This window comes from Ahaetulla prasina, chromosome 1, assembly GCF_028640845.1.
Source record: "Ahaetulla prasina isolate Xishuangbanna chromosome 1, ASM2864084v1, whole genome shotgun sequence".
NCBI lineage: Eukaryota > Metazoa > Chordata > Lepidosauria > Squamata > Colubridae > Ahaetulla > Ahaetulla prasina.
This window is the reverse complement of record NC_080539.1, coordinates 108,811,820-108,955,998: the sequence shown is the minus strand read 5'-3', so window position 1 is coordinate 108,955,998 and position 144,179 is coordinate 108,811,820. Positions and strand designations below refer to the sequence as shown.

The window sequence follows — 144,179 nt, the reverse complement described above, 5'->3', positions numbered from 1 at the left end:
GTGATTGGACACACAAGGAATTTGTCTTGGTGCATATGCTCTCAGTGTACATAAAAGAAAAGATACGTTCATCAAGGTACAACATTTACAACACAATTGATGATCAATTGATAATAAGTTGTATTGACATAATAATAATAATAATAATAACAACAACAACAACAACAACAACAACAGAGTTGGAAGGGACCTTGGAGGCCTTCTAGTCCAACTCCCTGACCGGGCAGGAAACCGTACACCATCTCAGACAGATGGTTATCCAACATTTTCTTAAAAATTTCCAGTGTTGGAGCATTCACAACTTCTGTAGGCAAGTCATTCCACTTATTAATTATTCTAACTGTCAGGACTTCATATTAGCATTTCAAAATATGGCTTATCTTTCCTTTTTTTTTTGTCCCTCTTTGTTTCCTAAGAACTGATCTCATCATTTTGACTATTCGCAAGTAGATCAATTATGGGATATTCCATCCTTCACTAAATCATTCTTGTTGTGTTTTTAAGATCATCATCAAATTGGAGTGGACCTCATGTCCTCATATGTAATTATCTTTCTTTATTGTAATTTTTTCCAGCATGAAAAACATTTGAAAGAGAAACTAAAGCTGAAGTTATGGTGTTATCATTTCCTTTGTAGTATTGTAACAGAAGAATGTATTGGAATATAATAGAAGATGACCAGCAGCAAGATAGATGAGGTGACAAGTGCACTGTGAGACATGACATGTTAAGGATAGATTATCTTGGAGAACATCTACGTGGTCACTAGGAGATCTATCTATCTATCTATCTATCTATCTATCTATCTATCTATCTATCTATCTATCTATCTATCTATCTATCTATCTCTATCCCACTGATCTCTTGCCATCATCTCTGTTCAGCAACTTCTACTTTAGCACAACAGCTCTGAAGCCAGTTTTTATCTGAAAATACTGGTGCTCTAAAGAGCTCAAGAGAGGCTGCTTGCCCACAGGAGGGAATGCTTGCCTCAGCTTTCTTCCCCATTTCTGAACTTCAGCTGCAGTGCAAGCTATCTCTTGTAAGGAGTATGCTGGGTTGACACATTTGCATTTCCCTTTCAACGGCTCAGGTGAGGTGAACAGAGATAAAATTGACAGAACTCCATCAAGTTCCCCCTTTTCTTTGGCAGATGAGGAAGAGGAAGCAAGGCAAGGCTGAATCAATTATTTCTTTTCTTTCTTTCCCTATTTGAAGGGTTGTTGTTTGTCAAAATTCTCAGTCAACCAAGTCATAGTTGTCTCAAAGTTGCTTTTTCAAGAGGCAACTGGACTGTTTTTTTTTTCCTTGAAGAAGAAGAAGAAGACATTTTGCTTCTCATCCAAGAAGCTTCATCAGTTCTGGCAGGATTGATTGATTGATTGATTGATTGATTGATTTCATCAAGCATTTATTAGATAACAGATATAAGTATGATTATGAATATATGAAATGGATATGAATAAATGGGGACAGTAAGACAGGGATGGTAGGCATGTTGATGTGCTTATGGAGGCCTCTTAGAGACCTCTTAGGAATGGGGTGAGGTCAAGAGTAGACAGTCTAATGTTAAAGTTTTGGGGGTTTGGGGAAGAAACCACATCATCAGGTAATGCATCCAGGCATTAACAACTCTGTTACTGAAGTTGTATTTTCTGCAATCAAGTTTGGTGTGGTTTACCATAAGTTTGTATCTATTGTGTGCTCTGGTATTGTTGTGGTTGAAGCTGAAGTATTCATTGACAGGTAGGTCATTGTAGCAGATAATTTTATGTACTACACTTAGGTTAGATTGAAGACGGAGAAGTTCTAAATTGCCTAAGCCCAAAATTTCAAGTCTGGTGGCATAAGCATTCTGTTGCGAGCAGAGGAGTGGAGGACTCTTGCCATGAAATATCTCCGGACTCGTTCGATTGTATTAATGTCCAATATGCAGTACGGGTTCCAGACAGAGGAGCTGTATTCAAGAACTGGTCTAGCAAAAGTTTCGTATGCCCTAGTTTGCAGTTCAATATTACCGGAGAAGAAGCTATGCAATATTAGGTTAACAACTCTTAATGCCTTTTTGGCAATGCTGTTACAGTGAGCTCTGGCACTTAGATCATTTGAGATTGATGGGTTGTGTTGTCAGGAGGCATATTGCAGCCTGTGGGTAGATGGTGATTTTCACAATTGACTTCACATTGTTTTGGGGGAATGAAGAGTAGAAATGGTAATGGTATGGAGGCACCCTTATAGTTGGCCAGATGATGTCAGACAAAGCCTGTTAAATATTATCCCCTAGTGCCAGCATTTTCCTATGGAGAAAGAATTCTACTGCATAAAGTGGGCATCTTATTCACTTCAGAACAGTTTAGGCACAAATGGTTGTAAGCAGTGCTATGCATAAAATTCTTCTGCATTTTCCCCCCTATTAGTAGTTCAGTTCAATGGAAAGGAATGCATTTTAAAAAATACTTTGAAGAGGAAATGATTGGCAGTGAAATATTCATGGAAGGAATGTCTGTTTGCCCTTACTTAGAAATGAGGGGGCCAGCGAGTACGTGTGGATGCTTGGCCTTCATTATATAAGTGTCTTTCTTTCTGCACATCAGTTTGTTCCCAAGTGGAAATATCATGAAGAATATCATGAGTTTGACCCTGTGGCTCCCGAGGACATGGACAGGTTATTGGGGAGGTTGAATGCCACCACATGTTTACTGGACCCGTGCCCCTCCTGGTTGGTACTGGCCACACAGGAGGTGACACGAGGCTGGCTCCAGGGGATTACTAATGCTTCTTTGTTGGAGGGGGTCTTCCCTGCCACCTTGAAAGAGGTGGTGGTGAGACCTCTCCTCAAGAAGCCTTCCCTGGACCCAGCTGTTTTAATTATCGTCCGGTCTCCAACCTTCGCGTTGTGGCGAAGGTTGTAGAGAGTGTGGTGGCACGTCAATTACCCCAGTACCTGGATGAAACTGTCTATCTAGACCCGTTCCAGTCCGGCTTCCAGCCCGGATACAGCACGGAGATGGCTTTGGTCGCGTTGGTTGATGAACTCTGGAGGGCCAGGGATTTCTCTGCCTTGGTCCTATTAGACCTCTCAGCGGCTTTTGATACCATCGACCATGGTATCCTGCTGCACCGGTTGGAGGGATTGGGAGTGGGGGGCACCGTTTATCTGTGGTTCTCCTCCTATCTCTCTGACCGGTCGCAGACGGTGTTGACGGGAGGGCAGAGGTCGACCTCGAGACACCTCACTTGTGGGGTGCCGCAGGGGTCGATTCTCTCGCCCCTCCTGTTCAACATCTATATGAAGCCGCTGGGTGAGGTCATCAGTGGCTTCGGTGTGAGGTATCAGCTGTACGCTGATGATACTCAGCTGTACTTTTCACACCGGGCCACCCCAACGAAGCTGTCGAAGTGCTGTCCCGGTGTCTGGAGGCCATATGGGTCTGGATGGGGAGAAACAGGCTCAAGCTCAATCCCTCCAAGATGGAGTGGCTGTGGATGCCGGCACCCCGGTACAGTCAGCTGCAGCCACGGCTGACTGTTGGGGGCGAGTCACTGGCCCCAATGGAAAGGGTGTGTAACTTGGGTGTTCTCCTGGATGGATGGCTGTCTTTTGAAGATCATTTGACGTCCGTCTCCAGGAGAGCTTTTTACCAGGAAGGGGCCAGTTGCGCCCCTTTCTAGACCGGGATGCCCTATGCACAGTCACTCATGCTCTCGTGACATCTCGCCTGGATTACTGCAATGCTCTCTACATGGGGCTTCCCTTGAGGAGCACCCGGAGGCTCCAGTTAGTCCAGAATGCAGCTGCGCGGGTGATAGAGGGAGCCCCTCGTGGCTCCCATGTGACACCTCTCCTGCGCAGACTGCACTGGCTATCTGTGGCTTTCCGGGTGCGCTTCAAGGTTTTGGTAACCATCTTTAAAGCACTCCATGGCTTAGGGCCGGGCTACTTACGGGACCGTCTGCTGCCACCGACTGCCTCCCACCGACCCGTGCGCTCTCACAGGGAGGGACTCCTTGGGGTGCTGTCCGCCAGGCAGTGCCAACTGGCGACACCCAGGGGAAGGGCCTTCTCTGTGGGGGCCCCCACCCTCTGGAATGAACTTCCCCTGGGACTCCGTCAACTTCCCGACCTTCGAACCTTTCGCCGCGAGCTTAAGACACATCTATTTATTTGCGCAGGACTGGGCTAGGATTTTAATTTAATGTAGTTTTAATGGGGTTTTATTATTTTAATTATAAATTTTAATTCGGCCTTATTCAATAAGTTTTTTAATTAGTGTTTTATTTTGTATTTATATTTGTGTATTTGTGTTTTTAATAGGCTGTAAACCGCCCTGAGTCCCTTGGGAAATAGGGCGGTATAAAAATGTGATTAAATAAAGAAATAAAGAAATAAAGAAATTCCTCCTATTGAGATTCCCACTACTTTTCAGAGTGATGGAAAAGTATGTGGCAGAAAGCGACCGGCATATCCTTCATCACCTCTAAATTCAGCCTAAAACCACCATGAAGAGGTAAGACGAAATCTAAGGTGTGTTAAGAATAAGGGAGAAAACCACCTTTATCTTGTAAATGTTCAAGAAACTGCAGTGCAGAGTTTGGCACAGTACTGGATACAAATAAATACAAGTGATTGGAGGAACCTCTCACATAAGGAGTTTAAAACAGATATGGGCCTCTGATACCAAAAAACTGTGTTATTGGTAGACATATATTACTCAGTGAATAGTTTTTTCTTAGTGTGAAATATGAACCCACCCGCTCTGACTTAATTAAGGCCCCTGTGCCTTGTTTAACTATCCATTGTTAACAAAAGTTTTAGCTTAGCACTCTGCTGACACCAGCCAGAGCATTAAAAAACTCAAAGAAATAGTGCAAGATTGGAAGATATGGACCTGACCCATAGAATTGCCAAGAGCTATACTTTACTGAATGAACATCATCATCATAATTGCAAGCAAACACTTTATTCCTTTAATTGTACATTAAAGATAATAGCAACCAAATTCACTTGAACATCTTATGAATTCAATTCAAACTCTAAAGCTGCATCATTCCAACCAACTGAGAAATCACAACTTTGTTAAAATAATTTCTACTCCAAATTAATGTTCCCAATAAACCACAAGATGATATCAACTTGCAAGGAAAAATTTTGGATGTTAAAAACATTTTTTACATTGTACAGAAAAATGGACAAGCATACAACAAACAAACAAATCCTAAACTTCAATTCTCATAATTCTCCAGCCACCTTGATGATAGCCATGGAGTATTAAGCGGGAGACAGAAAAAAATGAGCAGGAATAATAACTTCATGTCTTTAAATGCCATGGCTGGCTGACTGCTAGCAACTTGCTTCTTATATTTCAACAGTGAAATATATTCCCAAAATAAATTACTTGTGACATTTAGTTAATTGAATTAAAATCCTACAATTGTAGTCTCTAACAGTAAGTGGTTTCTTTGCTTCCTACAGCATGTTAAATGCTGCTGTGCGTCATTATTTTTCATAGCAAATATTTGGGATAGAAACAATATCAATAGCTATATCAATAACACTTAGGCTTATATACCGCTTCATAGTGCTTTACAGCCCCCTCTATGCAGTTTACAGAGTCAACTTATTGCCCCCAACAATCTGGGTCCTCATTTTACCCACCTCAGAAGGATGGAAGGCTGAGTCAACCTGGATCCAGTAAGACATAACATAACATAACATCAGAGTTGGAAGGGACCTTGGAGGCCTTCTAGTCCAACCCCCTGCCCAGGCAACCCCCTGCCCAGGCAGGAAACCCTACACCATCTCAGTCAGATGGTTATCCAACATTTTCTTAAAAATTTCCACTGTTGGAGCATTCACAACTTCTGAAGGCAAGTTGTTCCACTTATTAATTGTTCTAACTGTCAGGAAATTTCTCCTTAGTTCTAAGTTGCTTCTTTCTTTGATCAGTTTCCACCCATTGCTTCTTGTTCTACCCTCAGGTGCTTTGGAGAACAGCCCGACTCCCTCTTCTTTGTGGCAGCCCCTGAGATATTGGAACACAGCTATCATGCCTCCCCTAGTCCTTCTTTTTGTTAAACTAGACATGCCCAGTTCCTGCAACCGTTCTTCATATGTTTTATCCTCCAGTCCCCTAATCATCTTTGTTGCTCTTCTCTGCACTCTTTCTAGAGTCTCAACATCTTTTTTACATCGTGGGGACCAAAACTGGATGCAATATTCCAAGTGTGGCCTTACCAAGGCATTATAAAGTGGTACTAACACTTCACGTGATCTTGATTCTATCCCTCTGTTTATGCAGCCCAGAACTGTGTTGGCTTTTTAACAGCTGCTGCACACTGCTGGCTCATATCTAAATGGTTATCCACTAGGACTCCAAGATCCCTCTCACAGGTACTACTATTGAGCAAGGTACCACATATACGGTACTGGTGCATTTTGTTTTTGGCCTAAATGTAGAACCTTACTTTTTCACTGTTGAATTTCATTTTGTTAGATAGCGCCCAATGTTCAAGTCTGTCAAGATCTTTCTGTAACTTGAGCCTATCTTCTGGAGTGTTGGCTATTCCTGCCAGCTTGGTGTCATCTGCAAATTTGATGAGTTCCCCATCTATCCCTCGTCCAAGTCATTGATGAAGATGTTGAAGAGTACTGGGCCTAAAACAGAGCCTTGGGGTACTCCACTGCATACTTCCCTCCATGTGGATGTAGTTCCGTTGAGGACTACACGTTGAGTGCGGTTGGTCAGCCAGTTACGAATCCATCTGGTGGTGGTGCTGTCTAACCCACATTTTTCTACTTTATCTAGTAGTAGGTTATGGTCTACTTTATCAAATGCTTTACTGAAGTCCAAGTAAATTATATCAACAGCATTCCTCTGGTCTACTAATTTTGTCATTTTGTCAAAGAATGCGATAAGATTAGTCTGGCATGATCTGTTTTTGACAAACCCATGTTGGCTTTTGGTTATTACTTTGTTTGCTTCTAGGTGTTCGGTGATTCGTTGCTTGATTATCTTTTCCAGAATCTTCCCCGGTATTGAGGTCAGACTGATAGGTCTGTAGTTTCCTGGATCTGTTTTTTTTCCTTTTTTGAAGATGGGAACTACATCAGCTCAGACCTGAACTGCCAAACTGCTGGCAGCTGGTGATCAGCAGAAATAGCCTGCAATTCTGCATTCTAACCCCTGTGTCTCAATAGGTGCATGTTATCAAAGCTCCTCTCCGCTGTTCTTAAAAAATATTTTTTCCCATTGTGCATCAGGAAGGAGCCCTTTCAATGATCTGCACTCCATGCTGTGTTCCACAAGTTGATGCATGTGTTTCTGTTAATGATGCTCTTCTGAATGAGTCTGGCAGGAAAATGAAGCTACTGTGCACACTACATGTGTAAATCTATGTAGCTTTAATACTACAGTAAAGCTAAACAAGCTGGAAACAAATGCTTGCCTTTGAATACTGTCAAGCAGATCAAGATTCAACACAGAACAATGTCAGGAACCTTATGTGAATGGGACACTGTGTGGCAGGGATTTGAATGGGGCAAGGTGTAAATCTGTCTAAGTCAGGGGGTGTCCAACCTTGGCAATTTTAAGACTTCAGTTTCCCCAGCATATCTGGCTGCGGAATTCTGAGAGTTGAAATTCGCAAGTCTTAAAGTTGCCAAGATCGGACAGCCCTGATCTAAGCCCATGAGACAAGCTTTGCAGCCTATGGTATGTTTTGAGCCATAGTCTGGATTTTCTGGGAAGTATGTCAGGAGTTTTTCAACAGGAAAAACTGAAGTTGATTAGGCAACTTGCCAAATAGCCCATGCGTCTCTGTTTAGAGAAACTCTTCCTTGCAGCAGTTCCTTTAATTGGAGCAAAAGATACCACACGATTTCCTAGGCTACTTATTTTAAATGTTCATTGCCTACATATTATGTAACAAGTAGCTCACCTATCCCTTCTCTCATGCTGTAGAATTTGGCTTTTGTCTTGTCAAAGGAGTTCTGAAAGAAATAAATGCATTTGATCAGTTACATTAACTATTGGTGTTTTGGCCTGAATTGAGTTTTATCTATATAGTAATGCATAAACCTATGAGATACATTAGAACAGGGATGTCAAACACATATCATCACATTGTCATCACGTGACATATCGTGACTTTTCCCCCCTTTGCTAAAACGGGGGTGGGCGTGGTCAGCACAGGACGCAGTCGGCCCACGGGCTGCAAGTTTGACACCCTTGCATTAGAAGGTCATGTTTGTGACCGTGTAAGAATTTGAATTCAGATATACAGATTAACTTTTATGTTTATCTACTCTATAAAGCTAGGCTTCTAGGGTATTCTGTCTTCCTGGGAATATGTGAAATGTATGTAGGAAATAGGGCAGAGATCTCCAACCTTGGCATCTTTAAGACTTGTGGACTTCAACTCCTAGAATCCCTCAGCCAGCAAAGCTGAAGTCCACAAGTCTTAAAAATGCCAAGGTTGGAGACCCCTGGAATAGGGCATATACTCACACTTAGGAAACACATCTCTCTCCTTTATTTGTTTCATAGTTCATATTTATATACAGAATGCTACTGGGAACAATCTATTTCTGCAATGCATGAAATACTTGCTGGCATCGTTGCATTAGATAGAGGAACATGACTCAAATGAAACTTGATGTAACTGAATTCCTAGACTGGGGTGCAGCTAAGCACATATCTGGCTTTCCTGAATGATGACATGTTCAGGTGTTAGAGTAGAGCATGTTCAAGTTAGAGCATAGCAGAAATATGGGGGAACAGAATTCTCCATTGCACTTTTCCACTGTTAAAAATTGCTATTAATAGTTGAGGACTACAGAACCCAAAATGTTGACCGGGGAAATACAGGATGGGAGAGGTTAAATCAAAGGCAGTTGCTGTGTTTTAAAAACTTTAGAAAAACCAGTCATAGATCTCCTACATCCTGTGTGTAACTTGGCTCAGAGACTACAACAACTGGCAACAGTATAATTATGTAGAGAAAACAGGTTAATATTAGAGGATTAAGAAATGCTGCCTTTGAAATATGCAGGAAATCTGCTCAATTCAGCTGACCAAAAATTAGGACCAACTTCATTCTCCCATGACTTCCTAATATCTACCTCAGCCTTTTCATAATCATCTGGCCAATTATTGCACATTCCCCCATCCCCAAGTATATTTCTATATTCATTTCCTAAATATACCCACAAGGGAAAAATTAGGGTGGTAGCTGAAAATTCATTTGGGAGGACACCTTGCATGCAAGTTTCATATTTGTGTATGCATGTATGTATGTATATGTATATATACATTAATATCTATTGTTGTGTACCTTCCAAAGTCATCTTCCATGACACAGATGGATATATAAATTTAATAAAGAAACAAATAAATAAATGGTTAAGGGTGTTCATAGATAAGGACACTTATTTATCATTTATTGGTCACCAAATCTGCTTCCTCTTTTTGCTCCTTCTGTTTTTTCTCTTAAATTCTTGGGAGAATCTTATTGCTTTTGGAAACGTTGAGATTTGCAGTTAGACCCTAAATCAAATGAGAGGGATATGAATCATCCAAGGCGACTCAGGATGTTCTCCAGGTCATCAATTCAGTGTCCTAAGGAAAATGTCTTATTATGCATAACCCTAATATATTTCCCTTGTGGCTACACTAATTCCAACAGAATTTGTGCATTTGCTTGTACAGTATCATGGAATGTAATAAATTTATTCTAAGTACCCCTTTTTTGAAACTGAAATATTTCTATAAAAATATATTGGAGGTACACTTTAATTACATGTCACTTAAGTATTTCTCTGTGCATACATTTTTTTTCTGTTATGCTGCAAAATAGATACCAGAAATTAAGTATTCAAATTTCTCAAGTTAAACCAATCTTTCTTTTGTCTTTTAATACTTTACACTGAACAGTTACTGTCCAATAAGGTGAAAATATAGAAATATTCCTCTTTGGATGAAATAAACTTTATTATTTTATTTCTTTATTTATATGTTGCGTTTATTATTTTTATAACTAACTCAAGGCAGCAAACATACTTAATACTCCTTCCACCTCCTGTTTTCCTCACAACAACAACTCTGGGAAGTGGGTTGGGTTGAGAGAAAGTGACTGTCTCTGAGTCTCCCAACTGACTTTTCATGATTAAGGTGAGTTGTCTCACAGTCTCCTGCTTTCTAGCCTGTTGAAAGTTATGTTGTACTAAGACCACAGCCCACTTTTAGCAGATGTTCCTCAATATCCCATACTTGCTTTGGCGTATATTGAGCCTAGCACAGAATGAAACCTAACAACCAAAGTAAAACATGCTTAGTTTTTTAGGTGTGCAGTATTTATCTCTCATTTTACATTTATGAGTGTGAGTGAGGGGACAGTCAGTGCAGTGACACGTAGAATTAAATTCTATTACATTGAAATGTAACATATTGTTTTGAGTCCTGATATGAGAATTAGTCCTACAATTTTTCTGGCTCTGAAATGGTCAGACGTTCTGCCAACTACTGATACAGTTAAGGTAATTGAATGTCAAGATTCCCACAGCATCCTTTTGTTCTGTGTACATAAAACCAGCACTTCCTTTGCAACATTTTTCAAGACTCTTCAAAGATATTCCAGGAAATGACTGGTTCCCTGTTAGGGACTTTATCACTTGCTCAGCCTTAAGGCCATGTAAAGCCTGACCTCATTGCTATTAGATAGACACAACAATGGTTGGATGCCTGTAGAAGATGCTATAAATCACTATGGGGAAAAGGACTAGTGCAGGCCTCCCATCTTGTACTCTCCTGAGGTGCAAGGATGACAGTTCCTGGAATTCTTCAAGAACAAAGCAATAATACATGTATGATTATGATTTATGATTGGGGTGCTTTTGTTGTTTTTGTAAAAATTGACTGTCAGTTGGCCTGATTTATATATTTAAGATGGACAGTTGTATACATTTTATGAATAAAGCAAAGAATTTACAGTATTACTAGTGCATATGGTACAATATTACTAGTATATATGGTACATAATTTTCCACTGCTTAGCTATAGTGCAGGGGTCTCCAACCTTGGTCCCTTTAAGACTTATGGACTTCAACTCCCAGAAGAATATTTGTAGCTCAGGTTGAAGTGAGGAACCCCTCACTGAGCCTGATTGTTTTCTTGCAGAGTTTCATTACCCAAACTAGGTAACATCACCAGTGCTAGTAAGGAATGGGGTTTGTTATCAATTTACATTCTAGTGTGGCATGCCCTGTCAGCGTTCGTGGAGGTTCTTTGGTTGACCTGTTTACCATTAGCTTGTTTGGCAGTTTCTTTACTGGGATATTGTTTACTTCTTGATTGTTAGTCCGATGTTAATGTTTATTTATTTATTTGTTCACACTTTTATACCGCCCTCTCCCCCCAGGGACACAGGGCGGTTTACAGCCATATAAAACACATATATATATACAGAATTTAAAAAACCAATTTAAAAAACTTATTACATAAGGCCGAATATTTAAAATAAGAATATAAATAATAAAACCCCATTAAAATCCAATTTAAAATTTAAAACATTAAAAATTCTAGTCCAGTCCTGCGCAAATAAATAGATGTGTCTTAAGCTCGCGGTGAAAGGTTCGAAGGTCAGGAAGTTGGCGAAGTCCTGGGGGAAGCTCGTTCCAGAGGGTGGGGGCCCCCACAGAAAAGGCCCTTCCCCTGGGTGTCACCAGTCGGCACTGCCTGGCCGAGGGCACCCTGAGGAGTCCCTCTATGTGAGAGCGCACGGGTCGGTGAGAGGCAATCGGTGGCAGCAGACGATCCCGTAAGTAGCCCGGCCCTATGTCATGGAGCGCTTTGAAGATCATTACCAAAACCTTGAAGCGCACCCGGAAGACCACAGGCAGCCAGTGCAGTCTGCGCAGGAGAGGTGTTACGTGGGAGCCATGAGGGGCTCCCTCTATCACCCGCGCAGCCGCATTCTGAACTACCTGGAGTCCCTGGGTGCTCCTCAAGGGGAGCCCCATGTAGAGAGCATTGCAGTAATCCAGACGGATGTCACGAGAGTGTGAGTGATATAGATATCACATATAGACATATAGATGCATAGGGCATCCCGGTCTAGAAAGGGGCGCAACTGGCGAACCAGGCGAACCTGGTAAAAAGCTCTTCTGGAGACGGCCATCAAATGGTCTTCAAAAGACAGCCGTCCATCCAGGAGGACGCCCAAGTTGCGCACCCTCTCCACTGGGGCCAATGACTCGCCCCCAACAGTCAGCCGCGGCTGCAGCTGACTGTACCGGGATGCCAGCATCCACAGCCACTCCGTCTTGGAGGGATTGAGCTTGAGCCTGTTTCTCCCCATCCAGACCCGTATGGCTTCCAGACACCGGGACAGCACTTTGATAGCTTCGTTGGGGTGGTCCGGTGTGGAAAAGTACAGCTGAGTGTCGTCAGCGTACAGCTGGTACCTCACACCGAAACCACTGATGATCTCACCCAGCGGCTTCATACAGATGTTGAACAAGAGGGGTGAGAGAATCGACCCCTGAGGCACCCCACAAGTGAGGCATCTCGGGGCCGACCTCTGCCCCCCCGTCAACACCGTCTGCGACCGATCAGAGAGATAGGAGGAGAACCACCGATAGACGGTGCCTCCCATCCCCAATCCCTCCAACCGGTGCAGCAGGATACCATGGTCGATGGTATCAAAAGCTGCTGAGAGGTCTAATAGGACCAAGGCAGAGGAATAACCCCTATCCCTGGCCCTCCAGAGATCATCCACCAACGCGACCAAAGCCGTCTCAGTGCTGTATCCGGGCCGAAAGCCGGACTGGAACGGGTCTAGATAGACGGTTTCCTCCAGGTATCGGGGTAGTTGACATGCCACCACACTCTCTACAACCTTCGCCGCGAAGCGAAGGTTGGAGACCAGACGATAATTACCTAAAACAGCTGGGTCCAGGGAAGGCTTCTTGAGGAGAGGCCTCACCACCGCCTCTTTGAAGGCGGCCGGAAAGACCCCCTCCACCAAAGAAGCATTCGTAATCCCCTGGAGCCAGCCTCGTGTCACCTCCTGTGCGGCCAGCACCAACCAGGAGGGACACGGGTCCAGTAAACATGTGATGGCGTTCAACCTACCCAGCAACCTGTCCATGTCCTCGGGAGTCACAGGGTCAAACTCATCCCAAACAGTCTCAACAAGACAGCTTTCTGACATCTCGCCTGGATCTACCCAATTTTGGTCCAGGCCATCCCGAAGCTGAACGATTTTGTCGTATAGATAACCACTAAACTCCTCGGCACGTCCCTGCAACGGGTCATCCCGCTCCCCCTGATGAAGGAGAGAGCGAGTCACCCGAAACAGGGCGGCTGGGCGGTTATCTGCCGATGCAATGAGGGAGGAGATGTAGCAATGTCTCACTTCCCTCATTGCCACTAGGTAGGTCCTAGTATAGGACCTAACTAGTGTCCGATCAGCCTCCGAACGACTGGACCTCCAAGAACTCTCTAGGCGTCTTCTCCGGCGTTTCATCCCCCTCAGCTCCTCGGAAAACCAGGGAGCTGGTTGGGACCTACACCGGGTCAGAGGCCGCAAAGGTACGACACGGTCTAAGGCCCCCACCGCGGTCCGTTCCCAAGCCATGACAAGTTCCTCAGCCGTGCCGTGAGCCAGACCCTCAGGAAATGGCCCAAGCTCCGTCTGGAATCTCTCCGGGTCCATCAGGCGCCTGGGACGGAACCAACGTATTGGTTCCGTCTCCCTGCGGTGTCGAGTAGCAGTCAGAAAGTCCAAGTGAAGGAGGAAGTGATCTGACCATGACAAAGGTTTGATGACTAAATCCCTCAAGTCCAGATCCTTCAACCACTGACCAGAGATGATACCCATGCTTTAGCCTCTATTTATTATTTATTTATTATTTATTACTCTTTTATTACTCATCACTAGAACATGTGTGCAGCCATTTGGTTTTCTCTTAATTTCTTGTTTTACCTAAAGCTCACATTCCTTGTCATCAGACTGAACACGGATATTTATTCTTTTTGAGCCTCATGGAAGTGGATAACGGTACTAATATAGAAACGTATAATAAAATGAATAGAGAGGAAGCGATGAAATAAAACAGAACTGCCTTTCTCTGCCTTCAGAGAAAGTGGGATTCTTGAGACCAAGTCTGCTTTCTGTTCTGAGTTGAACAGTATATATAGTATTTGCTGAATTTCTGCCTCTCCTTGGGAGAATTGGACTGTAATTTACCATTTGTGAAATCTCTATAAATTATCCAAAGTAGATGTTTATGCACAATAAATGTCATGATTCTTAGTTCTCTTTCCCATAGACATTACAGATTTAGTATTCAGTTCTGCAGAACCAACTAAATATGTGTGGCTCTCTTTTTCTCTCTTGGTGGTATAAGCCGCTCTCTTCCTTCTCTCTCTTTCCTTTTTTTGGTTCTTGTCATAATGATCTGCTAAATACTGAACCTTTAAAACCTGCCACCAGAGCAGAACTAAATATCATTCATCTTTCCTGTCATGCCAATGGTATTTTGGGAAGTAAATGATGGTAAGAAATGAAATATATCTTTGCACTGTTTATTTTCTTTTAAAGACGCCATCTATTTGAGGCTGCTTACAGAGCTAGAATTATGAAGAGATGGAAGATGGATGACTGGTGAGAATGCATGAGAGAAAGTCAGAGATCCATAGAAACACCAGTTCATCACATTGTTTTCTAATTCATCACAACTCCATTGACATGTCTTTTTAGATAAGGTACATTTGTTCTTCTCTTAAAGCTTTTCCTTGCAATTCATCAGTTGCAACAGTTAAATGATATTTTACATTTCTGCTTATTTCGAACCTTTAGAACCTTTATTGTTCGGTATTATTTTTGATACTTTGATATTAAAATATGCTATCTTCAGCTCAATATTTTCATTACCTGCTCAAGGAACCTCCCAGACAAGGAGTCTAGAGGCAACATAGGAATGGACACCAGCAGGTAGAGATATACAGTGCAAGCAATCACTGAAGATGAGAGGGAAGAGTTGAAAGCCAAAAACAAGCTAACATGATTGTGCAAAGTGGCAGATAAAGCACAGAGTGGACAATTTTTAGTGGCTAGAAACCACACTTTTCACATTTATTCTTTTGGCCACTTAGGGCTGCAGCAAGCAGGTTAGGGAGATCAGAATATCTCTGGAGGAACTATAAGTACATTTTTAGTTCTTTAAATTGTATAGTTATTATGTTAAGGCTAATTGAGACTATTTATATTTTTCCCTTCAAACTTCAGATGTACTATCAAAGTTAAGGTAGTTACAAAATCAGAGGCTTGGTGACTGCATACAGTCCATGGGTTGCTTCTCATCTTCTCATATGAAAAAAAAAATGGACAGAAAAGAGGAAGATGTGTTTGTGAAAAAAGATGCAAACAGAGAGTAAATGCTGGAACTTGGGAAAGTTTGTTTATTTATTAAATTTATATGATGGGCAGAGTGTGAGATTGAGAAAATCTGTCTGCCAGATGGTGTAGGACTTTAATTCTCAACATCCCAATAATGTGGTCAATAGTGAAAAATGCTGGGAATTGGAGCAACAACATCTGGGAAGGCTATCACTTCCCAGTTTAGGTTTTAAAAATTTATTTATTATTTATTTTATTTTATTTAATTTTTATACCGCCCTTCTCCCGAAGGACTCAGGGCGGTGTACAGGCAAAAGTAAAAACAACACAATATACAGATTAAAATACCATTTAAAAACTTATTAAATTAGCCTGAGATTAAAATTTTCCATACTAAAAACCCCATTTAAAATTAATAAAATTTCCCCTTAAAACTAATTTAAGCCAGCCCCGCGCAGATAAAAAGATGTGTTAATATACAATAATACACTTATCAATTATTTTGATAATAAACTTCATGATACTAAAATTTAAACTTAAATTTATATCCAGTGGGTATATAGCGCAAAGAAAAGTAAAAAGTACAGTGTTTAAGATTATGAGAATATCAGTCCCAAACAAGCATCTCTAATGCACAATTATTTTAAGACAATGCATTTGGGAAAGCATTTATTGAGTCCATTCTACTGCCACCTACTTGAAAAGCACTGTGATTCTTGATATTTTGATTCCATGAAATTAAAATAAAATAAAGTTAATAAAGTTAACAGAAAATGGCAGGCTTGGTACTGAAGTACTGAGAGGAAGGCCATATGCTCAGTTATGGATACTAGGAGCGCTAAGATAACCAGCAGAAACATCAAGAAAAGAGGGAACAAGTACAGGATACTGTGGAGGTTCAAACCTGGCAAGACAGAAAGTAAAAAACACTTAGGATCAATGGTACCCACCTGGGTTGAGTTCTTGAAGTCTTATCCTTACATAAACCATGGATTTATTGAACCCCACTCAATCTACTTTTTTTTTTTTATTTACATTTTTATACCGCCTTCTCCGAAGGACTCAGGGCGTGTACAGGCAAAAGTAAAAACAACACAATATACAGATTAAAATACCATTTAAAAACTTATTAAATTAGCCTGAGATTAAAATTTTCCATACTAAAAACCCCATTTAAAATTAATAAAATTTCCCCTTAAAACTAATTTAAGCCAGCCCCGCGCAGATAAAAAGATGTGTTAATATACAATAATACACTTATCAATTATTTTGATAATAAACTTCATGATACTAAAATTTAAACTTAAATTTATATCCAGTGGGTATATAGCGCAAAGAAAAGTAAAAAGTACAGTGTTTAAGATTATGAGAATATCAGTCCCAAACAAGCATCTCTAATGCACAATTATTTTAAGACAATGCATTTGGGAAAGCATTTATTGAGTCCATTCTACTGCCACCTACTTGAAAAGCACTGTGATTCTTGATATTTTGATTCCATGAAATTAAAATAAAATAAAGTTAATAAAGTTAACAGAAAATGGCAGGCTTGGTACTGAAGTACTGAGAGGAAGGCCATATGCTCAGTTATGGATACTAGGAGCGCTAAGATAACCAGCAGAAACATCAAGAAAAGAGGGAACAAGTACAGGATACTGTGGAGGTTCAAACCTGGCAAGACAGAAAGTAAAAAACACTTAGGATCAATGGTACCCACCTGGGTTGAGTTCTTGAAGTCTTATCCTTACATAAACCATGGATTTATTGAACCCCACTCAATCTACTTTTTTTTTTTATTTACATTTATATCCCGCCCTTCTCCGAAGACTCAGGGCGGCTTACAGTGTGTAAGGCAATAGTCTCATTCTATTTGTATATTTACAAAGTCAAGTTATTGCCCCCCCAACAATCTGGGTCCTCATTTTACCTACCTTATAAAGGATGGAAGGCTGAGTCAACCTTGGGCCTGGTGGGATTCGAGCCTGCAGTAATTGCAGGCTGCTGTGTTTTAATAACAGGCTATCTTACAGCCTGAGCCACCACGGCCCTTCCTCTCCAAACTTACACTGTTTGGAGAGGAAACAGGTTGGAGGAGTGGAAGCCTTCAGTGCTGAGTTACTTAGATCCACTCACCATGATAATTCTTTATGAAGAATTACATTATGTTTTATGAAACAATGCATTAGTTAGATTTGTTCTTCTATCCACCATGGACCATACACACATGCAAGTTCCTATCCCTAATTCTCAGATACGTGCATGTGCAATAAATATATACTTGCTGATATTAACATGTATGTACAATGAACGCTAAAATACATGTATAATTAACACTGGGAATGTATAATTAACAGTATATTTAAAAATCTACCTACTTTGTTATATTGGATATGCCAGAAGAAATATGAAAGTAAGTTGGATGCAGTGGAAATGGGATACTTAAGAAGCATAGGTGATGAAACAAGAAAAGATAGCATCAAGAATGATTAGGTGATAAGTGAACTCAAAGTAAGTGACCAATCCAAAATAACTATGTTAAAAGGGTTTGATCTTACAGGGAAAGTGAAAAAGGACCAGATCACAACAAATATATGAAGAAAGAGTAAATGAGTAGAAGAAAGGGAAAACATAGAAAGTCATGACTGGATGGAGTTGATGAAATTCTTCAAAACAGGGAATTTAATGAATAAAAGGGAATGTGTGTAGTGATTATGGATAAGGTAGAAGCAAGGATGTTTTCCGAGGCTAGCATTGTGGTCTGCCAGCAGCCTGCAGAGCTGGCAGCAGAGTCGGACAGTGAGGAGGCTGGGGAGGAATATGGGCCAGTCCTGGAGTCTGGGGAAGGCCTGGACGAGGGGTCTATATTGGAGGCAGGGGCCATGGCCATCTGGGAGTGATGTGCGGATGCCAGAGCCTCCAGAGTCAGACAGCAGAGAGGCAGAGGAACAGGAGGAGCCTGTTCCTAGTGCGTGCATGCACAGAGCTGCCAGAAGGCATGAAGTTAAAACAAAAGGGACGACTCAGGCCTGGAGATGATTGGCCCCTCCCATAAGGCTTAAAAGAGGAACAAAGGCACGTGGGCACTTTGCAGGAAAGCAACGTTGTCTGTTCCCACTTGGCATCTCTGTTTGATTCTGGAATCTGTGTAGCTTTGCCAAGTAGGTCTTTGGCAGAGTGTCAAGGGAGATAAAGGTTGGTGATTATTCCGAAGGACTTCTCCTGAAGGACTTTTTGTAACGAATTGAGACTCAGCTGTGAATGAACGTAATTCATAGCCGTTGCAATAAAAGAAGTTTTCGGGACTATTTTATTTTTGTATTTTAATGACTCAGAAGCCTAGGTCACAACAGATAGAAACACATAGAGGTATAGTAAATGATATTGGTGTTCACAAATTTAATTTTTCTTATCTCCCATCTCCTGCCCTTAAAACACTAATATAATAAATATCAATCTTACATTTAAAATCCAATTAAAATTAAATTGACCAAGATGGAGAGGAACAAAGCGCACACAGAGAGAAGGTAAGGTATTGTCTAATCCAGGGTTGTCAAACTCGTGGCCCCTGGGCCAGATACATCATGCGCCCACCCCTGTTTTAACAAAGGGGGGAAAAGTTGTGATACATCACATGACAACAATGTGATGATATGAGTTTGACACCCCTGAATAGCTATCCCATTAGCTATCTCCATAATGCCCCACCCCCATTGAAGCCCCAGACCAGTTAGCACAGCCATTTCTTCAAGCCCTTTTAGAAGGCCAAAATGGTGGGTGTGGCTCTCATCTCAGAGGGCAGGAACCACAGCACAAAACAAACAGCAAAACAGAAATTTGGATTTACATGTATCAAGAGGGGTACATTTTACCTAAGGACAGAAATGATACTAGATGTTGCATTTTCAAAAATGAATAATCAGCTGTTTCTTCCATTTAAAAAAAATCCCAGAAGTCCTGGGAAGAATTTTTGGTAAAATCCAAAACCAAAAAAGGCAAATTTAAATGCCACCTTTAATATCTTCCCATGTTCGATTTTAAGTCTGTGCCTAAATACAGATCTTCAATGCCAGGTAGAGTTGTTTGTTTCTTCCTTTGTTCTAATCCTGACTCAGTCTTCACTTTTTAATAGTTAAAACTAATTAAGAATTCTAGAGAACTTTGAAAATTGAATGTTATGTGACATTTTATGAGCTAGGAAAAGTATTTGTCCTAATATGGATTCCAGAATTATACAGTACAGCTTTCTTATTGTAACCTTTTTATCTTGGATTTCTTTTACTAGAAAAGCAAACTATATATGAAAATTTAGTGCAGACAGAACGAGCTCAAATCTGTTTGCTTTAGACAGCGCTTGCTGCTACGGAGATCTGCCAATCTCCTATTGGCCATTACTGTAGGCATGTCCTTTCCCTCCAATTCATGGCCCCTTTGACTTGGACACAAAAGAGAATAGACACCTAACATCCAAAGAGCCATCTACCCATATAATATCTAAACGAGGCTTTATTATGCATACCAGTTTGGAACCTGACAGGAAATATGGATTAAATGTGCTTTTTAAAACAGAGTTTAGCATTCTTAAAAGATTGGTTTAAACTGAGAAACAGAATTTCTGTCACCAATAGACATTTCTCTTCTCCATAGTTTACTTCTATCTCCTGTTGGCCATTGCTCTCTTGAAGCATCGATTGGTGGTTGTTCATTATTGACTGCTTTTTTGTGCTCCACTCTATACCATTCCTCCATGTTTATGACCTGTCACTTACTTGTTACTTCGGGATATGCAATGACTTTAGCACTCTTTCAGAACACTCCATGCCTGCCACCTGTTGGGCAACATGACAGGTGGCTGGACCAAAGGTTTTAAGCATTTGTCTGTGCTTACTCTTTCTATCCACTGTAAATTAAAGAAGGCAAATAATGAACCCTTCCACTTTTGCATTCACACATTGGCGTTATATGGTATTTGAGGAGTTGAGGAAACAAAGCTTGGAAAATTCACCATTTTATTTAACATGCCCTGCATTAAACCTGTAAGAGCAGCACTACTCACTAGCCTCATTATTGATGCAGAAGAGGTATAAGGGCAATGAAATTTGCTTTTCTGCCAGTTCGTGGACTGAAAGGTAGCACTTTAATGCAGCCATCTTGGTCTGGCCTGAGAGAATGGCCTCAGTTAAAGCAGTCTTTTAGCTTTTGATAAAAGAATAAGACACACTGGGTTGGAGACTTCGAGCGAAGTTAATTATAGCAATACATCGGGAGGAGGAAAAGAATGAAACTGATGGTGTATTTACCAGACTAAAGTTTTTAAACTCATTCCCAAAAGACATTTTCCTAAGAAAGAATGGAGCTTGTGGGTGACCAATACCATCCAATGGTGCTTGATCAATTTTTGGTTACAACTGTTATTGTATTGGCTTGATTTGATTTGGTTTTGATTTTTTTTTTAAAAAAAGATTGTTTACTGCTGTCACTTCTTGTTTTACCCTTGTCCCAAGCTCAAACTTTTATTCTGCGAATATTGTATGAAAACATTTATACCACTAAATATACTGTACATAAAATATTTATTTTAAGGTAATATAATGATTAAATTTGACTCATATAATTGATCTATGAGTGTAAGTTTTTTTCTGGAGAAAAAATTATTTAATTTCTATATTTATAGACTAGCTTTCATCTTGGAAGCACAAGATGGCATAATTGGACATGGGACAATTATGGAATATTGGACAGAAAAAATTGTCAAAGGATTATATCACACAAATTTCATTTTCTAGGGAGAGAAGACATACAACTTTCACAAACCTAGGAAAATATGAAATGCATCCAAATGTACTAATCAAAAAGCTTAATCAGGAATAATCTGACTGATTGATTAATTGATTGACTGACTGACTGTCAGACCCTAAATAGTTCTTTTTCCATTTTATTTGCCCAGAATAAAAATGAAAATGTGACTGGAAGAAATATGAAATGGCACCAGGTCTTTCAAAGAAATCTATCTGTAGTTCAATCTCTGGCCTGGATACTTCAGTCAATCTATCTGATCACTGACTGAAATAAACATGATCGTATCACCTGAATATTAGATGAAAAGTAGCTGACCAACAGCGTCTGGATATTTGCAACCTGGATATGGTAGGTCTAGTTATAAGGTTTAAGACTGGGTTGTAAAACAGAATTTTAGAACTAAAGCTAAAAACCAGGAGCTGTATTTATATATTTATAATGAGCTAGGAGTGCCAAGCCATTTGTTCTACATCAAGCCACAATAAGATCCTTTTCCTTTTAAAGTGGAGTCTCCTACAAACTTTAATAATTGGGCAGGTTTGGAAAATAATTCCTCAGATATTGGGTTCTAAACAATTTAGAACATGTAAAGGTAACTCCAGGGACGCGGTGGCTCGGTGGCTAAGATGCTGAGCTTGTCGATCAAAAGGTCAGCAGTTCGAATCCCTAGTGCTGCATAACGGGGTGAGCTCCTGTTATTTGTTCCAGCTTCTGACAACCTAGCAGTTCGAAAGCACGTAAAAAATGCAAGTAGAAAAATAGGTTCCACTTTTGGTGGGAAGATAACAGTGTTCCGTGCGCCTCTGGCATTTAGTCATGCCGGCCACATGACCACAGAAACGTCTTCAGACAGCACTGGCTCTTCAGCTTTGAAATGGAGATGAGCACTGCCCCCTAGGAGTCGGGAATGACTAGCACGTATGTGCGAGGGGAATCTTTACCTTTTTAAAGGTAACTCCAACATCTTGAACCAAGTCCCAAAATCAACTGGTGAATTTTTGTGAGTGCAAAACTTTCAAAATTGGAATAATGTGACCACAAAGACACTCTGCTTCCACGAATTGCCTGTTTCAAGTTTTTATGTGCTCTTCAAGGATAACGTGAAGAATATATTTCTTTAGTCTAGACAGCATGTCTAGTTTAGACATCTAGTGAATTAGATGAAGTCAAAAAGGATTACGGATACTTAATGCCATCAGCAAAAACGTCAGAAACAATATAAAATTAAGGGAAACTGCCTAGCCACACACCTGATCCTCAGTGGATGGCACAGTTGCTTCTAAAATAGACTGAGACTCAATCTCCAAACTAGACTTTCTAGACAAGATCAAAAGAAATCCTTATTGACTTAACACAGTTATTTAGGACTAGTCAGTTAAATAAAAGCATCCAAAGCTGGCAGTTATCGCAGTAATGGGAAGCCACCCTTTTAAGGCAGCCAGCATCTGTGAAGTTGCTGGCTTCTAAGAATTTGGAAGGAACATCTGGTAGTCATCTGTACAGTACTTGTAATCCCCTCCCATGACTACCTTTAATTCTTTGCCACAAAAAGTTGAGAAGATATATAGCTGGGTATTTACATCTATTCTTGGAGAAGTACTTCTTACTTAACTGGGCACACCTGAATGGTGACGTAAAGCCATAAGAAAGCCGTTTGCTTTACTTACCAGCCTAAATATATATTGGCCACAGTAATATATGAATAAAAATGTCCATTGAGAGTGCGCTTTGTTTAAACAACAAAAATTGCCAACCATTCTTTCAGCTAATATTTGTAGGATTGTAAATAAAGTTCTTTCTGACTAGCAAATGAAGCACGTTGTTGACAAAGGGCTCAGAAGAAATAGTAATAATTTTCCACAGGATATGGGAAAAATCCATAAATCAGAAAGTGTGGTCTGACAAGTCTCTTGCTCTCCATAGCATAAAGAATGGGTGGGGTTCTTCAAAGGCAATAGGAAATAATATCTCAGAATACAAGATGACCCACATAGTTTTTCAAAGTTGGAAGAATCTTTGAATTTTGGCCCGGGGTCTTATTATACAACAATATATGGCTCGATTATTTCTTATTATTATTTTGTAATTATTATGTAATTAACAGTAGTATCGTGTTTCCCCAAAAATAAGAGCTCCCCCCCAAAAAAGTCCTCCCCTGAAAATAAGCCCTCCCCAAAAAATATTTAAACACATGCGCAGCTGCTCCCCGCCATTTCCTTTGGTTAGGGTTAGGGAGACAGAGCTGGAAATCAGGTAAGATGGCAAGAGGACCCCTGTCTTGCTCCATGCACCCCAAAATAAGAAGACCACCCCAGAAATAAGGCCGCTTATTTCAGGGTTCAAAAAAATATATAAGATAGGGTCTTATTTTTGGGGAAACACTGTATTATTAAAACTGATGAAGAGTAGAGATGCAAAATGCTGTCTTATATTTGTCTTTTATCCATTTTTACTCTGTAGTGCAAGCTTTCAGATAAACTGAGTTTAGAAGCCCTCATTACTCAATCTGTGATTACAATCATATGAAAGTTAGAATGTTAGAATGATTGGTTACTGCTTTATTTATGACAAAGCAAATATATTAACATGTATAGAAATACTAAGATCCCACTCAAAATAGATCGTTATAATGTTCTAAACTCATCCTTGAACCTTCAGTATTAACACACACACACACACACACACACAAACACACACACACACACACACATTTTGTCTGTGAGGAAAATATTCTAAAAAATAATCTGAAAACCAGAGAGTGCATTTCATGCGGTGGTTAAGGTGCCAAGTTAGAAACTGGGAGACTAACAGTGTCGGCTGGCGGCCCCCAGGAGTAGGGCCTTCTCTGTGGGGGCAGTGACGCTCTGAAACGAACTTCCCCCTGGCCTGCATCAAGTGCCTGATCTTCGGACCTTCCGTCGTGAGCTTAAAACATATTTATTCATTCAAGCGGGACTGGCATAATAGCGTTGAATTTTAATTGGGTTTCTTAACATTTCTTAATATTTTAAAATTTAAAATTTAAATTTTTCATTATCAGCCTTTATAATTTGCTTTGTTTTAAATGTTGTTTTAATTGTATATATTCTGTTTTATTTTGGCTGTACACCGCCCTGAGTCCTTCGAGAGAAGGGCGGTATAAAAATTTAATAAAATAAATAAATAAATAAACTATGAATCCAGCCTTAGGCACAAATCTACCTAGGTGATTCTGGGACAGCCACACTCTCTCTAGGCCTTAGGATGAAGCAGGCAATGGCAAAGCTCTTCAAAAATCTTGCCAAGATAACTGCAGGAATTGGTCTAGGCAACAGCCAGGAATCAACATTGACTCGAAGGCACAAAACCAAAACAAATTCTGACAACACCTGTTTTGCCTTGTTATGCAAGATTTTGTTTTCTGAAGTGAAATGTTTAAACAGCAACGTTTTATGCTAGCCCTGGCAGGATTCTATTTATACAGATATTATGGATGGGGGACGGTGGGGAAGTGATCTTCATACAGTGCAGGCTTTTAGCAATTTTCAGGTTTCCTGGAAAAGTGGGTGGATACAGAACAGTTAAATGCAGGTAGAACCATGTATAGCTTCATCACTTTTCATATTATGCCCAGGCCAAGTGTAGACACAGTCAGGGTTCATTCAGTGAAGCCAACAATAAAGCCAAAACCAGGGACTGCAATAAATAAAATAAATGCAAAAAGCAGAATGTTCAGAAGGAATTACTCAAACCCATAACAGAACAATGTAATAGTACTTCTTTTGCATCTGGATCCTACTGTTCCAGCTTCCAACAATAATTCATTGCACTGAAAAAGCAAACGGGGGAAAATTTAACACAAAACGCATGACTTCATACAGAGGAAAAAGAGAGGCAAGATTTACTGATCAAGGCTAGATGACTGCAAGATAATGATGCAGAGCAGATTGAAAAAAAGGAAAAAGAAAAAATCAGAGTTTCACAGTTTCTGGAACATTCCCACATACACAGGGGTGGGCTTCAAAAATTTTAGCAAGGGGTTCTCTGCCCAGTTGCTGGGTGAGTGTGGGCCATGCCATAGTGGGCATGGCCTAGTCGGCGTACTGCACAATGGGGTGGGTGGGTATTTATGCCCTCCCTGGGCTTCAGAGGCTTTCCTTGAGCCTCCAGGAGGACGAAAACAGCCTCCCCAGGCTCCAGAGGCCCTCTGGAGGCCTTAAATGGGCCTGTTTCCAGCCTTCCTGAACTTCCAGTAGGCCTGTTTTTTGCCCTCCCCTAGCCTCCGCGCGGACCCTGTACTTACCTGCATCCAAAATGGGCCTCTTGGGGACTCCTGGGATGGGAGGGGAGGGGTGGGTGGGGCCAGCCAGAAATGGGGTTTGGGGGTTCCCCAAACTGCACAGAATCTTAGCTAGAGGTTTTTCTGAACCCCTGCAAACCCCCAGCAGCCCACTCCTGTACATACAGTACAGCCATGGTCATTAATATGAGTAACAAAAATAGAAGAACCAGAGAGGAAACAATGAAATATTAAAATAGAAAATAAATGAGGATAATATATTGCAAACTTATTAATATAAGTGACAGAGCTGCAAGGCAAGTAAGACATGCGTCATGCGTCTCCCCGGCCCTTGGCAAGTGGGGGGGGGGAAGAGAGGGCAAGAGGAGCGTGCTCCATCTCACTCCACACATCTTGCTTCTCCCCCACCCCACATGCCACCGCCTCGATAAAGAGCCGGGTGCCATGGAAAAGGGAGCTGGGCAGGCCCAGGCTTTGGGCATCTGTGGCTGCCGGGGGTTGCCCAGTGGAGAGGCAGGAGGGGTTGCCCGGTGGAGCGGGAGTTTGCAGGCGAGGGGGATGGATAGATTGGAAGCGGGTGAGTGCCAAGAATGCCGGGGAGAATGCCACAGCAGCGCAACATAGCAAGGCCATGAGGTGGACATGCTCACCGCCTCCTGCACCCCAAAAATAACCCCAGGCCCTTATTTCAGGATTTAAAAAATATAAGACAGGGTCTCATTTCCCCCCCCCCACAATTTATAGGTAGTCCTTGACTACCTTATGACCACAACTGAGGCTGGAACTTCTGTTGCTAAGAGATGTAGTCATTAAGTGAATTGTGCCTTATTGTGTGTCCTTTTTTGTTGCAGCTGTTAAGCAAATTACATGGTCATTGAGTGAATCTGATTTTCCCCTTTGAATTTGCCTATTGGAAGCTCCCTGGAAAGGTGGCAAATGGTGATGATCTAGAAATGCTGCAACCATTGTACATAGATGCTAACTGCCAAGTTCCCAAGTTGATCATGTGACCACAGGGGTATTGTGATGGCCGTACATGCGATGTCAATCATAAGCAACTTTTTTCCAGTACCTTTAGAACTCATATGGTCATTAAACGAATGATTGTAAATCAAGGACTACTTGTAGAATTGGTACTATTTTAAAAACATACTACTTTGGGCAGGTTTTACAAAATCTATATGATATCAGCCCATTATTGAGTCATATTATAAGTATAGGTTGAAGAAATAATCAGGCTACGGCAGGGGTGTCAAACACAAGCCCAGCGGGCCAGATCCCGCAGGGCCATCCTGGAAAATGTAAGGGGCGTGGCTTGGCCTGGTCTGCCCAATGCAAAGAGGAAATATTGGCCCAGCGTGGCTTCAACCCGGTCTACCCAATGCGAAGAGGAAACATGCCAGCCGTTTGGGGAGTGGCGTCAAGCTGGCCAGATCACAGTCAGCCACGCCCATCCAGCCGCCCATGCCCAGTGAGTGACATCAAGATGGTCACACCCACCCAGTTGGCCATGCCGATCCAGTCCCCTGACGTTAACCACAGCCTTGATGCGGCCCTCAGTGAAGTTGAGTTTGACAACCCTGGTCTAAGGTCACACAGCATACAAAAGCCTGATTCAGAAATAGGGAACATTTGGACCAACAGACCTTAGAAAAAAAGGAAGAGTTATCATTTGGAATGGGCCAGGAGGGCACAAAGTTGTCCGCCAATCCAAGCACAGAAATTAAATTGAATTAAGCTTGTAGTGCTTGTGTTATAGCACATAGTATTCCCTAATTTAATTCTTGAAGTATCTCTGCCTGAATTAGATTATATCTTACCTGCCATTAGAAATTCCTTTACATTAATAGCACTATTGATTTGGCAAAATGCTCTATAGAACAATCTGGACAAGACTGAACATTTTCTGATCTGTTTATATTAACGGGAATGTTAAGTATGTACTTAAGTTTCAATGTAATGCAATAGTACTAAATTACCAGCCTCATGTCTCATGGGTCTTACGCTTTCTTTTCTGAGGGAGAATATGATGCACTGACAATACTTATTTCTGACAGATGCTTTCTTAAGATTTGCTTCAATGGGGGAAAAATAATAACATACAGACATGTTAAAAGAGGAGAAGCAGCCAGCAAGCCTCCTGGTTCAATCCCAAGGGTTTTTCTAAAAATATTCTTTATTTAACCCAGTAAGTCAAGATTGATTGGTTTATCGGCTATTATTATTATGTGCTGACAAAGTAACTTACTTATCTTACATAAAAATCATTGCTTCACAAAACCCTTACAACTACAGTTCATAACCATGGGTCTCCATCTTTTCACCTTCAACATTTATATGAGGGAGGGACCAATTCACATTCTTGTTTAAAGTACCTAAAAAAAAAAGCCCCAAATCCCCAAAACTCTGTTTCTTTATTGAATATTTAAATATCCTGATTTGTGGCTGCAATATTGGGCAATATTGGGCAGTGCATAATATTTGAAATGCAAGTACAATTAATTCTTTAATTTAGACAAAAAATAAGTCATATGTCAATATGTGTGTATGTATGCATGAATAAATGATTAACAATGGTTTTACTATATAGTGATCTCATTTGCTTCGAGAGAAAAAAGTCATTTTGTTTCTGAGTGATTTGTAAGGTACAAATTATATAGAGGGAGGAAAAGAGACTTGTTATAAGTTACCCCAGTACCTGGATGAATCTGTCTATCTAGACCCGTTCCAGTCCGGCTTCCGACCCGGGTACAGCACGGAGACAGCTTTGGTCACGTTGGTGGATGACCTCTGGAGGGCCCAGGATAGGGGTTATTCCTTTGCCCTGGTTCTCCTAGATCTCTCAGCGGCTTTTGATACCATCGACCATGGTATCCTGCTGCGATGGTTGGAGGGACTGGGAGTGGGAGGCACTGTGTTTCGGTGGTTCTCATCCTATCTCTCCGACCGATCGCAGACAGTGTTGGCAGGGGGGCAGAGATCGACCTCGAGGCGCCTCCTCTGTGGGGTGCCACAGGGGTCGGTTCTCTCGCCTCTCCTGTTCAACATCTACATGAAGCCGCTGGGTGAGGTCATCAGTGGTTTTGGGGTGAGTTACCAACTGTACGCGGATGACACCCAGCTGTACATTTCCACCCCTGACCACCCCAATGAAGCTGTCGAAGTGCTGTCTCGGTGTTTGGAGGCCGTACGGGTCTGGATGGGGAGAAACAGGCTCAAACTCAACCCCTCCAAGACTGAGTGGCTGTGGATGCCGGCATCCCGGTACAGTCAGCTGCAACCGCGGCTGACTGTTGGGGGCGAGTCATTGGCCCCGATGGAGAGGGTGCGCAATCTGGGTGTTCTCCTGGATGGACGGTTGTCTTTTGAAGAACACTTGGCGACCGTCTCCAGGAGAGCTTTTTACCAGGTTTGCCTGGTCTGCCAGTTGCACCCCTTTCTAGACCGGGATGCCTTATGCACGGTCACTCACGCCCTCGTCACTTCTCGCCTGGACCACTGCAATGCTTTCTACATGGGGCTCCCCTTGAGGTGCACCCGGAGACTACAGTTGGTTCAGAATGCGGCCGCACGGGTGATAGAGGGAGCCACTCGTAATAGAGGGAGCTGCACTGGCTACCTGTGGTTTTCCGAGTGCACTTCAAGGTGTTGGTTACCACCTTTAAAGCGCTCCATGGAATAGGACCAGGATATCTTCGGGACCGCCTTCTGTTACCACATGCCTCCCACCAGCCAGTATGCTCCCATAGAGAGGGTCTTCTCAGGGTGCCGTCAGCCAAACAGTGTAGGCTGGCGACCCCAGGGGGAGAGCCTTCTCTATGGGCGCACCTACCCTCTGGAACGAGCTTCCCCCAGGACTTCGTCAACTTCCTGACCTCCGGACCTTTCGCCGCGAGCTGAAGACATATCTATTCTTTCGAGCAGGACTGGCTTAAATAGGGTTTTTAAATATGGATTTTATTGGGGTTTATTTTTTATATTTTGTATGGTATTTTAAATTTAGGCTATTTTGAATAAGTTTTTTAAAATGTGTTTTATTGTAATATATTGTATTATTTTATTTGCCTGTTCACCGCCCTGAGTCCTTCGGGAGAAGGGCGGTATAAAAATTAAATAATAATAATAATAATAATAATAATAATAATAATAATAATAATAATAATAATTATTATTATTATTATTATTATTATTATTATTATTATTATTATTATTATTATTATTATTATTATTATTAGCACTAGGATAGATGCTTTTGAATGCTGGCATTGGAAAAGACTCCTGAAAATGTTATGGACAGTCAAGAAAACAAATGGATCTTTGAAAAATTCAAGACACTAATGACTAGATTCAAATAATCATACTTTGGATACACAGTACTATGTGGAGAACTCTCTCTCTCTCTCTCTCTCTCTCTCTCTCAGTCTATAATACTTGAAAGGCGGAAAGATAATAAGTTGATCTACAATAAGGTGTATAGGCTCAATTACAGTGGCAAGAGATACACTGTTGGAAGACACGAAGGTTGAGATTAGGGAAGATATCTTCTTGGAGAATATATATTTATATGGTCAGTGGGAGTCAAGCCCACCCTGATGGCACATAATTTATTTTTATTTCATCAAGCATGTATTTTATGACAGATACAAGTGTAAACATAATTATAAATACATGAAAAGGATACTAATAAAAGAAAACATTAAGACAGGGATGATAGGCACTGGTGCGCTTATGCATGCCCCTTACAGACCTCTGAGGAATGGGGTGAAGTCTACAGTAGAAAGTCTAAGGTTAAAGTTTTGGGGATTTGGGGAACAAACCACAAAATCAGGCAGTGCATTCCAGGCGTTGACAACTCTGTTACTGAAGTTGTATTTTCTGCAGTCTGGTTTGGATCAGTTTACCATGAGTTTGTATCTATTGTGTGTTCTTGTATTGTTTTAGTTGAAGCTGAAGTAGTCATTGGCTGGTAGGACATTGTAGCAGATGTTTTTATGTGCTATGCTTAAGTCAGACCAAAGACGGTGAAGTTCTAAGTTGTCTAAGCCCAAAATTTCGAGTCTGGTGGCATAAGGTATTTTGTTGCTAGCAGAGGAGTGGAGAACTCTTATTGTGAAATATCTCTGGACTTGTTTGATTGTATTAATGTCTGATATGCAGTGCGGGTTCGAGACAGATGAGCAGTATTCAAGAATTGGTCTGGCAAAATTTTGTATGGCCTAATTTGCAGTTCAATATTACCAGAGAAGAACTACGCAAGATTAGGTTAACAACTCTTAATGCTTTTTTAGCAATGCTGTTACAGTGAGCTCTGGCACTTAAATCATTTGAGATGAGTACTCCAAGGTCTCTGACAGAGTGAGGGTTGTCTGTTAGGTCATATCCGTCCAGCTTGTATTTTGTGTACTGATTTTTTTTTGCCAATGTGTAAGACAGAGCATTTGTTGGTTGAGATCTGGAGTTGTCAATTGTTTGACCATTCTGACATATAGTCAAGGTTTTTTTGTAGAGTAGCATCATTGTCAGTGGTGTTGAATAGTTTTACATCATCCGCAAAGAGAACGCAGTTGCTTATAATATGATCTCAAAGGTCATTTATATAAAGTATAAAGCGTGTGGGTCCTAAAACACTGCCTTGGGGGACATTGCTGTTAACAGGTGCAGGGTTAGATAATAATCAATCAATCAAACTTTAACTTAGTTTTCTGGATTGGCTGCTCACATAGCCATATTGGTATGGATTATCTTTAGGAATGTGATTTCCTCTAGCCAAGGAATAGGTGAAAGTAACCAAATTCCAGGTGAAATGCATATCTCACACCTTCTTTAACAAAAGGCCGTTTTCTGTTTTTTCAGTACGAGCTTCATCCTCTCCTTTTCTGTTTTCCCCCTTGTTTGATCATCAGTTCTAAGAATCTATGATAGTCAATCTTCAGAAACCCAAATGGAAACTTCAAAGTAAAGTCTTCCTGACAAGCTGAGCTGAGAGAATCATAGGAAATTAGGAGCTCCTCATTCTCTTTGATAGATGCTACCTTAATATCCCCACTCAGAGATTCTTATATCACTTTTCAGTTCTGATCATTAACCAAGACTACAGCATCAAAGGTAATCATGCTGCTATATTCTGTCTTGTTCATCCCTTTGGGACAGGAGTTATTAACCTGCCTTCTATCTTAATTTATTTGGACCATATGTTCCTATTCTTCTTGGACTGTTGGCTTGTCTCATAGAGATTCTTTCTCTGGAGGCCACAATGTAAATCTGTCTTTACTGTCAGAACATATGAAATAGAAGAGGGCTTTAAAGTTATAAGGCTATTGCTGGGCGCATCACTCTCATCCTAAAAATTGTAAGTGTTAGCTTCTTTTAGTTTGTTTCAGAGAAACAAACCCTCCAAAGATCCCTTTTCTCCCTTAGTATGCATTCAGTCTCATCTCTATCTTGCTGGATGAGTTATAAAAATACTCAGGGAATATGTACTTATTTCCCTTCTATCCATGGATTACTACAGACTTATCCTTGATCTGCAATGGCCTTCAGATGCACATGAACATTTCCTTGTATATTAAATGTTCTATGTAAATAAATTACTTGGTACTTTTTTCTGTTCTCCAAACTTTGTGGGTATTCAAATGTTCCTTTCAGCATTGTGCAGTTCAAATGACAATGGACAAGTTCAATGTCAATTTTATGAATAAACAAACAAAGGAAACATATTTTCACAGAAATCCCCATTTTAACCTTGCTATTGTGGAACTGGTACCTTTAACATTGGTTTTCACTCAGCTATTCACTTGGCAGCTTGCAGAACAATCTAGCAGACAATCTGATATGCTTGGTGGATTCACCAGACAGTAGTCTTTATCATTTTGTCCAAATGGGGAACAATATATGGAATAAATATCCATATATTGATTTTTTTGTATCAAAGGACCTTATCCAGGGACCTCATATTATGCCCTGATCCAACCATACAAGACATAGGAAATGTACGCTTCTACTTTTCTTACTCTCTTATCACAGATTATGCTACTTTTTCACCGTGTATCCTGACTGAACCTACAGTTTGTTGGCTGACACAGTCCTACTTTTTAAATTTGTTGTCCTGATTTTGCAAAATTTAGGCTACAGTGCCAGATGGATAGAGCCACTATTTAGATATGAAATCCCTTGGGCTCACAGCTTGGTCCCATTCCTTTCTAAGAAAGATAAAGACTATCTCCAGGCTTAATGTCACCTATCAGTACAGAAATCTTATCCTATTAAATAGATTTCTTTCTAAATTTTTGCTGTTTTCTGAAGAAATTATATTGTGAACTTAACTGTCACAAGTAAATTGTGAATTCCTGTGGTCTTTTCAGTTGTGGAGTCTTTTCCTCTTTTAAATGAGAGCTATTTCAGTGTTTCATAACTGAAAATGTTTGTTTTTCCCTCTGGGAACTATATTATGTTTACCAATTTATTACACCTCTCTATCTCTATCTGTGATGGCGCAGTGGTTAGAGTGCAGTACTGCAGCTGACTTCTGCTGACTGCGGGCTGCCTGCAGTTTGGCAGTTCGAATCTCACCAGGCTCAAGGTTGACTCAGCTTTCCATCCTTCTGAGGTCGGTAAAAGGAGGACCCAGATTGTTGGGGGCAATATGGAACTATAAGCTTCCCCCTTATTAACAAAGTCACCTCTTGGGTTCTTCTCAATCATTAGTGTATGATTGTGGACAATCACTTAAATATGAGCCAACAGTGTGTTACAGCAGCCAAAAATGCTAATGTAATGCTAATGTAATAAACATAGGGATAGAGTCAAGATCACGTGAAGTATTAGTATAGCTTTATAAAACCTTAGATGTAAGGCCACATCTGGAATACTCCATCCGGTTTTGATCACTACATTATAAAAAAGATATTGAAACTTTGGAAAGAGTGTAGAGAAGAGCAACAAAGATGATTAAGAGCCTGGAGACTAAAACATATGACGAACAGTTACAGAAATTGGGTATAGCTAGTCTAGAGAAAAGAAGGACTGGGGTGACATAATAGCAGTGTTTCAATATTTGAGGGGTTGCAACAAAGACGAGGGGGGGGTTAACCTATTTTCCAAAGCACCAGAAGGCAAGACAAAAAAACAGTGGATGGAAGCTAACAAAGGAGAGTAGCAACCTAAAATTATGGATATTTCCAGCATTCCTGGAAAGCATAGTCAGTCATTAAGGAAATGGTGTGCTAAAACACTGGTCAAGTGGTATAAGCATTAGGCTAGAAACTAAGAGACTGTGCCTTACAGTCCTGCCTTAGGTATGAAGGCTGGCTAGGTCACTCTCTACCCCAACTCACCTCATAGGGTTGTTGTTGTGGGTAAACTAGGAGAAAGAAGAAATATTATATATGTTCCCTGCCTTGAGTTATTTATGAAAACAGTAAAGGCAGAAAAAAAATAATGAATGAATGAATGAATGAATGAGCAAGCAAGCAAGCATGCAAGCTATGATCCAGGAGATAATTTGCATCAATTGGGTAACATGCATGAATTGTATTAGCCATGGGAAGCCTGATTTTCAAGAATCTGCTCAGTCCCTTTGAATTTCATTCAGACTGCCATTATGATGACTCCTGGAAGCAAATTCCAAGCAAATTCCTGTAGTTTTCAGCTGAACTATTTCATTTTAATTTTTTGTCAGGCTGCCTCAGAACTTATTTAACATTTCATTTGGTTATGTTTTTGTGCTTATTTGGTTTTGCAAGGCGTAGAATGCTGATGTTGTATTTTTCTCTTTGTTCTATTGCTTCACCATCACTCTTTAGCTTCCCTGACTGTTGATGTTTTCCCTTGAACTGTATGGACACATTAGAAGAAAAAGAAATTGAATTTGAATAAAAACTAGAAAATTCAACTATACTTAGGATTTTTACTTCACCCATGAGCATTTTTCTCTCCTTGAAAATTGAAACACTTTTCCCACTATGTTGGCTGAGAATGTTCAATATAGAAGAAAATCTCAGCATTGCAAAAAATATATTAAATGCTGAACTCATGGGAGTTCATTATCTAATAGCAGGTTTCTCTAAAAACTACTATGTACACAAGAAAAGGAAAAATACTCTATTATTTATTTATTTATCAAATTTATTTGCTGCCCAGCCTGCAGTTCAGGAGACTCTGAGCAGCTTACATCAGGACCATAAATCTCTTGCAATATGTATCAATAAATTTGAGTAGCAAAGGAATAATTATTGCAATATATTTGTGTCTGTATATGCACACAGGCATTAAAAATAACCCTAAAACCTGTTTCCAAACACCTACTAGAGCTAAACATTTATTTTCATAATATCCTTAAATTATACACTGTACCCAAGGGAAGTGAACTAACTTGAAAATAGTAGCCTCACGCCATTTATTTGGTTTATTCTTTTTAGCTGACAAAAGTTCTGTTTAGTTAAACTTGAAGTCAATCCTTGCTTTTTTTTTATCAAACACTATTTAATCGTCTGAGAAAGACATGCAGCTTTAAATAATGTCTTTTTGAGTGCCATGAGTACTCGTCCAATCTGAACATGTAGAAATACATACAAACCAAAGCTAGTTATTAATAGGCAGGGATAACATAGATAAACAGGAAGCGCATAGAATGTGTTTAGAAAGACGCAAGAGCTCAGATGCATGAAACATAAATAAACTTTCTTAGATTTGACTCCCTCTAGAGTATTTTTCAGGGAAAAGCTCATCAGAGAGGTTTCATTTTCATTACAGAAACATTCCAGCAGCAATCCCACAAGAATGTCCTGTTTTTGTCTTTCCTAAACATTATTTAAAAACTTCAAGTTTGGAATGTGTGTATATGTGCCTTTGTTTTCACTCATACATGCACATACACACGTGCTAAAGTATAATTACAGTACAGAAGTATCATAAGAAATAAAATCTGCAAAATCATCTTTTTCATGGTATTGTTGAGCATCCATGCTTGTACAACAAGGAGTAAAGGATACAATCTGTTACTTTAAGCACACTTAATGCTGTTGTACACCTACTTATGACTTAGTTCACTTTCTCCCTCGATAGCACCCTTCAAAATGTAGTTTGAATCTGTAGTTGCAAGAGATGTGAAGTGGCTCAAACAGAGGAAGAGGAAGATTGGAGAAGAGCAACGATATTAACAATCCAATGATTATTCCATAAAAACCAACAATATGAAACCCAGGTTATCTGAAGCAGACTAAAGTATATTTAACTTGTGCATAGAGGATATGCATCTGCCAAAAGCTTCAGGGGGAAGAAGCTGTTTGGTAAAGTCAATCCTTTTGTTCCAACCTTTTTCAGTGAATCTCCCTCATTTTCCTTCTCCTTTCCTAGTCCTGGAGCATCAGAGGGGAAAGATAGGAAGAATAGTTTTGTGGAAAAATTAACTCTTCTAACTTAATCACATCACTTATCTCATACTGATTACCTTGGTCGTAACTCCCTGAATCATCCGACCTAATCATCACATTGGCATGTAGTCAAAACTTAATTTATTTGAAAGGATTTTTCCCCCCAAATTGCTTTTGAAACACTTTCATGGGTTATTAGGGAATGTACTACAATAGATAGATGGATAGATAGATAGATAGATAGATAGATAGATAGATAGATAGATAGATAGATAGATAGATAGATAGATAAACAGCTTAACTCTTGAACTGGGATAACTAAAATAAGAGAACATAATCTTTGCACAGTAGCATTATTGAAGTAATTTCAGTAGACCAGAAGCTAATAAGGAAGTCAGTCTGATAGAGTGGTTAAAGCATCAGACTAGAAACTGGGAGATTGTGAGTTCTAGATCCCCACACAATGCCAGCTTGATGACCTTGGGCTAGTCATTCTCTCTCAGCCCTGGGAAGGAGACAGTAGCAAACCACTTTTGAAATCTTGCCAAGAAAACTGCAGAGGCCCATCCAGGCAGTCACTAGGAGTCAAAAATGAAAAATATTATTTATTTTTAATTAATGAAAGTTATCATTAAAGTAGCTTCTTCCAGGTCACATTTATCTTTAATTACCACTACTGACCAAGCGTAACTACTGTTGCTGCAAAATGCAGTTGTGGCTCATTGCACCTTTAAGCTGCTTCTTCTCTGTGCTGATGCCAGCTGGGCTCTAAGCTAATTTAAAACAACTCTGACCAGATTGGGACAGTTTGACAGTGACTTGGAGGTGTTTGGTCTTGACTGCTGGACAATTCCTCTGCAAATCAGGAAAGCAATTGCCAGTTGGTTTCTTTGTGGCTGGCTTTTACTGTTGTATGCACACACCTGCAATACAGAGTTAAATTAAATTTATATATACAAAGTTAAAATATCAAAATACACATATGTAGTATGCATGTAAAACAACCAGATTTCACATTGAAAGAATCCTTCCTTGTATTTTCCCTTCCCTGGTTTGCTAAAATTTGCTACATCTTCTGTTAAAGGAAAACTTTTAGTAGTATAGTGGTTATAATGTTTGCCTGCATGTAGAGTGCCACTGGTTCAAAACGTAGCAGAATTTTATTTTGATTTTAATTACTATTTTTCCTTTTGTTAGTTATCCATCCTGCTGCTTAAAATAATAATTTATTGTAGTAATAATACTGGTATCACCTGCTCACCACTCCAATTGCCCAGTCACTTGAATTAAAAGAGTTTCTCCACATTCTTTACAATCTCAGTTTACAGGCAGTCCTTGACTTATGACCACAACTGAGCCCAGAATGTGAAAGTCACTGTGGTCATTAAGTGTGTCACCATGTAACCTGCCTTGTCTTTACAACTCTATAATGGTTGTTAAGTAGGTCACCATGGTTGTTAAGTGAATGATTTGGTCTTTAAACAAATCCAGCACATCCAATTGACTTTTTTTTTGCTGTTTTCTTTGCTGGAAAAATGCAAAAAATGTCACAAATTATAGTCACATGACCCTAGGATCCTGTAACCAATTGTAAATGTGAGCCAGCTGCCTAGGTTTTTTTGAAGTGTATTGTAACTTTGAATAGCCATTAAGCAAGTGTTCTTTAAATGATGACTACCTATACTTACTTATTTGGGATATTTGGAATCTGAGATGAAATTCTTCTACTGTACTTCAGGTGACTAAAAAGCCAACAAAATATCATTAAACAACTAGATAGAATGGAACAGTAGATCACTTATGAAAATATCTGTCTTTCTGTCTGTCTGTCTGTCTGTCTATCTATTTTGATATCTGCCATTTGTTGGGTTTTGAATGTGACTTTTTAATTGTATCAGGCTAATGTTATACTTGCAATTTATCATTGGTAATAATTTCTGCCTACTGATTAGAGAAACAAAGAGGGGCAACTATTGACCCAGGTAAACAGATGTTCCTGCCTCTGCACAGTAGTCGATCAAAGTGCAAAATTTATCTAGAAGAAACTAAAACACAGCTGGAAAACTGCAAAGCACTGCTTGAGTCAGTAAAACCAGCAAAGTCCACTTCAATGCAGAGTGGAAAAACACAGATGGAGGCTACATTCACAGTGAAAGTGAAAGTTGGCTAAGTACTATAGAAGATAATGTTGTTTTGTTCCTGCCCTGTAGAAATGATTGGTGGAGGGTACTTGGATGGAACAACGTGACTGTGTGGACCTGCCCTAAAAGACTGGGTGGGGAAAAAACATCAGGAAATCCTTAGCTGAATTTTATCTCTATCATACTTCAGCAATAGTAAATTATACTAATATTCCCATCTGCGTTTTAGCATACCAATTAACAAGTTTTCTGTAAAATATAACAATGTTATCCTCTGATGTAAGTTTTTTTTTAAATGTAAGCTTTGGAAAAAATGTTCAGAAAAATAATAATAATAATAATAATAGTAGTAGTAGTAGTAGTAGTAGTAGTAGTCATCACAATTTTCCACAATCATGATTGTGGAAAAGAAAAATGTGTGGATAGTCGACATTGCTATACCTGGTGACAGCAGAATGGACGAGAAACAACTTAAAAAAGTCACCAGAATCGAATTGCAGAGACTCTGGCATAAACCAGTGCAGGTGGTTCCAGTGGTAGTCGGCACACTGGGAGCTGTGCCTAAAGACCTAGGCAAGAACTTAAAAGCAATTGGCGCTGACAAGATCACCATTGGTCAACTGCAGAAGGCCACCTTACTGGGATCTGCTCACATAATTCGCCGAAACATCACGCAGTCCTAAACGCTTGGGAAGTGTTTGACTAGTGATCTGTGAGACATAGTTATCCCATTTGCTGTGTATACTGTCATTTTGTGTAAATAAAATAATAATAGCAATAGCCCTTAGACTTATATACCGCCCCATAATGCTTCAATAGCACGCTCTGGGTGGTTTACAACGTCAGCATATTACTCCCAACAATCTGGGTCCTCATTTTATTGACCTAGGAAGAATGGAAGGCTGAGTCAACCTTGAGCCCATCAGGACCAAACTCCTGGCTTTGGCCAGACATAAAAAAAGAGTGTGTATTCTTATGTATACTGAACTGGAATGTACTTTATCCCTTACACAAATCTTTTTTCTAGACAAACCTTTATCTGATCCCCAATTTCTTGTTCAGAGTAAAAGAAAAATATTGCTAAACTTACTTCAAGTAATTCATGTTGTTATGGGTAGGCAACACTGCCTTCCTCCACAGAGGAAATTGACAGCGAAAATTGTACTGATCAAAATGCTACCTACTCGGTTAGGCTTTGCTGGCTTACACATGTAAAAGCTTAGATTTGCAGAGTAAAGTTTTTAACAATGCCCCATGCCCTAACTGCTCTGAGGGTTCACAGTAATGAACAGAGAAAGAAAAAATTATAACAATGGGTAAAGTAGTAGCTTTGGACTAGATGACCTTCAAAGCAGGGGTGAAATCCAGCAGATTCTGACAGGTTCTGGAGAACCGGTAGTGGAAATTTTGAGTAATTCGGAGAACCGGTAGCGGAAATTTTGAGTAGTTCAGAGAACTGGCAAATACCACCTCTGGCTGGTCCCAGAGTGGGGTTGGAATGGAGATTTTGCAGTATCCTTCCCCTGCCACGCCCACCAAGCCACACCCACAGAACCAGCGGTAAAAAAAATTGGATTTCACCACTGCTCCAAGGTCCCTTCCAACTCTGTTACTGTTACCTTAGCTGAGCTAACTGAAATTACAGGCTAATTTTTCCAAGAACGATTTTCACACTCTGATTGTGGGTCCTTCCTCCTTTATCCCTAACCATGGCATAAACATGATCTAGGGACACTTTTTAAAAAATATTGTAGCATTGTCTTCATCTTATCCCCATGTGGCGGAAGCAGATTATATTTGTCCTTAGCTGCCCATTTACCAGTTTTAAAGATGCATTCTCCTGATACGAATGCATGCTGGCTTCCTTTATGAAGCCTTTGGTTATGTGGTCATGATTAGGATTGACTCACCTCTCACTGACTACTTGAAGCTGCCATGGATCTATGCCTCCCCTCTGGATACCACCCTCCATTGTTATTTTGTTTTTGTTTTGTTTTTTTTTAATTTTATTTTTATTACGATTTTTTTTTTCATAACAATTGTACATATTCAACAGAGCCATGACATTATTGTATATTTCAGATCTACCTTCCATATAATTTCTATATACATTATATACATCTAATCATCAATACCTCCATGGCTATTTTGATTTGGCTGTTGGAGAGACCAAAAACTGAGGCCTCACCAGCACTTTCCCAAAAACTGTCCCAAAGGTGCTTTTTCAAGATGCAACTGGACTTCCTGGTTTTTCTTTAAAGACATTTCACTTCTTACCCAAAAAGCTTCTTCAGCTTAGAAGTGAAAAGAAAAAGAACTAAAACACGCCAAGGAAACCCTCAGAATTCGTAGCTATTCCAACTGAGCCTTTGTCAAATCCAGAAAAAGTCCAAGCAGTAAATCCTCCATTACAGACAAAAAAGAGAACAACAGATGAGGCAACATTGTCATTCCATACATTGCAGGAATATCTGAAAAGTTCAGGAGGATTTTCAACAATATGTGCACATTGTAAACCCAAGAATAGACTAAGACAGAATCAGGTCTACTCCAAGGACAAAACACTCAGGCACAAACTGAGCAATGTGATGCAATGAAATGCAGTGAGACATGCGCATATCTGCACATTGGTGAAACAAAACAATCACTTCACAAACACAGGGCACAACATAGTACAAACCTATCAGGACAAGATACAGCAGTCCATTTGCATTTGAAAGACAAAGGTTTCTCTTTTGAAGACAACAGATTCTGGATAGAGAGAACCCATTGGTTTGAAAGAGGGGCAAAAGAGGCTATCTAAGTTAAAACTGAGCAACCCTCTCTCGACAGGAGAGGGATAAGACACAATCTATATCCTGTCTACAATGCAATCTTTTCAGCAGTTCCAGGAAGATTCCTCACCCATTTGCATTCTGATTCAGGTGATCTTGAATCAGAATCTCAGAGAGTGCCAACAACCAGATGATTGCAAAGAAATATGATCCTTCCCCCCCCCCATCCTGTCAGAACTGATGGAGCTTCTTGGATGAGTAGTGAGACATCTTCAAAAAAAAACACAACATAGTCCAATTGCCTTTTGGGGGGGAAAACACCTTTGAGATGAGTACAAAGATCCTTTGCAAATGGGGATCCCATTCAAAGGATGTCCCTCCACCTACTTTCTTCCTAAGATCCCTATTCCACAATATATTCTGATATTAATTGGGGGTCTCTAATCTTAAAGAGAAAATTTGGGAAAGGATTCAGAGGGCTTCTGAGGGAAGTCTGGAGCAGGAACTCAGACCCAGCGATCTTCATTCTGTTGGCTAGACATGGCTACAACTCATTATAATGGATCTAAGCATTCTTGGCTCCTGGATTGGAAGATTTTCAGAAGTTGGCCACAAATGAAATGTTATGAAATGTTTATTGGAGAGTTTCTTTCCCCCTGCCACATATTACATATTTCTAAAATTGTTGACTTCATTTAAAGATTAAAGCAGACTCCACTTTCTTTATTCGCCATAGGAAGGATTGTTCTGTGTCTCGAAAGCTAAATGTGCTAAACACTGCTAATGCTATGATACATACCAGTAAGTTTAGGAATTGTGTGGGGACTGTTAATGCTAATAGTCTCCCCACCCACACCAGGCTACAATTGCTTGTCTTTTCTGTTTATTTAAATGACACCGTTGTTTGAAATGATGGGGTGAGGGCTTCTTTGGATCCTGAATCATGCATCCCCTCTCTGGGATGCTTTGCTTAGCCACTCTTAGCACCTCATTAATTACCACTGAAGCAAAGTCAAACTGTTTTGCAATTCTGGTGCCTTTGTTAAGAGATCCCAATCCTGTAGTGGAATGTTAAAAAGGTTGATTATCTGCCCTATGTCCTACTTGATTCCATGCGACACAACTGGCGTTTTAACCCCTGTAAATATAAATATAGTTCTTTCTAGTTCTTTTGCACCCATGTCAGTTCAATTCAAGGCTCCAAAGATGTTTTACTTTTTATGCAGTATCTCCTTTTCCATGCAATTCTATATATTCTATCCTAGTTTACTAACCAATGGATATGTAATGGATGCACAGATCTGGAGAGTTTAGATAAGTTGCATGTTTCTTTTTAAAGAAAACAAAATATAATTTCGCTAAATCTATTATTATTCTTGTAATAATACAAGAATGGCAGAGGAGAAAAAAGTTGTGAAAAAATTGCATTTATTTAACATATTTTAAAATAAAATAACATAAAACACACTTTTAAAGAAAAAAAATAAAGGCCCTAAAGAATCTTTTACTTAAAAAATGTTCACAAAAACAGGCATGAAATGAGGCAGAATTCTATTGATGTATTTAATAACTGGTGATACATATTTCACATTTTATTTATGGTAGCAATTAATTGTTCTATTTTTCACTAATTTCCCATTGAGTTTGTGAGATGATTTTTAAAAAAGTATTTATTATTAAATCTCATGGTTCAAGGCAACTCTGAGCAGTTTCCCTAGATTCCATTTTTGAAGCTGTGAACTGTGGATGAACAAGATATGTCTAATATAAATGTGCTGATTTGCTTGTTTATTGATGACTTTTGTCTGAAATTGAAATTTACTATCAGAAGAATTATCTTAATATTACAGGTGCATAAAAACATTATTACTTATGATCATAAGAAAAAGATTATTTTGCAATGTTACCTACCTACCCCTCACTGGAAATTGACTACTGTGCCCTGGTTTTTCCCCTTTTGGAGCCATCCATATTTGTAGGATTAGAATTTCTGCAATTTCTAGAGTGCCAATTAAATCTTTCTAGAAGTTTCTACAACATCTGGAACAGATTTTGGAGGCAGAAGGGGAATCTGTGGAAGTTGTTCTTCTCTCTGTACTGGACAAATTGGGTACAGGTTGTGTTCTTATTACTATTTGTGGCACATCATTGTATACTATATCATTCCTGTGTTTCTCACAAGTAAAAAAATTAAACCTTTTTTCAAACTGAATTTGGCTAATTCAGCCTTATTGGATGTAAAAAAAGCTAATATTACAATCTATAGTCTTAGTTCCTTGAACACCCATCCACATATTCTATCTCTAAATGAAGAGGATCAACAATATAGAATTTTCTTTGCTTCTTAAATATATATTCTTCCAGGGTTGATTTCACCTTCCCCGGGTTTTTTTATCTTCTAAATGAAACACAACACAATTTAATTTGGAGTAGGCATGATTATCCTCTCAACCTTTTTGATTGGGGGGGTCTGTTTATTTTGCTTTATTGTTTCTACCTTCATAATATAAATTGAGCTAAAAAAAGTGGAGGAATAGTTATTTTTGTGATCATATTTTATTTAGTTGTTGACATAGCTGTAAAATATCACTGTCACCAGGTTTAAACTTACTTCATTCCTTGCAGTTGTATCTCTAGATATATAGTCAGCTCGAAAATTGGTGTTGGAAACTGCTTGAAAACTTGCCAGAAGCCCAGCAATTTTGCTGATCTTAGGAGGGAAAAACTCCCAATAAAGCAGATTTAGTAGCTAGTAATCTCAGAGTTGTAGACTAGATTAAAAAGTGAGAAAAATAACCTAAAGCAAAAGTAAACCACTTTGTCTTGTTGCCAGTAAAACTAAATAGACTTGTCCATATAGATACCCAAGGTGAGTCTGACTGAAGAGTATCTTATTTTTTATGCTTATGATTTTCTTCAGCTCTACCTATTCCAAAATAACACTTTTCTCTTTCTGTAATAAAGGTGTGGTCTAAATTAGCATTTTGGCTTCATAAATCAAATAACACTCTATATCTACATTAGCTTTTATTCTTACCCATTGATAAAAACTTTGTCATAAACTTTCTCAACTCCTTGTTGCTTTTAAAAATTGCACAACTTTCTTATCCAAGAAGATTACACAAGGCTATAATACAATAGGAACTAACTATCACCTCTCCAACATGGAGAATCCAAGGTTCTCTGCAACTGCAGATAAATGATGGCTGAAGATTGGAAGAATAATTTAGAGCACTTTCTCTATTCCAGTTTAATGCATATGGAAGTACACATACTTATATTTTAAAGTACTTTCAATAACATTTGAGTGACAATCTTACACAGCAATAGTGAAAACATTGAGGAAATCTTTAACTGGAAATGTTGGCTTCCTTGACATTAGAGCTTTTGTATTTCTCTTTCTCTTTGCTCTCTTCCTGTGAGGTCTACTCAAAGCAAGAGAATGTGCCATCATTTTTTTTCTTTCAGAAATGGAATGGGAAGCCAGCCTTTTCTTGGTCCATGATACAAAATGCAATTTGATACCTGCAAGACTTACTGAGCCTAAACTGCAAGCTTTATGACCACAACTTCAGGCCTAATTTGGGGATTTAGTGTATCCTTCTAATGAAGAGTTCTGGAAAATTCAGATGTCTTGAGTTCCTGTGGTTCTAATGCTAACTATATATTTAAAATAATAATTAAAAAGAATCAAAGAATCAAACCTTGTTGTTTGTTGTTAAATTTTGATTAATGGGTCTTTCTCAGAAATTAAGTTCTTAACTTCTAGAGCAGGGGTGTCAAACTCGTAGCATCACATTGTCGTCACATGACGTATCGTGGCTTTTTTCCCCTTCGATAAAACGGCCAGCACATGAGGCATCCAGCCTGCGGACCACAAGTTTGGCACCCTTGGTCTAGACCGGGGGTCTCCAACCTTGGCAACTTTAAGCCTGGAGGACTTCAACTCCCAGAATGCCCCAGCCAGCTTTGCTGGTCTAGACTAACTCTGATCATTCAGAAACAAATTAAATAGCAGATGTGTAAAATTTGCACCTAGAATATTTTAAATTTTAAGCCTTGATTAACTTACCATTGTTTCATAATAACTTTTACTAGGTTTTATTATTTTTAATAAATATAGAATGTATCTATCTTGTCTTTAAATAATGAAAGGATCCTTTTACAGTAATGATCTCAAAAGATCATTGGACCAAAGCTCATGATTTGAGCTACTCAGTTACATTGACCAGGTTTTTAAAGCTCATTAGACAATGATATCTTGTTTTAATCCTTTGATTATGGTGTTAAATTAGTAGTACTGAGATTAATTCTATCACTATAAAATATTTTGTTCATGATCATACTGAAATGCAAGATGATAGGGAAGAGGGAGGAAATTGATAGGTTACATTAATAATATTATAGCTAGGTTTCTCACAGTTCAAAGAAAATTTTTAGTTATAATAGCAAAATAAGACAGAATGCCTATGTTCTGAGATAGAATGCTTCTGAATATCACACTTGGGACAATCAGCAGTAAAGAACCAGCTCCCTAAAAGTGTCTATTTATTGAATTTGGAGCTTATCCTTCCTTCCTTCCTTCCTTCCTTCCTTCCTTCCTTCCTTCCTTCCTTCCTTCCTTCCTTCCTTCCTTCCTTCCTTCCTTCCTTCCTTCCTAGAGATTTTGAATAGAAGATTTGCATTGTTTTTGACAAGGACATCCTAATGGCAAATAAGAGTACTTCAGTCATGGATTGTTCCAAAAAAACTCTAAGGCTTTGTGTGTCAAAGGCAGGATGAAAACAACAGTGGTTATTTTGTGTTAATCTTTTTCACTGATCATAGTTCCCACTTGGTCAAGATCACAGTGGAATGTTGAGAAATCTTTAGATCAAATCAAAGCTGTTCTAGCCATGTCTCTTCCCAGCTTTACTGTGATCTTTGCTGTACCTCCTGGCATTAGATCTGAAATAGCCTTCTCTTCTACCCTCCCACCCCCCCTCAGATTGTGAAGTCATAACATATAGAATTAAATGGCAATTTCCCCAGTGATTCAGGTCCATATTTTTTTCAGCCTTCTTCATGCTGGAAAAAGGCAACATAAAAAAAAATAGGGCTGAACATTTACTCCACTTCAAAGACTATTTGTTTTCTCTTACCTCCACATCTGATGAGATAGCTGTTGCAGCTATGTTACTTGTTTTTCATAATTAAAAAGAATTTTAAATTTTTGGACTAGTTATACAAATAAAGCAGGTATATTTGTATTATTTCCATGGAAAAACCTCATTAAAAAACAAAGCCAGTATTTATGACAGCAAAGATTCCTGTAGCATTAAAGGATAAAATGATTTTAAATGGTACTTTACTGGAAAATTTAAGAGAAAAACAAATTAGGATCTATTGTTTAACTTTGTTTAGCATGGTACTAACTAGTTACTTTGTTCTGGGTTATATAATAAAGTAATTTTATGTTTCTAGCAATTACACTTACAAGCTATGAACTTTCTATCTTAAGCATATGACTGAATCCTATTTGAAAAGGCTGAAAATTATCAGCTAAGATAATTATACGCATATATAATGTTTTTTGTTTTTTATTCAAATCAAAATATCATGTTGATTTCAATTATTTATTTAAAATCTAAACAACTAAAAAGCAATCATGCTTCAAGAGAATAATTAAAGAGTACTTAATTTTTGATAGATCATACCCAATATACTATATTAAAGCCTGACATTGCTTGGGACCTGGCTAGTGGCTACCTGAGGAATTGTCTTTTTTCCCCAAGAGCTTCTATCCATTGTACTCAATCCAACAGACTGGGTATGCTACAGATACCATCAGCCAAAGGGTATTGACTGGTTGATGGAATCTGCAGCCAATTAGTGATGGCTTTCTCTGCTGTTGCCCCTGCCTTATGGAATATTCCTCCCTCAAAGATTAGAATGGCCCCAACACTGTTGGCCTTTTGCAAGGCTTTAAAAACTTAATGTTACTTGATTAATAATCATGGTTGTGGTTGTATTTATTTATTTTGTGGATGTTTTCACTGTTTTAATGTTTTTGAATTGTTCAAATTGTTTTACAATTTTAGTATTATAAGCTGAAATAGAAATTAAATAGATAGATAGATAGGTAGATAGATAGATAGATAGATAGATAGATAGATAGATAGATAGATAGATAGATAGATAGATAGATAGATAGATACATATGTACATACATACATACATCAGGGATGAAATCTAAAAATTTTCCCTACCGGTTCTGTGGGCGTGGCTTAATTGGTGGGCGTGGCTTGGTGGTCAGATGACTGGGTGGGAATGGCCAATAACAATAAATAATAAAAATAATAAATAAAGTATAAAAAACAATAAGAGGTACCAAAAACCAACTTTCACACTTTACACACACACAAACAACACAACACAACTGACACACACAATGTAAAAGCAGCTGCACTTCACACTTCACACAGCCACAAAAAGCTCAAAAACCAACTTTCACACTTTACACACACACAACTGACACATGCGCGCGCGCGCGCACACACACACACACAAAATGCCACATACAGCTTTCTGAGATTTTGTGTGTTTGTGTAGTTAGAGTGAAACACTGCAAAAACACACCAAGTCTCAGAAAGCTGCACAAATATTTTATTTTATTATTTTATTTTATTGTGGACTTCAATTCCCAGAGTTCCTCAGCCAGCAAAGCCAGCCAGCATTAGTTGATCACTAAGGAAATAGATTAGCTAAGCAATTGATTCTGTCTGGGCTGAAAGTGAAACTGCTTTCAGGCTGGGAAAAAAGCCATACGTTCATCAGTAATCAGGTAAGTGCCTTAGAATCTCTACTTACTAGAATCTCTAGTAAGGTTCGGCTGATGAGGAACTCAGGTGAGATCGCCAGAGGAGACTTTAATTTTTTTTTAAAGTTTAAAGGCTATGCCGATCTCAGCTGAGGGGCGGGATCCTCAAAGGCTTTTTTTTACTTTTAAAGGCATGTTGCAGCTGAAGAAAAACCAGCTTTTAAAAGTAAAAAAACAACAACAACCTCTGCTGATGGTGCGGCTTAGCAGAGGCGGGGGGAGCAGGGCCAGGGATTTTTGAAACCGGTCCTCCGAACCAGCAGCCACCATCGCTATCGGATCGCGTGAGCTGGTCTGACCTGGGAGCATTTTACCCGACATACATACATAAATATATATTAGAAAAAATCCATTGATTATATATATATATATATATATATATATATATATATATATATATATATATATATATATATATATATATATATATATATATATAGTGTGTGTGTGTGTGTGTGTATGTATATATATATATATCGTGTTTTCTCCAAAATAAGACTTATTTTGTGCTTATAATAAGCCCAATCGGACTTTTGAGTGCATGGCAATAAGGCCAAGCACTTATTTCAGGGTTCAAAAAAATATAAGACAGGGTCTTACTTTCAGAGAAACACGGTGTGTGTGTGTGTGTGCCATATGTACACTTATTACCATAATTCTGGATGTCTTACAAATCATAATAAAACAATGAAAACCATAAAACTAATATAAAATTTCCCACCATCCCCAAAATCAATACATCCCTTTGATCTAAAACGCCTGAAATGGGGAAAAAAATGTATAGTACCACATTCATTTAAAACCTAATGTACTCAAGTTGTTCAGGGTTATGTAAAAAGAGTGAACCAGATTATGGGGCTCTGATTCTGTGGATGACTGTAGTACTTGCTGAGTCAGAGATGAACAATGCTTTGGAAATAAGACCATTGAGAGTTTTCATCCAGCAATAGCAGTGTAGCTGCCCTGAAAAATAATCTAGTTTTATCATTAATGTTGCTGAAATTCAATGGATGATATTATAAAGTTGCAATCCATTGTTTTGGAATATTGCATTTTTTAGAAAAATGTAGTGGGGTTAAGGTCTAAAATTGATGGAGGTAGCAAAATAGGTGATGGAGCTAGTTGTTTCCTGACTATAAGGGGAATAGAAGAGAATTATATGAGTGGATTGTTGCTGGTGTAACACTAGCATATTCTGCAACAAAGAGCCTGGGTGACTTCCTGCAATACATCTTTCGCATCACATATTATATGTAAATTGATTCCCAATTATTTGGCAATAATTTGTTTTTCTGAAGGAATACCAGACTCTGAATATTTCTTTTTTAATTTCATATTCCATGAACACATGAAAACTTCCAAGGTGTATATGTGATGAATAGTTTCAGGAAAAGAGGCTTGCTGTAGTGAATGTGCTTATCTAATTTTATCTTACAAAACACAGATGTTAGAAGCTCTCAATGAATGCAATGAAGTCTTCACATTTTCAACAGACATCAGGTATAGCTGAAAGACTCTACCCCATTAAGATGTGTATGACATATTTTTATAACTTTATTGGCTTCAACTTCTGTTGTCATTCTGAACTTCGCCACTGCTACTTTAGCACAATGGCTAACATTTAAAAAAAATATCAACTGCTGCATGTCTGATTACTTAGAAACAACTCCTTCACATGCCACAGCCTGGCTTTAATAAGAGTTCTCGCTTTACAGTCACATAATTACAGTAATGAATAACAGTGGTCCAGACATGCTCCAATATGGAGAAATTGGTTTTGTTCCATTTTCCATGAACTTATAGTTAGTAGTGAAATAGTGAAGGTGGCAGATAATTCTTGAAGTTCAGAATAAAGATGGACAGTATTACGGAGAAATGAAGAGGAAATTAATTTTAAGGAAGAAGGAAGAAGGCAAAGGCAAACTTAACAGGAATATAGAATGTGTTATATAAGAATATTTCAGTGACATCAAAGACCAGAATAGCTAAAAAGCTCTTTCTTGAGTACTATTCAGTTAAGGGAAGTAGTGAGAGAAAAACAATGGATAATATGAATAGATAGGATAAGGATTCTTGGAACAGGTATAGGTTATTTTAATACAGACAGACCAAGACAGTAAGCATTTGTCCATGCAATTTTGAGGAGTTGAATCTGAATAAAGGCACATGACTTCTATACTTTCTATTCAGGCTGAAACATTCTCTTTAATCAATTCAACTTAAGATTCAGCTTCACTTCTTGATTTTTCCAAAAAATCATGTTTATATCCATGCTTCCTTCTTTCCCTTTTCTCTATATTCTGAGGTATAGAAGGAAAACAAAATGAACATTTTGATTCTATCTATATATATATATATATATTGAGCAGCATCTCACTTACTTTGGCCATGTCACGTGGGGAAATTCACTGGAGAAAGCAATTATGTTTGGAAGAGTTAGCGGTAAAAAGAAACCAGGCTGTTGAAGAACATGGTGGCTGGACACCATCAAAGCTGACACCAGCCAAAGCATAGAAAAGCTCAAAGAAATAGTGCAAGAGCAGATGTGGAGAGATGTGGTCTATAGAATCTTCAAGAATCAGATTTTGCTGAATGGATATCATCATCGTCATCATCATCATCAATGTATTTTAGCTTTCACTTCCTACTTCTATTGGAATCATCAGTCTTGGCTAAAGAATTATATTTATAATTACCTGATTGTAATTTAAAAGTTCAGTATCTGGCTGCCTTACAGTTTTTGTTTCAGAAAAGGTAATGGAGCCAGAAACTGAACATGTTAATTACAAGAAGGGTGATCTGGATGGTTGTAGAAGGATAAAAATCTTACACGTTTCCTCCTTTGATAAGAGGGATCCTTTAGCACTATAGACATCTGCAGAAAATCAGGCTGGGCAATGGGGACAAATGATGAAACATGTCACATCATCATGACACAAGCATCATCCCTTACTACAGGGCTGTCAAACTCGCGGCCCAAGGGCTGGATGCATTACGTGCTGGCCACGCCCACACCTGGTTTAGCGAAGGGGGGAAGTCACAATATGTCACATGACAACGTCGTGATGATGTGAGTTTGACACCCCTGCCTTAATATATGAGTTGTTGTCTTGTGATGTCACAATGTATGCACTTATTTCAGTATCATCATGGTTAGGAGCAGATGTGAATGCTTAGCATCACAGGTAAAAGCAAATTGCATGATTGCCAAATAACCGGCCAACAGTTTTATTTATAAGATCACTGATAAATCCAGAAGTAATCAGTTCCAAAATAGATCAGCTGGTTAGAACGTGATGTTGGCACAATGCTTTTTTAAAAAAAAACAAAAAAAAACCTTTATCTGGTTGTTTTTCATTCCATAGCTTTGTAGTGCTCAAGTTAATTAGTTTTAATCCAATCAAGCAAATTCTCTCAAATGTTGTCTTTCAATCTAGAGGCCAGCTATTGATTTCTTTGTTCTATTACCTCTGAGGCAAGCCTCGGAGATATTAAATACTTTGTCTAATCTTCCTTCCATGGTCAATAGTTGTTTTTCAGTCAGGCATTAGGTGTATTCCCCCATGCTTCATTTCCACGCATGAATCTATCTAGGGTTTACTTGACTGCCATAATCCTATGCTTTCATAATTTATAGTGCTCTTTTCACTTTATCACAACCCCTCTAACTGTAGTTCAAAAATCAAACCAACCATCTTTATACTCAATGGGCTATGTTAAAATTAATGATTCTACAACAAAATATTAGTAATTTTGAAGTCACCTAATCACAGCAAGATTGTTTTGAGGATAAGGAAGGGAGGTCTCCCTATTTATACCATAAGTGCCGAAGTTTATCTTAGATTGATTGGCATGTTTTACCTATTAGCTGTTCCTGTCCAGTTTTGTACTTAAAAGAATATCTACATCGCTTGATATAGTCATTCTGTTTGAAAAGACTGAGTGCTGAAAGGGAAGCATATGCCTGCTGAGAGTTTCCAAATATTCATGGCTAACCAAGCAGATTTCTATTTTAAAACAATTAAAAATAGTGCATTTTTCCATGTGTTAGATTTATATACTAACCAAAGTATTAGTTATTTACATTTACGTTTACTCTGAGAGTTGAAAATCTCTCCCAGTATTAAAGCAATATTCTTTCTCAAGAATATTAGAGTAATATTGTTTCTATTTTTGAAGGAAAGCACATAAGTCTGCTAGGGGCTGTCTGTAAATATATTATTGATATATATGTCTTGACATGTGTGTAGTTGTGAACTTATATGTGTAGAAATGTGTACTAGCATTGTCCTGATGGTAAAGATTGTAGATCATAGAAAGCCAGCATTATTTTATTCAGATGGACATCATGATGAATATTATCTGTTTTCTTCAACAGTACTGCTTTTAATAGTAATATCAAAGGGTAAAATATTTTCAATTTTTCTCTTATGGAAATGGAAACATAGACCATTACTAATTTTAAATGATATTTAGAGGGTGGGATTTTTTTCATTCTGATCATTTAAATCTTTCCTATATCCCGACCAATATTCAATAAATAATTCTCCAAGCTTTAAAGACAGCCAGTGATTTAAACTGAATTTACTTTAATGTTTTTTTTTAATCTTGCCTTTTGTGAATCCAGAACACACTTCATAAGCCTTTTCTGTCATCTGAGTTATTAAATGTTATATGTAAACAGTGATAGAATAAAACAATGCAATATATCTGTTTGCCACGTCCTTGCGTGAAGGTTTATCTAGAAAAATATTATTGATATATATGTTTTGACATGTGTATAGTTGTGAACTTATATGTGTAGAAATGTCAATAATGAAAATGTACTCTCTCTGTTTTCCTTATGCTTCGTCAAAATCCATCTTTCCTTTAATATTTATGCAGCTGAACAACCCAGGTTTGCTGTGGGTTGATTCGTCCGTATATTCTTTTTGCCTCTTATTTTGCTTCTTTATTAACACCATCCCTATGGTCAAAACTAACCATTCATAGGCTGAATTACTGTTTACTTATATCTACCTTGTGCTCCCTTCCCATCTGTCTTAGTAAGGATTAGGAGGTTTTTCCCTGGACTCCCGTTCAAATAAAATCTCCCACAGAAATTTAAATCCATTATTTTTTATGATAGAGATATTTGTCAATACAGCCAAAAGGAGAAAGCAGAATTCCCAAGATGCATATTTTAACTTAATGACTTAATGACTTCTGATTTAACTGAAAGTGTGGGCAGTAAGTGTCTTATTTTTTTAACAGAAGTTTATTGATTATAGGCAAAAGAGAAGTATCATAACTGTTTATTTGCAAAAAATACTAATATTTTCTTGAATAAATATTCATATGTAAAAGCTAGTCCAGTCTGCTAAATAAGGAAAGGGGTTAAAATCAATGTGACTTCTGAATCAATTAAGGGATTCGAAACAGTAATGCCATTGATTTATACAGCAATCTTCAACTTTTGGTGACTGTTCTGAATCTGTTGCATTAACTAAATTAAATCTGAATATTTAATGAGGCAGGCAGAGATTCTTTTTCCTATTTTTCAGACACTGTCTTTGTTTTACAAGAACGTACATTTCTAATGAAGGATGAAACCACCTATAAATATGATTTTGATTCATTTCTTTAAAATGCATAAATTACACTATCCATGAAAATGAAATTAGTTAGATGAAATATCCTCGTTAAGAAAGATGGGGACAATTAAAACCCTCATTTCTGGACAATCTGGGCTGCAAATAAAATGCAGCCTATCCTGTGGGTGGGGGGGGAACAGTGGTGACTAAATTATATTGAAATAAACCAAGCTTAAGTTAATCATTAGCTTTTTCTTTCAAAACATTCAACATAATACAATTTCTACCTCAGTAAGTTTTACTTTCAAATAAATGCACTTAGGATCAGAAAGTGTTTTAGGACCAGCTTTTGCTAAAGTGCACCTTTAAACTATAAGCATTTCCTCCAATATTTCCCACACAATTTCAATAGAGTTGCTAAGATGTATAGTAGTTATTCCATTTTCTATTGTAGACGTTTTTAATAATGTGCAGGATATAATGAAAATGTTACCCTTTGGCTTAAGAATTCCGAAATTAAAATGTAATTTCATGACCAAGTTATTATTTTTCAGTCCTGTTGTAAGGACAAGTAACCTAACTACATACCACATGAAAATATTTTATACTTGCTTTCTTTTTAAAACCTGTCGTCCCAAACTTAAACTTCCTATAAGCAAAATTTTTCAGCTGAAAAGTCTGACAGTATTTTAGCTAGTTATCCTTTGGCATTCAAGGTGCTTTATGTTTGATTCCCAAGCAGAAATTCTGTTCCTACATTTTTTTTAACATGGAGATGTTGTGATGGAAAAGGGAAAAGCTTAAGCTAATCAGTAGTCTATCAGAAATCTGTTGATAGCAATTTATTAGTATGAATTTATATGCAGATGACATTTAAAATTTTCAATCTACCTAAAAATTAAAGATATAACAATTACACATCCAATCCTTGGATAGGGACATCCAATCCCCAACAATCATTTTGAATGTGAATTTTTTGTTCCAAAGGTGGCAAGATTGAGAAATTTGATCTAAAGACGAGAGTCTATTTGAACCAATATATTCAATTGATAGAATAGCCTATTTGGATTTTAGACTAAGATGGAAAAAGAGTCAAAATGTATGTCATCCCCCCCACTCACCATGGGATGGGATAAAACTAGTAGATGGCATTAAACCTGCAAAATTTTGTCCAGAAAGAGTGGCACTGAAACAATGTTTAAAACAATACCTCCTTTAAGGCAAGAATTAGGAAAGAGGATGCACTCCAAATAATTCAATAAAGTCTCCATAAATACTTTTGCACCATTGCAGAAAATATCCTACTTTAATTTAAAAATAATGAAAAAAATATAGTAGGTTTCTTTAAAAAAAATTCTCACTTGGCTCTCCAAACATGCCATGGTATTGCAGAATGCCTAAGGATTTGCTGATGAGCGAGTATAGCTTTGTTGCCTCAGATAATGGCTTAATGCCTCATTATTGGCTTTGGTTGGATGTAAAGCTAAGTAAAATATGTTTACAAAGCTTGGCAACTGAGTTAGGATTGTGGCTTGTTCGCAATGTTGTACACTTATTAGCAAAAAAAAAAAGGATACCATCATACAATACAACGCTGTGGAGAAAGTGACATTCACTCTTCATGGTTTCAGAAACAGTTAACTGAGCTACAGCCTGTAATCAGGCTGGCTTCCATATCAGAAGATTTAAGTCTGTCCCATCTATAACAGAGTGAAGATGACAATATTGGACCAAGACTAGTAAACCTCATGGTGAAAGATGGCTGAAAGTCCATTGTAGCCTTAGAAGTTAAGTGAGTGATTTTGACTGGTCTCTCTCATGTGGGTCACCCTACCTTACAGGTAGGGTGGCCCACCTGTAAGATATAGATAGAACTTAAATGCTGTTATAGATAGAAATTAAATGAAATGTTTACATAAGCCATCTTGTGCTCCAGAAGAAAGCCAGGTCATAAATCTAATGAACTGACCAGATATTAGACTGGTCGGCCTTGGTCCCATTTTCAGGGCTGAACTTCTAGTTGTGTTTGTAGGATAAGCATAAAAGTGTAATCTTTTATCAGCACAAAGAAATTCAAGATAATGCTTGTATTTGGTCATTTTAAGAAACTAAGAAGAAAGTAAATGAAGCCTCAAGCAATATTTGCTACCTTAACAAAATTCTGATAGGTAGATAATTTCACTCAGGGGCCAACTATTTAGGACATCACAGAGAGCAAATATACCATATGAAATTAAACGTGTGACTTCACTTTCTATACATTCTTTGTAGCAAACTGAGAAAAGCAGGAAAGTTGTATATAAAGTATTTTGCAAATATCACAAAAATGCTTCAACTAAATGATTTAAAAAGGTAATTAAAAACAGCATTTTTAATTTTGGGGAGGGAAGGGTGTAACAATAAAAAAAACCTGAAAGATGAAGAACTGTGGAACTATATTATGTCAGACCAACTTAAAGTTAAGGATGATAGGTTAACAAGTTGTGAATCGGGGGAGAATTAGAGAATCACAACAGAAGCAGTAAACCAGATCACAAAGAACAGCAGAATAAATCTGACTCTGGCTTCTCCCTGCTCAAGCAAACCTGTCTAACAAATTCTATCAGAACAGTGAGAGACAAAAATATTTGACAAAGATGGAGAGGCAGGATTTATGGAAGCAATACGACTTACTGACCACAAACTTAGTTCACTATCAGGCAGCCCAGCACACAACTCAGAATCCCTGCTAACTTTGTTCATACAGGGAAGGCAAATTGCAACGATATTTGAAGCTCTGTAAACCCTAAAAGTCTATTGAATCATTTTCAATTCTAGTTCCTGGTTTGATTCAGCACCTCTAAGATTTGATTTCAACATCCATTGAAAGGAAAGTTTGGACTGAATCTTCTCCAGACCAAATGATCCTTTTGAAGAGTCACAAAGCTCTATTAAAATCACAGCGTAGAGGCTAGTTTTTGAGTTTTACAGAGTTGTTTTTCAAATATATTATAAAAATTAAGATGGCGGCACAGAATAAAAACTGCTAGAATAAAACAGGAGCCACATCTCTAGCAGTTATCAAGACTCTATAATTCAAACCGCTTTTGCAAAATCATTTTTTCTATATTAGGAGGGAGTGTGGCTTTGAGTAAGTCACAAAGTCATTAGAACAAATTAATGGCCCCTTACTTTTATATTTGCAGATAAAAGAAAACCGATTACTCCTATGTTACTCTATGTTACTATCTGTTCTGCCCCCACGTGAGTTGCAATGGGTTCAGTTTATTCTCCCTAATCTAGGAAAAGAAACCAACTGTTGTCAGTTATCCACACATTAGCTGAGGCAGCTTCTATCAGGCCATACCCAGCTTCCTCATTTTCAATCTCCAGATATGAATGATCTATTTCTCTCTTAGATATTCTGGAGAGATCCCTGTCATATAGCAAAAGAGATAATTTGGAATAAAACAGACCAGGAGCCAGACTTGCTATATCAAACCTATTCTGCTTCTGTTTCCTCACTCTTTTAATTCCTTTTAATGTTGTGTAGGACAAAGGCGTCTCTAAAACACGAAAGGTCACTCGCTCCAGCTTCCCTGTTTGCTGGCCTCAGGAAAAACAAAACAAAACAAAACACCTCGAGTTTACGCTTTCCCTCGATGAATATTGCATTGGAAAAGGGAGAAAAAAACGTGGCTCGGGGCGCTCTAAGGAGCCACCACTTTGGAGTCTCCCTCCCGCCAAAGGCCAATTTGCCAGGCAGAAGGACTCGCAAGGGCAAGCGCGAGGCTCCCGGTCACGCACGCTCGCTCGCGCCTCTCCCCTCTCCCCCCCCCCGCTCCCCACCTCCTCGCCCAGCGCCCCTCCCTTCTCCGGCGGGAAGCAGAGCCGCCCGCCCGCCGGCCGCCGATTGGAAGTTCCTCGCCCAAGCTGCCGCGCGTCCTATTGGAGTCGGCTTTCCACATTTCATGCGGGCTTCAAAAATGGCCCTGGGCAGCCGGGGAGGGAAGAGAGGAAGGGAAGCGCTTGGCTGGCCGTAACCAGCAGCGCAGCGGAGACAGCTATTCCTCCTAGCGGAGCCTCCCACAACCGGCCCTTTCGGAGCGGAGAGAGGGGTCGCTGACTTTTGCTCTGACTTCGGTGCCGCTGGAATGGAGCCGTTTTTCTAACGGGGCTGCCTCCGTCCAAGGGGCGAAGCGCGCCTCCACGGGGCTAAGCCTGCTATTCAACGCGGCTGCCTTTTCCCTGCCGGAGATGCTGCGAGGAGTCGGGATGTCCGAAACAACAACCCTCGGGACAGCCCGAGGACGCGCTCGGTACTGAAGGAGCTTCGGGCTGCTCTTTTGAGGCGCTCGCCTCACCTGCCCCAAAATCTTTCTTCCTCTCCTTTCCCCCCACCCACCCACCGCCCCATGTGGGATTCTCTCCGGGAGTCCTTCGACGGGCGTGAGCGCCGGAGCGCAAGGCGAGGAGCACACCTGTCCATGGAGTTCCCGAATGGGACGGCCGTCCCGTAGCCGGAGCAGAGCGTGAACCCCCGACCAAGCCTGGCTCTCCCCCTCCCACCTTTTTATTAGGGAACCCCCCCCCGCTTCCCGCTGCCCCCCACCCCCGCCCCGTCCCCTTCCTTCGGCAGAATGGTCTCTGCCCTGAGGTCGATCGGGTCTATCGCTCCCCTATCTGGGCTGCTGCCATTCCTCGCCATCCTTTCGACGAGACTGTCAGGAGGAGATCATCGTCGGGGCAATCGGAAAGTGCACTAATCGATCGTCCTCGGCCAGAGTTTGCGCCCCTTACCCTTTCCCTCCCCCACCCACACACTCCCCCACCCCTTTTTTTTCTTTTAAAGAAGAAGATCAGGAGCCGTTTCTCAGAGACAGGTATTTCTGCTGCTCTTCCGCACCCTCTTCCCCTTCCCCGCGTCTCCTCCTCCTCCTCCCCAAAGGACACTAGACGAGAACTTTTACAGGGTTACTATGCAATTGCGACTGGTTTCTTGGTTCTTTATCACTTGGAACTTAATGGAATACGTTGGCGGCCAGGAGCACCCTTCCAGAGTACGACGACAGGGAAGAAGTAAGTGCGCCTTTCTCCAAGCGCCTCTCTTGAAGCGGGGCTGAGCGCCTCGCTATCCCGGCGGAATAGCTGTGGTCTTAAAATGAAGGTTTAGACTCCTGTAGTGAAGGCTCACTGTTAATGATATTTATTTAGGCTTCTGCAGAGAAGGATCGCCGTTACAATTCAGTGCGGTTGCTGTGCCAGGTAAAAAACATCTAGGGTTGCAGCGTCTCTTTGCCCGCGCACAGCGATCCTATAAATGCACTGAAGCAAATGTAGCGGTGGGGTTTGATGTGGAAGATGTGTAGGAACAGAGACCGGTTTTCAGGAAATTTGCCTCCGAGTAAGTAAGTACGTTTATGATTGTTCTGCGTGAGTCTTGTTAAATTAGTGGAAGAAAGCCTACAAACTCCAAGTCATTTCAAAAATGGATTTCGCTGTATGGTCTGCGAAGGAAAAGCTTTTCTCGGCCTTTCTTTGTTCGTCAAAAGCTTAGAAACGATCCAGGCGAAATTTGATTAACCAAAGCTTAACCTCTTCCTTATGTATTAGCCTACCCCTTTCCTCTAGCTGGATTGTCATTCGGGATCCGAGAAGCCTAACTGTGCCCCACAACCAATTATAGGATGTGTGGCTGATTAGCTTCTCCTGCTCCCGATGCAATGGAGCTCTGGTGAGGCCCAGCTGGGTTCCAGCAAGTGCCTGCGGATCCTTTTGCAGAACTATTGAAATGTGGTCTGTCTTCCTTCTAAGCTCCTAGTGGTGTACTGATCTCCCTTTGGTGAATGGGTTACATGCTGTAGCCAGTAAAAAGAAAACGAGAAAGAAAGGCAAACAGACAGACACATAGGAAATGTATGGGGAGAGGTAGGCTTTTCTTGAACCACAATATTGGAATGTTGAAATAAATGCCCTAAGAGAAGATTTTTGTCAAAAATTTACCTTGAGGCTGGAGGAAGCAAGGATCATCCAACCTAGCTCACATCTCTAAGGAGGGAGGATAACTGGTCAATCTAAAGGTCACAAAAAGATCCCAAATTAATATTGTTCAACAAATAAGCCCCCCAAAACCACAACACACATAGCTGAGTACTGCTGAGCATTGCAACCTCAGCATTTTCACTGAGAAATAAATTCAACTTTGTCACATGGAAGTATTTATAGATTTGTGCCTGTCACTGATTTCAATAGTATATTTTCATTTATGCATCATAAATCTCGCTGGCTTAATTTTGGCTGGATTGTGTTTTGCTCTTACTCAGAAATATGTAGAGGCCTAGGAACTTTGTAGTGACAATGATGGATGCTATTTTTTCCAAACATAGCTACATCTAACTATGGTGTTCCAGGATACCAAAGGATATCAATTGATGATCTTGTCTCATAGCTTCATTTTCAAGGCAGTGGCTGAGGGAGTCTCAAAGCTAAATAAAATATATAATTAAATATGTGTGTTAATTTGTTTGTAGTGTTAGGTGGAAAAAGGGATTTTTTTTAAAAAAAAAGAGTATGGTAAGTTCAGAAGAGTGGCAGTTAGTTACTTCTTGCTTTTCACTTCTGGTACTATCTTGAGAGATGCTCTTTCTCTCATTATCATACCCCATTCTGGTCTATTCCAGCCCATTTGGATTAAAAGTTATGCACCAGAGGACATCAGGTTGAAGGAGGCAGAGTTACCTTTTCCTATCTCTCTTGTGTACAACACTTTATAGAAAATAAAACAGAAAACAAAAATGTCCATCTGGCCTAGTCCAAGATTTATATTTCTAAGGCCTTTCTGAAAGTGTTAGCAAGCCCTCTGGGACCGCTTCATCTTCACGAGTATTTCTCCAACGAGTATTTGCTTAATGGCTCTATTCTGATAGGGAGAAGGGAATGTCAGAACACACAGCCGTCTGTATTCATTTTTTTTAAAAGTACACTGGGTTATTTCCTAGGTTTTGCCCAACCTTCCCTTTCCCCACTATGGCATGCATATCACTTGAAAGACTTTCTTTGTAGCATTGGACTCTGAAAAAGAAGATCTGTCTGATTTCACTGAAGGTTCCCTGGAAACGTCACTTTTTGCAAGGGATCTTCAGACATTCTACAATCCAGTGAACTGAGAGAAGGAAAGGTAATCAGGCTTTGACAAACAAATCAGGTGATTACCTTGGGCAATGGACTTCTATGTTTTATGCTTTTCTGCAGTCTAGCTAGTAAGACTGGTCTCTAGATAGGTTTGGTTTCAGAGTTGCTAAAAGGTCACCAAACAGATGTGGGGGCTCTTTCCTCACTGCCCCGTCTCTCAAGCAAAAATAAAACAAATCATTTAATCAGGATTAAATGTATCCAATGAAAATATTTAAGTGTTGTATATGTGTTATCTCATTGAATGCTAATAAATTCAGTCATCTGTCCAATAGGAAGGCTAAAATAAACCAATTTCTCCTGATTTCTCTTTTGTTCCCGCACTTACAGTGGAATGGGGAAGTTATTTGTACTTGCTTGTTGTTTGATTCTGATGGATGTCCAAATTGGCATTCAGAAATCAAACTCCAGAGTCTACATTTGCACGGCAAAGTTTTTATCTATTGTTGTCTTATATACACTGACTTGCATTGGTACCTTACTAGCATCCTCTAAAATTACTGAGCTGATTGATTACAGTGATATTTAGGTAACAGTCTCTATCACTTATGAGAAATGGCCTTGGGGAACCATATCCCCATCAATGAAGTTGGCATAGGATTACATTTTCAGATTATGCTTGCTTGCAATCAAAGATCCAGACTTAATAGGAAAACTGTATTTTCATACAGAAGTAGCCTAGACACTGCAAGAATACCTATATATGTTTTATTTATATCTCCCTGAGATTGAAAAAAGAGTATGAATCAAGAAAACAGATTCTTCAGGATCCATGAGTAAAAAAGTTACAAACTGAAAATAGTTTCATTTTCCCATTTGCCCAAATGAACGGATAATTATTTAAGAAAGAGAAAGGACTTCTCTGGGCATTACCTACTCAATTCAATTTTCTCCAAGGTTTTCCCTCTCCTTCTGAATTTTCAGTTGTTTGCACAGAGCTCTAAAACTGTGAGAGGTGCGACCTCTGGTGACTGCTGCAAAAATCCATTCAGAACTCATATACACTTAAGTCACTCTTCCCTTTGCAGATGTGGGCTTGCTTCTTGCAAGTGTGCTCAAAGATTACAAGGGTGAAGTGCTACCTGGAACTTTATGCAATTATTTAAAAGGCCTCTACTTTGCTTCTATCAACAATTTGTCTTCCAAAGCAACAATCACAGGCACTAAACTTGCATTTGGAAACAATGAACATTTGGGTAGAAGAGAATGATCAGACGAGATGATGCTGATAAAATCAGCAGATTTTTAATCAGCATGTGAGATAATAGCTTATCATCATTACAAATTAATCAGGTAATGTAAAATTATCCACTGTTGGACGAAGATTTACTATAAAGATAGCTACTCCTGTTACTTGGGGTCAGAGCAAGGGAAGAAAAGCATACAAAGAGAGTCGGGTGCAGTTTTGAAAAGTAACTAAGAAGAGATTTCATTTAAATGAATGGTGGTAGACATCCAACATTAATATTTATCACTTATCAGCTGCTGGTATTTTCTAAATTCAGCAGCATTGCTAGTGAAATACAACAGTTTCAGCAAGTGAAAATCCTGGAGTTGTGTGTCTTCTATTCTTTTTATTCTTCCACATAGTATCTTATCTGCATCTGCAAGAATATTTGTACAAAATGTATTGGTGAGGAAGATGGAACGTAGGAATGTTTCAAAATTGGCTTTGAATTTAGGATGGGATTTAACTCTTTATCCAACTGTAAACCATCACTTTTCCTGGATATACAGTAGGTGAGTGCAGGAAGACAGGAAGAAAAAGGGAAATGCACTCACTTGTCCACAAGAGTGAGGCAGAAATTGGGGGTGTGGGGTGGCTGCACTGTCCTTTCACTGGACCTCTCCTAGTTTTTGCAAAACACAATAATTGGATCTAATATTTCCTCCTTTTTAAATTAGGACAATTAAAAAACAACTTTTGAGTTTCAGACTATGAGGCTTTGGCTTATGGGTGAAGAAACCAGAAAAACAACAGGGGAAAAACAAGTTGTGGTGAACAGACTACTGGTATGTGGTCACATTTTCTTCTAGTGGGCAGACTTCATGAGAACCTTAAATTTCCTGTGTAAACCAAAAATGATATTTGGTAATGTTCTTTCCAGAAAACAATGTTCATGTATTCAAGTAGTTTATTCATCATGAATAAATTAATGGAATACATTTAAAATGAATAATGGTTTCTTCTTTTTCTGAAAGAACAAAAGTTTCTTTTGTGGTCAACCTAATAGTCCTGCTTTGCCTTGCATGAAAGTGAAGTGAAGTAATCACCTTACAGTATTCATATTTAACTTATAAAGTATTTTCCTGTCAGAAAGAAGACATTTATTTTATCATTTCTGGAAAGATTGCTGTATTAAGTTCATCTGAGGATCAGTTGAGGACTAACTTTGAGAAAACTGCACTGTCAGCAGAAACACACTTTTACAGCAGATAAAGCCAATATTTCAGCTGTAATTTATTCAGATAATATATAGCATGCAATAGAAAGATTTAAAGACATTAGCGGTGGAATTTTCTGTGTTTTATTTAGATAAAAGTTTTTAAAATTAACACAGTTGAGAATTTAAAAGGATAATAGTGTAACAATGAAAGAGCTAAAACACATATTTTCTGAAATATATTCCATTTCATTCAATAAGTCTTATTTTCTGTCATTTTACATGGAGAAATAATAGTATATATTACAATTACAATATCTACAATTTGAAGAGATTCTCTGATAAAAATCAATCAATAAACAGCTTCTTCTATTTACTAAGGAATTAGATGAAAAATAAAGACTCAAGAGACATATAACAGACATTTCCCCCAAATTTGCAACAAACAATACAGTAAATAAAACATTGTAGTCTTGAAGTAGAATAATTAATGCAGCTACTTTTTGTTTGTTGGTTTGCTGCTTTTGTGTGTCTGTGTCCATGCATGTGTTAATTTACCTGTGACCCAGTAACTAATACTTATTCTGGTCTTGAGACTGATTTTCACATGCATTGTAGTAGAAGCATTAAGTAATATCATTATATGTGATGCAGAATCAGACTTTGTTTTTAGACTATTATGTCTTTAGATGTTTCATCTTATCTTTTTATAGGACATCACTCATGACATCCCCTAGGTCAGGGGTCTGCAAACTTGGCTCTTTTAAGACTTGTGGACTTGAGTTCCTCTGGGAGTTGAAGTCCACAAGTCTTAAAAGAGCCAAATTTGCAGACCCCTGACCTAGGTAAATGGATGGTTACTTTGGACTAAGGGGGAGAAATATCCCCACCCCCCAACCTGTTCATTTACATGAAAAAAATGTATCAAGCCCATAATTTTTGCTGTCACATTTTCTTCTATATCTTATTTGTTCTGTTTATTTAGTATTATTTACATTGTATATATCTATTTGTAGGCTTCCTCATGTACATATTTTTAAAGATTGTTTAGCTATTTTGGAAAGTTGAAAACAGACATCCAGTATGAATATATGAATATTTTTTCATCTTTTTTTCCTCCATCCTCTATAAATGTAAGAGAAGCCTGGACAATTGGCCTGGACATTACTTGGTGCCTGTTGTACTTAGCATAGAAAAAAAAAAAGAGGGGGAAGGGATTTTCTCTCCAGCTATTTTGACAGCAGGAATAAGCAGAAGAAAAATACTGAAAAGCATCCCACATAAATGTTCTTAGTTTTGGGTGAGCAAAACAAGCTCTATGTTATTCCTCCAGTCATAAGGAATCCTTCTTTAACATATCAGAGCTACAGTTCTACACTATCAACACTTTGATAGTGTAGAACTGTAGCTCTGATATGTTAAAGAAGTGTTTGTGATCCTCAATCTATAACAGGTATGAGGAAACATGGCCTTTTATAACTTGTGGACGTCAACTCCCAGAATTTCAGAGTCATAGTTCCCCGCCCCTCATCTCTATGATTATACATAGATCTTCCTACCAGTACAGGCTGCGACTTAAAACCATAATGTCTTATATATTATTATTTATTTATTAGATTTATGTGCCACCTATAAAGGCTTACAAACTTTAAAACTGATAGACATTAAAATAACAAAACAATAAATAACAACAGCAATAATAAGTAAAGTGGTGAGGAGGAGTGGAGTATAAAGTACACGGGAAGAGATAGGTCTTTTCTTAACCCAATAGCCACATCCCGAATGGTGCACTCCCTTTGGGGCCCCAGAGCCAGGTTTTCAGGTTTTATGGAAGATCAGGAGGCTAGGTGTGGGTCTCACCTCAGGGGATACAAAAGGATCCTCCAAAGGGTAGGGTAGGAGCTGGGACTGGATCAATTGGCTCTGGAGCCTCAGTCATTGAGCAAAGCAGTTGTTAAGCATGACACCTGTGTGACTATTTTGCCCAATGACTGCTTGATGCTCCTGTTTGTGGTTGTGGTCATTAAGCAGATGGAATTATTATTATGTATTATGTATTATTATTAGTAGTAGTAGTAGTAGTAGTAGCAGCAGCAGTATTAGTAACAGAGTTATTAATACTTGGAACACACTACCTGACTCTGTGGTCTCTTCTCAAAATCCCCAAAGCTTTAACCAAAAACTGTCTACTATTGACCTCACCCCATTCCTAAGAGGTCCGTAAGGGGCGTGCGTAAGAGCACAAGCGTGCCTACCGTTCCTGTCCTATTGTTTCCTTTCATTATATCTAATTAATATAGTTATTACATACTTATGCTTATATATATGCTTATATATTGTATAGTTATTTCATGCTTATGCTTATATATACCGTTGTGACAAATAAATAAAAAATAAATAAAAAAAATAAAAAAAGAACAAGAAACTTGTCTGCAGAATTCAGCTCCGTGAAGAAGGAAACTGCACTGGGGCTTCAGGATCTGAGCTCTGTTTCCCTGCTTTGCCAGAGGAGCTTGCCTTCCCTCAGTGCATTGTTATTATTGAACAGTTTCTATGGGAGGGAGGGAGGGAGGGAGGGAGGGAGGGAGGAAGGAAGGAAGGAAGGAGCGGTTACAATCTTTTCAAAAAATCATTTGCTTGGATAGGGGTTTTTTTGACTTTATAAAACAAAAGAACCAACGATCATAAGTCTTAGGCTTCTCCTATTAAGAAAAGTTATTGGTAGGCAACAGAAAATTATCTAGTATCATTTCTCCTAACTTCCTATTGATGCTACATTAGTCAGATACGACCTGCTATCAGGAGAAATCTACTGACATTGTCTCTGAGAGGTTAACAGTCTCTCCAGCTTCCATAGCATCTCAATCAAAAGACTGAAATTTCCAAGGCCACACAAACACACACACATTTAAAATTAAAACAAAATACCCAACCCATCCCCATCACATATTCAGAAAAGCGACTGATGGTCAGTTTTAAATAATACTGGGTGAGAGAGAGAAAAGATGGCAGGGGATTTACCAATCTCTGCCCTGAAACTATCCTTCAGTAAAAACTATCAAGATCGTGTGGAAAAGTAGGCTGCAAAGAATATTGCAGGTATCTGTGCTGCCTTTCCTCCCTTCTATCTGAGTCTTCTGTCCAGTGGCAGCATGGCAGAATTGCTTACAAAAGTTGCAACCTTCTTTTGAAAATAAGGATATTAAGGACAATATATAAAAAAGACAATATGATACCAAAATATATAAAACAAATCCAAAATAATTTGTATTATAGTTGGCATGTTTAAGAAATGGAATAGATTTAAATCTAACTTTGCTCATGGTCATGTACATCTGCCATGTTTTCTTGGAAACAACATGGAACTGGTTTTCCATTGTCGCCTTCTGGCATTTTTTTTTTTTACTTCTCAGTTCAGCCTATAGGTTGGTAATTCCCTAGTGGTCTATATTCCATAATTAATTAGGCCTGAACCTGTTAGATCTTCTAAACCCATATAAATTCCTAGTAATTTTTGAAAGAACAATAGAAAATAAGAACTTTTTAGGTATGTCTTAACATATTTCTGTTCTATTCCTCATTTATTTATTTCCCTCCTATTTTAATTAATTGCGTGGGCTGCATTGGTTGCCGGTGGTCTTCCGGGTGCGCTTCAAGGTGTTGGTTATCACCTTTAAAGCACTCCATGGCATCGGACCGGGATATTTACGGGACCGCCTGCTGCCGCCAGTTCCCTCCCATTGTCCGGTGCGTCCAGTGCGCTCTCACAGGGAGGGCCTCCTTAGGGTGCCGTCAGCCAACCAATGTCGGCTGGCGGCCCCCAGGGGAAGAGCGTTCTCTGTGGGGCCTCCGGCTCTGTGGAACGAGCTGCTGGTGGGACTCCGTCTTCTCCCTGATCTTCGGACCTTTAAACGCGAGCTCAAGACTTTCTTTTTCCACCAAGCGGGGCTGGCCTGATTGATTGATTTTAATAATTAGGGATTTTAGCGGGTTTTTAAATGGGGGTTTTATCTTTGTATTTTTATTCTAATAGTTTTAAGTATACAGCAGTTTAATAAGTTTTTTAATTTGGTTATGGTATTTTAAATGGTTTTTTGTATTATTGTTGTTTTATTTGCTGTACACTGCCCTGAGTCTTCGGAGAAGGGCGGTATAAAAATGTGAATAATAAATAAATAAATAAATAAATAATTTTCATATGAAATGTTAGTGCACCAGCTGGAAACTAATTGTGGATTGGTTTTTATTTGCTACTATGAATTCAGGGGTACCTAACAATGAAGTTAAGACTAGACTGGAAGAATACCAAGGACCACTAGATGACAGCAAAGAGATACAATAACAGGACCTCTGGGTACTTAAGTAGAGAATGATTGTCATAATTTCTTTCTTTTTTTCTGTTCTGGTCCTTTCCTTTTCCTTTTTTCCCCCCCACTTGGTACCACTATCTCTTAATATTTGCTTCTCTCCAAGATCACTTCCTTTTCTTCATGCCTTCCATTTAAGAAAGTAACCAATGTACACTCTAGTTTTTTAGTAGAATATAATGCATTTATTATTTCATCACAAGACCTAGAACTGGACAGAATTCATATCTGGGAGAGGGTGGAGACATGGGAAACAAAAACAAAACAAAACAACAACAACAAAGAAAAATCTGATTTTTAAACATTGACAGATTTCTACATTTTATCTAGCTTTCACACCTCTTGCCAGGAACATTGTATAGTGAAGTCTGCAGTAAGGGCTACCATATCTCAATTGTAAAATCTTGATCCCCAAGAAATGGCAGCCAAGAAATACAGAAAACTCCTTGCTGCCATCTCATGGTGATACAGATTTTTGCAACTAGATCTGATAGTCCTTACTTTAAGTAGCAATAGCACCTATATGTCACTTCACAGTGCTTTACAGCCCTCTCTAAGCAGTTTATAGAGACAGCATCTTACCCCTAACAATCTGGGTCATCATTTTACCAACCTCAAAGGATGGAAGGCTTGAGTTAACCTTGAGCTGGTGGGAATTGAACTGCTAGCAGTCAGCAGAATTAGTCTGCAATACTGCATTCTAACCACTGAACCACCACACTCAAGTACTCAGTCTTGATCTAGTTACTATCAAAATAAAATCAGATACCCATTTTTAGTGTGACAAGCAAGTGAACAAAAATGTCTAACTTGGTTTCAGAACACTTGAAAAACAACTGCTCACAGTTCATGATAAAATTGTAGTCAGAAGAATGTTTCAGGGCTGGGAAGTATTAATATTTTCTTTTAAGCAACGACACATCTCCTCAAATGTATTCCTGCTTTAAAACATTAACATTAATAATATTTATAATAACTAAAATGTGTAGGCCAATTAAATGGGTTTTACCTGGTGCCGAAAACATAAGACAGATACCAGTTAAGCCTCTTTGGAGAATGCGTTCCAAAAACAGTACCGCCACTAAAATAACCTTATTATGATTCACCATCTACTTCTGAAAATAGGTTTCCCCTCCACAATGTGCCATGAAAGTTAATGTCTTAGCAGTTGTGTGTATAAACAAAGCTACCTGAATCTATATAGCAAAGCGGTGCAAACATTTTACCATAAAGATTTAATGTGATTCAAAAAAAAGATAAAAAATGTTGATAAAATCATACAGTAAGTGACCACTAACTTCTTGTGAAAATTCTCCTTACTTTAAAAAAATAATATGAAGCCTGTTCTTTCGTGCTACAACAGACTAGCATAGTTATCTATCCAGTGAATTTAATGAGTTCAACGATTATCCATACAATTGCTAATCCCCATTTAACAGTCCTGATACGTGAGTTCTCACATTCACCTTCAGGTTAAAGTCCACCTCAGCTATGGAAGCTCATTGTCTGATTTTGGGTTTGTCACTAGGGCTGTGTTATGTGGACAGTATGTAACATAGCATCGACCTGCAACTTCTTAAACAAAGCACTAATTCTCCAGTTGGAAAAATGAAACCTCATAATCTGAGGGTGTGTGTGTGTGTTTGTGTTTGTGTGTAGCAGCTGCTTTAAGGAATTCAGGACATTGCTGATCTCCATTTTGCTCTCAAATCACAAGTACTGATAGCTCTATCAGCCACCTTCTTTCAGACCAACATACCCCAGAGGGTGTGAGAGTAAAATGATATAGGCCACCTTGAGCTCTTGGAAGAAAAGTAGAATGTAAAATTAAGCATGAATAAATAAACCTTTCCCAATATATACAGAAAGGGAGAAAGACAGACTGATTCACTCATAAAACAGACTGTTTCTCAAAAAGATTGCCCTTTTCTTCCTGATGACTACAATAACATCACTTCTGTCATGACAGGCCTATAATTTATGGAGAATTAAAAACTAGCTATATTAAGAATTTGTAGTTTAGGCACTATCCATATAGGTAAACATATTTGACGTTACCTGGCAACACCAGATTTTGTTATACTTTGGAGAGTATTTGAACTGAATCCAAATATAAATCACAAATGTAGCAATAACTAGCTAATGTAAAAACACCTGCATTGCATCTCTGAATCCCCATGCACAAATTTAAGCTGGAAAGCCATGACACTTTAATGTAGTTTATGAAATTTATGTGTGTTATCAGCGTATTCACTGAACCAACACAATTTATTGAAGAACATAATATTTGATTCCTATCAGCTCTATTGGTTAGAGGAAAGAAAATTTAACTCTATTCCATGAAGCAAGTCTCCCACATAGCAACAGTAAACATTAGTCTATTGCTTCTTCATCAAAGGTACAAATGTCAGAATCTGGAAATATTTTATGACTTGCATTACTCCACATTGACCTTGTCATAAATTCATCCATAACATTTTCTCTCATTCCTAAGTAAATGCTTGAAAAAGTTGAACCCTAAAATTACTTAAAAATAGACAACTTAGGTTCACGGAGATTATTGATACAATGTTAATAGTGTATAGTACCATATTTGTCTGTCTAAAGTAAAACTACTGAATCAAGAAAATGTTCAAGAAAACTTGTAGAGGACTACAGTATTATTTTGTTGCCATCTATGCCTGTTTTTTTTTCATTAGCTTTATATGCTGCTTCAATCACCAAGTGATGCTGAACAGCTCACAAACCTTATTCAATAACACAACTTTTAAAATGGTAAAACCATAATAACAATGACAAAGCAGAAAGAATATCTAACACGCATTCCCCTGTCAGAAGGAACCAATCTATCCCTCATATACCAAAAGGTTCCTGAAAGAGATTTTTCATGGTTTTACAGAATTACAGAGCAGGAGACCCTCTACCATTTCAGACAAATGGCTCTCCAATCTCTTAAAAACGTCCAGTGATGGAGTGCCTACAACTTTTGGAGGCAAGCCGTTCCACTTATTAATTGTTCTCACTGACAGAAAAGAGGTTGGCTCTCTCTTTTAAAAATTTCCATCTGTTATTTCATGTCTTGCTACCAGGCGCTTTGGAGAATAGGCTAACCCCCTTTTCTTGTGATAACCCTCCAAAAATTGGAAGATTACTATTACGGTATATCAACCCTAGTTGCCTGAACTGTGGGATGGGCAGAAAATAAATTTGATAAATAAATCAGTTCATTAAACTAGACATTCCCAATTCCTGTAACCGTTTATCGTATAGTTTAGCCTCCAGTCCCCTAATCATTTTTGTTGCTCTTCTTTGCACTCTTATTTATTTATTTATTTTATTTGAATTTATATCCCGCCCTTCTCCGAAGACTCAGGGCGGCTTACACTGTGTCAAGCAATAGTCTTCATCCATTTGTATATTATATACAAAGTCAACTTTTATTGCCCCCAACAATCTGGGTCCTCATTTTACCTACCTTATAAAGGATGGAAGGCTGAGTCAACCTTGGGCCTGGTGGGACTTGAACCTGCAGTAATTGCAAGCAGCTGCTGTTAATAACAGACTGTCTTACCAGTCTGAGCCACCAGAGGTTATGGAACCTCAGATTAATAGGGAAGAGTAATATTTCCTAGGGGTGCTATTCTAAAAAGGGGGGAATATAACAAAGAATGTGTGTCCATAAGGTCTCTGTATATGACAGTCTCTAAGAGCAGAGACACAGATTTATCAAATAGATGAAGGCTACTGTGAGAAGACTCCCAAAGAAACCAGCTGCTGAGCAAAAAGCTGACAACCAACACTTTGAACACAGGAATAAACTGTAACTAGTGCAGCTCTTGGACTAATTGTTTTCCATAGTAAACTGACTAGTATACATAAGTAGATAAACCATTCTGTATTCACTGCAGGCTGTAACACCGTTTAAAGGCAGTCCCATGTAGGGGTGCTACCATAGTATGAATGAGTAAGAGTAGGTCCTTCTAATTCAGAAAAGGCTTTTAATTGGTGTATAAGATGAAACTTTGTAGAGACACTTCTAGGCACAACTGTCCTTGAACAGGAAGAGCACCAGGTTATGGAGCAGTTCTGCCTGACGCTATCTATAACAAAGATCACTAGAATCAGAGAGTTTCCAAATTCATCCCTCTTGACTGAATGTGAGCCTGTTTGTACCATGTGGACTGTAACAGCTTCCAGGAACATGACAGAACCTCCTTGGCATCTTCTGTTGTGCTTGGGGTCAAGAGGTAGATGACAAGAGATGTTATCAAGTATGAGGGGATTCTACCAAAAGAACACTCCTTTACTTCTATGCTCTTTGCTATATTTAGACTATTTTGCTGCAACTCTGCTTCTCTCTTTTTTCTTTTTCTTTTTCTTTTTTTAGTGAGATAGGGACACCATTGCCTTTGATTGCCAAGCATGAGTTTGGCTGCTCTTTAAAAATGCTGCACCGTTCAAAGCTGTAGTAGCTACGTAACATTTTTATGAAAAAAATTTAAGATGTGAGTAACAGAGAGGGGAATTACTCAAATATTGGTTTTTGGAACATGGGGGCAAATGAGGACTCTGTGATAGTGAGGGTGTTTATTTATATTTTGTGGCTTTTGCAGGCTAAATATTGAAAAGGTAATTTATAATTAATTCAATCACTGACATTTAGACAAATTGCATGCAGTTGATACAAATGTGACAAGGTGGCAGTTATAGGACATCCTGTTGGTTCCTGCCTCAAAGACTGAAAATACTCCAAGATTGCAGAGTTCCTCGAATATGTCCTAAAGTTTACCCATGATTATTCAGAGAGAAATCTGTTTATGTTTAACTGGGCTTACTCTAAAAATACACCAAAGTAAACTTGTCTAGAACTATAGTGTTGGTTTCACAAGAACTCTAGAATTGAAGTATTTTGTGGGTTTGTTTGGTTTTTAAAGTATAAAAGAGCGAGAAATGTAATTAACCTGTTGAATGGAAATCTACACTTTTAGCGGAAAAAGGATTAAAAAATCCCTCATATTTATTTTTGCTATAGCAATGCTTCTAAGTTGCTTCTGAAAGCAGGACATTCTTATATTAGATGACTATATAAGGATACATATTAAGAAGTATTGCTTGAACTGAAGCCGTAAAATTCAAATAGGTTGCAAAAGCCAAACAGTGTGTTGGTTCATATTATTCAAGCCTTTTTTCAAAAAGAGCATTTGCTCAGGAACTCACCCATAAAATGGGAGTAGTTGTGGTTATATATTAACATTGACAAAAAACATATTGCAATCAAGGTTTGAAGAAATGTGGCTCCTCTAATAATCCATTAATTTACAGAACTCTCAGAATCCTGAACATTCCATTTTTAACCACTTTTTATACCTCAAATGCTAATACAGTAAATTTGTTCTTATTTCAATAAAGTGCTGTCATTAAGTGAATATAATCAAAACTATGGTTTTCCCAGTAATAAGGCATGGCTGTGAGAGTTGGACAGGGGACTCTGACATGCTGTGGCCCATGGGGTCATGTAGAGTTGGACCTGACTTAATGACTGAACAACAAATCCTGAATAGTTTACATTTACACTGAAAATCAACTCAAGACCAGTGACAGGGGAAGGAAAAATAGAAATGATATTAATAGGGAAACTATTTGGCATTTTTCAGTTGCACAGATGTATCTGTGCTGCCATGTTTTCCCCATTGGGAGTAGGGACACCAACAATTTCTTCTTATTCCAATCCATTTAGAGTGGGTTGAAAGTCGTGTTTCCAGTTTCGACTAGTTCAAGTGTTGCTTTGTAGCTGGCCTACTGTGAGTTTTTTTATTATTTGTTTATAGGGTCACATATCTAGTAACTCTAGGCACTCACAACTTCTATCAAAATGTAGCTAAAAACGAAAATATTCTTCCCCACAGACACCAGACCAAACAGCCAGTCAGCTCAACCTTCATTTTAGCCCAATGCTTGGAGGAAGAGCTGGGTCTTCACAACCTTCCAGAATGCTAAAAGCATAGAGATCCCTCAGATTTCAGGTAGAAGCCCGTCCTGGGGTGGCCACCTAGAAGGCATATCCCAAGATTCAGGATTATTTTTTTTTACTTTGGATTAGGCTAATCCCTGCACTTTGATTGGCTATTGGGCTGAGGCAGAAGTGCTCATCATAATTTTCCAAGCTTTTCTTAGGTAAGATCTGTTGCAGCTTCTGTTAGAGGTTTTCTCATTAGTGTAAACATTATAATGCTTATCATGCACATAAAATACATTTGTGACAAAAAGGCCCTTTGCAAATTTTTATCTTTCTTATTAATTAATTAATTATAACAGAGTTGGAAGGAACCTTGGAGGTCTTCTAGTCCAACCCTTGCCCAGGCAGGAAACCCTACACCCCTTCAGACAAATGGTTATCCAACATCTTCTTAAACATTTCTAGTGTTGGAACATTCACAACTTCTGCAGGCAAGTTGTTCCACTGATTAATTGTTCTAAGGAGAAAGGAAATCTCCCTTCCTTGGTCAGTTTCCAATTCATTCATTCATTCATGCATGCATGCATGCATGTATTAGATAACAGATATAAATATAGACATAATTATGAATACATGAGATGGACACAAATAAAAGAGAACATTAGGGCAGGGACGGTAGGCACGCTGGTGCACTTATGCACGCCCCTTAAAGACCTCTTAGGAACGGGGTGAGGTCAACAGTAGACAGTCTAAGGTTAAAATTTTGGGGGTTTGGGGAAGAAACCAGAGAGTCAGGTAGTGCATTCCAGGCATTGACCACTCTGTTGCTGAAATCATATTTTCTGCAATCGAGTTTGGAGAGGTTTACCATAAGTTTGTAACTATTGCTTGCTTGTGTATTGTTGTGGTTGAAGTTGAAGTAGTCATTGACAGGTAGGACATTGTAGCAGATAATTTTATATACTACGCTTAGGTCAGACCGAAAGCGGCGTAGTTCCAAGTTGTCTAAGCCCAAAATTTCAAGTCAGATGGCATATGGTATTCTATTGCGGGTAGAGGAATGGAGGACTCTTCTCATGAAATATCGGTGGACTCACTCAACTATATTAATGTCCGATATGTAGTGCGGGTTCCAGACAGATGTGATGTATTTGAGAATTGGTCTAGCAAATGTTTTGTATGCTCTAGTTAGTAGTACAATATTATTGTGGGTTGCCAGCAGCCTGCGAACCTGGCATCGGAGTTGGACAGTGAGGAGGCTGGGGAAGACAATGGGCCAGTACTGGAGTCAGGGAAGACCCAAATAAGGGCTCTGGGTCTGAGGCAGAGATGGGGCCAGGGCCATCTGAGAGCAATGTGCGGACTCCGGAGCCTCCAGAGACGGACAGCAGAGAGGCAGAGGAACAGGAGGACCTGTTCTTAGAGCACACATGTGAAGAGCTGCCAGAAGTCAAGAGGAGCTGAAGAAAAAAGGACAACTCAGGAGTAAGGCCAGAAGATGATTGGCCACTCCCGTAAGGCTTAAAAGAGCAGCAACGAGCCGTTGGATTCTTTGTAAAAAAGCAACATTGATTTCCGTGCTTCTTGTCAGCATCTCTTGAATTTTGTGGGGGTTTTGCCAAGAAAAGCCTTTGGCAGGTTGCCAAAGACATCAAAGGGTTGGTGATAAGGCCAACGGACTGGTTATTAAGAATTTTGTTTTGGACTAAGCAGAGAATGAATTAATTCTCAGCTGTTTTAATAAAATAAGTTTGTTGAGGACTGAATTGTGTTTAGTAATCACTACTTGGGCCTTAGTCACAACAAATATTACCAGAGAAGAAGCTACGCAAGATTAAGTTAACAACTTTTAATGCCTTTTTGGCAATGCTGTTATAGTGAGCTCTGGCACTCAGATCGTTTGAGATGAGTACTCCAAGGTCCTTGACAGAGTGAGGGTCATCTACAAGGTCGTATCCACCCAGCTTGTATTTTGTGTTTTGATATTTTTTTTGCCAATGTGTAAGACAGAGCATTTGTTGGTTGAGATTTGGAGTTGCCAATTGTTTGACCATTCTAACCGATAGTCAAGGTCTTTTTGTATTGTCAGTGGTGCTGAACAGTTTTACATCATCAGCAAAGAGAACGCTGTTGCTTATAATATGATTGCAAAGGTCATTTGTGTGGGTCCTAAAATGTTTCCTTGGGAGACCCCGCTGTTAACAGGTGCAGAGTTTGATAGGCTGTTCCCTATTTTGACTACTTGTTGCCTGTTTGATAGGAATGCAGCTATCCACTTATGCAGGGATCCGGAAATGCCATAAGATTTTAGTTTTAGAAGTAGTTTGCTGTGTACCACTAAATCAAAGGTACAGAAGGCTATATAAATCGTGTCTATTGCTTTACCCTAGTCGAGTTGTGAAGTCCATATGTTTTTGCAGTGTAAGAGTGTAAGAATCTTGTGCATTAATTGTCACCTTTCCTGGAAGAGGAGGCTATATTCACTTCCACTTTCACCTTCATCAGCCTTTATTGAAAGTGGGACTGTCCTTGAAGAATATTTGGAAATTATAGCAACACATAGAAAGTGTTGGCTCAGATAGTTTTGAGTGCCCTTTCAGGTGGCCACATAAAAAACTACTTCAAGAACTGTTTTGGTTACCAGTTGGCATCAAGGTGCTGGTAATCTTCTTTAAAATTCTTCATGGTTCAGGGTCTGGATATTTGCTAGACTGTCTTCTCCCAGTGACATCTGTCCATCCGGCATTAGCAACTCAGCATTAAATCTAACTAAAGTTAAGTTCTGCTGAATTACCTAATTTTAATATAGATAATAAAACTTAAGTAATACTTTCATTGAAGTTCATCATTATTGTTCTCGATGCTGAGGATTGATTACCACTGGAATTTAACAAGTGGTCCATTTTTTTTTCACTTCAGTAGATTTCTCTAAACTGGAATTTTGGAACAGTCTAAAATTAGTATGCCCAAACCAACATGAAAATTTATAATATTAACACTTAAACAACAAAAGGAAATACCCAAAGCCCCAGAAGAAACCAGCTGAAGGGGCATCTGTTACTTTCACGAATCTGAGGGACTTTCCCTACGATATTTTCACTGTTGTCTAAAGTATAATCGCTTTTTCTTAAGCCATAAATATATTCCCCATGCTGTAAATAAGTTGTTTAAAAGCATCATAAAATTAATATATAAGAATAAATCTTAACAACCTAATGTCAGGTCAGAAGTATAAATCTTACCTAATTTGCTAGGTCAGAAGGAAAACCGACCGTCTACTTTTTAATGAAAAAATAGCAAGCATCTACCAGTAACAGTGATACACATACACGCACATACACACACACAATATACTGTTGCCAATAAGATTATTTAAACGGCCTCCGTGTAGAATTTCCAAAAGAAAAATAAACATGTGGAATAGAATTAATTTATAAAACTCTCTAAGGTTGATCTTGGCAGAATTCTTTTCAGCAGTGAGATTTTTCTTTCCCTTCCTTTCTTCCAGCCATACGCATTTATTTTCATCTGCTCTTCTCATAAAACGGACATGTTATTTAGCTATAATAAAGCAAGAGTAAATTCTTTTTAGACCTAATAGGAGAAGCCATAGTGTTTCAATGCAGAAAGCTCTCGTTTCATTTGAAATGGAATTTGCTACCACAGGGAGTCCCACCCAGACCAATCTTCATTGATTTCAGTAAGCTTTGAAATTGGATTCATGCTTTCATCTTTCCAAGAAATCATTTCTAATTACAAGGCTTCCTTTTGAATAACATTAAGCCCATATTTAAGAGTTTTGTGGGATCTGCAAATGGGTCAGTTGCACTGCTGCACCTTCATGTCTTCCCACCTATGAAATTTTTGCCACATGGAATATGTCCAGAGTTTATTTCTTATATTGCAATTGGCATTGCAATGTAAACCTAAAATATGATATAGGAAGAACTGTCTACATTTCTCCTCACATTTAAAACTCTACTGCAAAGTCAATCAATTTGGCCTATAAGATTATTCAGATACTTCAAATGGTAAATCTTAAACCCCTATTTTGAAGTTTCTATTCTGGTCTGATGTATCACAGTACAAACATATCCAGTATGCTATTTTCTTTTAAGGTAATGTTATATGAAGTACAGAAAAGGCCTATGAAATAGTAAGCAAACAAATTAAGTCACACAATAGGAGAAAGAAAAAGAAGTAGAGATGAAGCTAAAACAAATTCTTTGTATTTTCCTGTATTTTTTATGTTTGTAAGCTGTTCTTTCTACTAGGCCCATACACTTCATATACTTCATACACTTCTATTTAAATTTCTCTTTTTAGGGGATCTTATTAATTCCATCCAGCTATGACTTTCTCAGTATTCCCTTTAACTTATTGGCTTGTCTTTCATATACTTGTTTTGCATTTCAGTTTTCATTTATGATCAAATCACCTCAACTCCTCAGGGTGCTGTCGGCCAGACAATGTCGACCCCCAGGGGGAGGGCCTTCTCTGCGGGGGCTCCAGCCCTCTGGAACGAGCTACCCCCAGGGTTACACCAACTCCCGGGCCTTCCGGCGTGAGTTGAAGACTCTTTTATTTCATCGTGCAGGACTGGCCTAATAATTTTTTAATAGTTTTTAATGGGGTTTTTTAAATAGTTTTTAGTATCTTCAGCCTATTTAAATTAATCTTTTAAATTTGTTTTTAATTTTTGTATTGGTTGTTCTTAGTTGGCTGTAAACCGCCCTGAGTCCTTCGGGAGAAGGGCGGTATAGAAATTGAAATAATAAATAAATAAATAAATAAATAAATATACTTCTTTTATGTATGTCACTATTTTCATTCCAATGCTCATAATTTCATCTACCTCTTGTAGACTTTCCTCATCTCAGAATAACTTCTATAAGTTCACCCCATTTTTCCTATTTCACAACTAATTTGATCTCATGCATTAATTTTCAGATTCATACTTCTTGTTGTATCATAGAATCTATTTGATATTTTTTGCAAATTATTTGGATTTTCAGTTAACAACATTGAATTTTTTCCATAAATCAATAACCAACATTAACTCTAAAGTCATTACAAGCACTAATTAGACATTAATACATAAATATTTTAAATATCCAAGGGTATGTTAAACAGCTTTGTTTTAATCTCTGCTCAGTATTGAACCATTTGTTCAGTACAGATAGTCCTTGAGTTACAACCATAATTGAGCCCAAAATGTATGTTGCTAAGTGAAACATTTGCTGAGTTTGCCCCCTTTTACAATTTTTCTTGTCACAGTTGTTGTGAATCATTGCATTTGTTAAGTTAGTAATATGGTTGTTAAGTAAATCTGGGTTCCTCATTGACTTTGCTTGTCAGGTCGCAAAAGGAGCTTACATGACCCCAGGCCATTGCAACCATTGTAAGTATGAACCAGTTGCCAAGCATCTGTGACCATGGGGATGCTGCAATGGTCATAAGTGTGAAAAACAGTCATAAGTCCCTTTTTTCCAGTGCTGTTGTAACTTTGAACGATCATTAAATGAACTGTTTTAAACTGAGGAATATCTGTATTCCATTTATTCTCATGCATGGTTTGCAGCCATCATGAATTGTTCTTATCATATTCAACCAACCTTCTACTAAACACTCATGGAAAATATTTCAAAACATAAACTTCTTCCATTTTACGTGCTTTCTCTAAATCAACAGACATACAATATTTCTCAATGACCTACTTAAGAGCAAAATTCTGCACATCCGTTACTGGTATAAACCTTCACTGTACTTCCCAAATTTTTCTTATTGTCACCTCTTGTATTTTTTCAACTAGAATTCATGCAAACATTTTTTCTGCTATACTTAACAAAATAATTGCTCTGTAGGTTTGCCCTGAAACTTGCTTCCTTCCTTACAGTAATAGCATTCTTCCAATAGTCAGACACAGATACTATCTTCACACACATGTTAAACAAGTCACACAGCACTTAAGAAAACCACAATCATAACACTTCTCCAGTTACACACTCTACACCTGCAGCCTAGTCATTTTTTAAACATTCACTGCATTCACTATTTGTTTTTTGTCCTTTTTTCTTTGACAGTAAAATTTCTTTCAATTTCATTCTTTATATATCGCTATCATTCCTGTACTCCTCTGTAAAACATATTTTCAGCATTCTCTCACTTCAGTTTTATTCCAAATGATTTCATCCCTTTTATTTTTAATCCCTTCTACTTTTGCGGAGGCTTCTTGGCTAGCACTCTTCACCCAATTTCAAAACTACTTTTATTTCCATTAAAACTTCTTGGATTTTCTCTACCACCTTTCGTCCTTGTCTGCTTTCCTTTGAATACATTCTTTGAAGTTATCATTCATCCTCATGTTCATGGTAATCGTTCTCTTATATTCATATTTTTCCTGTTTACAGCTTTTTTCATTTCCTTATTTCATCCAGCACTTTTTTTTAATTCTTCCCAATCTATGCCTTTCTGCAAACTGCTCTGGTCAAACCAGGCTCACCTAAAGCAAGCAGATCACTTTGAAGATTCAATTTAAGATTTTTTTCCCTCTCACTAGTAAAGGTAAAGGTTCCCCTTGCACATATGTGCTAGTCGTTCCTGACTCTAGGGGCAGTGCTAATCTTCGTTTCAAAGCCGAAGAGCCAGCGCTGTCCGAAGACGTCTCCGTGGTCATGTGGCCAGCATGACTAAATGCCAAAGGCGGACGGAACGCTTCCTACCTTCCCACCAAAGGTGGTCCCTGTTTTTCTACTTGCATTTTTTTACGTGCTTTTGAACTGCTAGGCTGGCAGAAGCTGGGACAAGTAACGGGAGCTTACCCTGTTACGTGGCACTAGGGATTCAAACTGCTGAACTGCCAACCTTTCGATTGACAAGCTCAGCATCTTAGCCACTGAGCCATCACATCCCTTAATCCTCTCATTACTTAGTACTAACTCACTACTATCCCTCTCACTACTCAGGGCCAATTCAGCTTGCAGTAAATGTTTTCTTACAGATGCACTAAGCAGTTTCTATGTATGCGGAGAGGGGCATCTCCTGGGTTTGATGCTGAATGCAGTTCATATGTCTATAGAAGGGGATAAGATCTTCTTTTCCTCTGATTTTTCATTCTTGCTTGTTGTTTTACTTCTTGTTTTCTTCCGTGTTAACTCTTTTTTAAGTACTAATCTTGACACTAACAAATAATGTTCTGTTACACATTCAGAACCTCTCATTACCCTTGTATTCTTCACTAATTTTCCTTAATCTTTCATTATGAACAAAACCAAGCTTTTAGATTTATATCCATTGAAATAGACTTATACTCACACCATATTTTCAAACCACCAATTTTCAAAACAGATGCTTACGTACTTGAATCTCTTAATGGTCAAGACACTTTTTCTATATCTCTGATCTTATTACCATACATCAATTCATGTCATCTAACACAGTGGTGAAATCAAAAATTTTTTTATTACTGGTTCTATGGGTGTGGCTTGGTGGGTGTGGCTTGGTGGGTGTGGCAGGGGAAGGATACTGCAAAATCTCCATTTCCACCCCACTCCAGGAGAAGGATACTGCAAAATCTCCATTCCTACCCCACTCCAGGGGAAGGATATTGCAAAATCTCCATTCCCACCACAGTCTGGGGCCAGCCAGAGGTGGTATTTGCTGGTTCTCCAAACTACTCAAAATTTCCACTACTGGTTCTCCGAACTGCTCAAAATGTCCGCTACCAGTTCTCCAGAGCCTGTCAGAAACTGCTGGATTTCACCCCTGATCTAACAGTATTTTCCCACTCCTGGATTATATTAATCCAGAATACTTAACATTTTTCCACTCAAAACTCATTTCTGATCATTTCATTATGGCCATTTGTGGAATATAATATACAACTATCATTAAGCCTATGGATTTCTACTTTCAAGCACCCACAACTACTTAAGATGGCCAAATCCCAATTCAAAATTAAACTTCCACTGTCACAGACTTGCATGTATCAACTTTATTCTCAAAAATCAGTCTACTTTCGTTCAGTTTGATTACACTATTCCCTGTTTCTTAATTAATTACACAGTCATCCAAGATAACTATCTTTATTTATTTCATTTTTGTTAATTAATTTCTCTTTATCATGTACTCCTCATGTCCAAATCACAATCTTCCATATGCTGTGGTTGCCACCCAGGGGTGGATTCTAAAATTTTTTGCTATCGGCTCTGTGGGCGTGGCTTATTTTGTGGGTGTGGCTTTATGGTCATGTGACTGGGTAGGCGTGGCCAACTCAATGTCTCTCATGTCAAGGGGTACCTCCCTCGCCTGGCCCCTCCCCTCCCAGTCATTCCTTGTCACACCCAGCCTCAACGTATCTATAGTTCTGCAAAAATGTTGTTCACCTTTTTGCAACTTTATTATCTACATACTATAGATCAGGGGTCTCCAAACTTGGCCACTTCAACTCCCAGAATTCCTCAGCCAGCTTTGCTGTCTTAAAGTCTTAAAGTGGACAAGGTTGGAGACCTCTGCTATAGATGCACTTTCATGGACCACTGAAAGGAGGAAATGGCTCACATGCTTTGCCCAAGAGTGTGATAGGCAACAGGCTTTTAAGGGGCTGCTAGAAAGAAGGGGGGAGGAAGTATTTTCCAAAGCACCAGAAGGCAAAATAAGTAGCAATGGATGGAAACTCAACAAAGAGAGAAGCAACCTAAAACTATGGACAAACTTCCTGACAGTGTGAACCTATAAAGGTTTCAGTCATAATTTCATATATAAAATAGCCATTCATGTAATACAACCTTATTGTTCAAAACAATCATTAGTATTCTGGCTGATGTTTGACAGCAAGCCTAAAATCCCCAGTCCCTCCCCACTCCAGGGGAAGGTTACTTCAAAATCCCATTTCCTCCTCACCCCACTAATCTGTTCTGGGAAGGAATCAAACTCCCCCCTCTTCATTTCCCAAATAAAATATCCCAGATATTTAAGGAATAATCAAGCTGCTAGCAAGGAACCTGCCTGGAATTCCACATTCCTGCCAGCTGCATAAAGGAAACTTTGTAAGCAGAAAACAGCTACCGGAAGTTCGGCTCCATTTACAAGCAGGCAGAAAACTCATTCAAGACAGGATACTCACAATGGAAATTGCCCAAACCTTTTTAGAAACACAAAGCCCATGTTGCACAAACCCCAAAACTTCAAAAATATTGAACCATATAAGAATTCCTTCTCTTATCCAATTTGTTGTTCAGCTGACTCAGAACGGAGCTTCTAGCCGCTCTGTCAATTTAAAATGACAGTGTTTCCCCACCCCCCGCCCCCCGCAGCCGATCAATTTAAAGGGACGGTGTCTTGTTTTTTTTTCTCTTCTTCGACAAGTGAGTCTTGATTTTTTCCTTCTAGCCGATCAGCTGGGAGTCGGGAGGCAGCAATAGATTGGGGGCGGGGCCAGGCAGAATTTTTACTACCAGTTCTCCGAACTACTCAAAATGTTTACTACCGGTTCTTGCGAACTGGGGAAAATCGGTAGCAACCCACTACTGTTGCCACCTGATGGGCACTTCTGTCTATTATGATTGCGGTCAATTGAGGCATTCAACATTTTTTTTTAGAAAAACAGAGATTTGAATGAAAAGAGAATTCAATAAACTAATTTCACTGAAGCTTATTTCTCAATAAACAAATATGATGTTGTGCCTTCTGGAGATGTTGAAATCACTGCCAAAGTTTATTGAGCAAAAGTCAAGACAATTAGATATGTGTCTACTTGATCCCATTGAACTAAACAAAACCATATATGGTGGATCCCATGCACATGCTGACAGCCTTTGCTTAGGTTTTCTGTCTGGGGCTTGAAAATTAATGAGAGCGTCAACATGTATCTAAAAGACCATAATACATAGTGGACTGTTTTCAGTTCAGTGGGTCAGACTGTTTGTTCAGTTTCTGTAATAAGGCTGAATGATTGCATTAAGTCTTATTTCTTTAACAATAAGCAACGTAAAACATCCTAAACTGGAATTACAGGATTTTGTGGTATAGTATGTGCAAGAATAAGAAACAAAGTTTTAAACTAAAAAATGTTACTGCTATTATTTCTGTGGCTTCTGTAAAAAAACACCCTGTAAAACAAAAACTTAGAAGGCTGTAAGAGAACCTTGCTACCGGTGTTTCGTAATGTTAATGGTATGAACTGAATGACTCCCATATAGTTTGAGAGCTGATGAGGAAATATGTAACATTTAACAATGGAAGTTGTTAAATTTCTAGCCAAGTATTTTAACTCAGCTTTTGGTTACAATGGTCCACAGTCAGTCATTGCATAATGATTTCCTAATATTACATTTTTTAAAATTATGCAAATAACGAATGACATCTGTAAAGTCAACTCAAGAGCTAATAACAATTGATATCGACCTTGATATATATTTTTAGAAATGATCAATGTAAGTAATACAGACATGCATATTTAGTTCAAATTGCACATATGGATCTATAACTCATGTCTTTTTTTAAAAACATGGTTTATGAGCAATTATCTGTTCAGATTCGATATTTACGATATAAAGCATGCTTTACAAGGCCACAGTAGCTCAATTCATATATAACATAGAGCCAAAACTAGTCAATTCATACTATGGCTTGGCATAGACAGGGGAAAATGCTTTGTATCACCTGATCTTTAAATAAATAAATAAATAAATAAATAAATAAATAAATAAATAAATAAATAAATAAATAAATAAATAAAAGCTGCCATGCTGCAAAACAACTGTATTTACTTGCAGAAATACCTTTGGGCCCATGAAAGTCTGACTGGGAGTGTCTGAAGAAGCTAATTCATTTTGTAATAGATGGGTGTTTGTAATTAACCATAACCACCAGGACAACACTTTTGCTAGTGTGCAGATCTGCCTCAAAATTATTGCACATACTTGGTGTAACATGAGGTATAGATGCAGTCATATGTTAACATCTGAGAGGCTCTAACATGTGACAGGAAATTGTGGTTTGCCACTATATAATTCTGCCTCTTGAAGACCAGACCAACATCCTTTTCCTTACTCCATTCTTTTTCCATGCCTTGGAAGATGACTGCATCTGCTTCTGGTTTGAAACCAGGAGTAAGCAATTTTTTTCTGACAAGTGTGCACATATTGCATTGCTGGTGATGTGAGAACACCAGAGTGAATATTTTCCTCTTTGGCGCTTTCAAGATTTTTTTTTTTCAAAAATGCCTTTAAGGTCTCCAACGCTGAAGAAGAAAATTGGATTTATTTTGGATTTTTGAGGACTTAAATTCAAAATTCTAAATTGGGTTAGATAGTCTGATGGGGTCATTGGAAGTTGAGACTTCTGTTTCATGAGAATCAATTTCTCTTTCCATCTATCAAATTGTTTGTTAAATTGGAATTTTCAAAGTAGTTCATAATGTAATTGCTACAGAAAAAGAATGTTATGAATTCCAGAATGTTCAAGTACTTGGGAATATTCAAGTATTTGGGAATACTAGTTGAGTATTACTTCTATACACGGGATAGAAGTAATAGATTAACTAGGCATCTGTTGTGATAGCAGTATTATTATTTCTTGGAGGTAGCTGAAGGAGTTATAGAAAGAGAAACAAAGAAATCCGGTGAATAAACTTTAGCAGTATCCTAAAATCAGAACCAAACTATTCTTTCTGCGGTGCCATAACTCAGTAGTTCTCAACCTTTATAGTGCTACGACCCCTTTAATACAATTCCCCATGATGTGGCGACCCCAACCATAAAATTATTTTCGTTTTGAATTTATCGCACCTGAAGCCGTATTGGCTAGTGATCTGAACTGCTTGAGATTGCCTTGAGGACGGAGGCATTAAAGCGGAGACTCCTCCCCTATTAAGTTTATCGTGCCTGAAGCCAGATTAGGCTAGCGATTGGGAGTGATTGCAGCTGGCTTGAGAGGGAGACATCAGAGCAAAGATTTCTCTCTTTTTTAATTCATTGCACCTGAAGCCGAATTCGGCTAGTGATTTGAAGAGCCTTCAGCTAGCTTGTGGAGTCAACCATTGGAGTGCGATTCTTCGACTCACAAGTATACTTCCCATATTTCCGATGGTCTTAGGCAACCCCTGGCAAATCGTCATTCGACCCCCAACGGGGTCCCGACCCACAGGTTGAGAACCACTGCCATAACTGGTGGATGTTTTTTCTCATTCGTTAATGTCATGCTGACAGGACAGTAGTATGGCTAGTAGTACAGCCTATTATAAGTGGTATTCTCATGAATCAAGAGGATGCCCTTCAGCATTGACTTGGAATGGATACAAATTAAGAATTAGCAAATAGGAAAAAGATTTTTTTATGCCAGCATTGTTTGATGCTGCTCAAGGGTGGCTAGATAGCACTTTAACTCAATAGCCAATTTAAACACGCTTACCAGTAACATGAGGACAGAGAACAAAACCACTCATTAGGAACATTGGCGTGGTTCTTAATTAACCAGGTATAGAGATATGTGTATCCTGTCTGAATAGCGACTACTTATTAAAACAAAAGCAAGACAGGTTGGTACAATCTAATCAATTTCACAATGTACAGCTGCCAAACATGTCTGAATTAGGCCTTTGTAACTAAAATCCCATTGTTGAGTTTATAATCCTTTCTGTTTCTGCATAGAAGATTGCAATCTCATTGAATTTAGGGGACGAATAACTGTTAAAAGTATACTCAGGGTTAATATTTATTTATTTAAATTTATATAGAGGCCCCTCTTGCCAAAATGACATTTTGTGTAGAACATAGCTCTATTTTGTGTTTTTAATTCAAATAAGCCCCAAGATACATTGATAAATAAAATACCTTTATCCTAGCCTCCTTGTGCATATATGTATGAGTGCATGCACATAACTTTGCCAAAATGCGTTCCTATAAATTTTAGAAGAACAAGGAGGAATGTACCGGGGGGCGGTGGGGCGGGCAAAGAACTGTTCATTCATTCTGTAGACAGAAAATTCTTCTCAGTTTATTTATATGAAATATTCTTGGATGGAAAGCAAACCACTGGCGGCTCATGTGGCTGATCTGGAGGTTATTTCTGTTGTGCCAAAGAAATTAATAGACTGAATAAATTCTGCATCCTTCCATGGTGGGTCTCTCTGAATCTTGAAACAGTTTCTCAACAAATTCAGGGTGCATGGAGAGGGGGTATAACTTTCATACTCAACGAGTCTACTATTTTCTACTTAATATTGAACTGCATGTGGAATATTCATGTATACTGAATATTTTTCTCATAATATTGGATATTTTCAGTTAAGGATATAATTTTTATGGACCCATAGTATACTAAATTCTTAGACCATAGAATCATAGGGATGGAAGGGACCTCAGGCTTCTTCTAGTCCAACCCCCTGCTCAAGGCAGGAGATCTTATACCTCCCAGACAAATGATTGCCCAGTCTATTTTTCAAAACCTCCAGTGATGTAGCACCCATAACTCCAAGAGGCAAGTGATTCCATTGATTGATTTATCTCACTGTCAGAAAATTTATCCCCACTTCTAGGTTGGATCTCTCTTTAACAAATTTCCACCCATTACTTGTTGTCCTGCCCTCTGTTGTTTTGGAGAATAATCAAGCCGCTCTTTTCTGTTTAGCCTCCAGACCTTTCATTATATTTGTTGCTCTTCTCTGCATACTTTCTGTGGTCTCAGAATCCTTTTTGTATTGTGATAACCAGAACTGTATGCAATATTCCAAATGTGGTGCAGTAGTGCAGTGTAAAGTGGCATTATTACTTCTCATGATCTTGATGTTATTTCTCTGTTGATGCAGCCCTGGGCAGTGTTGGCTTTTTGACAGCTGTGGCACACTTCTGGCTCATACTTAAGCAGTGATCCATTAGGATACTTAGACCTCTCTATCATAGTTACTACTGTTGAGCCAAGTACTACCTATTTTGTACCTATGCATTTGTTTTTTCCTGCCTAAGTACAGAACTTAACTTTTCTCAAATCTTTTCTGCATCTTGTTGGACTGGGCCGGATGCTCAGGCCTGTCAAGAACTTTCTGAATCTTCAGTCTATATTCCAAAATGTTAACAACGCACACACACACACTTGGTTTCATCTGCAAATTTGATGAGTTCCCCTTTTATCTCCTCATTTAGATCAGGGGTGTCAAACTCACGTCAACACGGTGTCATCACATGACGTTTCCCCCTTCGCTAAACCAGGTGTGGGGATGGCCAGCATGTGATGCATCTGGCCCATGGTTTGACAGCCCTGATCTAGATCATTTATGAGACTCTGTCTTTGACTACTGAGGCAAAGACAGAGCCTTGGGTTACCCCACTGCATGCTTCCTTCCATGTAGACATAGTTCCATTAAGGTCTACACACTGCGTGTGGTTGCTCAGCCAATTGTGGATCCATCTGGTGGTGGTTCTGTCTACTTCACATTTTTCTACCTTATTAAGAAGTAGACTTTGGTCTACTTTGCCAAATCCCTTAATAAAGTTAAGTATACTATATCTATAGCTCTTCACTGATCCACTAATTTAATCACTTTATCAAAGAAGAATATAAGTTTTGCCTGACATGATGTGTTTTTATCAATGCTGGCTTCTAGTAAATCACTTGTTTATTTCAGGATGTTCACAAATCCTCCCCTTGATTTCCTTGTCCAGGATTTTCCCAGGTATTGATGTCAAGCTACTTGGCCTATAATTTTCTTTTTTTTAAAAAAAAAAAGTTTTATTTTAACATTCATAGCCAATAACATATTTAATGTACCATCATATACAATTAATTGGACCTGCCCGGTCACCACCCCCTTCCTTTAACTCTCTTCCCTTCTTTACCTTCTTCTACTTTCCACGACCCTCCTCCCCTTCTCTTATCTACAACCTCTCCTCCTTCCTCCCTACTCCTTTCTTCTCCCTCTTCTATCCCTCTTCCTTCCTTTCCTCTTCCTCCTCTTCTCTTTCCTACCTCCTTCTCTCTTCTACTTCTTTCCTTCCCATCATTCTGAAATGGTAGCCAGGCAGCTCCAATCTTACATTGATTATACATCTTCAATCATCTCTGTACATTAACCATCAATCCATTTTCTACCTCTTCCCTACCCCCCCCCCCTCCTTCCCTCCCCCCACCCCCCGGGACTTCCCAGAACCGAATACAGGGTATAAAACTAACAGTCAAAAAATAAAATATAACACAAATCATAATCCATAGTCACTCCTTAAAACCTCGACTCCCCGATCTCAGAAATTTCCAATTGAATTCTTATTTGTTCTTCATTAAAGTACATAGTTTTTAATATCCAACCTTCATCAATCAGTACCAAAACAACGTTCCATCTTCCAATATTCACCAAGGATTCTTCTGAAATGTCTTTCTTCCTTAAGCAGTCTCTCAAGAATAGTTCATATTTCCAACTTAATTTCTTAAATTTTACTGTCCAACCTCCAAAGATAAACAATAATCCATCTTTTCATATCTTTGGTATCATTTACATACATCAAATCAGATTACAAATATTATTGTTAATCCTATATTATCTCCACAATATATCAATTGTAATAATTAAAATCTTCACTTTACCTTACTTATATCAAATAACATTATTAAAATTACACCTATAACTTATCCAAAATATATCAGTTATAACAATTAAATTCTAGTTAACCATATAACAACATTACATCCATCTCTCAAATATAATATTTAATCCAAATTAAATTTTACTATCTATCCTCCAAAATTAAACAATATTCCATCTTCCTATTCCTTTATACCTCAAATATATCAAATAGTACCCCTAAAATTACACATTTATATCCAAAATAAATCATTTACAAAAATTAACCATAATCATATATAATAAAATTAAACATTCTCACTCCCCTTATCTTCTATCTTACATTTTCCACCATCTATTCACCATTCAACTTAACATCTATCGATAAAGGGTTCCCAATCTTTAATACATTAGTGTAGAAATCTCGTGCTTTAAAACTGTATTAAGAAAATACTTTCTTCCTTTATAATTCACTGTTAAACCAGCTGGAACCTCCCATCTAAAATATATTTGATGTTTCTTAAGCTCATCCACTAAAAAGGCAAATACTTTTCTCTTTCTTAACATTTTAGGAGGAATTTCCTTCATCATTATTATATCTTGTCCTAATATTTGAAATTTATTTTTATAAAATGCTTGCAAAATTCCATACCTAATCTTCTTATTTGTAAAATAAATAACCACATCTCTCGGTAAACACTTCTGCCTTGCCAACCAAGAATTAACACGATAAATTTTTCAATATTAACTTCAAAATCTTCTGGTTCCACTCCATCTATCTGAGCAAAGGCCTGAATAAAAATCTCTTTCAAATTTTCTTCCTTACATTCTTTTAATCCTCTCACCCTTATAGCATATTCCATTAATTTATATTGTAATATAACCCTTTCTTCATCTGCCCTATCTACCTTAACCTGAATATCATCTATTTTATTTTCTAAATTCAAATTAATTTGAACTTCATCTATTTTCCTTTGCAAATCTAAATTAATTTGGTTAATTTCTTCCAGTCTTTCCTCTGTTTGAATACTAGATAGCAATAATGGGTTAATTGATTCCTTTAATTTTTTCATCTCCCTCCTCTGTTCTTCCACCATATCTTTAAAATCCAATATTTCTTTCTCCATTTCATCAAATTTTTGATCTATTTCTGAAAGATGAACCTCCATAAGCTCCTGTAAAAAATTCCTTAAGCCATCTTTAATATCTTCTTTCAATTTCTGTATCTGAAGTGAGGAAATTTCCAGTATTTTAGAAGTAGTTAAATCTCTTTGCTTGAAAGCCATTTTTAAACTAAGTAATACCAAGAAGAAGGAAAGAAAAAAAAAGAAAAAGAAAAAAGAAAAATTCAATTAACTTTTCTTCTTAAACACTGTAATAAAAAGATAAAAAAGGATAAAAAAATAAAAATAAAAATTCCATTTAAAAAAGTATCTTGTTATATTCTTCTTAAAGGTTCCACGCCAGCAATTGTAATAAGCATTTCCTTAACTTTCACTTCCAATATACAAAACGCCATTTACTTGCAATACACAAAACGCCATTTCCTTTCATCATCTCCAATCTTGACTACGAATACATTCTCTATCAGGGAGTTAAAATCTTCTTACAATCAAATGCTAACGCTCCAGTTTTCAGCTCCGTCCGCGTTAGAGTCCTTCAGTAATCCATTTCAGTCACGGAGATGGACGCTGCGTTTTGTTCTGCCATTTGGCAGAAGCGTTCCGGATTCTGGAGCTTTTTCTCGGGCTATAGAAGGAGCGTTCCCATCAAGCCACCAGGAATCTTCCTGGTGCTTTCTTCGGGGCTCTACTTCAGCCCGAATGCTCACCTCCCCCTCTTTGCCCAAGGGAAGAGATTTCCAAGTCGCTTGACAGCAGATTAACGCTGTCTAAGCGGCTCTACAGAATCACACGGAAATGGCAGTCTGAGATAGCCCGCCATTAACGAAGTGGAGCCACCCAGAAGACCGGCCTATAATTTTCTGAGTTCAGTTTTTCCTCTTTTTGAAGATTGGTATCACTTCAGCTCTTTTCCAGTTCTCTGGTAGTTCCGCTGTGCTACGGGAGCTTTGAAAGATTACATTCAGTGCCTCCAGGATTATGTCTGCCAGCTCTTTCAAACCCTGGGATGCAAAGTATCTGGCCCAGGTGATTTGTATTCATACAGGGTAGATAGGTATTCTCTTATTATTTCCTTATCTATTTTGACATGCACCTGTTCTTTCTCCCTCAGTGCTGCTTTGGGCTATATCTTCTTTTTGTGTAAAAAGAGATGCAAAGAAGGAATTAAGCAGTTCTGTTTTCTCTCTACTGCCTGTCACCTTCTTTCCATCTGTTCTCATTGGAGGACCTGTCAGTTCATTGACTTTCTTCTTTGAAAGAAAGATTTTCTTAGAATTTTCTTCTTCTTTCTTCTTGTTTGAGTACAACATTGAAACTGTAGCAATATAATGGGATCCTTTAGAGTGGTAATATCTCATAATAGCTATCGAGTACACTGTGTGATACTTATCTGATAAAAAAATTAGAGCATTCCTGGAGAGAGAAGCATGGAATTACACTTTAAGATATTTACAAGTGCGCACCTACTCAGTGTGAGTTCCATTTGTGAATTTTATGATGGATTATATTTTACACTTGATTAAAACTTTGGTTTTCTGATAGCTTGCTGGTAGCTTTTGTTCTGTGCAGATTAAAGCTAGTGCCCTAAATGCTTTTCTCAATCCCACTTGTGAAGTAGACATAATAACTACATCATTGGCATACTGTAATGCTGGATTTGCACAATCAGCTAGAATAGTTAGATGATGATCTAAAACAGCAAGTGCTTGGTTTATTTAACTTAAATATAGGTTTAAAAGTTATGAAGCTAATATGTAACCTTTTCTTACCCCTCTATAAGTTAAAATGGCTTTGAATAAATATTCCCAAGGAGTACATCTGATTCTCAGGAAAGTACTTGAGTAAAGTGATTGAATAAGTTGGAGCAGCCTTTTATCAATATTAGACTGTCTTAGCTTGCTGCACAGTCTGTCCCTTGGTATTAGGTCAAAAGCAGACTTAAAATTAACAGAAGTTACAAAAAAGGAATCGCAAGGGAGCACTGAATATTTTTCTGCTAAATGATGGAGAACTACATATTGATCTAATTCCCCTGTAAATCCAACCTATTCTTCAATAATATTTTTATTTTGTACCCAGACCAATTCTAGCTATGAGATTACTTATTGTGTTTAATAAACTAATAGGCCTGCATTTGTAGTGTCACACATACTTGCTTTATTTTTGTGCAATGGTACAACAACAGTCTGATTCCAATCAGATGGAAATTGGATGTGTTGTTAATATGTGTGAATATATTAACAACTCTAGAGACCAATTGTTAACTAGGCTCCACCAATCTTTTCTTTTCTTTATGAATCAAAGGAATGTAATTTACGCCTGACTAATTGGCTCAGTGCCTAAGACACTGAGCTTGTCGATCAGAAAGTTCGGCAGTTCGAATCCCTAGTACAGGTCTCCTGTGTGAGAAGGGGGTTGGACTAGATGTCCTCCAAGGTACCTTCCAACTCTGTTACTGTTAATCACCTTCAGATGGTTTTAATCTATATATATAAAAGCGAAAACCGGCATAATCACGAAAACTCCAGAACTGTAAAGCCTCTGCATGCTGTTTTAGACTTGTTCCAGGCTGCAGGGATCGCCACCTCTGTGTGTTTATTTTATTTTTTATTTTATTTATTTATTTTGTCACAATAGCATATACAAGCATAAGCATGAAAGTAACTATATAATATATAAGCATATATATATAAGCATAAGCATGAAATAACTATATTAATTGGATATAATGAAAGGAAACAATAGGACAGGAACAGTAGGCACGTTTGTGCTCTTATGCACGCCCCTTACAGACCTCTTATGAATGGGGTAAGGTCAATAGTAGACAGTTTTTGGTTGAAGATTTTGGGGATTTTGGGAAGAGACCACAGAGTCAGGTAGTGTGTTCCAAGCATTAACAACTCTGTTACAGAAGTCATATTTTCTGCAATCAAGATTGAAGCGGTTAACATTAAGTTTAAATCTATTGTTTGCTCTTGTATTGTTGTGATTGAAGCTGAAGTAGTCTTCAACAGGAAGGACACTGCAATAGATGATTCTATGAGTTAAATACAGGTCCTGTCGGAGGCGGCGGAGTTCTAAGTTTTCTAAACCTAGGATTTCAAGTCTGGTGACATAAGGTATTTTGTTGTATTTAGAGGAGTGGAGAACTTTTCTTGTAAAATATTTCTGGACACGTTCAATTGTATTGATGTCTGAAATGTGGTATGGGTTCCAGACAGGCGAGCTGTATTCAAGAATTGGTCTAGCAAATGTTTTGTAAGCTCTGGTTAGTAGTGTAGTGTTTCTGGAAAAGAAGTTACGTAAGATTAGGTTTACAACTCTTAAAGCCTTTTTTGCGATGTAGTTGCAGTGGGCTTTGGCACTTAGGTCATTGGATATGAAGACTCCAAGGTCTTTGACAGGATGGGGGTCATCTGTAAGATAATGTCCGTCGAGTTTGTATTTAGTGTTTAGATTCTTTTTTCCAATGTGTAAGACAGAGCATTTGCTGGTTGAGACTTGGAGTTGCCAGGTTTTAGACCATTCTGACACAAAGTCAAGGTCTTTTTGAAGTGTAGCTGTATTGTTGGTAGTGTTAAATAGTTTGACATCGTCAGCGAAGAGAACACAATTACTTTTAATATGGTCGCAGAGATCATTAATGTATAAGATGAAGTGTGTTGGTCCAAGAACACTGCCTTGGGGAATGCCCCTATTGACAGGAACAGGATTTGATAGGGCACTGCCTATTTTGACCACTTGTTGTCTGTTTGACAGGAACGCTGTTATCCAATTGTGGAGGGGTCCGGAGATGCCGTAGGATTTTAGTTTGAGGAGAAGTTTGTGTGTAGTTGGGCAATAAGATCTTTAACCTCAGCTATAGATACTGGTGACCAATCCAGGAAGTTACTACAAAAAGGAATCACATCTGAGATTATAGCAAATCCCTTTTTTAAGATGTCATTGAAGTGATCCTCTCATTTGTCTGCAAATATTTTTTATGAAAGGGTAAAAACCCTTATAAGGGACTGATTAAGTGTCAAAACCAAATGGAATTAAGTTTTGCTGCTGAAATTAAATTCCTCCAACTCTTTCATATAATCTGCTTATAAAGTGCTAAAGTGAAAACCAAACAAATCATAAAAGCTTTGATTTGTATTCTTCCTCTTAGTCCATACTTTTAGGAATCATTTAATTTATCTTTGCATTCACACTACTAACGGAAAGTAAAATATGAAGACAAACTCAGGAATGTTTAGCCCTCACCACTGGATATCTTGGCTGGTGCTAAATGAAAATAGTTCAGCAACATCTGGAGCACTGCATGTTCCCATCACATGCATTCAGCGAATTTAAGTTTCAAGGCATATGATGAGAAGACCAGTTTACCTTGGAATTTATATTTTACTAGATACTAAATTTCCTTGCAAATTTAACATTGTGCTTGTAATGTATAGTTGGTTACTAATTTAGTTTTGAGGATAAAAAAATTATCTCTTGTTTACAAATTAATAACTGCATAAAAGAATTGTATATTATATATCATAAGATAATATTTTTAAGTGGATATGTTCTTATTAAGAGTAGTTCATAAAAACACATGCATGTCCCATTAATGTTCTTGAAGGTCATTTCTGCAGGAGGGCTTTCTGTCAGAGTTGGAGTCAATTATCTTCATAGTTTTTGGAACAGAAGCTTAAGTGATATTTTTCATCTTATTTCCACCTAAGTCTTGTCGTTTGCATGATGCTATACTTTTGCAGCAGTAAAATAGATAATACAATGGTGGTACTGCCCACCATTTATTGGGCACTTTTAGCTATTGCCTTCTCTCCAATTCATTGTGGTGAGCAAGTAGGGGTATGACTCATTGTAGTACTTGTCTGCCCTTATTGGGGACTAACAGCACTCTGGATTATTGTTTTGAGTCATCTTTTTAGGCCTGCCTTTTTATCCTAGTTTTTATTATCATCTGGAACTGTCATCTAATTGTTATCATCTTTGCCACTCGGAGATGGACCATCCTTTCGCCGACATGATCTTCCATTGTTATGCGCTATTCCTCTCATGAACTCTTGCAACTGCGAGGTGCCCCCGCCTCGCAGGAACGGCCCGCCTCGTTACCAAGGGCCGGCCTCAATGACGGGTCTTGGGACCCACAGAGGTGGCATGCGAAAAGAAAGAGCCTTTGGGGTTTTTAGATAGGGCTTTTAAGGGGTGGGAGGGTTAGGCGGTATGGGGTAGCCCGTCGGGAGGGAGACCAGTTCCTGCGCGTGCTCGTGGCGACTATTTAACGGGTTCGGAGGTTAGGGGAGATGTTTCTGTGAGGGTGGTTCTATATGCACGGTAAGTGGGAGGGGCAGATATGGCGGAAGGGGGATCATATCGGTTTAGGGGGCACGCTCGATGCTTGCAGGCGATCGCATGCCCCGATCCCTCTGACTTCTCCCGTTCCCCGGATGGTCAAGACCCTCAGAGCCTGGGCCTTCGGCTGATGTTATGCGACGCCCGGTCCGTAGGCAATAAGGGCCCCCCAAAACACGATCTTATTCAGGGGCGCCATGGACCTTATAGGCGCACGGAAACCTGGCTGGGCACTGAAGGGGCGTGCCCTTGTTGAGATGTGCCCGCGGGTTTCCGTGCATTCCATCAGCCGAGGGCCAGGGTAGGGGTGGGGGTGGCGGTTGTGATTAGAGAGAGCCTAGAGCCGAGGGAGACCACTGTACCTCAGATTGCTGGGTGCGAATCCCTCCTTGTGAGATGGGGTCATAGGTGTCAGATGGGCTTGCTGATCACGTACCTGGCTCCTTGCTGCGTGACAGCTGCCCTGCTCGAGCTCCTGGAGGTGCTGGCTGGGGTGGCAGGTGAGACCCCCAGACTTTTAGTCATGGGGGACTTTAACTTGCCATCTTCCGGCTCATCATCGACGGCAGCTCGGGAGTTCATGGCTTCCATGACGGCCTTGGACCTGACCCAAGTAGTTGATGGCCCTACTCACATTGGGGGTGGCACTCTGGACTTGATTTTTGTCTCTGGTCAGTGGTTGAGAGATCTGGACTTAAAGGAAATAGTCATTGAACCTTTGTCATGGTCAGATCACTCTCTTCTTCGCCTGGACTTTCTGACCGCTATTCCCCACCGCAGGGAGATGGAGCCGATACGTTGGTTCCGTCCCAGGCGCCTGATGGACCCGGAGGGGTTCCGGACGGAGCTTGGGCCATTTCCTGAGGGTCTGGCTCACGGCTCGGTTGAGGAACTTGTTGCAGCCTGGGAACGGCCGGGCGGGGGCCTTAGACCGTGTCGTGCCTTTGCGCCTCTGACCCGCGCAGGTCCCAACCGCCCTTGGTTCTCCGAGGAGCTGAGAGGGATGAAGCGCCGGAGAAGACGCCTAGAGAGTTCCTGGAGGTCTAGCCGCTCAGAAGCTGATCGGACACTAGTGAAGTCCTATACTAGGACTTACCTAGTGGCATTGAGGAAGCGAGGCGTAGCTACGCCTCCTCCCTCATTGCATCGGCAGATAACCGCCCAGCCGCCCTGTTTGGGTGACCGCTCCCTCCTACACCAGGGGAGCGGATGACCCGCTGCAGGGACGTGCTGAGGAGTTTAACGGTTATCTATACGATAAAATCGCTCAGCTTCGGGATGGTTTGGACCAAGATTGCGTGATACGGGTGAGACGGCTGAGGGTGGTCTTGGTGACATTTTATGGGATGAGTTTGACCCTGTGGCTCCGAGGACATGGACAGGTTGTTGGGGAGGCTGAATGCCACCACATGTTTACTGGACCGTGCCCCTCCTGGTTGGTGCTGGCCACCAGGAGGTGACACGAGGCTGGCTCCAGGCGATTACGAGCGCTTCTTTGGTGGAGGGTGTCTTCCGCCGCCTTGAAAGAGGCGGTGGTGAGGCCCTCCTCAAGAAGCCTTCCTGACCCGCTGTTTTAGGTAATTATCGTCGGTCTCCAACCCGCGGCGAAGGTTGTAGAGAGTATGGTGGCATATCAGTTTCCTTGCACCTGGATGAAACTGTCTATCTAGACCTGCTCCAGTCCGGTTTCCGCCCGGTTACAGCACGGAGACGGCTTTGGTCGCGTTGGTGGATGATCTCTGAGGGCCAGGATAGGGGTTGTTCCTCTGCCCTGGTCCTATTAGACCTCTCAGCGGCTTTTGATACCATCGACCATGGTATCCTGCTGCGCCGGCTGGAGGGATTGGGAGTGGGAGGTGGTTCTCCTCCTATCTCTCCGACCGGTCGCAGTCGGTGTTGACAGGGGGGCAGAGGTCGGCCCCGAGGCGCCTCACTTGTCGATCCTCTCGCCCCTTCTGTTCAACATCTACATGAAGCCGCTGGGTGGGATCATCAGTGGGTTCGTGTGAGGTACCAGCTGTGCGGATGACACCCAGCTGTACTTTTCCACACCGGACCACCCCAACGGTTATCGAAGTGCTGTCCGGGTGTCTGGAGGCCGTACGGGTCTGGATGGGGAGAAACAGCCTCAAGCTCAATCCCTCCAAGACAGAGTGGCTGTGGATGCCGGCATCCCGGTACAGTCAGCTAAATCCGCGGCTGACCATCGGTGGCGAGTCATTGGCCCCGATGGAGGGGGTGCGCAACTTAGGCGTCCTCCTGGATGAAACTGTCTATCTAGACCCGTTCCAGTCCGGTTTCCGCCCGGTTACAGCACGGAGGCGGCTTTGGTCGCGTTGGTGGATGATCTCTGGAGGGCCAGGATAGGGGTTGTTCCTCTGCCCTGGTCCTATTAGACCTCTCAGCGGCTTTCGATACCATCGACCATGGTATCCTGCTGCGCCGGTTGGAGGGATTGGGAGTGGGAGGCACCGTTTATCGGTGGTTCTCCTCCTATCTCTCCGACCGTCGCAGTCGGTGTTGACAGGGGCAGAGGTCGGCCCCGAGGCGCCTCACTTGTGGGTGCCGCGGGGTCGATCCTCTCGCCCCTTCTGTTCAACATCTACATGAAACCGCTGGGTGAGATCATCAGTGGGTTCGTGTGAGGTACCAGCTGTGCGGATGACACCCAGCTGTACTTTTCCACACCGGACCACCCCAACGGTTATCAAGTGCTGTCCCGGTGCCTGGAGGCCGTCTGGTCTGGATGGGGAGAAACAGGCTCAAGCTCAATCCTCCAAGACAGAGTGGCTGTGGATGCGGCATCCCGGTACAGTCAGCTAAATCCGCGGCTGACCATCGGTGGCGAGTCATTGGCCCCGATGGAGAGGGTGCGCAACTTAGGCGCCTCCTGGATGAGCGGCTGTCTCTAGAAGATCATTTGACGGCCGTCTCCAGGAGAGCGTTCTACCAGGTTCGCCTGGTGCGCCAGTTGCGCCTTTCTGGACCGGGAGGCCCTATGCACGGTCACTCACGCCTCGTGACGTCTCGCCTGGATTACTGCAACGCTCTCTACATGGGGCTCCCTTGAAGGGCATCCGGAGGCTGCAGTTAGTTCAGAATGCGGCTGCGCGGGTGATAGAGGAGCCCTCGTGGCTCCGCATAACACCCATCCTGCGCAGGCTGCACTGGCTACCTGTGGCCTTCGGGTGCGCTTCAAGGTTTTGGTGACCACCTTTAAAGCGCTCCATGGCATAGGGCGGGTTATCTGGGACCGCCTACTGCTACCAGATACCTCTCACCGACCCGTGCGCTCTCACAGAGAGGGACTCCTCAGGGTGCCGTCAGCTAGGCAGTGTCGCCTGGCGACGCCCAGGAAGGGCCTTCTCTGTGGGGCTCCCACCCTCTGGAGCGAACTCCCCAGGACTCCGTCAACTTCCGGACCTTCGAACCTTCCGTCGCGAGCTCAAGACACATTTATTCATCTGTGCAGGACTGGCTTAGATTTTTAAATTTAGAGGGGTTTTAAATTGATTTTAATATTTATATTTAATATTTATATCTCTATTTTTAACAATTCAGGCGTTAGAATAAGTTTTTTAAGGATTGTTTTAATTTGTATATTGATATTGATGTTTTATATGCCTGTGAACCGCCCTGAGTCCTTTGGGAGATAGGGCGGTATATAAATTCGAATAATAAATAAATAAATAAATAAATAAATAAATACTAGGACTTACCTAGTGGCATTGAGGGAAGCGAGGCGTAGCTACGCCTCCTCCCTCATTGCATCGGCAGATAACCGCCCAGCCGCCCTGTTTCGGGTGACTCGCTCCCTCTTACATCAGGGGGAGCGGGATGACCCGTTGCAGGGATGTGCTGAGGAGTTTAACGGTTATCTATACGATAAAATCGTTCAGCTTCGGGATGGTCTGGACCAGAATTGTAGTGACGGTGAGATGGAGGGCGGTCTTGGTGACATTTTATGGGATGAGTTTGACCCTGTGGCTCCGAGGACATGGACAGGTTGTTGGGTAGGTTGAATGCCACCACGTGTTTATTGGACCCGTGCCCTCCTGGTTGGTGCTGGCCACTCAGGAGGTGACACGAGGCTGGCTCCAGGCAATTACAAGCGCTTCTTTGGTGGAGGAGTCTTCCGGCCGCCTTGAAAGAGGCGGTGGTGAGACCCTCCTCAAGAAGCCTTCCTGGACCCGCTGTTTTAGGTAATTATCGTCCGGTCTCCAACCTTCGCGGCGAAGGTTGTAGAGAGTATGGTGGCATATCAGTTTCCTACACCTGGATGAAACTGTCTATCTAGACCTGCTCCAGTCCGCTTCCGCCCGTTACAGCACTGAGACGGCTTTGGTCGCGTTGGTGGATGATCTCTGAGGGCCAGGGATAGGGATGTTCCTCTGCCCTGGTCCTGTTAGACCTCTCAGCGGCTTTTGATACCATCGACTATGGTATCCTGCTGCGCGGTTGGGGGATTGGGAGTGGGAGGCACCGTTTATCGGTGGTTCTCCTCCTATCTCTCCGATCGTCGCAGACGGTGTTGACGGGGGCAGAGGTCGGCCCGAGGCGCCTCACTTGTGGGTGCCGCAGGGGTCGATCCTCTCGCCTTTTGTTCAACATCTATATGAAGCCGCTGGGTGAGATCATCAGTGGCTTCGTGTGAGGTACCAGCTGTACGCTGATGACACCCAGCTGTATTTTCCACACCGGCCACCCCAACGGTTATCAAGTGTTGTCCCGGTGTTTGGAGGCCGACGGGTCTGGATGGGGAGAAACAGGCTCAAGCTCAATCCTCCAAGACAGAGTGGCTGTGGATGCCGGCATCCCGGTACAGTCAGCTGAGTCCTCGGCTGACTGTTGGGGCGAGTCATTGGCCCCGATGGAAGGGGTGCGCAACTTGGGCGCCTCCTGGATGAACGGCTGTCTTTGAAGATCATTTGACGGCCGCTCCAGGAGAGCTTTTACCAGGTTCGCCTGGTGCGCCAGTTGCGCCTTTCTAGACCGGGATGCCCTATGCACGGTCACCACGCCTCGTGACGCCTCGCCTGGATTACTGCAATGCTCTCTACATGGGGCTCCCTTGAAGGGCATCCGAGGCTGCAGTTAGTTCAGAATGCGGCTGCGGGTTATAGAGGGAGCCCTCGTGGCTCCCGTATGACACCTATCCTGCGCAGACTGCACTGGCTACCTGTGGCCTTCCGGTGCGCTTCAAGGTGTTGGTAACCACCTTTAAAGCGCCCATGGCATAGGGCCGGGTTATCTACGGGACCGCCTACTGCTACCGAATACCTCTCACCGACCTGCGCCTCACAGAGAGGGACTCTCAGGGTGCCGTCAGCTAGGCAGTGTCATCTGGCGACGCCCAGGAAGGGCCTTCTGTGGGGCTCCCACCTCTGGAACGAACTCCCCAGGACTCCAACTTCCGGACCTCCGAACCTTCCGTCATGAGCTTAAGACGATTTATTCATCTGTGCAGGACTGGCTTAGATTTTTAAATTCGTAGATTTTAAATTTATAGGGGTTTTAAATCTGGTTTTAAGATTTATATTTATATTTTTAATATTTGGCATTAGAATAAGTTTTTTAATAGTTATTTTAATTGTATATAAATGTTTTATGTGCCTGTGAACCGCCCTGAGTCCTCCGGGAGATAGGGCGGTATATAAATTTGAATAAATAAATAAATAAATAAATAAATAAATAATAGTATTATTTACTTCTTCCTACCACATAACCAGCAGAATAGGCTGTGGTTGGTTGCCACATTGGTTAACGTGAGAAGAATCTCTCACATGCAACATGCAACCATGACTGCTTTTTTTTTTTCTCCAGAATTTGTCATTCTGTTCTGATGAGTATAAGCTCAGGAGGCGATTCAGGAAATGGGTGAAAGGTCATAATAAAAACAAATAGGGTTATGTCCAGTGGTGGGATTCAAGTAATTTAACAACCGGTTCTCTACCCTAATGATTTCTTCCAACAACCAGTTTGCCAGACTGCTCAGAAAGTTAACAACCGGTTCTCCCGAAGTGGTGCGAACTGGCTGAATCCCACCACTGGTTATGTCTCTTTGAAGTTTACGTGGTACTACATATTAGTATCCTAACATGGTTAACTACAGTAAGACTCTTTTCCTTAGGCCAAAGGCAAGTCAAATACTGGAACATGGGCATATTTAAGGAGCTGTTTCATTGTGAACCAGCAGGAAAAAAATGAGTAGCTGAACAAGAAAATAAAAGAGGAAATAGCAAATGCATATCACTGATGATTTCATTTTCATATATATGAATGACTGCTCTCCTTACTTTCTTTTATTTCTTTTGCAAAAAAGCAGCCTAAGCCGTATAGTCAATTGGTTTCATAGACAAAGGAAGAACCCTGAACAATCTAACTCATTCTATTATTTAATAATAACTGTGCACTACTATCGCCAAACCATGAATGTTTAATTCATGATACTAAAGTGTAAATTAAAACCCTTTTGCTGGATGCAGCTGAAGGCCTATAAACTAGAAAAGTTAAACAGATTTTACATGGAGAATTCTTGTTGGCTTCTTGGGGAAAAAAGGCTGCTGTCCCTTGGTCTTCATTTTTCTATTTTAACAGGAAATTCTGTGCTTATGCCCACATAAGCTTTGAAAAAGTAATATTGTGGAAGAATTTATCAGCTGAAGTTACCAGTAAATTAGTACCTCAATACCATAGTATCTCAATACCATGATGTTTGCAGGATTCTATAATTCAAAAGCTTGGACCAATTTTTTTTTTTAGAGAGCTGTTTTGAAAAGAGTATTCTACAGTAGACGGAACTGTATGACACCAAACTCCACCTGGTAATTTATACAGGCAAAACCAGTGATAAATTTCAACTACAAACTACAAAAAACAAACTTTATTCCATCTCCTTGAATGACATTAATACACTGATTTTATTTGTTGTGAAGACATTTTTCACAACAATGGTAGCCTGAATCATTTTTGAGTCCTTGCTAATGGCAATAAATAAGTCCATATATTCTAAAGCCAATGCTATAGTCCAATGCTAAACTTTATGTACTGAAACCAAGATACAATTGTGGATCAGGTACCATGTGGTATAAGATCAGGATTGGAAAGCACCTGAAAGTGATATGTAGTAAGTCAGTATCATCTTTAGGAAGTATGACTAAATTATCTCTGCATTGACATATTGACTCTTGCACTTTTCTTTAATACTGAAGTATTCTTTTTTTTTCTTTCATTCAATTCTTGGAGACTGTCTAGACAAGTCCCTGCAGTTTTCTTGGCAAGGATTTTCAGGGGGTATGCTTCCTTCCCAGGGCTGAGAGAGAATGACTGGCCCAAGGTCACTCAGCTGGATTCATACTGAAGGTGGGACTAGAACTCACAATTTCCTTGGTTCTGGCCTGATGCCTTCAACCACTACACCAAACTGGCTGTCAAAGTATTCATGTCAACTCTCAAAAACGTCCTCTTAAATCCATTCAGAAACTACTTCAAATCTAAAGTCTAACTAAAAAATTAAATTAAACTTTTAAAAAACATTGTATGTTTTCTTCTTCTTTAAATGCATTATATATATATATATATAAGAAAAACGTTATGGAGGAATAAGCATATAATAGTTTCAGACATATATAATTGTGCCTTTCATGAAACATACATTTCACTGATTACATTGAAATTGGAACAGACAACTCTTGGTGATTACCTTTAATGAATATTATGGAGCAAGGAAAATAAGGGCTTCTTTGATAGAAAGAAAAGAGGATGTGGCTGCAGGGTGAATTTTTATTTTTTTAGGGTATTTTTTCCTAGTATGAGAGAGTGTGGGTAATATCTGGCAGTTTTATTTGGTTTGTAAAAGTTGTGTCATCTCTATTTTATTCTAAAACTACATTTTCAAGGTATTTTCTATTTAGAAGCAGCAGAAAACTGAAAATTATCAATGTGTGTGGTTAAAAATGAAACTCATTCTATTTTATCTGCTATTAAGATCCTGAAGAAACATAAATCTAAAAAGTATAAAGTCACAGTTACAATATTAGATATCAGAGTCCTTCCATATTTTTGTCCTGCTACTCTGACTAAAGATAATGTATTAACTATAGATAACAGAAAAATCTTACGAATATTTTTATTTTTTAGATTTTATTGGTACTGATTGATTGAGTGTTCATGAAGAATTCAGGAAGTCCTTACTGATTTTTCTTCATTTACCTTTCATGACTTGTGATGAATTACCGAACAAGAATTGTTTTAAAGCAGAATGCATGATATGAAAATAGCAATCACAGTCAAGTTTATATTAAAACAGAACATGCCTTAGTTTTTCAAGGATTCCGTTCTATTGTAATAATCTGAACACAGAGGCAAAATGCAATGAATAAATAAATAAATAAATAATAGATACATAAGACTATGAAATGGGAGCCAGTTTGTTGTAGTGATTAAAACATCAGGCTAGACAGCAAGAGAGTTCGCGAGTTCCAGTCCTACCTCAGGCCTTGAGCCAGCCACTTTCTGTCATCCCAAAAAAGAAAGAAAGTTTCTGAAAATCTTTGCTGAGAAAACTGCAGGGACTATCTGTTCTAGAATTAACAGACATAAACATAAGCTATGGTGAATATGATTTAGAAACAACTAAATATTAATATTTATATAATACAGATGAATTTCTATACCATGTTTTTTCCCTTTTCCATACAGTTATTGGACCTTGCTATTATTCATATAAATTACAGCTGCAATCTAAATCCTTCTTGTCTAGGTTATTTTGTATCATCTGATATCAGTCTGATAGCAAAGTCGAACAAACTTGTCTTTCAGAGATATTAAACTGCTGTTTAATATTTCAAACAGCTTAAGTATTTCCTGGAACCAAGTTAAACCTAAAGGGAGGAAGATTAAGTCTATATTCTGACAATGCAATAGAAGTCATTTCTACTTATGAATGATATGCATATTTTCTGTATACTATTAAAGCTGTAATCTATATATTGTACACATATTGAAACTAAAGTAAACCTCATTATACCTAACATACAATTTCTTTCAGAAACACTGACTTAGGACCAAAATATCTGCATTTTTGCTGTCTGTCTTCTTTCTTCAAAGACATTGAAATTCATTGTATTAAACTTACTAATAACAATAAACAAATTTTGAAATATGAATAAAGGTATGAATATAATATTGATAGCTAATGACTGTGATTTTTCTTCTTAGTGCATCGCAATATGAGCCAAGCTTGTCAAGGAGGATGTGCAACATGTTCTGAATACAATGGATGCATGTCGTGTAAACCTAGACTCTTCTTTTTCCTGAAGAGGATTCGCATGAAACAGATTGGGGTGTGTCTTTCATCCTGTCCTCCTGGGTATTTTGGACAACGATCCCCAGAACGAAATGAGTGTATGAGTAAGTTGACAGAAAGTTGCAATTTTCTAAATTTTGCTTAATATTGGGAAAGCTTTGAACTTTGAAAGCACACCAAAAAAAACCCATGAGTTGCTGGTAAATTGATCAGATATGATATCAGATAGATAATAGCAGATATGACTGCTCATTTGAGCTCACTTCAATAAGCTTCATGCTATATATTTGTTGTGACTGATTTATTCGCTATCCTCATATTAAATACCATGTCTCTTCCAGGGTCAGCCTGATGACAACTATAAATCAAGGTTTATTTAGAATCTGAATCTAAAATACAGTGTTTCAAAGATATTGTTATTATTAGATTCACAGTTTAAGACTGGTGAAAACTTAATAATTCAGGTACTAATCAAGGACATAAGCATTATTAAGTTACTATCTAAGATTTATTACGATTAACGTATGTCTAAGAGTTAATATTAAATAATATTATTGTTATTTACATTATGGATCCCACCTCTAGTAGAGTCTAATGTGTATTCAGGGGGCTTATCTTCAGTCATCCCTGCAGTTGCTACTGTTGCTTATAATAAATCCTAAGATACAACATAGATTTTACAATTAATGTTATGCATATATATATATGTTTTCTGAGGTTTTCGCGGGTGTTTGTATGTAGGTCTTTGGTTATTCGGGTTTTCTCCCGCGTAAAATTGGAAGTGTCTTGGCGACGTTTGAGACTTCGTCGAAACGTCGCCAAGACACTTCCAATTTTACGCGGGAGAAAACCTGAATAACCAAAGACCTACACACACACACACACACATATATATATATTGAAATGGGATCAATTTTAACTTCTTTTTTATTTATTTAAAATATTTCTAAGTTGTTGACACCATAAAGCCTATGGTGGTTTATAAATACGTATAATTTATAAAATATTACCTTTACAAAACAGCACAAATGTGGAAAACCTTAAATTTGTCATTCATGCTTAGGATCTTCTTTTCAAAGAATGAAATTCAGCCATCTCAACTTCCCTGTATTTATTCACATCAGGTTTTTTTCTTTCTTTTTCTTCCTTCCTTCCTTCCTTCCTTCCTTCCTTCCTTCCATCCATCCATCCATCCATCCATCCATCCATCCATCCATATTTCTATGCCACTCAGTGCCTCTGGGAGGTTTATAGTGAGAAAAAGTCTGTTCTTCTTCAAATTAAAATAATGCATGGGAACATCATCACTGTAATTTTACAGGAAAGTTCATTTTAAAAATATCAAAAATTAATATACATAATCTAAGACAATTGATTTTCTCAGATATATTAGGATAATGTATACTTCCAGAGATGTCCGATCACTCAATTATGTCTTTATGCACCCAGTTTTAGAAAAAAATCCAGTTGATAAGGTATCATAAAATTTTATTAAAAGACATAACGTGATGTTTCACTACCATAGATTATCACCATTTTCCTCTTACAATGATCCAAGTTGCAGAAACCATGTCTCATAGTCATTTTCTATGTAAATCAGATGCATTATGTAGGGGATCGACTATGACCAGGAAGTGATTGGTTATTTCTTGTACTTCAGAATGTAAAGCTGATTGTGAAGCCTGCTTTAATCAAAATTTCTGTACGAAATGTAAAAATGGATTTTACTTACACCTTGGAAAGTGCCTTGAAAACTGCCCTGACTGGCTGGAACCGAACAATCACACTATGGAATGCAATGATATTGGTAAATAAATTGTTTATGCTAATAACTTTATCCAGTAAATGATTCTGGGCAATTACTGTTTTGCTACTGTTGGCTCTCTGTAAAGACATGCAGCTTAAAGTTAGCAGAAAAGAGCCTCAGTATAAAAACACAGTATGTTTTATAAAATAAAAGATGTTCCTCTTTATAGTTTAGAATTTTGAACTTCAGAGGGATTAAAGTAGAGGGAATAAAGTGAAAGAACCCCTGAAAACCACAGGAAGTATTATTTGCCCAAAATATTCTGCTTCAACTTTCTCCTTAGCCATGCTAGGAGTGGTTTTGTATATAATATTTTATTATTATTTTCAGCCCAGAATTTCATGGTACAGGACACATTTTTAGCTGAATTAAGAGGCCTCTTTGCTGGTGCAATGCAATGATATAGTCATCATCACATTATTTTGTTATTCGTCCTACTTATTGTACTGCTTTTTCACTGCCCAGTATATAGAAAAGTTCCGGAAATCACAATGCAATTTTTTACAAGACAATGAAATTGTCTTCAGATCATTTTCCCACTAGTAACTCGTAGTCAGCAGGGTTCAAACTTCTTCAGGCCACATATTAGTTAAAAAGAAGTCATGAAATTCCTAGTTAAGAGACAAAGCTCTAATGATAGAACATTGGTTGTGTCCAAGTTTTTCGTTCATTTCAAAATCTCTGACTTACAGCCTCTTCTATGGTCGATAAAATTCTTTATTGTGATAAGGATAGACTTTATATTACTCCAGTGGTTGCTAAAAAGAGGTTGCATGCAGCACTGAAATCCAAATTTTTTTATTCTGTGGGCGTGGCTTGGTGGGAGTGGTGCGGCTTGGTGGGCATGGCAGGGAAAGGATACTGCAAAATCCCCATTCCCACCCCACTCCAGGGGAAGAATACTGCAAAATCTCCATTCCCACCCCACTCTGGTGCCAGCCAGAGGTGGTATGTGCCGGTTCTCCGAACTACTCAAAATTTCTGCTACCGGTTCTGCAGAACCTTTCAGAACTTGCTGGATTTCACCCCTGGCTGCATGTCATCAGTGGGAAAATGAGCTTTGAACAAATAAGAACTGCAGCCATATTTGAGCAAATGAAAAAGGCTCTTAGCTCTTGAGAAGATGATACAAATTTATATAGAGATTTTTTTCCTGTCTGTATTTAATTTACAGACTAAATATGTGGTGTGGATTGAGAGGGGTGTATCTCATTGGCTATTGATCAATATTTATTGATACCGTGTTTTTGTTACAGTGCATTGTAAAATTAATGAATGGAGCCCATGGAGTCCTTGCACAAAGAATGGAAAAGCATGTGGTTTCAAAAGGGGAAATGAAACAAGGGTCAGAGAAATCCTACAGCTTCCTTCAACAAAGGGCAAATTATGCCCACATACAAGCGAAACAAGAACATGTGTTGTACAAAAAAAGAATTGCCAGAAAGGAGAAAAAGGTACTTAAGATTATTATTGCCAAATAGTTTTAGCTAATGAAAATCTATTCCATCTAAAGTTTATTTCACCAACACTTTTGTTGAGTTGATAAATATGTATATATAAATTGACATGATGTGTTGGTATTGTTGATTAATAGCCTTTGCCTCTTCCAGCAAGCAAAAGTAGTTTTTGTGTTTGCCAAAATACCTTAGAATCATATTTTTTCTTTATATTACTGTACAAACACGGTGTCACTAATTTAAATAAATAGCTTAGCATGCAGACTGTAGAAGAGTTTCCAACTGTTAATTGATGTGCCTTTCATATATTTGTTGGCTACCCTGGAAAGCAGCAGCATCTGCTATTGAAAAGTTTATGCTTTAATTTTTTTCAACCTTTTAAAATATGTGTATTTTAGTAATGTTCATGTTCCTTTAATAATTACCATATTTTTCAAACTATAAGACGCACTAGACCATAAGACGCACCTAGGTTTAGAGCAGTGCTTCTCAATTATTTTCTGTCATGCCCCCCTAGGAAGAAGAAAAAAATTTTCGCGCCCCCCCTGCGCGACTTTCTTTCAGGCGTTTTTCTCCTTGAAAGGGAGGAGCATGCGCAGTCACATGTACTGGCAGTCCCACACTAAAGATGGCTCCGACAGGCTCGTGTCACAAAGGTTTTGGACAGCCAATCAGATGCTCCCGTTGTTCTCTGATTGGATACAGAGACATAAACACGGGGCTTAGCTTGTTTGCCGAGGTCAAACGCGCCCCCCTTTACGGAGCCTCGCGCCCCCCCTGGGGGACGCACCCCACTATTTGAGAAACGCTGGTTTAGAGGAGGAAAACAAGAAAAAAAATAGTTTTTTCCCTTGTTTTCCCCTTGTTTGCCGTCCCCGGAATCCAGAAGCACTCTGCAGGCCAAAAACAGGCCCATTTTTGGCCTCTGGAGGCCTCCGCGGGTCCTGTTTTTGCCCTCTCTGGTGTCCACAAGCACTCTGCCTCCTGAACCCTTTGTGCGTCCCATTTTCGGCCTCCCCGATGCCTGCAGAGTGCTTCTGGATGCCAGGGAGGGAAAAAATGGGATGCTGGGGAGGCCAAATACAGGCCCGTATTTGCTCTTTAAGACACACAGACATTTCCACCCACATTTTTGGGAGGTGGGAAAAGTGCATCTTATAGCCTGAAAAATACGGTACATACTACAAAGAGCCTTACATTTACTGGCTAAAATGCAAATTTTGAAGTAGGCTACACTGAATGATTGCAGTAAATGAATATTAACTGTTTTATGATATATTTCAATTTTATTTCATTACTTACAGTAATTCAGCTATATGAAGTTACCTTATGTGATATGCCTATGTATCTGCTTACAATTAATACATTGTTGTTAAATACTATTGGAAAACATGATGCGATCAAGTTATAAAATACCATTTCTCACTTGACAATTGCTATAAGAGGAAGCAGATATTCAAGATAAGTCCAGGTTTAATCTTAAAACATTCGGTGCCTTCCAGGAGACAGACAGTATACATGGAAGGGCCTCTGTATACATGTAGCAACTCCTTCTGATGTACAATGCCACATTGGATTTCAGTATGTATTTTTTTTTATTTACATTTATATCCTGCCCTTCTCTGAAGACTCAGGGCGGCTTACAGTGTATAAGGCAATAGTCTCATTCTATTTGTATATTTTACAAAGTCAACTTATTGCCCCCCCAACAATCTGGGTCCTCATTTTACCTACCTTATAAAGGATGGAAGGCTGAGTCAACCTTGGGCCGGGCTTGAACCTGCAGTAATTGCAGGCTGCTGTGTTTTAATAACAGGCTTCTTACAGCCTGAGCTATCCCGGCCCATAGAAGGTCTGTTAAACTGGTGGCCCACGGGCTGGATATGGCCCGCACAGGCCACACCCACCCTTGCTCCACAAAGGCAAAAAACATCTCAATATATCATGATATGGCCTGCGATGTGAGTGGGTTAGACACCCTTGGTGTATAGCATAGGACAAATAATTTTTACTATTGACTAGTATTGACAATTACAGGTAGTCCTCAACTTTATAATCCGTTTTATGTTGGCTGTAAACCGCCCTGAGTCCTTCGGGAGAAGGGCGGTATAAAAATCAAATAAATAAATAAATAATAAATAAACTTATGATCACAATTGAGAAGAGATTTCCGTTGCTAATGAAGGCAGTTAAGTGAGTCACACCAAATTTTTTATTATTATTATTTTGCTGTTAAGCAAATTTCTGCAGTTGTCAAGTGAATCTAGCTTCCCCCATTGACTTTACTTGTCATAAATTGGCTGGGAAGGTCACAAATGGTTATCATGTATCCCCAAAATCTACAACGGTTGTAAACAGATGCAGGTTGCCATTTAGACAAATTTTGACAACATGAAGGTGGGGTTGCTGCGACGGTCATTAATGTGAGGACGAGTTGTAAGTCAACTCAATGCCATTATAACTTCAAACAGCCATTAAATGAATGTTTATAGGTCGAAGATTACCTCTATACCTGTTAGGTCATCATCTCTGAGAAATAGATTGTTAATAGCTAGTCATATGTTCAAAAGTTGTATTGGGAATCTTGGGATCTTGTGGGTTGTAATTTGAATCCAAATACTTTTCCCTGAAATAATATGTTTGCTTGCTGAATACTTTTGCAGTCAAAAGTAAAAAAGCAAAAAATAAACAATTGCAAATCAGAAAGTAGATCACTACTGTCTTCTGCCATTCACCACAAATTCTTATGCAGAGCAGAAAGTTTGAGTGCGCCTATCATAAATTAAATATACTTTTCAATTTGAATAATATCTGAACTAATGCCCTAGGTTGAAGAAGATACTTCTTTGCTAAAGGTTGAAAAGGGAGAGAATTTTATTCTTTGATTCACTCTGCCATTTCAGCGAATCTAACAAGATTTCTTTAAACACAATATTTAAATACTTAATATTCACCACATGAGGCTTCACCATAATCCCCACAAACCCAGTGTGAAATGGCACTGTAGAATGTACTAAGTGCTATCTTACAGGTGTAATAGAAAGATAGTAATAAAGAAAAAACTATCTTTCAAAAAGCTATTATTTCTGATGTTATTGCTCAGAAACTATAATACTCCAGGAACATATGAAAACCATTAGTTCATTTATTACGGTACAGCAAAATGATATTCTTAAGTGACAGTGCAAACATAAATAGAATAGAAAATGTCCAATTAACCTTCTGCCATTTGTAAAGCCAGGACAGAGAGTGGAATGATAAGTACAGTATTCTTCTGAAATTCTGTCTGCATTTTTCCATTTCTATGGGTATTCCTCAGACTATGATGGGCAAGAATTTTAGTTTGGAAGGAGACTGAAGCAGCTTTTAATGCTGCAGAACCAAAGCTATCTCACTTTGCCACCACAGGTGGGATTATGGATTCAGTCTGTATCCTTAGTAGTATTACTGTGTCTACAGAATTTTTTACTTCATTGGAGGAGGACCAGAGGTGGATTTCAGCAGATGCTGACCAGTTCTAAAGAACCGGTAGTGGAAATTTTGAGTAGTTTGGAGAACCTGTAGTAAAAATTCTGACTGGCCCTGCCCCCATCTATTCTCTGCCTCCCAAGTCCCAGCTGATCGGGAAGAAATGGGGATTTTGCAGTATACTTTCCCTGGAGTGGGGAGGGAATGGAGATTTTACAGTATTCTTCCCCTGCCATGCCCTCCAAGCCACACACACAGAACTGGTAGTAAAAAAGTTTGAAACCCACCACTGAGGATGACATCTTCATCAAGACAGAAGGAGATAACTTCCTGTTATATTTAAACCATGTCTTTGAAATCATAGGAACATTCATGTAATGTTCCTATGCAAAATACAGTAATACAATAAAGACACTTGATTTATTTTATTTTGTATATAGAATCCAGTAGAATGTCCTTTGGGGCCTTTCGTAGAACACTCTTGAATTAAATTCCAATAGCTCAATCTTTCATTAATGATACTATAACTGTGTTTCTACATAATGACAATGAGATATAATATAAACAGACTTAAGATATTGATATATTAGATGATTTTATTTTCATCTACTCAGACACCACCCAAATGTACATCATTAAAATGTAACACAAGAAAAATAAGCTACTCATTTAATGTTTCTTCAGAAATAATGAATGTGTAAATCTCTGTTCATTTTCTTCTATTTGTAATCATAGAATTTTCTAGTAGCAATTAAGATTTGAAGACACATTGTGAGGTCCCTTAAAAGAAGAAAAAGCTGGAAGTCTTAAAAAGTAGTTTGCTCACTCTACTTAACTTTTATTGTTTAATACTTATTTGTTAATAAGCTATTAGTTGCATTGTCACCTTTATGATAACACATTGTGTTAAATCATGATCATAGTACTGGATTTTGGCTTGAAATAATCTGCTGCCGTTAGCCGGTTTGAAATCATGTTTTTGTTGTATTATAGTGATTGCAACAGCAACTTAGTGTGATGTACAAATAAGGTTGCATAGTTTCTTTGCAGATTCTTGGCTTGTTTCTGGTTGGATTTATGCCATGTCCCCTTAATCATTAGAGCAAGAGAGAGAAAAACCCCACATGAACAAAATATTAAAAATGAAATAGTATTAGCCAAACAAGTCCTAAAACAGGCTTGTCCTTTAATTCTGAATTCCGAATTCCTCAAATAGGATTCCTCAAATAGTGACTAAATAAAAGTTAACTAGAGGAATATATGAACTCATTCCAGTAGTTTCTACAGTCTTTGCAACTTTTGTCCCTCCCAATTATCTTACTGTAAGCTTCACTCTTTAGGGAGCAGATTACATCATGATGCATGTAGATAAGGGGCCGCCATCACTCTGACCCTATCACTCTGATCCCGTGTTCACTGCTGACTCAGTCTATAAACAAAGACCTATGTGCCAGGCACCTGACATGGCATATAGTGTTACAGTGGGAACACTACAAGTGTGAAAGCAAAGAGTTTATTTTGCCCTGAACTCTAATGCATCTTTCATAGCCCTTGGGGTAATGGCAATATTGTACTTTACAGTCAAGAATAAGGCTGTTAACCCTTTCGGATATATTTATATTTATAAACAGGAAGGTAAAATATTTCACTCCTAGAAAATAAATATAAAGCTTTGACATGCTGATGTAAGTAAGTAAGTAAGTAAGTAAGTAAGTAAGTAAGTAAGTAAGTAAAATATCTTAAGAATTCTGCAGCTGAAGCATATCGTTCCTGCATGATTTTCTAGCAACAGCCTGTGAATAACAGCAGTATGGTTATGGTTAATCCTCTTTCTTTATAGTTATTCCTCAGGTTGTAAAGAGGATTCAGAATTAACATGAAAGTAATTATTGTATCTCAATATTGACATTTTTACCTACAATGCTGGGCCATCATAACTTGGATCTGCAATTGTAATTCTACTACTATAAACAATTCATTAAGTATTGGGGTTTTAATTGTTTTTTTTCCTGCCAACAAATCCTCTTACTGCATGTTTTTTCCTTTTTCTTGCAAGGAAGGTAGCATATTTCTGCTTCATATGAACCACCAGGTTGTGACTTCCCAACATAAAGACATTTAGCTGAATTGGCATTATCAGCATGACTAAAATGCAACCAGAAGGGGAACAAAAAGAAAGGAAAATTCTTCTATTGTTCTGGAGATCCGTACACATTACATATTATTAACTGTAATTTTAATCTCCTCAATAATTTAGGTTTCTGGGAATAATTACATCAGTGTTTAAAATACATTTTAAAACTCATAAAAAGCAAATGAATGAATGACTAGCACAGGAAATGTAGTAGATAAAATAAAATCCATTATTCCAGTGATCACTTAGGTTCAAATTAAATATCCATTAATAGAAATGCCTCAGGATGGGGCAACCTGCCTTATGTGATATTACTTGCATGGATGCAATGAATTTTAAGTTTATAAAATGTAAATAGCAACCCTGAAGAAACTCCAGCATTTATGGAATTGCATAAATCAGGGGTGTCAACTCAAGGCCCGAGTACCAGATCCAGCCCATGGGGGGGGGGGTGATTAGATCTGGCCTGCGGGCTTGCCCTGGAAACGGCGAAGGACCATCCCATGGTAACTGTACCAATGAAAATGGAGCTTGGGAGGGCCATGTACAGCTTGATCAGGCTCTTGTTTTCAGCCGCGACTGCCTCCTGCAGCCCTCTGCCAAAACGGAGCCTGGACGGGCCATGTGTGGCTTCCCCAAAACCCATTTTTGCTGGCAGAGGGTTGCAGGACGCTGTTGTGGCCAAAAAAGGAGCCTTGATGAGTCATGTTGAGTTGACCATGCCCCCCTATCCTCCCTGGCCACACCCCATGCCCCCCAACATCTAACACAACGCTGATGCGGCCCTCAATGAAATCGAGTTTGACACCCCTGGCATAGATGGAAGAGTGGATTAGACAAAAACTGCTTCTCCCCAACTGCTTTTTGCATTATTTGTGTCAGGCTGCCAATCTGTCTTAATACAATTGAGTCAGAATATTCATCCATCTTGTGTAATGCAACTTTCTTACCTAGAAATCATCCATGACAGTAATACTGCTACAGACTAAATTTACACTTTATTAAAAAAATTGGTTTACTTTCCCTTTGAAAAGGCTTCCTGTTTCACTCCCTTTTTCTCAGGGAGCTTGAGAATTTCTTTCACATGTCTTTGATATTATTGATTTTTTTTGTGCTATTGTCACAAAGTAGATATTTGTCCATTACTCTGTAGGCACTCTGCTCTGGAGAGGAGTTCCAAACAGAGAGTTCTGCTAGATGTCTTTCTTATTGGGCTTCTTTGAATATTGACTATTGTCAATATTAGTATATTGATTATTGGAGAGATGATTGTACACTGACAGAAACTCAGCTTTATCTTTTAACTATTTAATCTATCAGAATTCCACTAATATTTCTCTTGCAGTTCTTAATATTGTTGGAAGAAATGTCCATCTGGGTTCAGTTCCAAGTGGGAAGAGAGACAATGGAAATATGGAGGCTGATTGGAAAGATGGTTGAATGGCGGACAGCAGGACCACATGGTTTGAGGTCCTGGGCAATCGAGCACATGGGTGTGTATGTGTGTGAGAAAGATTTATACCCTCTCATGGGCTTTGAATTTGCTTCCTGTTCCTGTGAAAGAAATGTATCCTGATCAATTGTCAGAGTCTCCCATGAGAATGCTTAATATAAATAGCTTTTTCGTGATGATTCTTAATGTCATTGAGAAAACTGAACTTTGCAAACTTAGAATTTTCTCATGCATACTGGTGTGAAAAGATACCAGTGAAAAACAGGAGCAAGAAAAGTGGATAAGTTGATGTCTTACACTAGTGGGTTTTTTGGGTTTTGTTTTTTTTTAATTTGAATTTATATCCCGCCCTTCTCCGAAGACTCAGGGCGGCTTACATTGTGTTAAGCAATAGTCTTCATCCATTTGTATATTATATACAAAGTCAACTTTTATTGCCCCCAAACAATCTGGGTCCTCATTTTACCTACCTTATAAAGGATGGAAGGCTGAGTCAACTTTGGGCCTGGTGGGACTTGAACTTGCAGTAATTGCAAGCAGCTGTGTTAATAACAGACTGCTTAGTCTGTTGAGCCACCAGAGGCCCCTAGTGTAACAGGATAGCATCAGTACTTAATGTTTCATTACATTCTGTAAAGTAGGATTTTAACCACCTTCCTTTTTAGAAGTTCGTGAGTGGTATGGTTGCATAAACTTAGCAACTTTTAATAATGAAGAACTGGTTGAATGTTTTAGGACAGTCTAACCATTCAAAGTCTATGTGTAAAATGTAAATTAGACACAAAGTAATGTCATTAAGTATCTTCCTCTCTGACTTTGGCTGAATTAAAAAAAGAGCCAAGTAGCCTAAGGACTTTATTAGCATTTGAATGGGAAATCTCTAGGACATCCCAGGGCTGTAGGATAGATGGAGACATGAGAAAACATCTTTGAAAACATTTGTACATTGCTACCAAGAAAATGGATATTTTCATGTAATTGCCAGAGTTAAGTTCAACTTGAGGCAGTCTGTTTTTGGTTTTGTATCTGATCTGCTTTAGCAGAAGTAAAAGATCCTCTTTGTAAAATGATGGTGCCCCTATGATGCAGGAGTAATGGAATCTACAATTCATACTTTGTTACATTGTCAGGTCCACAGGGACATTTGTTTGAAGTTGATCTTCCCTCTCTCTAAATTCTTCTCCTTTCTAAATTCCCATTATCTACTAAGTAGACAATATAGACTATTCTGCATCCTTAAATTTTGCTAAGTTTTTGTAATAGAGTGTCAACTCTATCCTATGAATCAAGATTATTAATAACTATGCCATGATATTTTGTCCTGTCCTGTCCTGTCCTGTCCTGTCCTGTCCTGTCCTGTCCTGTCCTCTGCTCTGCTCTCCTCTCCTCTCTTTTCTGATTTATGACTGCAGTAATTAGGCACAAAGTCAACTAGGAGAACTTAAGGCAGCCCTGCTTTCTCAGCCCTAGGAAGAAGAAGACAAGGACATATTATAGTCAGAATATTGCCAAGAAAACAAGACTTGTCCAGACAGTTGCCAATAATCAAGACTGACTCGAAGGCACCCTCCCCCACCTGTCTAAATCAGTTATTCTGATGAAAGACTGTATGCTCAAATACACTGGGCCTCCTTCAGTAACTTGTACAAATTGTGGGGTCCTTGGTCCTCTCTTAGTTTGGTTCTTTGCTTGCAGACGTTTCATTACCAAACCTAGGTAAAACCATCAATACCAGATATGAGTGGGGATGGCTTTCATTTTATATACTAGTAGCTTGCCCTTTCAGTCTCGGGAAGAGTGGTCGTGGTGGTTCCTTGATTAGGCTGTTGTTTACTGTTAGATTGTCACAGCTTTATAGTTTGCAAAATTGTATTTGGAACTTTTTGAAGGTTCCTATCTTGTACCTTCATTATATGTGATAGAGTGCCTGTCAGACCCATCATCAAGATTCACTTTTGGGAAAGAAAAATGTGCTGTTCCACATCCTTCCACTGATCCCTCTTCTATCTACAGTATTCTAAGAGAAGGGAAATTTCATATATCTTTCTCAGAGTAAGTTAAAAGGCAGTTGCTGTACCACCTTATTGCATTCACTGGTTCTGTAAGTATGTATGTATGTAAGTAAGTAAGTAAGTAACAGAATGGCTAGGAAGTGTGGCAGGACAATGGAAGAGTTTTCTAAGAAGGATTCTGGAAAAGACAAACCAAAGTCTAACAACTATAGAAGAATAATTTCTATTAGAAACATTCTTGCTTTTTAGCACTGTAAACAATATTGCAAAACACAATCAGATTATGCAGATAATATACACAATATTTAAATCAGAGTCATAAAAATTACAACATTGTATGAACTTTGAGTTATTTAAAAAAACGGAGAAAGAAATCAGTTAAATATCTGCTATATGATTATAATAACAGCATGTTAATGATGCCAAAAATATCCTGGGTTTAGAGTTACATTGACCAGGTTGTATGGATCTTAATCAAATGAGTCAAAATAAAGCATCCAAAAGACATTACCTGCTACCCTGTTTCTCCGAAAATAAAACTTCCTCGGATAATAAACCCAATTGGCTTTTGAGCAAATAAGCTAAAATAAACCTTCCCCAAAAATAAGCCCTCCCCAAAAATATTTAAGTGCATGCACAGCTGGACCCCACCATTTCCTTTGGTTAGGGTTAGGGAGACAGAGGTGGAAATCAGGTAAGATGGCAAGAGAAGCCCCGTCTTGCTCCATGCACCCCAAAATAATAAGACCTCCCCCCCAAAATAAGACCAAGCGCTTATTTTGGGGTTCAAAAAATGTAAGACAGGGTCTTATTTTTGGGGAAACATGGTAGTGGAAAATGTACATTTATACATCACATTTCTTCCAATAATCTACCAGCTCTACCAGACGTTATCTTCACCTGGCATCTTTTCTAAGAAGATAGTGCACCAAGCTACAGAAACAGATGCAAATAACTTAGCTTCCTTCGTATATTCCCATAATGTATTAGAGTATGCTGCCACATAGTGCTGAGGAAGGGAACATGATTAGATGGATGGAAATACCTTTAGTTAGCATTTTAGTATTGGAGTATTGGAAATGCTGTAAGTGAAAGAGAAAGGAAGGGCAGGGAGGAAAAGAAAAACAAATAATATATAAGCACCTCTATTAAGCTCAGCCAAAGTATAGACTTTTTAAATACAATGATGGCACAATTTAATATGGCTTAATTATTTTTCCATGAAATACTTCCATGCATAGAAACACAGTTAGGACATTGTTAACCACCAAGCTCAGGAAAGTTTATTTATTACTCTATTATTAGCCAGGATTTCATGAGACTCTTTCGAAGTGGTATTGAGTCATTGGCATCTCTCTTCCTTCAGCTTATTCCATGTATCACCTTCAGTACAGTTTTTATAAAGGAAGACTGGCAAAGTACAGTCAGTTCCATTTATTAGGAAGTGGCTTAGAAAGTTTCCAAGTCAGTGAAGGCATAGGTGAAAACTATTCACATCAGGTTCAAAAGTCTGTTATATCATCTAGCCTATACTTCTACCTTATATAAACCATATTTATCAAATTGTCATGACATTATTAACAGTTAACTCAAACACAGTTAAGCTACTAGGATACAATAAATTGTAATTTAATCTTTCCTTTGTATTATCTCTAAGGCTGAATTAATATAGACTAGAAAGAATAAGAATAGAATAGAACGGAACGGAACGGAACGGAACGGAAAGGAAAGGAACAGAACAGAACAGAACAGAACAGAACAGAACAGAACAGAACAGAATATGAATTCTTTATTGGCCAAGTGGAAACAAGGAATTTGTCTTGGTGCATATGCTCTCGGTGTACATAAAAGAAAAGATACATTCATCAAGAATCATAAAGTACAACACTTAATGATAGTCATAGGGAAACAGTCAATATAAATCTTAAGGATACCAGCAACAAGGTTACAGTCATAAAGTCATAAGATGAAGAACAAATCTTCATCTTGTATTATATAGTGATAAAGTTATAGAATCTATTTGTTATAGATTCCTTGTTTAAAAAAAAGATTTCATAGGTCTTATTTATTTACAGCATTAATTTACAACCTCTATTCCTCTTGATTGGACACAAAATATTAAAGGCAAATATACTTGTGCCAGGATAATGTTGCAGGATCCAATCTAAGTCAGTCACTGGGACTAGAGGTTTTGTCTTTGAACTTCTCTCTGGCAGAGTGTGTGCTTTGGGCTATACTGTGTATATGGTGCCTTGGAGGTGGGAGATACTTCCAATGTAATCCACCGGATCCCCTGCATGGATTGCTTTTGTGACTATGTAGGACAGATGGGGAGGAAGCTAACTATCAGATTACAAGAACACAAGTGAATGGTCAGATGAGGAGACCCAAACTCATTGGTAGCCTCACACTGCAATAAACAAGGACATACATTCAATTTTGCAGTTAAAATTGTTGGACGAGCAGACACAAAAATATCCAGGGATTGATTGAGCCTGAGAAGCAGTGCCCTTGTCAATCAATAGGAGTCCTGATTTACCTCCAGCATATAAAGTACTTAGGAGGTGACTTGGCAGCACAAGGAAACAAGTGTCGATGATTTAATAACCAGCCATCAGCATCCCAATCTATATTTAAAAAGCAACACAACACAGGCACCATATAAATACTACATACAGAATAGTTCAAAGAACACACACTGCCAGAGAGAAGTTTGCTGAGGATGGGTTCCAGCACAAGTCCAAGAGCTCAGAAGTCAAAACTTCTGGTCATGATAATCAATCCAGATTACCTCCTACAACAAAATATTAAAATTAAACATAAAACCATGGGACAATGGTGCAATGAAAAACCAGGCAGCAAAAAACCAGGCAGCAAATGCTGAATTTGGCATTAAAACTGGAAAATAACAAAGGATTAAAGTATTTATATATAACCCAATTTTACAAAATACCAAATTTAAATCAGAAGAAAAATCAACCAGTCTTATCTACACTTGAATTCCAACTTTGCAGCTCACAGGGAGGGATTCAAGTTCAAGTGGTGCATGAAAACACATTTCAAAAGATATATAGAGAACAGTGTTTCAGTAGGTATTAACTGACATGTGTTTCAGACATGTTTGAAATTGAAAAAGTATGTTACTCCATAACACATGTTATTTGGACTATTTGTGTGTATCCCTATAGCAACTAACAATAGCACATTTAGTTGCATCCAATAAAAAATTTATTCAAGGCAAATTGAGACTGGAGACTGATTGAGAAATAGTTTTACACCATAGCAATTGTTTAGGTAATATATTATTACAATACTAGTAACCAAACTGCACTCATATATGTAGAAGGATCGTATCATATATTAGTGTTTTAAGTACAAGGATTTATTGTATCTGGCCCTATTCCCATGAAATACTTAACCCACTCAGTCATTAAACCAATCAAATTGCATGACTGGTGATTCTGGCAGTGCACAGTAAATACTGTAAACCAACAAAATACTTTTTTTTTTTGAGAATATTGAGATTCCATCCCTTTCTTCAGATGGCATCAGAAATCTGAACACAGCTGCCAAAAAAGCATTGGTCAACTCTTGAAAATTAGCTCCATCAAAATGGAACAATCCCACTACTTACACTGGAATTAGATAATCAAATTAGGCATGTTACTATAGATAGTAAATGGGGTTAAATTCTATCTCCCAGAAACTTAACTGATGGTGTTTCTTGTTTCTTTTTTTGGTGTTCTCATACAATACATACAATTCCTGCTCTTCACTTATCCAACTACAAGTGTGTGGGAAGATGCCATTGGTTCCAGAATAATTTAGGAATTTAACTCATTAATTAATAAAATGAATAGTTAATTAGGAATGTGCATAAATTAATAAATACTAGTGAATGGTTCAAATGCTAGAATATTGAAATATGGATAATAATTCACCTACAATTTATTATAATTTCATCATATAATTAGGCTTACCAGATCTGGGCCACAAAAATCCAGATAGATGCTAAATAGAAACAAAGATTTAGAGTATTTTGTATCTGCTGCCATCCAGAGGTTGTCTAGATCATTGCAGCCAGATAACATAGTCCAAATATTGGGCACATCATTTCATAAATATTGCTATTGATTTATTATATTATCTGTTTTAAAAATTCAGTTTTTTACACATATGTTGCACAAATTCTGTGAGGTAGATTAGGCTAAAAGATCATGAGATGAAATGAGTTGAGCAAGAGTTGAAGCTGTGCCTTCTCATTGGAGACAGTCTGAATCTAGAATAACTATGCAACACTGCTCCATTCCTTCATGATTAACTTGGCTCTCCTTTAAATTAAATTAAAATAAAATTAAAATTAGCTCCCCTTTACAAATTTTAGACGGACCTTTCTAATCTGTTCCATCAAACATTTAATGGTATACAGTTCTGTTTTATTTCCTAACTGCAACTTTGATTCCTGGACTTTATTGAAGTGAATAGTTCTGTTTCGGTTTATTGTTATGATATTAAACATATGGTACTTTTATTATATATATTAGCAGTGCCGAATAGACCAAGGAAGTGATTCTTGATAATTAAATGAAGAAATCAGCAATTGGGGTAGGGGGTAGGGTAATATTTTAAATATAAATTAGACTAGATCACCTTTGATCTTAAAAAGCCTATATATTTTATTTCAAGATCAGTACTTTGATACAAAATGGAAAAGAAAGTGATCACACCAAAAAATACTAAAAAGGGTTGATATATCCAAAGCACATTGCATTCATTAGTGAGATATCAAACACAAGTATTGTAGGCTATGTGAAGAAATACGTGTGTGTTTTGAATTTCTGGACAAATCATCAGCATGCCAATCCATAATAGGCTTTGAGGACAAAATTATTTGGAATCCAATACAGTATGAAATGTGTAATGTAGCTGTTTATGGTTTCCTGCATGCCTAATAGCACTCGCAGTTTTAGGAAGGAAGAAAAGGAGGATATATGACAGTAGAATTTTATTTCTGGTATGTATTTTAAGACAAAGTTGAATAGCTAAATCCACGCCGAATGTATTACTATAGATTCCCATGAAATAGCTACTGTCACTTTTCTTTGCATGATTTCTACCCATCATTTTCTTGCAATGATTATGCTGACTTTATTTCTTGCAATTTTGTTTTGTAGACTAGAACAGGACATGTTATCCTAAAGTAAATTCTCTACCATCACTTCAGTGCACAAGATATCACTGGAATTAACGTTATATCATAGTATATCATAACACTGTAACTGGAATAAGTAATAATCAACTAATCATAGCAAAAGCTAAACTTCCATATATTTTTAATAATAAGTGGTGCCATTCCATTTCCTCAGTGCTTGCAATTGAGCACAAAAATAACTGTGCTGCCAGACTGATTAGCTGGCTTTTCATCCATTGTAACCAATGTGGGCTTTCCCTTTTCATGGTAGCATTTGTCCTCAGCAAATCTCCTTTAGCGTATTGTGGCACAGCAGCAGCAGCAGCAGTAACAAAAAATGTTTGAAATGCCTATTCAAAGCTGTTCTCAGTATAAAACCTACAGGCTTCCACAGCACAACTGGGGGAAGGCCCCAAACAGGGACATTGTAAACACTGCTGTCAAAGTCCTCTTTACAATATAAAAATTGTGGAGTTTGCCCCAGCTGCCAGTCAGCCCCATAAGAGTGCTACATGGCTCATTATAGCCCATCTTTTTGTTGCCTTTCTTCTCTTTCGTTTTGTTTATAATCAAAATGTGGCTGCTTTTTTAAAAGTGGGTGTTTTTTTTTACAGTGTAATGGTTTTATTCATTTTTTATTATTGTGCCTTACTGCGGTTATTTTAGTGATGCTCATGCATGAAAAAGGAGAGGATTGGTGCAAATGTAGACATTATTACACATTAAATATCAATATAGTACATTTTACCATGATGCAAAGAACTGCGACTGGGTTAGGATTAACCTTTCCCTTAAATGTTGTCATGTTAGGGAATCCAGAAAATGTGCCTTTTCTGTGGTAACCCCTACCCTATGTAATCTCCCCCCCCCCAAAAAAAGTTGGCTGGCTCCCACTCTTTAATCTTCCAAGAAGCAATCAAGACCTGGCTTTTTCCCGAAGCACTGGGAAAGAGGAAACTAAGTTTAGTTACGGCAACAGTTTTTTTTTTATTGTGTTTTGGTTTTAATATTTTTATTTTATTTTTATTGTATATAGATTGGCTTTATCCTTAACCATGATTTTAGAAGTTACATTTTGTTTTCTAGTTCTGTATGTCTATGCTAGATATTAGAAAATAGTCTTCTCTCGATAAAGAGGAAATAGCTTTTCTATCTTTTCTCCCCACATAAAGTTTGACTTATTTTCCCAACTCAGATGGAGCCAGGTACTTTGAAAATGCTGTAGTCACAGTAGCTTGCATATTTCTAAGATGTAAGTTTGCTAGACAATGCACACATTATTCATGTAGCCAAAAAAATTATCATCAGACTTTGGGGGGGATGGTAATAGACTTTATATTTTCTATTCCTTAAGATCGTACAATTATGGAAACAAAGTGTTATTAGCATAAGAGAAACCTGTATTACATTACAAATTATTTGAAATATGCATATTTTATTGGGGAGGGATAAAGCTACTTTGATTTTTTTTTAGCAAATTAAAAAAAACAATTTAGAAGTGTCTGAATCAAAAACATTTAAACGTGAAATCAAATAATTTCATCTGGCTGCTCTCTTACTATAATATTGTACTTGAAATAATTTAGATATCTCTGGGATAGGAGCATCTGTACCTTATCATGTATAACTTTTCCTGATTATTTCTTGAAATGCAGACTAAACATGCAATTCTGACATAAGGCAGCATCACATTTGTATTCCTAGTTTACTCAAACGCCTTCACCAGCTGAACTAATGTCTCGTAAAGAACAACTATGACCTCAAGGAAATCTTGTAGAAGGCACTAAGCTGTTGAAGGCCAAAAAGAAGTTACAACTATTTATACCAAAATTCCTGATCCTAAGTCATACTATATACATATATCATCCCTATCTTATATTGTATACAAGTCATATATATGTGAAGATTGTTTAAGCAGCAAATCCCACTATCATATTTTAGAACTTTTCAAAATTACATGATGTTTAATTTAAGTTTCAAGAGTATGGCCCATGTAAGTACTATTAGTCCTCATAGAAACAACAGCTTGATTACAAGTTCATGTTTTATAAATGGGTGGCTAAATACGCAAAGATAATCTTACTTGCAGGGACATTGTGTTAAATGTTAGGATGATGGGAATTGCATACCTACTAACAGAGGTATGACTGAACACAAAACTGGGAAATCTGGTTTCCAAACTCCACTTGAACATGAAAATTACTGGCAGACATTGACTCAATCCTATGTACCCCCTCACCTTGATCTCCCTTGTATCATTACTATGATAATAGCATGTAATTAATACTCAAAATTGCAAAATCAAAAAAAAAAAATCCAAAACCCGATCATTTGAAAAATATGTGGGACTGTTCTAATAAAAACGTTCCCATCATGATAACATTTCTTAAAAGCAGGGAGTCTGACATTTGCTCTTCAGTAAAAGCACAAATCTCCGTACACTTAAAATATAAGAAGCTGGAGCTATATGTTGGCAAATGAAATTAAAAGGTATGGACAGGTATCTTGTAATGGAAGGGATGGAATTCTTAAAATTTTGTTTTGGCCAGGATTCTGTCAAGTTCAGCCTCAGAGTATTTGAAAGTTAGAATTGGTTATTCTTCTTGGAAATGAGAAAAATGATAGAAATATGCATAAATCTGCATTTAATGGAATGTAAGTGGTTTGAAGTGACCTGGGGGTAATCAAGAATTGTATTAGTACTTTCTTTGAAAAACTGGTTCTTCGGGTGCATGTCTTCTTGAATGGTTATCTGTTTTCTTTCTTGGTTGTGCCACAATAGATGGCCTCGTAAGATGGACAACATAAATCCTACCAGGTATGCAACCTAAGTAAATGGTTTCACACAGACCTGAATTACTACCATGTCCAGACTAAATTACAAACCATTTATTTCAGGATAAAAGCAGGGAAAGCCAAGGAGAAGCAGATAATAATAATAATATATCAGAGAGCTTCAAGTAACATTTATGCTTCTTAATCCTGTAATTAAAAATTTAGAAAATATAATTTGTCAAGTAAGATTAGCTTATTTTTAAGCCTAATGCTTTCCTTCCAACACACTAGTTCGTTAAGAAGAAGTAAAGAACTGTTATAAAGAACCTTTATCTGTGAAGGCCCATAATATTGGATCAATATTAAATTGTAGTGTCCAGTGCATAATTCTGTCCATCTCATTCTTGTATCCAAGAATCATAAAATATAATGGCACTCCACCTGTTTATTCTCACTCATTCTTCGCTATATAGCATAACCTATAGGACATTACATTATGCGTCTTATGTTGTCTGTCCCTTTATGATTATATTGTATGATAAATCAGATGAACTCAGAGAGTACAAACACGGTAAAAATGAAATTGAACATAGAATTCATACACTGAGAATCAGAACAGACTAGGTCCCCAAAAAATTGAAATTTACAATGTTCATTTAAAAAATATATCTTTATTTAAAGCATTTCAGAAGATGGATTTAAAAAGCACAAGGGTGCCCCTTAGTGGAATTAGCTCACATAACTAAGTGCAGTGCATTACAAAGCTGTTCAGAATTACAGCAGTTCATTTTATTTTATTTTGAGCACTTGAAGAAATCTGCATTCACATTTTCTCCAACTGCATTAATCACATTTTATATTATTATTCTAATTTTTAAATCAGTCTAGTTTATTCGTTCTCCCGTGTCCACAGTCCATTGGAATAGTTAGGGAACTAAAAAGAGAATATGTTCAACTTTAGTATCAGATTATAATTATGTTAGTTGTATTTACCATTTTCGCTAAGAGCAAATATAGAGAGGTTAATGGTTTAAAGTTAAATGGTTTAAAGTCCTGGCCTTGGGTTTGTCAAGTCTTAACCTCATTTCATTTATTTTAATTAGATAATTTCCTTAATAGATTGTAAGAATATATCTTGGCCTAAGCAAAGCATATGTAAAGGAAGGTAGAGATGTTCTTTGAAAGAAAGCTTTTCAAGATTCTGTTTCTATACCCTATAACAACAAAGTAGCATTCCAAAAATCTTTATGGCGGTGGCTCTCAACTTTTTCTTCACCATGGACCCCCTTTAAATACCTTTTGTGGTCACCACGGACCCCCCCAAATTTAACTCAAGATTTAAATCAAAACATTTCTTAAGCCTTTGCAGACCCCCTGTGATGGCATTGCTGCCCTCCCAGAGTCTGTGGACCACAGGCTGAACCACTGCCTAATGGTATTTATTTTTTCACCTGACCTACTTGAAGGACTGGCATCAACTTTGAAAGCCACCAATCCAGAGATGAAATGTAAAATTTGTTACTACCTGTTCTGTGGGCGTGGCTTGGTGGTGGTGGGGGTAATGTGACTGGGTGGGCATGGCCAACTTTTTTTTTTTACTTTTAAATATATTTTCTACAACCTCTTCGGCCGAAGAGCTTGTAGAAAACATGCTTTTTTTTTTTTTATTACTTTTTTTGCAACAAACAAACAAAAAGAAAATACATTATTACACCCTTGTGCTATACATAAAAGGAAGATTTGGGTCTTCGGATATATCCTCATGATTGCCAAAATCCACGTTCTCGAGGTACAGGTACTGAAGCGTCCAATGTTCCAAGCGCAAAGTCCACAAATGGTTTCCAAGTCTTCCAAAAAATATCTTCTTTATACACACCACTTCTAATTTTAATATCACATGTCATTTTATCATTTAAAGCTAATTTCCACATTTCAGAATTCCACTCTTCTATTCTAAAAATCACATCTAGTTTCCAATATCTAGCTATTATAATTCTACCTATTATAATCATAATTCTAATCAATTCTTTTTCATATTTTGTTAATTCTATTTCCTTAATTACCAACAATAATATAGTTTCCACTCTCAATGTTATTACTTTCCCCATCATTTCAAATATCATTTTCTCCAATTGTTGCCAAAACTTTTTAACCTTATCACAATTATACCACATATGTTCATAAGTCCCCAATTCCATCTCACATCTCCAACATTTTAAATGGATAAATGGAAAACATGCTTTTAAAGGGTTGCCTGAGTTGCCTGATCGCCAGAACCTTTTAAAAGCATTTTTTTACAACCTCTTCAGCCGAAAAAATACTTTTAAAGGGTTCTGACAATCTCAGCTGATCCACGTGATCATCAGAGGCTTTTTTTTTAAGTTTTAAAAGCATTTTTTTGGCCAAAGATGATTGCATGGCTCAGCTGGGGCAGGGAGGGGGGGCAGGGATTTTTGCTACTGATTCTCCGAACCACCTGCCGCCATCACTACTGGATTGGGAGATCCAGTCTGAACCGGGAGCATTTCATCCCTGCACCAATCCAAGGTGATCTTTTAACATTCCTTTCCAGGATTTGACAATACATTCCATGACAATCTGTTTAGCAACCAAGAGTAACCTAAGCTGGATGGCATTTACAATTATGTGGATATACAGTTGTCCCAAAGTTGTACTAAAAGACATCCTCAACAATTCCTAATCAAATTGGAGCCACTGTTTGCAGTTGAGTTCCAACAAGCTTCAGCCATAGATTATCTATGTTTTAATATTTTCTTAATCACTTTGATAAAGATGTGGAAGGGAGGTTTATTTTCAGATGATGCAAAATTAGATGGGATTTTGAGAAAGAGATTTCAGGGATGCTTGATAGGTTAGACAGGTTGAAAAATAATATAATGAAATAGACAACAGAAACTTATGCACTTGGAAGACAAAAATTGCATGCATGTATTATGGATAGAGATGCCTGGCTTGGTAATATTATTTATTAAAAAGTTTTTAGAATAGTTGATTGCAAACTGAATATTATTCAGCAGTGTAATATGGCAACAAAAAAGACAAATTTAATTCTATTATATAAAGTATAAAAGTGTAATTTCCAAATAATTGGAATTAATAGTTAAAGTATTCTGCATTGGTCAGACTCCATTTAAATGCTGGATCCATTTCTAGCCACCAAATTTTAATATGTTTCCGCTACATAGTTCTTCTGAAATGCAGATAAGGGTGATTTACAGCTAGTAACTAATATGATGAAGAAGACTAGAAGAACTTTGAGAAGACTCAAGTGTCTGAAACTTAAGATTTATTCTGAATTATTCCAGAGAGCATTTGAAAGTTTCTTGAAAAATTTCAAAGCCTTTATTGTCATTTTACATCATGTATACAATGAAATTGGTTTAGCCTCTACTGTTGGAGTCCATACAAGACATAGACAACTGTCAGAGTATGACTATTCATAAACTGGAATAGATCAGCCAGTGAATAGGCATAGCAACTAAGTCAGCCAAACTAAGTCAGTTTGGGAGCTGAGGCAGACTGGAACCAGGGTGTGTCTTAGTCTGCAGCTTCTGAGTCTGTGCAGAGAAATTGAAACTGGAAAGAGCCTGGGTGTGGCTCTGTGTTAAGCTCTGAAGGTGCAAACTAGTCTGCTCTGCTGAAATGAAATTAACTGTTCTCTCCTGCCTTGTGTTTTGGTTGTAACTGCTACTTCATTGAAGAATCATCAACTATTGGTATTGTAAATACTTCATCTGTTATTATGTATATAAAGAAGTTAATGAATCAGCTGAATCAGTTTATCTGTGTGTGCTTCTGGATTTGATTTTTGTAAGAAACTCTGACAACAGTCAAATTTGTTCTGATTTATTCCAGACAGGACAACGAATAGTAATTTAATATTAAAGGGCAGATTCTGGTTGAAAGATAACAAAAACTTTGTAAGAGCAGTTTGATGGTGGAATCCATTACCCAAAGGAATAATGGCTTTTCCTTGAATGTCTTCAAGTGTGGATTCTAGAGTAATCTGGATTTCTGCACTGAGCAAGGGGGTAGATATGATGGCATTTCCAACTCTATGATTGTTCAACTAACTGGCAAGATATAAATTTAAATCCCTATTCAGGCATGGAGCTCTCCATGTTTTTGGCTCTGTTATTCTTTCTCAGTGCTGTGTGGACAAAATCAGGGAAGATTCCTTGTCATTTATGTAGATTGGTATTCCAGAGAGAAATGATATTGGGAATATTCCAGAGAAGTAAGATATAGCATAAATGCAATACATAAAAATGTTTTATTACTGTTTGATTTTAAATTCTGGCTTGCTCCCCATAGGAAAGACACCTTATCATAATTGTAAGGTATTGCTAATTATTAAAATATATGGAACAAAGCTAAGGCTGCAGTTTTACTCATCTGATTATAATATATGGTATAATGAACAATCTTGACTTCTAACTATAGTAAAGGATTTTTATACAAAAAATAATATGACATTGTGCATAATGCCTCTTAAAACACTGTTTATAGTGAAGACAGAGGCTATAATTTGTATCTTGAATTAGTTTGTCAAAATGGTGACAATGGACTGAGTTCTCTATATTTCCAGGTCTTCTTAATCGTGCTCTTGGAAGAGGCCAATGTCAGAGGTTTTTCTTTATTTAAGAGTTCAGGGTTTAAACTGAACCAGGATAAGAGAAACTGATCATCTCTAATTAAATGATATACCTTGTAACGTACTGTAGTTTTTTATTGCAGAGAGAAAAAAGGACAGACGAAAAAAACCAAAGAGAGAAGAAAGCAAAGAAACCAGTCAGGAAAACAGAGGCCAAGAATCCAGAAGGCAGGGCAGAGATCCAGAGAAAAAAAACAAAATGCAACCGAAGAAGAGAAGAAGCCAGAATAAACAGCAGAAACTAGTTGCCATCAGCACTGCACACTAACCGCCTTACACCACTGTTTAAGACTATTGCTGCTGCTATTACCACCAGACTGCCAGGGTCAGTGTTCTCCAATTATCACCAATAGACAATATTACAAGTTATACTTAAACAACATTCCAATACTTACTATATTCTTCATGCCGTCACAGTTTAATCGGAAGACTGACATGAAGCAAGATTTTGTTTAGTTTTTTTTTTTTTTCTTTAAATGGGATACGTTCAACTTTATATTACATTCTTCCATGCATCTCTTAAAGAGTGTCTCAGCAGTTGGCACTGCCTGGTTGATCTTGTCAGGCTTGGAAGCTCAGCAGGGTGCGGCCTAGCTAAGTTCTACAAGATTTGGCAAAGTGGTTAGCAAAACTGGGAAGTCATAAAAAAAAAATCCCAGATGAAGGGAATGGTAAACCAATTTCGTACTCTCGCTGAGGAAGCTACGTGGATGTGTCCCTGAAGTCACCAGGAATCAAGTGGATTCAAAGAGACTTTAGCTTTTATCTCTAAGGGTCAATTTAGAAGCTTGTATATAATTATCAATATGGTATCAGGTATAACAATATATTGGATGACTACTTTTTCTTCTGTAAAGTATTTTTTCAACCATTCTTTATGAAGCAAAAAATGCCTAAGGTAAAAGATACAGTATCCCTAGATGCAACATTACAGTATATATGTTGCATAAAGAGAAGGAAGAAGAAAATGTTTTAAGAACTGAATATTCAATACTGCAGTCTTATCAGAATTACGTTCACTGGATTTTGCCACAGGTTCATATTTGAAATTCCAGACTGAAGAACTCCAAGGCTCTGAAGCAAAGGCACAAAAGAAATGGAAGCCTCAGTAAACATATTGCAAAGACAAGCGTTAGATAGCACTATTATTTGCAAGATAGCAGAATATTTTCTGTCAAAACCTTGGTAATACAGTTGTTCTATGCTTTGTATCATTCTTGTAACTGAAATGTTCCAGTGACTGACAAATCATATGGGGGGGGGGAAAGCAAAACACTGAGATAATAAAGAACAGAGACGGGAGATCACACAAATTGGACATTTGCACTGATGACTTTTTCATCCCTCTTGTAATTGAACATTGTCACACAGTCTGCTTTGTAAATGGAGAAAAGTATGCTGTTCTTTAGAAATGTTTTATCTAATAAACTAAGGCCACTTTACCAAATATAAAAGGAAAATATCCAATTAACTCCTCTTGCTGATGGAGTGATGGAATGGCAGAACAGGCACAATGGCGGTTATCATGCTATCAGCAGAGTGGGAAAGAATTCTTTAGGGTTGAACAAAGAATAAAATATTCATACACTATATCTGAATTTACAGAGTTTCCACAAGCAGAAGAACAATATCACTCATTTTTTCTTCTCTCACATTCAGTGAGTGCCAAGGTTGAGTTTATTCACTATGGACACAAACATGCTGTAACATTTTTCTGGTCTGTTTTCATAACATGGCCTTTCTCGGTTCCTCAACCCATTCCCGAGGCAGCCTTGAATCGTTGTTAATGGTACTCACTAGAGTGTGGTTATCATATCTCTCTTATCTTGACAGAGCTTTGCAGGGAATACAATTTGCCTGACTATTTTGTCAGCAAGGTCTACCAGTTGACCTTAGGCTAATATTTGCATGTGTTCTTCCCCTGATTCCCAGAAACTGTCTTCAAGGGCTGATGTGCTTTGGGCAGCAGAGCAGTCTGGTTCTTTAAAATTGGGTTCCCCGCATCCCCATTTCTGCCAGATCTCTGAGTCAATCCCTCATTCTGCTTCTTGGAGCACCCTTAAACAGCAGCTAGCCTATGGTAGTGGCAGGATAGCTATCTGTGCTGCTTCATGGTACAGTCCCCCTCATATCTGTGAACTGTCATTCAGGCAAGTTGCTTTAGAACACTTTTTCTGAAATAACTCAATCTGCCGATGATCGCTCACCTACTGAACATGAGTTTAGCACTCTTCTAGAATAGCATTAAATCTGCCTCGTTTCATCCAGATACGGGTTTAGCAGACAACAGCACTGAACTCATCTCAAAAAGGAGTAATCTTTCACTTCCTTTTCAAAAGCACAGAGACAAAACACTTACAAAATACTTACTGGTCTGACCACTATCAAATCTGCCTCCTTCCCAATCTTAGCCCACATTGACTTGCACAGGGGACTCCAACAATGTGCCTTGTACATTGTGAATAAGTGTCAGCCATCTGAGGTAGATCAAGTCAGGAAACAAACCACCACAAGAACACTAGAACTCTATTTTATTTAGACCATAATAATAGAATCTTGAAAGCCTGATACAATTTCTCTTTCCTTCCCTCTTATACCTCAGAGTGTTCAGGTAGGCCAGTCCCAAGTTTCTCCCTCAGATGCTACTGTCTATTTATTCCTGTACAATAACAGCAGCTTCATTTGTTGGCATCACACCTGCATCAAAATATTAAGGACGGCAGATTGTATGCCAGTACAAAGACAGATTGGTTACACTTCAACCATGAGAAAGAACCCTAAACAAGCTATGGACAAAACAATTCTCAGAATAGAATTATCATAAATTAGGAAATTAAATTCAATTAATTGTTAATATTATTTTATTTTGTGAAAGGCCATTTATTTATTTTTCCTCACAAGCTATAGGGCAGCAGATAGGAAATTGTTTTTGAATATAGCAAATCAATTGTTTTCTGTCAACTAAAAACTGACCAGGATTTCTCTTAAGATGATCAGATTTTGCAGTGTTGTTGAATGAAATGTCAACAGTTCCTTTTTAATCTAACCATATTTTCAGCTGTACAACAAAGCTAGCACCTATTCACGCTCTAGCCTAGAGCATACCCTTCAAGTTGAAGTATCTTGTTTCAAAAACTGTATTACTAACTTTAATAATGATACAGTTGATTTGGATACCCACATTTCCTTTTCTTCCCACTTCAGTTTAAGTACGAAGGTCAAGCGGCTTTGGGAATTACCTGATATTTGGCTTCCATACTATTACACACAAATAATTTCCTAGTTAAATTAACTTAAGTCTTGAACTTGAATGAGTTCACTCTGATGATTAGGACTTGGCTTTTTCTTATCCTTGCCCTAAAATGTTAAGCATGAATGAGATTTTATAGCCTGGCTGGATGCCAACATTCATCCACCTGACTCAGAAAATCTTCCCCACCCTTCATTTTCAGCATGTGATTTATGCTTCTCATATTGGAGAAGAGATAGTTGCCTTGGCATGACACTAATGATGATTATGATTAACAATTTCTAAAAAGAAGTGCAAAGAGATTTCTTACTAGTGATGTCAACTATCACGCTGCCATTGCCCAGGGCTACATTTGTTAATTAATAGCAGGAGACAGAACACTGCTGATTAATGCATGACTTGGGTGCAAAAAATAATAATAATGGCATCTTAAATGTCTCAAAGATGCTTTTTCAAAAGGCAACTGGACTATGTTCCTTTCTGGAGAAAGACATTTTACCTCTCCTCCAAGAAGCTTCTTCAGTTCTGAAGAACTGAAAAAACACCCTAGTACAGTTGCCTTTTGAAAAAACACCTTTTGAGATAACCATGACCTGGATGACTGAGAATCTCCATAGGCTTGTTATCATATAGCACTACCAAAGAGTCTGCATCCCTAGAGATATTCCAGCTGCAATGTCTGTAATTGGAAAATGGGCATAAAAGTAATATTATTAATATTAATGTTATAAACATGTATTAAAATCTTAATTTTAATAACTCAATGTTGCTTTTTCATAGGATTTGGCATTTTCTAGTAACTAACCATTGTTTCTTCCATCTCATTTATGGCAACTGTGAATTCCCTAGAGTGGAAGCATGTAATGTACAAACTTGGAAGCCACTGATTTAAATAATAAGGAAGATTTGTATGCTACAGTCCTTTTGTAATTATTTCCCCCACTAAAAACCAAACAGGTAGAACAGCAATACTATTACTGGCAAGAGGGGGATACCAGCATTTTTAATTAATTTCATTCATTTTAGTGGGATTTTTAAAACCTGTATAGGTGTGCTAAAACTGCCAAAGCTGTGCAACCCCTTAGCTAATTTGTGATGGCACTATTTGGTTTGTTCTACAGACTGGTGTTAGAAAGTTCACAAAGCCTACGGTTTCCCTAATTCAAGCTAAAACTGGGAAAAGATTTTAAAAACAGCACTAACATCTGTTCCTATAAATTTAAAGTACCAGCTCCACTTCTACAGTATTGTATGGGTGATTAGAAATGGAAATAATTATATGCATCAACATATTCTTCAAATTCTTAATATACTAGGACAATTAAATTTGAACAATAAAATGATGGACTTAATTTTCCAAGGAATATTTTATAATTGCTGTTGTTTATCATACTTCCTAGGGAAGCTGGATATTGCAGTTCAGCAATATGTTGAGACGCCTGAAAATTGTGGAGAATGACAGCTAAGTTGTTGTGCTGTTTTGTTTTTCAGAATTGATTATTCTAGAATATTGAGAATTATGACTGAAAGAGGAAGTTGATATGTCTCCAAATTAACACATGAATCAGTGTGTGTGACATTGTAGACATAAGGGATAATAAATTATGTTGATAATTATTTCCATTTTTATCTATCCATGCAACCCTGTGGAATTGGAGCTGGTACTTAAATTATATAGGAACAGATATTAATGCTCTTTATCTCTGTCGTTCCACTGTTGTTGAAACTATGTTATGCATCAGATTGTTTTTTTCTTTTTGCTTGTTATATTCTGCAAAGGGCCTTATACTTGATACATGAATACGTATATTGCTATGTAAACCTCCATTAAATAATGCCTAATGTGTGTGCCCTAATCTACTGATTAAAAATTCTTCTGATGCCATATTATTTGTTCTTCCAACAACAGTGGAAAGGAAGAGATAAAGGAGATTACAGCCAAGATGATGTGATTAAAAATAAGCTGATTCAAATGTTAATTTTGCCATATTATTTGTATGAACCAATTGCCATCAAAAAGGCTTAATGCAGCTTTCTACGTATTTTTACCTATTGGCTCCATACACAGGAGAGACAATGTCTTGATCATCAGACCAGTTCTGCCTCAAACATCAGCAGATCAATTGGCTGTCTTTGTTATTAGTTCCCAAAGAAATAGCAATGACAATAAGACTTGCTATTATAGACTCTGCAATTTTAGGCCATATATGAGAACTCAAAAGGTTATATGTTATTAATTTTGTCAACTTAGATCAGCTGCAAAGCCAAAGGAATACAAAACCAACTGAAAATTAAAACCTTAAACATGACTGGCTTCCAAAGACAGCATTTTGTGTCCCAAGCTTTACAGCAAACAATATGCCAAATACAGGACAGAGTTCTACTTTGTCGTTATGCCCTAGAAACATTACTTTAGTGCCAAAATCATCATATTTCATCACTATCACCAAATACAGATTAGTAAGGATATAAGGACAAAACAATTACCGCCTATTAAGGACAGAATAATGGACAGCAGTCCATTTCTATCAATGCCTGTGATGAATTCTTCATGATATATTAATTTTATACAGTAAATACAAAGGGAAAAAATAATTAAGGTTTCTTGTCCTATTGTGCAATATACTGCATATGCATGAGTGCATCCTAATTAGTCCCACTGAATCAATGTTACAAATAGACAGAGAGCTTAAAAACAACCTCAGAAATAGCCACATAAAAATGTTTCTCATTTTTAATTATAACCAATATAACTGACAAAACATCATCGTCATGGTTACATGTCACACTATTACTTTTAAAAAAACAAAAGCCAGTGGAATGTCAAGGAAATGAATGGACCAAGTAGCCCTGGATACTTTTTAATAATAGTCATTGTTGGCAATTCTTGAAAAGAAAGTCTCGGATGCTTTGCTTCTTGCTGACTTTGCTAACCTGCCTTTGATTCCCTTTGGACAAAACTCTCCAGCTTTTATGTCACTAGACATCTGAAGTGTTATATAGGACTCCAGAGACTGAAACTGCCATTTCTAATTAGGATTTCAAGATTTATTTTGGTAATCAAAAGATTTCATCAGACTCTTTTTTTTTTTAGAAACACCATGTCTTATAATTCTTTTCTAAAGAGTGCAAATATGTTTTTAACAACTTAATAAGGTTTTTTTTAAATGCACTCTTCTTTTTATATCTGCATTTAAAAAAATAATAATTAGACATGTTCATGGAAGTTAGCCTATTAGCGATTTAGTAACAAAATCTTTATGAAATGATTTTGAAAATTCATGCAGCAACCATAAATTTTAGATTTCCATGGGCACTGGAATTTTCAAGCTAACCCACTGATCTGCAGTGATATATAAAATAAAAATAGACAGAGATGGAAAGTGGAGATGCAGGTAAGGAAACAAGCTAAAAGTTCAGAGATCAGGGACAAAGGGAGGTGCTACAGGAAAAAAAAATAGTACAGAAAAGGACCATAAAGCATGTAGTACCATAGAGGATGAAGCGGACACATAAATTAGAAAAAATCCAATCCAATCAGAACAGTCAGCATAAGACAGGAGATAGAATAGAATAACATAGTTGGAAGGGACCTTGGAGGTCTTCTAGTTCAACCCCCTGCTTAGGCAGGAAACCCTATACCACTTCAGACAAATGGTTATCTAATATCTTCTTAAAAACTTCCAGTGTTAGTAATGGAACCAATGAGAAAACAATACAGGGGATATTGCAGTCAATGTGAAAGACCAAATAGCCTGCCCACTCAACCCTTGTCTGAGCCCAAGGCCTGGGGGAAGAGCCAGGTTTTCATGACCTTCCAGAAGCACAGATATATCAAATGTCAGGTAGGAAGAGTTCGGGTGGCTAAGAGCTTGATACCTCCAAGATTGCAAGAGGTGATAACATTTAAGGGAGCTCACCCACACTATTTAACTGAGTAGGATGGCAAGATGGAGAGATGGTCTCACAAATAACCTGGTCATGTGCCATGTAGGGCTTTAAAGATGATAACTTGCACCTTGAATTGTACCTGGAAACCACGCGAGAGCCAGTATAGTTCACACTGTACTGACATAACTCATGTGAGCCATGGAACACGCAAAACTACGCAGCCACTAATTTCTAAACCAAATTATCTTCAAGAACAGCTCTGTGTAGAGCACATTGCAGTAATCCAAATCAAAGGTGACTAAAGCATGAGTGATTGTGAGCAAGGATCCCTTATTTAGATCCCTTTAGTGCTTTACAGCACTGTAATAAAACATGTATATTTGTAAAAATGGCTATTCTATTTGCTTCCATGGTATGTAAAGTGGTAAAGATGGTGAATGCAGTGTTGGAAAACAAAGATATTTGTAAAACGGAGCCTTTTTTAAATGGAGGGAATTAAAGAAGCAGCAGATCTTGGAGTCCTAGTTTATTTATTTATTTATTTATTTATTTTTCAAATTTATATACCGCCCTATCTCCCTAAGGACTCAGGGCGGTTCACAGGCAGTTAAAATACATATAAATACAAATTAAAAAACAACAATTAAAAAACTTATTCTGTTACGTTCTGGAAGTAACGAGGCTGGAGACCAGGGTAGTGACAACAGCTCTTTAATATATGGTGAACCCAGCAACAGGCTGGGGGAAAAACCTCTCCTTTTATACAGTTCTGCTGGAGGCTTCGTCCAATCAGCAACGTGCTGATTTCCCGCTCAAATATTTAAAGTCACAAACATAAATACATAACACTCCTCCCCTCCCAGAAAACACTTTGCCTCTATTTACATTTTATTTACATGTTATTTTTCGACGTAGTCACGCAAATAACCTGGGCGTCTCCTAGTTCTTTCAGACCTGCGCGGTTCAGTCCTGGGTGGTGTTTTGAGCTGTTCGGAGGGTCTGTTTTCTCCTCCCAGCTCTTTCTCTAAGCCATCTGGCCCTGGATTATTTACAGATTCTTTTTCTTGGCCATCTGGCCCTGGATTACTTTTGTCATTTTCCTGCTGTTTCCCTCTGGAACTAGATGGCGTCGCTGGACCTCCGGGACCTCAGCTAAGTCTTGCGCCTCCCCCGGGTCATTGTCAGCTGTGGGTTCAAATAAGGAGGGGTCATAATTTATTTCTTGTGGCTTAGGTTGTTCAGTTATTCGTCTCCTTATCTGATCTATGTGGCGCCTCCATACTCGGTTGTCTTGTAATTCGACCAAGTATGACTTTGGGCCGGTTGCTTTTATTATTTGTCCTGCGAGCCAACTCGGGCCGTCCCATAGTTGGGGGCCCTCACCCGGTCGCCTATGCCCAATTCCCTTGTTTTGTCTATTTCCCCCTTGTAACCCTCTGGTGTGTAATGGGGACTCAAGCGGTCAAGTGGGCACCGGAGTTTCCGTCCCATCAATAGTTCGGCTGGGCTTCTGCCTGTAGCAGTGCTTGGGGTTCTGTGCTGAACGGCCAGAAAGAAGTCTATCTTTGTTTGCCAGTCACCTGGCTAGAGCCTGGACAATGCCTCCTTAGCGCCCGGACGGAACGCCTGCAAGGCCATTCGACGCAGGGTGGAAAGGCGCAGAGAGGGCATGTCGGATGCCCTCCTCTGCCAGGTATTCTTCAAACTGGGCTGCCGTGAATTGCGGCCCGTTGTCGGACACCAGAGTGTCAGGCAACCCGTGAGTTGCGAATAGGTGGCGCAGGGCTGCGATTACTGCCTCGGCCGTGGTGGATTTCATGAGTATGATCTCCAACCATTTAGAGAATGCATCGACAACCACTAGGAAAGTTTGGCCATGGAAAGGGCCAGCAAAATCAATGTGGATTCTTGACCAGGGCCCTTGGGGTTTTCCCATTCCTGACTGGGGCCGTTGGGGTAGAGGTCTGGACTCTTGGCAAGCCTGGCATTTCCCTACCCTCTCAGCAATCTCTGAATCCATGAGTGGCCACCACATAGCTTCTTGCTAGCCCCTTCATCCTTACGATCCCTGGGTGGCCCTCGTGGAGGAGGTCCAATACCTTTCCCTTAATTTATCAGGAATTATTACACGATCACCCCATAACAGGCACCCCTTGAGCCGAGAGCTCATCCCTTTTTAACAAACTCCTTAAAGCGTTCGCCCGGCGCAGCGGCCACCCTCTTGTACCCAACCGGTACAGTCCTTAACATAATGTCGGTATGATGCCGAGCCACTTCCTTAGATGTGACTGGGCCAGAGTCCAAAGAGTCAATAAGCAGGATGGGCGTCCCGGCGTGGGGTCTTCGATGGCCCCTGGCAGTGGGCATCTGCTTAACGCGCCTGCATGCCCCACTTCTTTCCTGGTCGATGCTGCAGCTTGTACGAATAAGCGGCTAAGAAAATAGTCCATCGGGTCAAGCGTGGCGAAAGTGCCACAGGCGTTGGGCGGTCGCCAGCCAGTATCCCTAGTAGCGGTCTGTGGTCAGTCACGATTTCAAAATCCGCCCAAAGACATATTCGTGGAATTTTTAACCCCTGACACAATGGCTAGTGCTTCTTTATCTAATTGGCTGTAGTTCCTCTCTGGGAGGACATCGTTCTAGAGTAAAAGCTATAGGGGCTTCTGTGCCGTTTGAAGTCTATGGCTGAGTACAGCCCCACCCCATAAGGGAGGCATCGCAAACCAGCACTAGGGGCAATGAGTTGTGATATTGGATGAGCAGGCTATCACTTGAGAGCAGGTTCTTTACTGCTTCAAAAGCCCTATTTTCCGACTTTCCCCAAGACCAAACAGTATTTTTCCTAAGAGCCTATGCAGCGGTTCCATAGCAGTTGCTTTGTTCTTTAAAAGACCGCGTAAAATTCACTAACCCCAGGAATGCCTGCAGCTCTGCTTTGTTTTTGGGCGCTGGAGCCTTCTAATTGCCTTGACCTTGCTCTCAGTAGGGTGAATTCCTTTCTTGTCTATCCGTAGCCCAAGAAATCGACGGATTCGACCCCTATCTGGCATTTGTTTACCTTGACCTTTAATCCGGCTGTCCGGAAAATGCCCAAAACCTTTCTTAAACGCTCCCCCAATTCCTCTATGTTTTCCCCTGAAATCAGGACATCATCGAAGTAGGGAACTACCCCTGGGAGCCCCTGCAGAAGTCGTTCCATTAGGTTTTGGAACAGCCCTGGTGCCACACTCACCCCAAATTGCAATCGGGTGCACTTGAAGGCCCCCCTGTGCGTTACAATCGTGTGGGCTTCGGGTGTGCGGGCGCTCACGGGCAGTTGTTGGTAGGCTTGGGCCAAGTCTAACTTTGCAAAGACTTGCCCTTGCCCCAAAGAGTGCAATAAGTGTTGCACCACGGAACCGGTAAGCGCTTTCCTGTAAGGCTTTGTTAAGCGTCGCCTTGTAGTCAGCGCAAATTCTAATTGACCCGTCTGGTTTTATTGGGGTGACGATTGGCGTCTCCCACTTTGCGTGATCGACTGGCACCAAAATCCCCTGATTTATGAGCTTATCTAGCTCCTTATCGATTTTTGGTTTTAGGGCAAAAGGGACTCTTCTCGTCTTTAGCCTAATGGGGGCTACCTGGGGTCTAAGTTGAAGGAAATAGGGGTCCCCTTGTACTTGCCCAGGCAGTCCTTGAAGACATCTTCGAACTCGTTAAAGAGAATGTCTTTCAGGTTACAGTCACTTCTGTAGATGCCAGTCACTCCCATGCCCAGGGCACGAAACCAGTCTAGTCCCAACAGACTGGGCAGGGTTCCGTCAACGATCGTGATGGGCAGGGTCTTCTTATGTGGTCCGTACTCGACTCGGACGGAGGTGGTCCCTCGAACAGGGATGCGATTCCCCTGGTAGTCATGGATTCGCAGCCGTTGTGCTTGCAGGTGGCGCTTCGCGACTGACGGCAGTGACTTCGCCAAAGTGTCCCAGGACATGATGGTGATCGCTGATCCCGTGTCTACTTCGAGCCGGCACCGTACCCCCTCTATTTTTGGTCTGGTGAAGATCTTCTTCTCCACTCGGGTCGAGGCGCGGCCTATGACCACAGTTGTTTGGTTGGAATCCGCGCCTTTTTTGTTTGAGCCAATCGCGGGTCGCCTTGCCGATTCCGCGCTCTGATTGGCCGATTTGAATTTTCGGCGGGAAGGTTGGGCCGCTCGACAAACTTGAGCTAGGTGCCCCTTCTTTCCGCACCGCCGACATGTCGCGTCCTTAAATTTGCAGCGTTGGCGCTGGTGTTGACCACCGCAGCTTCCGCACTCGTCTCGGTCCCCTTTGTCGCGTTTCTCGGTTCTGCAGACCCCTTCCTCATCTTCACCGTCGGATTCGGTCTGAACCTCCTCCTGGTGCACTGGGGTTGCCTTCGCGCTTTGGTGGGACCGGCTTTTGCAGTGTCTCCGCCGCTTGGGTGGACATTTCATGTGCTCTGGCTTCGTCCAGAGCGTTGGCCAGCGTCAGGTTGCTCATTGCTAGCAGCCGTCGCCGCAAACGGATGTCTGACCTCGGATGAGTTGCTCGAGGAGCACCTCGCCCAGGTCGCGGTATCCGCAGTCCTTGGACGCTTCTTAGGGCGGCCATGTAGTCACCGATGGATTCGCCTCCATCTGCCTTCGCCTCCGAATTCAAACCGCCGCACGTATTTGGACGGCGTTGGCGCGAAATGGTTTTTAGTAAAGTCTGTAGAGTTGGCCACGACACCGATTGTATCGGCGTTGGCTCTGCCAGGGCTTCCGCGATATCAATGACCTCCGGACCACAGTGGCTTAAGAAATAAGCCCTTTTCGGTTATCTGGAACTCCTTGCAGTTCGTTGGCTTCTAGAAAGCTTTCAAACGGGTCATATCGTTCCCCATTTCTCTTAGCCGGGTCAAACGGTGCGGGCGGAGTGTAACTGGCCATCTCCGCTTTTCTGCCCTGTGTTTGCTGGGTTCGGGTCTGTCGTGCTTCAGCTCGGTTCTGGTTCTCCTAGCCTCGAAATCCCACCTTCGTCGCCAGTGTTACGTTCTGGAAGTAACGAGGCTGGAGACCAGGGTAGTGACAACAGCTCTTTAATATATGGTGAACCCAGCAACAGGCTGGGGGAAAAACCTCTCCTTTTATACAGTTCTGCTGCCGAATTTAAAAAACAATATAAATAATAAAAAAACCCTTAAAACCAATAACTTTAAAATCTAATCCAGTCCCGCGCAGATGAATAAGTGCGTTTTAAGCTCGCGACGAAAGGTTCGGAGGTCCGGAAGTTGACGAAGTCCTGGGGGAGTTCGTTCCAGAGGGTGGGAGCCCACACAGAGAAGGCCCTTCCTGGGTGTCGCCAGACGGCACTGCCTAGCTGACGGCACCTGAGGAGTCCCTCTGTGAGAGCGCACGGTCGGTGAGAGGTATTTGGTAGCAGTAGGCGGTCCCGTAAATAGCCTGGCCCTATGCCATGGAGCGCTTTAAAGATTGTCACCAACACCTTGAAGCGCACCCGGAAGGCCACAGGTAGCCAGTGCAGTCTGCGCAGGATAGGTGTAACACGGGGGCCCGAGGCTCCTCTATCACCCGCGCAGCCGTTCTGGACCAACTGAAGCCTCCGGATGCCCCTCAAGGGAGCCCCATGTAGAGAGCATTGCAGTAATCCAGGCGAGACGTCACGAGGGCGTGAGTGACCGTGCATAAGGCATCCCGGTCTAGAAAGGGGCGCAACTGGCGCACCAGGCGAACCTGGTGGAAAGCTCTCCTGGAGACGGCCGTCAAATGGTCTTCAAAAGACAGCCGTTCATCCAGGAGAACGCCCAGATTGCGCACCCTCTCCATCGGGGCCAATGACTCGCCCCCAACAGTCAGCCGAGGACTCAGCTGACTGTACCGGGATGCCGCAACCACAGCCACTCAGTCTTGGAGGGATTGAGCTTGAGCCTGTTTCTCCCCATCCAGACCCGTACGGCTTCCAAACACCGGGACAGCACTTCGATAGCTTCATTGGGGTGGCCCGGTGTGGAAAAGTACAGCTGGGTGTCATCAGCGTACAGCTGGTACCTCACACCGAAGCCACTGATGATCTCACCCAGCGGCTTCATATAGATGTTGAACAGAAGGGGTGAGAGAATCAACCCCTGCGGCACCCCACAAGTGAGGCGCCTCGGGGCCGACCTCTGCCCCCCTGTCAACACCGTCTGCGACGGTCGGAGAGATAGGAGGAGAACCACCGATAAACGGTGCCTCCCACTCCCAATCCTCCAACCGCGCAGCAGGATACCATGGTCGATGGTATCGAAAGCCGCTGAGAGGTCTAATAGGACCAGGACAGAGGAACAACCCCTATCCCTGGCCCTCCAGAGATCATCCACCAACGCGACCAAAGCCGTCTCCGTGCTGTAGCCAGGCCGGAAACCGGACTGGAACGGGTCTAGATAGACAGTTTCATCCAGGTGCAGGGAAACTGATATGCCACCATACTCTCTACAACCTTCGCCGCGGCGGGTTGGAGACCGGACGATAATTACCTAAGACAGCGGGTCAGGAGGGCTTCTTGAGGAGGGCCTCACCACCGCCTCTTTCAAGGCGGCGGAAGACTCCCTCCAACAAGGAGGCACTCGTAATCGCCTGGAGCCAGCCTCGTGTCACCTCCTGAGTGGCCAGCACCAGCCAGGAGGGCACGGGTCCAGTAAACACGTGGTGGCATTCAGCCTACCCAACAACCTGTCCATGTCCTCGGAGCCACAGGGTCAAACTCATCCCAAAAATGTCACCAAGACCACCCTCAGGCGCCTCATCTGAATCGCCGCAATTTTGGTCTAGACCGTCTCAAGCTGAGCGATTTTATCGTATAGATAACGTTAAACTCCTCAGCACGTCCCTGCAACGGGTCATCCCGCTCCCCTGGTGAAGGAGGAACGGGTCACCCAGGGCGGCTGGGCGGTTATCTGCCGGCGCAATGAGGGAGGAGGCGAGCAACGCCTCGCTTCCCTCAGTGCCACTAGGTAGGTCCTAGTATAGGACCTAACTAGTGTCCGATCAGCTTCTAAACGGCTAGACCTCCAGGAGCTCTCTAGGCGTCTTCTCCGGCGTTTCATCCCCCTCAGCTCCTCTGAGAACCAAGGGCGGTTGGGATCTGCGCGGGTCAGAGGCCGCAGAGGCACGACACGGTCTAAAGCCCCAGTCGCAGCCCGTTGCCAGGCTGCGGCTAGTTCCTCTGCCGTGCCATGAGCCAGACCCTCAGGAAGTGGCCCAAGCTCCGTCCGGAACCTCTCCGGGTCCATCAGGCGCCTGGGGCGGAACCAACGTTGTGGTTCCGTCTCCCTGCGGTGTTGAGTGGCGGTCAGAAAGTCCAGGCGAAGGAGAGAGTGATCTGACCATGACAAAGGTTCTATGACTACATCTCTCAAATCCAGATCCTTCAACCACTGACCAGAGATAAAAATAAGATCCAGAGTGCCACCCCCGATGTGAGTGGGGCCATCAACTACTTGAGTCAGGTCCAAGGCCGTCATGGAAGCCATGAACTCCCGAGCCACTGTCGATGACGAGCCGGCAGATGGCAAGTTAAAGTCCCCATGACTAAAAGTCTGGGGTCTCCACTGCCACCCGGCAAGCACCTCCAGGAGCTCGGGCAGGGCAGCTGTCACGCAGCAAGGAGCCAGGTGCGTGAC

At 39.3% G+C, this 144,179-nt stretch overlaps 1 protein-coding gene across 1 annotated transcript; it reads left to right on the top strand.

Moving 5' to 3' along the window:
- The first annotated feature begins 57,920 nt into the window (after window positions 1-57,920).
- On the top strand, window positions 57,921-133,487 carry RSPO3 (R-spondin 3). Its single transcript, XM_058172256.1, has 5 exons — window positions 57,921-58,249; window positions 104,311-104,502; window positions 106,059-106,205; window positions 107,462-107,659; window positions 129,454-133,487. Exons 1-5 carry the CDS (start codon window positions 58,150-58,152, stop codon window positions 129,636-129,638), a joined length of 822 nt encoding a protein of 273 aa, XP_058028239.1. The 5' UTR covers window positions 57,921-58,149; the 3' UTR covers window positions 129,639-133,487.
- The last annotated feature ends 10,692 nt before the right edge of the window (window positions 133,488-144,179 follow it).

Excerpts from the sequence above, each read along its gene's own strand:
- RSPO3 (XM_058172256.1), top strand. The coding sequence starts at position 58,150 with ATGCAATTGCGACTGGTTTCTTGGTTCTTTATCACTTGGAACTTAATG. Across the intron at positions 106,206-107,461 it reads TATGGAATGCAATGATATTG|TGCATTGTAAAATTAATGAA; the intron begins GTAAATAAATTG and ends TTTTTGTTACAG. Across the intron at positions 107,660-129,453 it reads TTGCCAGAAAGGAGAAAAAG|AGAGAAAAAAGGACAGACGA; the intron begins GTACTTAAGATT and ends TTTTTATTGCAG.